Here is a 130,270-nt window from a genome sequence, read left to right as displayed (position 1 = left end):
AACATGCGTGAGAGTGTTGGGTTTGGCACAGAACATCCAGCTAATCTTTATCATGTGTCCGGCGCTCTGACGGGCCCCCAAAAATTCATATTCACTTCAGCTGGCCCTAAATAGAGAAGAGGAAACATGAAAGGACCTATTCTTCAACCTCCGTACCTTCCTGCACCGTTTATGTAACCAGGAGGACAGTCTAGTCTTCAAAACGCTTTAAAGGAAATCTCTCCCAGCATTCGATTTATGCTGCTCGTAACAGAATACTTATAATGGTTTGCGCTGCTGGGCCATGCAAGGGGTTGGGGGGGTGAGGTGGGGGGGTTGATACGCTCCCGGTATGTCAATAATCTCCTTTCCTTTTGGCCTTCAGGTCTCAGAGCGTCCATCCTCTGCACATAAAGCCACTTCTGTTTCGTTATCTCACCCTGATACATCACCACTCTCCCATCATTCGACCTAAACCACCAAGTGAAGAGTGAATTAAGCTCATGATTGACGGGTGGGACAGGGGGTTCCTTGGGATGGATGGTTGACGAGAGTTCTGGATAGAATTCCAACTTTGATAGAGGTATGGGAAGTATGCTCCTGGCCATTGTTCACCAGAGCATGTCACTCTGAATGTGAGCTGGGTAGCTGCTCGGTTACACAGCCATGTGACCAAAAAGAAGCTTAGAGCTTTACATATTTATGCATATTTCTTTTGATAAAGTTTGCAGAATTTTGTGAAATTCATTTTTCGCATTTGGTTTGGTTATGGCTCAAGTGCACCAAACTTCACATCAGGGTGTTTGTTTATTGGTCAGAAATTTGGTTTGGGAATCAAAGGCTCTGCTACGTTCACATTAGAGCCAAAAAAGACTTTCAGTGGCTTATCATTGTATAAAATCCAGATCACTTTCTATGCAAGAACCATATTTAAAGCAATGTAAATACACTGCAAAAAAATGAATGAAATCAAGAAAAAAAGTTCTTGGCCAAATTTATCTGCATATATGGCGAAAATATTTGACAAGAAATATGATCTTGTGCTGTAAATTATCTTCATGTCTTATAATCAGTAAATATTGTGGCTGGATTGACACTAATTTCATTTATTGTGTATAGTAATAATCTAAAAGTAGCAAGAAGTAGCATATGAATCTTCCTTTTAGCATTTTCTTGGAATATCACTTGGTACAAATGTTCTTGAAGTGAGAATGTTTGAACGGTTTCAGCTGAACAGTAGAGAAACTTGCTTTTAAATCTCAAAAACGTCTTTAAAAAGTAAGATATATTACTAAAAAGACATCTCAAAATGAGGCATGTAGTGTTCAAAATGCCACACATTTGATAATAAACTGCGTTATTAGCTCCAAAGATAAACAAAGTTGCTTAAAAAAGGACACAAACTAATAATTAAGCTGCTTATGTGGTGACACTGAAACACTGAAATCAGAAAAAATTAAAAATCAAAAAACAAAAAAACAGAAAATCTTAAAAATTAACAATAGAGATTTTTATTTAAGCAATAGAACACGAGTATGTTATGGCGAAATAACATCACAGCTGTGATTTGGTTGCTGTAGATCATCACAGCCGTGATGTTATTGGCGATAACACACTCCTCGAGTGTTCTATTGCTTTTATACAGCAGTTAAATAAATAAAGTAATAAATTAATAAACTGGGCCGTGAACGCGGCGTTTAATATGTTTTAATGTTCGCAGTTCCTTCACCAAATTATAGTTCCTTAGCAAGCAGCTTGTTGCTATGTCTGAGTAACGAGCTCCGCCCACTCGCTGCACAGTCTGCTGTAAGCCTCGCCTTTTGAAGTACAGACTGAGCCATAAAACTGCCACAATATCAAGTTCAGCTCAGTTTTGTCAGTTTTTTCCAGATCAGTATTAATGTTGTTTTGTTCCAGCCAGTCTGTAAAGCATCTTACAGCCCATTTAGTTTGGCGAATGGTGTTGGGTTCATTTCTGGCTGATTCCAGGTTGTTCAGCTGTTCTTCTGTCTCAGCTGCCGACTGAAAAGCTGCTCAGTGGTGATGACAGTTTGGGAATTTAGTGTCGTCTCATCTTCAGAGTCTGACCAAATCGGCTGTCGGTCAAATGTGATCTTAAAAGTGTCCATTTTCTGTTTGTGGCAAAGTAAGAAGTAAAAACGTTCAAATGGCTTGAGCGTCTCCTACAGCTGTCAAAGTCTTTGCTTAGCAACAGCGTCTCAGCGGAGTGATCAGCACGGTTAGAACACTTCTTAACCAATTGCGTGGCCGGAACTAACTGTTGTATAATTGAAGATGAACAGTTAAAACAGCGAGCTTGTAAAGTTTTGAAGCTCTTCATTGTAAAAGAAGACATTTCAAGGCAACTTTACTTATTTTAAGATTGCAATGTTTTGGATTTTTTGTAAGATTATAAAGTGAGACTTCTATCCAATCAGATAGAAAGAAATAAAGTTGTCTTAAAATTTCCTCTGTCATAGTAAAAGCTTTAAAATGTTTCAGTTCACTCAAAACGTTTTCTTATTTCATTTAAAGAAATCTGGATAATAATTTTAAGCTAATTTATCTAAATAAGATAAATGTAGACAAAAAGTCTGAAAACTCTCTGATTGATCTCATACATATAAACCTAGTCTAATATGTTCTTTCCATAAAAAAGAAAGATCTATTATTAATTTTCAAGATTTTCTAGCTTATTAAGTCCAAACAGTTTTGGACATTTGCGCCATAGGGCCTCTGTTTGAGAAGGTGGTCCCCAAATTCTGTGTAATATATCATTTTTCAAAACATTTTGAAAAAAGAAAATGCTCTGTAAAGACAAGCCTGTCATCTTAAAACATATCACTTGTCAATAACTAATACTAATACAGCCTATAATTTCACAAACAGCACATTCTGACAAATGAATATTTGACCCTGGAGTCTGGAACTTCCATATTAATTCATATTCTCCATCCATATTATCTCCATATATCACTCACTGACTGCTGCGCACACGCCGAGACACCTATCATCAACCCATCTCTCTTCCTGAATGAGAGGAGTAAACACGGCTGGGCAGATTCCAGATGTTTGCTCATATATGAAGAATTTGGCAGACGTCTCAGACAGGTAGAGGTCAGCTGTGGTTTGTACAGGGTTACAGAGGAGGACAGTGTACAACACTGAAGCTGGAAGCCGGACTATTTTATTTAACAAGTGCAAAAATGACGAAGTAACTTATTTGTGCCTTTCACAGACATAATGCATTAAATCTATTTTATTTAAATATGTACATCTTTTACACACAAATGAAATATATTAAAACCCCATTTCCAAAAAAGTTGGGACGCTGTGCAAAATGTAAATAAAAACAAAATGCAATGATGTGCAAATCATTTAACCCCTATATTTTGTTGAAAATAGTATAAAGACAACAAATCAAATGTTGAAACTGAGAAATTTTTTTGTTTTTTGAAAAATATATGCTGTGTATGTGTGAATGTGTAAGTCTGTCTGTCTGCCCTGCGATGGACTGGCGACCCGTCCAGGGTATATCCTGCCTTCCGCCCAATGACAGCTGGGATAGGCTCCAGCACCCCACCGCGACCCAGAAGCATAAGCGGTTTAGATGATGTATGAAAAATATATGCCCATTTTGAATTGGATGCCAACAACACACGTTCGGGAACTGAGGAGACACTGCTGTAGTTTAGACAGTGACATGTTTTCTCATTCTTGATATAGGATTTCAGCTGCTCAACAGTTCGAGGTCTTCTTTGTTGTATTTTTCATTTCATACTGCACCAAATGTTTTCAGTGGTGACAGATCTGGACTGCAGGCAGGTCAGTTTAGCACCCGGACTCACAGAGCCATGTTGTTGTAATACATGCAGAATGTGGTTTGGCATCATCTTGTTGAAATAAACAAGACCTTCCCTGAAAAAGACGTCATCTGGACGGCAGCATATGTTGCCAAAAAATGTATATATCATTCAGCATTAATGTTGCCTTCATGGATGTGCACGTCACCCATGCCATGTGCACTAATGCACCCCTATATCATCATGAATACTGGCTTTTGAACTGTGGTCTTTAGCCCGGAGGACACAGTGTCCATGATTTCCAAAAAGAATTTCAAATGTTAATTTGTCAGACCACAGGACACTTTTCCACTTCCCCTCAGTCCATTTTAAAGGAGCTCAAGCGCAGGGAAGGTGGCAGCATTTCTGGATCCTGTTTATGTACAGTTCTTTCTTTGCGTTTTAGAGTTTTAATGAGCATTTGTGGATGCAGTGATGAACTGTTTGCATAGACACTGGTTTTCAGAAGTGATTTCCACTACAGAATCATGTCTGGTTTTAACGCAGTGCCGTCTGAGGGCCCAAAAATCACAGCAAGTAAATACTAGTTTTTGTCCTTGTCCCCTGCATACAGAGATTTCTCCAGATTCTCTGAATCTTTTAATGATATTCTGTACTGTAGATGATCAAAAGCAAAAGTTCTTTGCTATTTTACATTGAGGAACGTTTTTCTGGAATTGTTGCACTATTTGCTCATGCAGTCTTTTACAGAGTGGTGAACCCCTCCTCATCTTTACTTCTGAAAGACTCCGCCTCTCTGAGATGCTCTTTTTATACCCAATCATGTTACTGACCTGTTGCCAATTAACCACCAGGTGTTTTTTTTAGCATTACACAACTTTACCAGCCTTTTGTTGCCCCCGTCCCAACTTATTTGGAACGTGTTTCTGGCATCAAATTCAAAATTGGCAAATATTTTTCAAAAAACATTAAAATTTCTGAATTTGATTTGTTGTCTTTGTACTGTTTTCAATGAAATATAGGGTTTAAATGATTTGCACATCATTGCATTTAGTTTTTATTTACATTGCACAGCATCCCAACTTTTTTGGAAAAGGGGTTGCTAATCAAAACAACTGTAAGTAAGTCAAAGTCAAAGGCCAAAAGTAAGTATAGTCAAAGGCTTATTTCTGTTGATTTAATATATTTTGTTCCTATGGAAACATAAACATGTTACATGAGAGGCCGTGCAATACTGCGATGAGTGCCTAAAACTCCCTTCAGTGTGATAAAACTTCAAGTGGCTTATTGCTTTTATAAAAAGGTGGTCAACATAAAATATAATAAAATACACAATTTTTCAGAAAATAATGTAAGTTATTATCAATAGTAATCGACGTAAACAAGTATTCCACCAAGAAATGTAGTTCCTTTAGAGTATTGTATGGTTGCCAAGCAACAGTGCAAAATATAGCAAAGAAATAGTAACTTGGGATTCAGCTACATCCACACTCAATAAATGATGCACTATTTGGCTGTACAGGCTAGAATTTGTAAACCTTCATAGCTGGCACATTATTTTGGGAGTACGGAGCTGTTTGGGAGTTTGACACGACTTCTGACTGAAACATGAATATTTGAGGAGTGTAAAACATTCAAGTGACATTTTTATTAGACTTTTATTCTGCCGTTTTACAGTTAATCATACCATGAGTGCTTTAATTCAAGCCTGTGATATTAATGATGGAGCTGTTTAGGCTGTTAGCTATCTTTTAGCCTATTAGCTAACTGACCAGCCTAGTTCTAGTAAAGAACATAAGTTGTCAGCCTCTCAGTTTAAACAAAAAACAGGTTCTTACTTCATCAATATACTCGATGGTCCATGTGAGCAACATTACAGTCAAAGATTATTCCATTAACAGCAGAAGGGTTTTTTTGTAATCTATACAGAGTTCAGTCACTGTGAGGTGGTCGGTGTGTGTATATCGTGGATTTTACAACAGCTTGAATGCAGCTTAGCCAATCAGATTTTAGAACCAGAACCATCTGTTGCATAAATTAGCAATCAAGTAATCTAGCGGTGAGTTTTGACCATTAATTATATGATATTCGCACCAAAATGGGGCTTCACTGAAAAATATCATATTATTAAAACTAAATAAACTATTAAAGCCTTTCAAAGTTTTCAAAATACTTTACTAAAAAGGATAAAAACACTACACTCTTAAAAAAAGTTGCCATTAAGGTTTGTTCAAGCGACACCACTGAAGAACCACTTTTGATTCCCTATAGAATGTAAGGGTTCTATACCAATTTAAGGGTTCTTTTAAAACCTTTACATTATACGCGGGCTCTTTAAACTTCAAAAATGGTTCTTCACACTCACATCTCTTTCACAAAAATAGTCGAATGAGAAATATTGAGAGGTTTTTTAATAGTTCCCTAAATGTCATCACACTAAGAACCATTTTGGCACCTTTATTTTCAAAAGTCCATCATTTTAATCAGTATAACTGGCTGACTGACTTCAGAGTGAAAGACGGAATAGTGAAAGGCCTTATAATCTCTTTAAGCAGTGCCCCCTAGTGGCCGTCCCACCAGTGGAATTGAAATGAACTCTGATATTTATAATAAATGTAATGAATTACAGTTTACCCAATGACTCTGTTCTCTCTCTCTCTGTGTGAAGTGCTGTTGAGCTGCTAGTGAGCAATTAGTGGTGAAAGTAGAGGGGTGAGAACTCCCTACTGTGAAAAACAGTTCACATCTCTCCACAAAGACAACTGAGCTGAGATAAAACAGACAACTGCAGCTTTCTTTATATCAAACAACTCACACAATTAACAAACAGCATTTTAATGAAAACACTTAAAATATCAACTTGCTCGCTCACCTACGAAGATGCAAATCCAGTTCATCTCCGGTTGGAATATTTCCATTCAGATATATTCAACATTACTGAAAAAGGCCTAGTTTAACTGAAGAAACCCCAAAATAGGCAGAATTTACATATTAATGATACATTGAAAAGGGGTTAAAAGACATCTACTGTGATTTACCGTGATCAGCTGTTTGTATCTAAATAAAGTGCTGAAATGACTGTTCGGTTTCCAGTTGTTACAGATGTGTTTGGGTTTAAGAAAGTAGCTTAGAAGTAATGAGTATTGTGATCATTTTTCCAGGACGTAATCAATCCCATCGCTAGCTGCATTCTAAAGCCTAGGCTGCAGCCAAGGCAGGGCAGGTCAGGTCCTTGGCAGGACTGTCCTATGAAGGCTCCTTCTTAGTAGCCTATTGGTCAGACAAATGGAACAGTCCTACCGAGCCTGTGTGGTGAGTTTGTTGCTTTTTCATTTCTTCATGGAAATGGAGGAGATGCTCTTATGTAGTACGATAAACTACACACACACATACATACTACAGCTTTGTTTTCCGCCATTTTCGTGGTACTGTTTTTTTTTCCTTTGCGTCGTTTGTGCGCAGAGAACTGTGGGTAACAGACGGCCTGGACAGATACATCTGATGCATCCTTGAAATCGCTCAGAACGTAGACTGCATTTGTAGGCTGTATACGAAGGGTGCTTCACTTTGGAATGCAGTGGTGGACAGTAACTAAGTAAATGTAATTAGTTTCTGTACTTAAGTAGTTTTTTCGTGTATCTGCACTTTACTGAAGTTTTTCCATTTTGGGCAACTTTTTACTTTCACTCTGCTACATTTCAAAGTCAACTATCTCACTTTTTACTCCACTACATTTTGCAAAATCTGTCGTTCCTTTTGGTTTATGTGTGTATAAAAACGTAACATGTCAAAACGAAAGAAGCGTGAAGCAAGAACACCAATCAGGGCACAGCGCACTTTGTTTTGAGCTTGTTTTGACCTGTTGGTCATACCGACCCAGTGAAAGAATATGGTTCAACATCAGTGCAGCAGCGTAAAATTTTGGGAGTGTCTATTCCAACATAAATGATGAACTAACCTAACTTTGTGTAAACAGACCACAATATAGAAATATGTACACATATGCAGTTGTGACTGACGTGTCTTTTTTTCTGAATTTATACGAACACTATTTCATCTTATAGTAAATTAGTTTTGGCTAGTTTATGTTTATGAACAGAGACCTACAGATGCAGTTTAGTAAAGGAAACTCATTTGTGAACCTGAGTTTAAAGCAAGTTTTTATTACTTAATTTAATTACTTAATGCACCTTGGTTACAACTTTAAGTTAATTAATCTTTTAGTACTTTTAGTTTTGATACTTAAGTACATTTGAAGGCAAATACTTTTGTACTTTTACTCAAGTGGAGGTCTAAAGGGAGGAACTTCTACTTTTACTGGAGTAATATTTTACCTTGGGTATCTCTACTTTAACTGAAGTACATGATTTGTGTCCTTCGTCCACCACTGTTGGAATGGCCTGCTATGACGTAGCAGCCGAGAAATGCAACCTAGACCTTGGAACGCAGCTGCTGTCTGAGAGAAGCACATAGTAATTTATAATATATTATTTTATCGTGTAACAATGCAACACTGGCTAATTGTGAATTGTTTTCATTGAGTAATTGATGTTAATCAAGTAATCATGAGAGCCCCATTACACATTAAATGCATCGTTGTTTTCAAGATGCACGCAGGAGGTTCTTCATGTTTGTCTTCTACTCTATGGGACTCTGTGTTTTGGAGCACATGTGCCTCAGTTACAGGTTTTTCCTAGAAACTCTTTTCCTATGGCTCTGTAAATGATGCCTGACCTGCCGGGGAACCCATTGATCTTCTTCCGCAAGCGGACTCAAAATCCTTCTTTTCATCGCTCACATCCGCAGAAGGTTCTGGTTCCGGATCTGATGGTATCAGGCTGTGCTTGTGGGGAAAAAAGGAGAACATTCCAGAATGCCCTGATCTCTACGGATCTCTGCAGAAGACTGCAGTTCAGAACAGCGTCAGTGCTCTCTACGCTCTAAAATAAAGCTGCCAAAGAAGGTTCTTTAGAGTGGTACCATAGAAGAACCGCTTCTGATCTTCATACTTTCTGTGTGGTTTAATGCATCAAAAACTCATAATTCATTTTTACATGTCTATTTTCAAACGTTTCTTTCTTTCTCGGAGTTAAATTAGTTATTTTTGTCCCTGCGCCTTTGATATACACCAATCAGGCATAACATTATGACCACCTCCTTGTTTCTACGCTCATTGTCCATTTTATCAGCTCCACTTACTGTATAGGTGCACTTTGTAGTTCTACAGTTACAGACTGTAGTCCATCTGTTTCTCTGCATACTTTGTTAGCCCCCTTTTACCCTGTTCTTCAGTGGTCAGGACCCCCATTGACCCTCACAGAGCAGGTACTATTTGGGTGGTGGATCATTCTCAGCACTGCAGTAACATTGACGTGGTGGTGTTGTGTTAGTGTGTGTTGCGCTGGTACAAGTGGATCAGACACAGCAGTGCTGCTGGAGTTTTCAACATCTCAGTGTCGCTGCTGGACTGAGAATAGTCCACCAACCAAAAATATCCAGCCAACAGCGTCCTGTGACCACTGATGAAGGACTAGAGGATGACCAACACAGCAGTAGATGAGCTATCGTCTCTGACTTTACATCTACAAGGTGGACTGACAAGGTAGGGAGTGTTTAATAGAGTGGACAGTGAGTGGACACAGGGTTTAAAAACTCCTTGTTTTGAAGTCCTGACCCCTGAAGAACAGATGGACTACAGTCTGTAACTGTAGAACTACAAAGTGCACCTCTAAAGTAAGTGGAGCTGATAAAATGGACAATGAGTGTAGAAACAAGGAGATGGTCAGAATGTTATGCCTGATCAGTGCATGCAAATGAGCTTGGTTCTGATTGGCAGCTCTTTATTGTCCCTCATTCGAAAAACACTCGGGCCTGAAACACTTCTTATAACTTCAGCTTAAATGGGTGGGGCTAAACTGCTGTGGCTGATTTATATTTTGTGACATCACAAAAACGATGAATGCAAAACCGTCTGTTTCTGCAGCTTAGTTTCTGTATGTGAATTGTGAAGAGTCGGTTGTAAATGGTATGTTTTAAAACTTTAGCAACGTTTACATATAAAAACTGTCACTAATTTTTTTTCCCATATGATATGATATGTCCATGGGTTTCTGGTATACTGACAATCTCCAGTCCATCGATAAGCCCAGGAGGAGAAAACAGTCTGAGAGTACTGCAGTCAGAACTGCAGCAATGGGAGAAAGTTGAGGGAAACGCGATATTTGGTGTATATAAAACCAAAATGTGATTTCTAGGAGGGGAAGTTGAGAGTGAGGGCAAGTTTAAATCCTGAGCGGAGCCTCAAACCTCCCTCTCCTCTCAGCTTACCTCTTTTCCACTATTCCTGCGGGAACCTCTTTCCTTCCTCGACGTCAATAAGCCTCTCTGCTACCTCCCCCGCCACACACGTGCACTCACATGCATAAACACCCACGTGCACATGCATATGCGCCCACGCGGTCACTCAGGGCTAGATGTGAGGGCTGTTAGGAGGTACATGTATGAAGGGTAGGGCAAACGTACTTTACCTCAGCCTATACTGTCACGCAGGGTGGGATACTTCATTGTTCACTAACCTAATGGAGATTTGATGTGTCTAATACAGTCTTACACAACCAAGAAAACTGTTTAACAAGAAAACTGTTTATTTATCTAAGCAGTAAATGTGTTTTGTACAAGACAGAATAAATACAAATAAACATAAATACAATTAAAAGAATTAAAAACTGATTAAAAGAATCCAGTTAGAAGAGCTCAGGTTTGGTTCCTGACTCCAGTCATCGCATGGGTTTGCTCAGTTCCATCAGCAGCACCTGATTAATTTAACGAAGGATTGATTAGATAATCTAGGTACTGGATGGTAGCTGTGAGGGCTGGACTGGGAACTAAATCAAGCCCTGGACTTTTGTCTAGACCAGCACAGTATCCCACAGTCAGAGCAACTCAAGCACAAACCAGACACCACAAGCATAACACAATGACAGATTCCACTACAGTCACTTAAAACTGGTTTTCTTGAATGACTATTATTATTTTTCATTTTGTCTCACAAATCTTAGAGTCACTGCTTGCTATTGGTACAAAATATATGGAAAGTAAAGCATAATCATTATGACCACCTCCTTGTTTCTACGCTCATTGTCCATTTTATCAGCTCCACTTACTGTATAGGTGCACTTTGTAGTTCTACAGTTACAGACTGTAGTCCATCTGTTTCTCTGATACTTTGTTAGCCCCCTTTTACCCTGTTCTTCAGTGGTCAGGACCCCCATGGACCATCACAGGGCAGGTACTATTTGGGTGGTGGATCATTCTCAGCACTGCAGCAACACTGACGTGGTGGTGGTGTGTTAGTGTGTGTTGCGGTGGTACGAGTGGATCAGACACAGCAGTGCTGCTGGAGTTTTTAAACACCTCAGTGTCACTGCTGGACTGAGAATAGTCCACCAACCAAAAATATCCAGCCAACAGCGTTCTGTGGGCAGCGTCCTGTGACCACTGATGAAGGACTAGAGGATGACCAACACAAACTGTGCAGCAGCAGATGAGCTATCGTCTCTGACTTTACATCTACAAGGTGGACTGACAAGGTAGGAGTGTCTAATATAGTGGACAGTGAGTGGACACAGTGTTTAAAAACTCCAGCAACACTGCTGTGTCTGATCCACTCAGACCAGCGCAAACTCCAGTAAGTAAGTGGAGCTGATAAAATGGACAATGAGCATAGAAACAAGTAGTAGGTCATAATGTTATGCCTGATCAGTGTAAGTATGCTATCATAGTTACAGTGAGTGGACGCATAGTTTTGAAACTCATGAGCGTCAACACGTAAATGACGCTGTAGCTTAACGGAAAACATGAGTGACTGCGCTAGTCAACAAGACGAGACAATGTGGACAAAATGTTTAAAGATAAAGGGATATTTTGGATTGTTGTGGTGTGAATGTTATACCCAGTGTGTGAAATACACTATATGGACAAAAGTATTGGGACAGAGCTCTCAATCATTGAATTCAGGTGTTTCATTCAGTCTCATTGCCACAGGTGTTTAAAATCAAGCACCCAGCCATGCAGCCTGCCTTTACACACACTTGTAAAAGAATGGGTCAGTTTAAAGAGCTCACTGAACTTGAGCGTGGTGCTGTAATAGGATGCAACACATCAGTTCATGAAATGTCTTCCCTCCTAGATGTTCCACAATTAACTGTGAGGGGTATTATTAAAAAGTGGAAGCATTTAGGAACCACAGCAACTCAGAAAGTGTCAGATCACCTGAAGTTACAGAGCGGGTCACTGAGTGCTGAGGAGTATAGTGCTTAAAAGTCTCCAACACTCTGCTGACTCAATAACTGCAGAGTTCAAACCTCCTCTGGCATCAACATCAGCACAAACACTGTGCGCCGGGAGCTTCACGGCAGGGTTTCCATGGCCGAGCAGCTGCATGCAAACCTTACATCACCAAGCACAATGCCAAGCATCAGATGGAGTGGTGTAAAGTGCCACCACTGGACTCTGGATCAGTGGAAACGTGTTCTGTGGAGTGACGAATCAGCTTCTCTATCTGTCAGTCTGATGGACGAACCTGGGTTTGGCGAATGCCAGGAGAACGTTACCTGCCTGACTGCACTGTGCCAGCTGTAAAGTTTGGTGGAGGAGGGATGATGCTATGGGGTTGTTTTTTCAGGGGTTGGTCTGTCTAGAATCCTTAGTTCCAGTGAAGGGAAATCTTAATGCTTCAGCACCAACACATTTTGGACAATTGTACGCTTCCAACTTTGTGGGAACAGTTTGGGGAAGAACCTTTTCTGTTCCAGCATGACTGAGCCCCAGTGCACAAAGCTGCACCATAAAGGCCTGGCTGGGTTAGTTTGGTGTGGTAGAAGTTGACTGGCCCTCACAAAGTCCTGCCCTCAACCCCATCAAACACCTTTAGGATGAACTAGAACGAAGATTGAGGCCCTCTCATCGAACTTCAGTGTCTGACCTCACAAAAAATTCCCTCTCCAAAATCTTGTAGAAAGCTTCCCAGAAGAGTGGAAGCTGTTAGAGCTACAAAGGGGGACCAAATCCATATAAATGTCCATGGGATTTAGAATAGGATTCATAAAAGCTCCTGTAGGTGTGATGTGTAGGTGTCCCAATACTTTTGTTCATATAGTGTACCCCCTGGTCCCATGATGACTGGCTACTCCAGCGTTGACTGGCTGCTAACTCACTTGCATAGCAGCGCTGATGCTTTAATGGCAGCAAAATGTTTAGTTTAAGTTCTTCTTCTGTAAAGTCTCTGTCCTAATGTGGTTCTTCCTCGTGAGCTCTTCCTCGTCTCCTCTTCTGTCTTCAGCTTGAGAAATGGGTGACAATTCACTCTTTACACCAAACTCTTGGGAGATTGGGCAAGTTTTCAGATTTACAAATATGCTTTGGCATTTTTCACAGGTATCTCAGGCATAGTCACAATTGCTAGGCTACAGAGGACCAACTGGGTGAACCAGCCTGTTACAGCGCCACCCTGAGGCAGAGCAGTGCTACCAAAGACAGAAGCTCACCAATTGTGGGTGAAGCTGCTAAACAATGACCTTTCCCTGTATTTGAATTAGATCATCTGTTTCAATTTATTTTCAGGGACCCTTCAGAATTTTGCTTATGGGATATTCAGGGGGTCCAAGCAGTTATTTAGGGAATCCTGGACCCCCCAGGTCCCCAGTGTATTTCACACTGTGGTTATACCATTTGTTTTTGTGTGCAGTTGGACAAATGTAGCAACTTAATGGTCTATTTAATGAAGCAGTTTCGACTTAGAGTTTCAGTTTCACGAACCAACAAACACAGACACGGTTAACTCGATTTACAACAGCAATCTCTTAATCCAGGTTTAGATAATCAGACTGTGATTATTTCAGGTTTGGATTCTCAGACTCTGATTAATCCAGGTTTGGATACTGAGACTGTGATTAATCCAGGTTTGGATACTGAGACTGTGATTAATCCAAGTTTAAATACTCAGACTGTGATTAATCCAGGTTTAGATACTGAGACTGTGATTAATCCGAGTTTAAATACTCAGACTGTGATTAATCCAGGTTTAAATACTGAGACTGTGATTAATCCAAGTTTAAATACTCAGACAGTGATTAATGCAGGTTTAGATACTGAGACTGTGATTAATCCAGGTTTAGATACTGAGACTGTGATTAATCCAAGTTTAAATACTCAGACTGTGATTAATCCAGGTTTAGATACTCAGACTGTGATTAATGCAGGTTTAGATACTGAGACTGTGATTAATCCAGGTTTAGATACTGAGACTGTGATTAATCCAGGTTTAGATACTGAGGTAGGAGACAACAAATATCCCACAAGTGTTGACTGCTTTTAGGTCAGAATTTTCTCAGAACTATCAGTGGCGAAACAGTCAGTGAATTCATAACCATTTCATGTAGTAACTCTCTGTGAGGGAGCTTTTAGAGGTGGACGTCTGGTTCCTATCACCACCACTGTGAACAGTTCTGACTCGGTAAATTTCTCTAGAACGGAGCGTTTCACACCAAACCACTCTGAATGGCTCTGTTTACGTCTTAACCATTTAATTCTGCAGTTATTTTGAAATAATTCAGTCAAGTGTGATGCATTTTATGTATGTGATGCATATGTTTACATAAGTAATTAACTACTTTTGGTTGATTTTCAGGCACTCTGAAAGCCTAAAGTGAAGTAATAGTCAGTCAAGTTGGTTAAATAATAAATAAATTCACTAAGTTCTCTACAGATGTTCCTATACAAATGTTTGTTGCTTACATAAAGACACAGTAACATCTTCCAGGATCAATAAACAAAACCAATGTCTGTCATTTGAGGTAACAATGATTACACATGATTATACATTATGTGTGTCCACTTGTTTTGTGGTTCCTTTTTGGGATGACATGCTGAATAGTACAACATTTAAAGGGTCCATATCCTACTTTGGTGACACTTTAAGTGTCCTTTTTAGACAAAACAAACACTCAACAGACTCTCAGTAACATGTCAAAAACGTAAGAGGGTTAGGATTAGGGCCAGGGTGACGGTTAGGATTAGGTTTTGGGTTAAGGTTAAGATTACGGTTAGGATTAGGGCCAGGGTGAGGGTTAGGATAAGGTTTTGGGTTGAGGTTAAGGTTAGGATTAGGATTGGGCCCAGGGTGGGGGTTAGGTGTTGGATAAGGTTGGTAAGGTTGGGCGTAATTGAAGTAACATATTAACAACACGTCTACTTAATGTAAGTAATGTATCAACAGAACATCTACAAGATATTCACTTCAGTGTATTCAGATGCTTCACTACTGCTACTTCACTGATATGTTGTTGATGTGTTACTGATAATCTGTTAAGGGTTTATTATTCCTCTACAAAGGTCTACTCCAAATAAAGTGTTACCCCCAATTTTCCCTGAGGTCCACAGTCATGTCACAGTCATTTTCACATTTTCTAACCTCTAGTAAAATAAAACAGGCTGTTTGTGTTACTGCGCCTTTAAGACTGATATATGTAAAAGAGTTCTGTTCTGATTGGCTGCCTCATATTGTGTCTTATTCAGAAAGCAGTCCTAACTGAAACACTGCTTATAACTTTAGTGTGAATAGGCATAGGCTAAATGTGTGGCTGTATGACATCACGAAAAACAATAAATTCAACAACCAGTTCCGTTTCCACTATTTCAGGGCCCTGTAATGTTTTGAGGAATCATCCCAGCTGAGAACAAAACTCATAAATTTGAGAATAATGAGAACTAAATCAGTTTGCGAGAGCCGCAGGAGTTCAGGTCAGTCTCATATCTGTATGTGTTATTTGTCAGCTCTGCATGAAGAGGTGGAAGTTGGTTCTGGTGAACTCCTGGTGGATGGTGTCGATCAGCAGGTCCGAGCTGGCGGTTCTCTCAGTCAGTGAATTCATAACCATTTCATGTAGTAACTCTCTGTGAGGGAGCTTTTAGAGGTGGACGTCTGGTTCCTATCACCACCACTGTGAACAATTCTGACTCGGTAAATTTCTCTAGAACGGAGCGTTTCACACCAAACCACTCTGAATGGCTCTGTTTACGTCTTAACCATTTCATTCTGCAGTTATTTTGAAATAATTCAGTCAAGTGTGAAGCATTTTATGTATGTGATGCATATGTTTACATAAGTAATTAACTACTTTTGGTTGATTTTCAGGCACTCTGAAAGCCTAAAGTGAAATAATAGTCAGTCAAGTTGGTTAAATAATAAATAAATTCACTAAGTTCTCTACAGATGTTCCTATACAAATGTTTGTTGCTTACATAAAGACACAGTAACATCTTCCAGGATCAATAAACAAAACCAATGTCTGTCATTTGAGGTAACAATGATTACACATGATTATACATTATGTGTGTCCACTTGTTTTGTGGTTCCTTTTTGGGATGACATGCTGAATAGTACAACATTTAAAGGGTCCATATCCTACTTTGGTGACACTTTGAGTGGTCCTTTTTAGACAAAACAAACACTCAACAGACTCTCAGTAACATGTCAAAAACATAAGAGGGTTAGAATTAGGGCCAGGGTGACGGTTAGGATTAGGTTTTGGGTTAAGGTTAAGATTACGGTTAGGATTAGGGCTAGGGTGAGGGTTAGGATTAGGTTTTGGGTTAAGGTTAAGATTACGGTTAGGATTAGGGCCAGGGTGAGGGTTAGGATAAGGTTTTGGGTTGAGGTTAAGGTTAGGATTAGGATTGGGCCCAGGGTGGGGGTTAGGTGTTGGATAAGGTTGGTAAGGTTGGGCGTAATTGAAGTAACATATTAACAACACGTCTGCTTAATGTAAGTAATGTATCAACAGAACATCTACAAGATATTTACTTCAGTGTATTCAGATGCTTCACTACTGCTACTTCACTGATATGTTGTTGATGTGTTACTGATAATCTGTTAAGGGTTTATTATTCCTCTACAAAGTTCTACTCCAAATAAAGTGTTACCCCCAATTTTCCCTGAGGTCCACAGTCATGTCACAGTCATTTTCACATTTTCTAACCTCTAGTAAAATAAAACAGGCTGTTTGTGTTACTGCGCCTTTAAGACTGATATATGTAAAAGAGTTCTGTTCTGATTGGCTGCCTCATATTGTGTCTTATTCAGAAAGCAGTCCTAACTGAAACACTGCTTATAACTTTAGTGTGAATAGGCATAGGCTAAATGTGTGGCTGTATGACATCACGAAAAACAATAAATTCAACAACCAGTTCCGTTTCCACTATTTGAGGGCCCTGTAATGTTTTGAGGAATCATCCCAGCTGAGAACAAAACTCATAAATTTGAGAATAATGAGAACTAAATCAGTTTGCGAGAGCCGCAGGAGTTCAGGTCAGTCTCATATCTGTATGTGTTATTTGTCAGCTCTGCATGAAGAGGTGGAAGTTGGTTCTGGTGAACTCCTGGTGGATGGTGTCGATCAGCAGGTCCGAGCTGGCGGTTCTCTCAGTCAGTGAATTCATAACCATTTCATGTAGTAACTCTCTGTGAGGGAGCTTTTAGAGGTGGACGTCTGGTTCCTATCACCACCACTGTGAACAATTCTGACTCGGTAAATTTCTCTAGAACGGAGCGTTTCACACCAAACCACTCTGAATGGCTCTGTTTACGTCTTAACCATTTCATTCTGCAGTTATTTTGAAATAATTCAGTCAAGTGTGAAGCATTTTATGTATGTGATGCATATGTTTACATAAGTAATTAACTACTTTTGGTTGATTTTCAGGCACTCTGAAAGCCTAAAGTGAAATAATAGTCAGTCAAGTTGGTTAAATAATAAATAAATTCACTAAGTTCTCTACAGATGTTCCTATACAAATGTTTGTTGCTTACATAAAGACACAGTAACATCTTCCAGGATCAATAAACAAAACCAATGTCTGTCATTTGAGGTAACAATGATTACACATGATTATACATTATGTGTGTCCACTTGTTTTGTGGTTCCTTTTTGGGATGACCTGCTGAATAGTACAACATTTAAAGGGTCCATATCCTACTTTGGTGACACTTTGAGTGGTCCTTTTTAGACAAAACAAACACTCAACCGACTCTCAGTAACATGTCAAAAACATAAGAGGGTTAGAATTAGGGCCAGGGTGACGGTTAGGATTAGGTTTTGGGTTAAGGTTAAGATTACGGTTAGGATTAGGGCTAGGGTGAGGGTTAGGATTAGGTTTTGGGTTAAGGTTAAGATTACGGTTAGGATTAGGGCCAGGGTGAGGGTTCGGTTAAGGTTTTGGGTTGAGGTTAAGGTTAGGATTAGGATTGGGCCCAGGGTGAGGGTTAGGTGTTGGATAAGGTTGGTAAGGTTGGGCGTAATTGAAGTAACATATTAACAACACGTCTACTTAATGTAAGTAATGTATCAACAGAACATCTACAAGATATTTACTTCAGCGTATTCGGATGCTTCACTACTGCTACTTCACTGATATGTTGTTGATGTGTTACTGATAATCTGTTAAGGGTTTATTATTCCTCTACAAAGGTCTACTCCAAATAAAGTGTTACCCCCAGTTTTCCCTGAGGTCCACAGTCATGTCACAGTCATTTTCACATTTTCTAACCTCTAGTAAAATAAAACAGGCTGTTTGTGTTACTGCGCCTTTAAGACTGATATATGTAAAAGAGTTCTGATTGGCTGCCTCATATTGTGTCTTATTCAGAAAGCAGTCCTAACTGAAACACTGCTTATAACTTTAGTGTGAATAGGCATAGGCTAAATGTGTGGACGTATGACATCACGAAAAACAATAAATTCAACAACCAGTTCCGTTTCCACTATTTCAGGGCCCTGTAATGTTTTGAGGAATCATCCCAGCTGAGAACAAAACTCATAAATTTGAGAATAATGAGAACTAAATCAGTTTGCGAGAGCCGCAGGAGTTCAGGTCAGTCTCATATCTGTATGTGTTATTTGTCAGCTCTGCATGAAGAGGTGGAAGTTGGTTCTGGTGAACTCCTGGTGGATGGTGTCGATCAGCAGGTCCGAGCTGGCGGTTCTCTCAGTAGAAGCGCACGGCTGAGAGGACGCGCTGTGCTCTGGTGTGTAGGTGAACGTGAACGAGCTTCGGTAGATCAGTCCGTCCAGCCGGATCAGAGATAAGGGGACAGTGATGGGCTGCCTGAGCCACTTCCACTCTCCGCTGAAGACTGAAATATCAGGGACGACACACAGCAAAGACCTGGGACTCCTGCAGGAGGTGGAAGAGGAGCACATGTTGTGTGTGCACTGCAAAAAATGGTATCTTGTCAAGTAATATTATCTTAAACACCTTAACTCAATAATTAGGTGTGTCCCAACACTTTTGTCTATATAGTGTACCTTAACTCAGTTTGGCTTTGTTTTTCTGATATATCTTCTGATAACTAGTGAAAAAACTAGTTTTGTTGTCTGTTTTGTGCTGAATTAAGATAAAATAGCTATTTTTTATGCTTTCAAATTTTGTGTTGAGGTTAAATTTAGGGTTGGGATTAGGGACAGGGTTAGGATTAGGTTTTAGGTTGAGGTTAAGGTTAGGGTTAGGATTAGGGCCAGGGTGAGGGTTAGGATTAGATTTTGTGTTGAGGTTAAGGTTAGAGTTAGGATTAGGGCCAGGGTGAGGGTTAGGATTAGGTTTTGGGTTGAGGTTAAGGTTAGGGTTAGGATTAGTGCCAGAGTGAGGGTTAGGATTAGGTTTTGGGCTGAGTTTAAGGTAAGGCTTCTTTTCTCTGACTATACGGTTTAAAAACTAGTTTTGTTGTCTGCTTTGTGCTGAATTACGATAAAATAGCTCATTTTTATGCTTTTGTTTGACGACTGAGGTAAGAGTTTTGCTAAGGCAAGCTTGTTTGTATTTATTACCTCGGTGGCTAGTAGTAGGATTGGTGGAGACAGCAGAGATTCCCAGTGATTGTATGATGTGTTTGTGTATTTTCTGGGTACGACTACTGGGTATTGTAGTCAGAGAATGTTGATGAAAAAAAACATGAAAATGATATGAAATTGTGAATTTGTCAAACCAATGAAGCTGAGGGATACACTACAAAATATCGAAATATTACATAACACAGCAAATGACATATTCAGCTCTATTTTTTTGCCAAAAGCCAAAGCTTACAAACCTATGTCTCACAATGTATTGTTTATTTGTATTATTTCTAAGTTTTTTGTTGTCTGTTTGAACAAATAAATGCCAGATAAACAGCTTTACATGTCATTTTCTCACATGTCTATCATACGTGATCAGTACATGATCTTCTGGCAGTGGCATCTGAAAAGAATGCACTCCCAGTTCACCTTTATGACATTGTGTTTTGGGTATAATTTAGAAAAGGATGCAGCTTTTTATTACAGCCACATTCTTACACGCATAACACAGATGTCAGAACTATTTATCATCCCGACATCCTGTGGTTTACAAAAGATGAGAGGAAGCCTCAAAGGTCATTTCCAGCTTTGCCTGGAGCCAATCAGGAAACGGGAGATTTGTGCTAACAAGAGAAGACTGTTTGTGTTTATACCTGCTGCGCACTTATAAAGTCTCTATGATAAGAGCAGAGAATTTTACAGCCCAATGTTCAGTTTAGCAGAAAATAAGAACAGACTTCTGTCAGCAGTGGCGTTCCAGATTTTTTGAATAACACTTTACCTGAACATAGTTTCAGCCTCCATGTTCCCAAACCAGACCTTCAGGTGAGGACCAAAGTTTTCTCCATGCAGCTCTAACATGGCCACATGACCTCCTCCATTTAACTACATCAGAAAAGAAGCCAAATCAGACAAAGTTCTGCACAACACTTACTAACACAGTACTGTACAAAGTCAGACCACCCTTCATTTATTTAATTTTCAGTTAAAATGACCATTAAGTAACAAGTTATTCATTTCTCAAGAGATATTCTGAGGAGATTAGATAAAAAATAATCCACTTGCATAAGGGAAATATGTCAAAGTGAAAAAAACAGGAGATTTTCTAAAACTGGAGTTCAAAAAATGATTAGAAGCCACAGAGAAAATGAGTCTCCTAACAACCACCTGGAAGACCTGGCAGACACCAAAACTGCCCCCTTCAGATAAACAGCACTTAAAGCTTTGATCTCTGAGAGAGAGGAGAAAATCAAGCTGCTTCAGATCTGAAAACATCCACAGGTGTTTCTGTCCATCCTTCCACTGTGAGAAGACGACTCAGTGCTGTGGGTCTGAAAGGATGTGTAGCTGTCAAGAAGAACCTCACTGAGAAAAGGAGACGGACACATCAAACAAAGAAGCTGAACGATGGACTGACCACCCCAGAGTCCAGACCTCAACATCACTGAATGGGTTTGGATTTCTTGGATTGTGAGAAGCAGAAAGTGCAAAGACTGAAAAAAATATCCCTGTTGTTTTCTTTGAAAGGGTGGTTTCTGACTTTTGCACAGCACTGCAGCAAATTTACATGCTCAAATTCTAGTGTGAGTCACAGCTGCATCGTACTACCAAACGTACTGAAGCACTGTTACAAAAGTGATGTTTCCAAGATGAATATACATTAATTTCACTTTAAAGAGATGTGTAAGTTAAAGGGTGGGGTTCCAGACACTGCAGAATAACAAAAAGTAGCTTTCAGCCAGGGATAATTACAGGGTGCCGTTCAGGGATAACGTCAGTATGCGCAGTTGTGGTACTGCTGAAGATACCAAAACCAACAACATCTTGAACAAATGAAAGACTGAAAGTGATACTGCTGTGAAGAAAAGAGTAAGTCAGCAAAAAAGGCACTGACCAAAGATGATGCTCAATGTTGCGTTAATAAAGGAGGCGTTGGAGGCCTTTCCATCTTTAGAAACTGGTGCAGGGTCTTCCACAATGCATTAAAGGGGAACTCCACCGATTTCGCAAAATTACTCAATCATTCAGTGGTTTAGATGTAAACAAAAATCATGCAGATTGGTTCAGGCTGAAAAATGCATTTCTAGAGAAATTTACCGAGTCAGAATTGTTCACCATTATAGCACTAGGAACCAGGCATCCAAAGCATTTAATAATCTGCCAGCACCGAAGCAGAACAACGCAGGGCGAATGGAAAGTGATGGTGTCAACAACAAACTACTTGCTACTCTGCTCACCAATTTATGAGGTAGGATAGCGATGTAGTGTTGGGACCAAAGGCTATCCCCTTCATCGCCAGGCCTCCAACATAATATTATTAAAAAAGAAAACTGTTTTAAGTCTAAGTTCTCAAAAGATGTCAAAAAGAAAAAAGCCTTCAGATGCTGAGTTTGCAGAAAGACAGAAAAAGGCTTCTTCTTTATTCCAGCATCAGATGGCACGCCTGTCTCGAGAGACCGAACTGTGCAATATAGTGTCAGAACAATGCCTTATATACCCTTATCTGGGGTGTTATGATGTCACCTCAAACTTGATATTCCATTAGTCTCTATACAAAACTTCATCATCACTTGGCCTCTCAAGTTCACTGCGGACAACACTTGTTTTTTAAAAAAAGCTGGTTTCAGCCAGTTTGTACCAGTTTATCTCATCCTACAAGGCCCTACTGAACCATATATCATATGGACTCATATGGATTCACAAGTGTTCACTTTTATGCACTTGCAAGTAAGGTCATCTAAGTTCATTTGCTTTTGGAAAGCACCCAAACTGGCAGACTATGGCCTAATGCTTCCTATATTAACTCTTAGTGAGAAGTTAATATTCCCTTTTAGTCAAGGATTAACTATTTGATTACATGTCTATTCTATTTACTTATTGATTAAGGGTGTATTTATTCAAAACCTTCCATCAGTAGACAGTTACTTTATTGCGTAGCCTACGTTAGACAGTCGGTTGTAAGCTAAAGGCTAACACTGATATATGTACAGTGGCTGACGACGACTGATTTATTTCACTCACAAATGTTTCTTACTTTGAATCCAGTTTCTCTGGTGGAAAATACAACAGAGGGAACAGCCATTTTCTTTAGCAGCCGCATTTGAAGAAATCTGTTTTGCATTTTTTCACTGGTCTTGAGTAACGTTAGTCTTCATCGGTAAAGTTGTTCAACTTTCTTATTTGTGTGTAGCTTCAAAACAATCAGCCACAAAAGGCACCGTACTGTATTTTCTCCATTTATTTTTGCAGGGTGGAGAGGTACATGCAGGGCGTCGTAAGGAAAAAATAGAACCCAAAGAAAGTATATATTTTTAATTTAGCACTATTTTATCATTATCAGCGTGACATATAAAACCGTATAAGACACTGTAAGTTCACTGGTCATTTTGAATTGCACATAAAATGGTGATATTTGTAGTGTAGATATAATGACGTCTGGTTCCTAGTACTACAATGGTGAACAATCTTGACTCAGCAAAATTCTCTAGAAAGGCACATTTCACACCAAACCACTGATGGATTTTGTTTACATCTAAACGATTGAATGATGAAGTAATTTTGCAAAATTGGTGGAGTTCCCCTTTAATGCAGTATTTGGGTTAAAGGTGAATCTATACATTTTTACATGACTACATGTGTCACAATATGGTAATAATCCAAAATAATGCTAGCAAAGCAGCACAATCTGGAAGAGTCAACAAATTGCCCAAGCCAGTCTGAAAAATCATTTATTGTAATGCTTAATGCTTAATTAATTAATCACAATCAGCTTAATTAGTTGTTTCTGACCTCCAGTCCGTTAATGACAGGCACTGGGCTGATGGTGGTTGGGCTACAGGCGAGGCTCTCACTGAACGTGTACTCCACGACCTCCGTACCAATTATGGTCCAACACGAGCCATCATTCAGCAGCTCTCGACTGCTCTCCTTTGGGCATGGAGAGGCCTGGAGGAACACAGCAGTGAACTGATATCACATCCCTTCATAGAGATATGACACTGTACACTTTAGTAAAAAAAATGGTTCTATAAAGAACCATGAATGATCAAAGAACCCTTTGCATGATTAAAGGGTTCTTTGCATCATGAAAGCGTTCTTCAGATTGATGGAGAATGTGCTGTACATGGTTCTGTATAGAACCTTTTTTAAAATGGTTCTAGACAGCACCAAAAAGTTCCTCTATTGTTACAATGTCAAGCCTATAACAATAGAAGAACCCTTTTTGGTGCTATATATTTATATATATATATATAAACATTTCAATAAGATTCTATATAGAAACACATTAAAAAACATTCTCCATCAATCTGAAAAATGCTTTAATCATGCAAAGAGTTCTTTGGGTGTTCATGGTTCTATAAAGAACCACTTTATTTAAAGAACCCTTGAAGAAGTGTGCAGTCTGTAAGTATGGCTGCCTTCTTCGCTCAGGAAACATGCAGAACAAACTTGAACATCAGTTGTTGGAAAATCATCTCAATCTTAAACTATAATGGTCACATTTTGCCAAAAATCAAAGGTTATTATGAAATGGTTATGAATATGCTGCCTGATATCTGAGATATTGTTTTACGATTTGGAGGTTTTGGATTATTTTGGATTATTATTTGGTATTTCTGATGATCCATCCCTATTTGTAATGAGTTCTTTGGGGATCTAAATTAAAATATACGCAGTAAGTACAAATCTTCCAAAATGATACTTAAGTACAAATTTTCCAAAATGATACTTAAGTATAGTAACAGAAGTACAATAACTTTTCAGAAAAGTTTTACATTCCATCCTTGTCCTTCCTACACATTGATGATGGCCTTCAAACCATTCATTTTCTGTGAAATATGAAGGCTTGTTCTGTCACATTATTACATCCAAAGTAACAGATGCCAACATGTTATTATGTCAATAGACAGGAAACATATTCTTACTGAACACTGAGAACTAAATATTTATATATACAAACTATACAGACTACAATGCTTTAAATATTAAGCAAAAATCCTGGCAAACACAAAAGTCAACGAAGCAACCCACGATTTATCCAAATTAGGTATTTAAAGCTGCACTATGTAAGACATTTGTTGTTAAAACTAAAAGAAGTGTCATTACTGAGTGAGGGGAATAAACACAGGCTAAAATGGGGGCAGTCATGGGCTGGAGGTTAGGGAACCAGCCTCGTGACCGCCGGTTTGATCCCGTGAGCCGACAGTATGTGACTGAAGTGCCCTTGAGCAAGACAGCTAACCCAACTGCTCCCCGTGTGCTGCGGATAGGGCTGCCCACCCCTCCGGGCGGGTGTGCTCACTGCCCCCTTGTGTGCGTGTTCACTAGTGTGTATGTGGTGTTTCACTGCACGGACTGGTTAGAATGCAGAGGTGAATTTCCCCATTGTGGGACTAATAAGAGTCACTTACTCTTAATCTTAAATATGGTGAGGGTGCGTTGCTGTGAGTCGCCCTGTAAAGCCTGAAATAATCATTTAAAACTCACAGGCGTCGGCTCTGGAGTTTTTCACAGCACATCACACATCTGTATGTATTAACATCACATGGACAGCCTCAAAAAAAAAGGTCCAGCTCGATGTTTAGGTCTCAATTAATCTCAAAATCAACATTATATGGAAAAACATATGATGACATTATTAGATAATTCACTCACGTCCTCGGACGACGCGTCCTTCACCAAGTTTTGACTGAGTTCTCTTTGAATTCTCTTTGAACTTGCTCGGAGAAGGGGTTTGAAGCACAAGCCACATTACAGAATGTTTTTCTGCACATTTGGCGCAATTACACGTTTCCACCAGAGAGGTCTCCAAATCCCCAAAACTTATATAGTGCAGCTTTAGACGAGTATGAACACCTTCTATACAAAAGCTCCAGTCTAATGTAAAGTGTGGGTTTTTACCTGGTATTGTAAGATTTTTTCGTTGGAGATGCAGAGGTACATGTGCTTGCTGTCTCTGAACTGAAAGGCACATTTATGAAGCTGGGACACAGGCTCGTCCACATCTAGGCACGCGTGTTGCTTGTTCACCTTACGGATGACCTTAGAGAAAAACAAATGTTATTTAGTTAAAGCCAAGACATTCAGATCTTATTCAATAAACTGGATTAAATAATTAAGAAGTCAAAAGATTACTCTAAACCAGGTTAACTTGGCATAGGACTGGCTTAAAAGGGAATTACACCAATCACACCAGTTTTTGGGGGGGGGAAATGAATACAGTTTGGTAGAAAACTACAGGAAAACAAGAATTTAGTCTTTAATAAAGTGCTGAATTGTTCTTAATAGGACCAGGAACACAAACTAAGTAGATAAAGAAGATTAGTTTTGATTTCAGATGGACTTTAATTCATGTTAGCCTACACTATTATATAAGATTCAGGTCTGAAAACCTCTATATGCTTGACTTTCTTATTCAGGGACTGATGCATGTTCCTGAGTTCTGCTATGATCATTCACTGTCAGAAGAGATGATCATCTGAGAAACAGGAAGAGGGCAGGAAAAGCATCAAATGTGGATGGACTGTAAAACCTACCATGACCAACGACTTGAAAGGCCAATAAACTGTTCACAGTAGTGGGTATAAATGCTATCCACACTGGTGAAGCTCAAGAACAAAGCCCTTAAAAATACTGAAGCCTTTTTACATTTAGTTCAGTTCAGTTTGTTGGGAGCTGTGCTTCAGTAAAGGGGTAAAAACAAGTAAATAAAGCTGTTTCAGTCTTAACACATCCAGGTCCAATAATGAAATATAGCATGAGGAAAAATGCTGCAGACCATGTCCTTATTGGTATAAATTGATGAAATGTTGCATAATTTGGATGAACATCTAACAGAATATATATTCATGTGATAAACTCACTTTCAGTCATATGGTTTGGTCACTTATGGACCAAAATACATTTAATATTTGGAGATATGGACATTACTGGGTTAAAGAAAGCAGTGGAAGTGGTTTATGTAATGTGTAATGTGTACCATGGGAGGCAGTGCGACTCCTGAATCCGTGCACACAAGCTGAACCACACAACCATAACAGATATAACTGTCACACACAGAGTAATCACCATGGTCAGCCTGCTGATCCTCCGCTTCAGAAACAGAAAGACAGAAAGAGAGTGAGAGAGGAAGAAGAGAACAGGTTAACAATGTCCCAGATGCATACTTTTTTCAGGTACACACTCACACACGCACACACATATATGTGTGTGTGTGTATATACAAACATTAATATAGAAAAGCAGTAATGAAGAATTAACAAAAACGCCTTGTTTTCAAAATACATTTGAGATGTCAGAAGCACAGAAGTTTGATTCCAGGCTTCTCCTCTATTCCCCCAGTCATACGTCACATTTGTCAAATCCCATCAGCAGCACATCTGATTTAGCCAGTATTTATTCAAAGAAACAAATATTGGACGATAACTACAATCCATACTGGGCTTCTCAAGGAGATATTATATATACACTATATGGCCAAAAGTAACTGTTATCTTCACCTCCATTCTTCTGGAAAGGCTGTGTGTCTGTGGGAATTAGTGCCCATTCAGTCAAAAGAGCATTTGTGAGGTCAGACACTGATGTTGTTCCATAAAGACATCAAACCATGTCTTTATGGAGCTGCTTTGTGCACAGGGACTCAGTCATGCTGGAACAGGAAAGGCTCTTCCCTAAACTGCTGCCATAAAGCTGGAAGCATATAATTGTGTAAAATGTCTTTGTATGCTGTAGCATACAACCCCTTGGGCAGGGCTCTCCGGTGGGCATAAAGTTTTATTACACACTTCTATAATCTAAGAATAGCTCAGCCAGTTTGCATTGAAGTCCCTGTAGTTTTTGAATAATAAATCTTAGTATGTAATAAGCCTGGAATTTTAAGGGGGTATGATCACCCTTCATTGGAACTAAGGGGCCCAAACCCTGGAAAACAGCCCCAGCCCATTATCCCTCCTCCACCAAACTTTACTGTTGGCACTGCGCATTCTGGTAGGTAGCGTTCTCCTGGCATTCACCAAACCCAGATTCATCCATCAGACTGACAGATAGTGAAGCATGATTCATCACTCCAAAGTTTCATCTACTCCAGAGTCAGTGGCGCAGCTTTACACCACTCCAGCCGACACTTGGCATATATATGATTTTAGGCTTGTGTGCAGCTGCTTAGTTATGGAAAGCCATTTCATGAAGCTTCCAGTGTCCTTGTGCTGACGTTGCTTTCAGACGCAGTTTGGAAATTTTACATTTTGCAAAGGTGGCATCCTATGACAGTGGAACGTTTTAAGCTATGCCAGTGTTTGTCGATTGCATGGCTATGTGCTTGACTTTATTCACCTGTAATTAATGGGTGGGGCTGAAACACCTGAACACAAAAATTGGTGTGGTTATGGTGTCCCCATACTTTTGAAAGTAGTGCATATCTGAGAAAATGGTCTGTAAAGCCATCTGGACAATGAGCGTTCACTTGTTAAAAATATAATACAAAATTTAATAAATTAATTTTTAATAAAAAAAATTATATGTGATTGTTCTGTGCTTAATTTAACCATTTACAAATCCCTCCTGGAGGAAGTTCCGTATTACCATCCAGTGCCTAGTTTATCCAATCAATCCTTCATTAAATTAAATCAGGTGCTGCTGATGGAACTGAACAGACCCATGAAATAGACGGAGAGAAGCGAGAAGTCAGGAACCAAACCTGTGTTCTTGTAACTGGATTCTCCTAAACTACATTTCGCTGCTGTCAGAACAAAACCTCGTATCTCCAAAATGGTAACTTTACAGGAGAAGGAAAAAACATACTTTACTTTTAATGTAAGTCAATGGAACCAGATGTTTTCCAAGTCATTTTACGAATGAAATTTACAAATAACATAAAGGACAGCATGCATTTTTAAATTATGTCAAAAACTGAAAAATCAAAAAATTGAGATACGAGGTTTTCTTCCGACAGCAGCGATGTGCTAAAAACACAAACCTCTGACATTTTAGTTTATTTGCATTTATTCTACTATTATATTTTGTTCTTAATGGCAGAAAAACGTAAATATGTGAGAAAACCAGGTTCAAACAATTTTCTTGTCTGCCTAAGACTTTCCTTGAGCAGGAAAGATACAGAGATTACAAGACATTGCAAAAAAGCAGCAAACAGAAAAAGAGTAAGTAGCTTTAGTATGTAGATGATGATCGCTTGAAAGTTTGTTTGCAGACCTAGAATGACAGTAAAAGCGGTCCACTGTCTGGCGCTGGCGACAAAAGCTCCGCCCTCCACTGCGAGGTAACGCGTACTGACCGTCTGAGACCTCAAGCGGTTAAACAACGACACTCTTGAACCTGATGAAATGCACACTGAAAACACACACAGAAACACACAGCAGCAGAGTTAAACACACACAGAGGCAAACAGCAGCCGCTGACAGCCTGGCCCACACCAGCCTGCTCCCCTCTCACTCACAAATTCATCGCATTGTGTCCCTTTTCTGCTAGAAGGTGAGGAATTCAACGTCACTCCACTGTCCCCCAGAGGTCTGAGCGCTCCTTTCTTTTCCTGAGAGCCTCTCAGAGGGCAGGACAGCCAATGTCAACAAAACATGCTCCAACAGTATGTGTTTTAGGACCAAATGGTCAAAGGTCAAATGCTTGACCTCTCTGGGTCAGTTGGGTCTGACCAACTTTTTTTCTTTTTGAACAATTAGCAGAACTAACCCACTATTGGTTTGGAGCAGTAAGTGAGGGTTGAGGGTGACATTTGACCCAGAAAAACGCAGAAAGAAACAGCTGCTGAAGGAATATTACTTTCTGACCGTTCTCTATAATTTTTGGGTTCATTACTCTGGCAAAATTGGCTTTGGCTACAAACGCTTTCCAAATAGACATACAATCATAAACTGCAGCAGTATGAGGCTAATGATGCTCATACTTTGGATTAAATTGGGTAAAGTAGATTAAACATGAACTCTGTGGTCTTTTTAACTACCTTCTCTCGCAACCAGTATATCGCTGCTGTCGGAACAAAACCTCATATCTCCAAAATGGTAACTTTACAGGAGAGGGAAAAAACATACTTTACTTTTAATGTAAGTCAATGGAACCAGAATATTTTCCAAGTAATTTTGAGCTGTTTCTTTGGGCCCGTTCATCATGAAATTTACAAACAATGTAAAGATAAACAGGCATTTTCAAATCATGTCAAAAACTGAAAAACGACAAAAATGGAGATACAAGGTTTTGTTCCGACAGCGATAGTGATGTACAATTATAAATGAGGATGAACTCGTCTTCTTTGAGCTTTGGTGTTGGTAAAGAATCTTAGACAGCAAAATGGATGCTTGACCAAATCAAGCCTTACTCAAAGCCCAGATAACCAAATTAAAGCTCTTGTTTTGGATGTTTTATGGAAAGAATCTATTCATTGGAAAAGACCATTATAATTGGAACAGCTGAAGGTAAAAGAGGAAGAGCACGTCCAGCTACAAGATGGACTGAGACAATCAGAGGATTCATGAACCAGCCATTCAGAAGCCTGAAAACCCAAACATAAGACAAGATATTCTGGAAAAACTATCCATGGTCACCTGCAGTCAAAATTTACTTGACTGCATTCATAATAATAAAAATAATAATGCATTTTGTCAAAATGCATTTTTATTTCTTTCATAAAGTTGGCATTAAATCATTATATAGCACTAATATTCTCATTGCCCATGCTCATTGTCCATTTTATCAGCTCCACTTACTATATAGGTGCACTTTGTAGTTCTACAGTTACAGACTGTAGTCCATCTGTTTCTCTGCATACTTTGTTAGCCCCCTTTTAGCCTATTCTTCAGTGGTCAGGACCCCCATGGACCCTCACAGGGCAGGTACTATTTGGGTGGTGGATCATTCTCAGCACTGCAGCAACACTGACGTGGTGGTGGTGTGTTAGTGTGTGTTGTGCTGGTATGAGTGGATGAGTGTAGATACTATAATGTAGTTGTGATCATTACTACTTCATTTTCCACACATTCACGCTGACTTACGGTCTGCGTTCTTCATGGACTGTCTCTTCTGAGATGGTTTGGAGATGACTTTAATGAGTCCACTCTGGAAAGAGCCGATCTCCTGCCCTCCACTGTGGAACAGGCGAAGCAGCAAACGGAAGTGCTTGCGCTTGTCCGTGTCTGAGATGTACAGAGTCTTAGCACAGGCGAACATCTGAGATCACGACAAAGATAGAAAAGAAAGTATTAACAAAGCTCAACAAGACAACTACACAAAATAACAAAATAATAATTAATTCTTATTAATTCACTGAGAGACATGAGTGCATTACATGCATAGTGAGTGGCAGATGTTGAAAAACTACCTTTGATCAGAGTCGTTCAGAGTGGTTTGGTGTGAAACGCTCTGTTCTAGAGAAACTTACAGAGTCAGAACTGTTCACAGTGGTGGTGATAGGAACCAGACGTCCACCTCTAAAAGCTCCCTCACAGAAAGTTACTACATGAAATGGTTATGAATTCACTGCCTGATGTCTGAGACACTTTATGGTAGTTTTGAGAAGATTATGGCCTAAAACATATTTTCATGGTGAAGTGGCATTCTGAGGCAAAATAGTCTCCAAAGATTAGAAAAGAAAAAACATATTTTTTTGCAATATTTTTTCCATCATCAACGTTCCTTATAAATGCCAGAAGACTTGTGTAGGTTCTCTGGTGGTTCTGGATAGTAAATAAAATGTCTATATTTGTGTTGTAGTCATGGCGACCCCTGGTTCCTATCACCACCACTGTAAAGACATCTGAACCATTTCACACCAAACCTCTCTGAATCACTCTGATCACATCTCACACACTGAATTATGCTGAAATGTAGAGAAATGGTGGAATTCCCCCTTTAAATGATTGGTCTTATAAAACTGGGTACCATGAGGAGCTAAAGATTAGAAAGCAATATGACCTGAGTTTCAGGCCGAGGAGTTGGGAAAGCTAAAATGGGACACAGCTAGAGATGAGTTAGGCTGTGATAGAACCAGAGAAACTGAAGGCTTTGCTGAATCTTTACAGCAGGCGGCGTCGAGAAGTCAGTCAAAATCTACCCACTAAAGAGCAACATTAGATTTCAGAGGCTTCCATGGGGAGCGCTAGCGCTGAAACTGATCAAGATAAGCATCTTGAAGAGAAGCAGTGAGCCAGAAAAAGAGGCCAATCTTGTCAGATGGAACCGAGATAAGTAAATAGGCGAGCACTGAGAGTTACTGCCACGGGGAGAGTGCAGCTGGGCATCTTTCAGCAAGGCTCCAAAAAGTGGAACGTTCTTGGCTGATAATCCTTCAACCTGAGCATGAATTTCAGTTACAGGAGAGGCAAAAAGCACCAACGCAAACCAGGGCCGAAAAACTGCATTACAGTCCTGGTCAGATGTACGTACAGTGCAGGCGCGATAACGTGGCCGCAATATGAGCTCACGATGCATCTGAATTAAATGTCCAGTGTATTAAAGCTGCAGCTCATCACTCAAACTGCAAGTAGCATGATATGGGCCCTTTAAAAAATCAGTGCAAAAGCGGCCATCGCAAGTTGTTCAAACTTTAGTAGACCGAGTGGAATATGTAATCCACCGCACGTGTAACATCTCCACCCATTTTGTGTGATCCTTCCAGGTACACATGGCCCATAAACTGTCTGTTTAGGCTTGTGTGCCAGTTTTGTACGTAATGCAGGCAGAATGTGTACAAAAGTTTCTTTTTTTGTGATCAGCTTTTTATTGCATTTTTCATCATGTCTAACAACAAGGGTCAGGAGAGGTAAGGGGGAGGGGAAGGCAGGACGGTGTCATACATTTTAGGAATACACACAAATCAAAAATAAAGCAAAGACAATATATAAACAACTACACAACTAAACAGCACATAATTTAATTGAAATTAAAGTTCTTGAATTGAGTCATATAAAGTCTCCCAGTTTCTTATTGTTGACTGTTTTGCCTTGTTAATCTTTGCTGTAAGAGATTCCATCCGAACTATATTTTGAAAACTAGATATCCAGAATTTCGAAAGTTGTGGGGCAGTCCAAAGTTGCAAGGCAGTTTCCTTGATAGCTCTAAAACTTGCCATCACCATACTTTGCTGAATCAAAGAAAACTGAAAAGCTGAGTCATCATTTAAAAGACACAAATGTGGTGACGGTGGATCACTGAGGTCAGGTACTTTGGATAATATATCTACTGTAGAGGTTCATATATCTGCTGCTTTAGTACATTCCCAGAACATATGCATTAATGCACCAGGTGCAGAGTTACAAATAGGCAGGTATAACTAGAAATAAGTTTCATTTGATTTCTCCTGTAAGGTGTTGCATATGCTCTGTGAATTATTTTGTAATGAATAAACTGATGTGCCAAATTTTTAGAAGCGTGACTTAAATTAGCCCATATAGTGTTCCAATCCAAGGAAGGACCAGTACTGGCAAGCTTTCGTTCCCACAGTTGTTCGACTGCCAACTGCTTTATATGATGGTCTACCAACGATTTGTAAATAAACGATAATCTGCCCCGTAGATTGTCCAGACATCCTATCCAGTCTAGCAAGAGGTGAGAGCTGAGAGTGCTGCCCCAGGGAACTCATAGGCTCGAAGTGCAGAATGAAGTTGTAAATAAACAAAGTATGAAGAAGCTGGTGGAGTTTTCTATCATCAGCAGAGTTTTAGGATTAGACAAATCCAACCAGTAAGATCTCTTAAATGGTGACCTTACACTTATTTTCACTTGCATGAAGGGGATCTTTCTGTCTAGCATTCAGAAATCTGAAGGGTCTTCCAAATGGGAGGCCTCTTTGTAGCTAAACCCTGAAAATGTGGAGACTGCACTCTTAAAAAAGGGGGATCTTCAAGGGTTCTTTAGTAAAAACAATGGCTCCTTTTTGAACCATGAACACTCAAAGAAACTTTTCTTGCTTAAAGGGTTCTTTGCATGGTGAAATGGTTCTAATTACAACCATTTTGAAAGTGGTCTTCAAACTGATGCATTTCTGCACCCCATTGATTGGCAGTGGAAGCTCGTACAATTGCATGCAAAAGTTTTGGCGCCCCTGGTCACTTCCTGGTGTCACATGAACATCTGAAAAATTTTAGTGTCCAACCACCTCCACTCAGCCTGCAGCTGATTTATTTAATTCCAGTTAACTTTTCACAGGACTTTAGTATGTTTTAGTTATCATTTTACATCTGACATTATTTTTATTTATTTATTCTTCAACTTTTACTTTTTAGTTACTGCTTAGTTATTTTATATTTTCTTTTATTTATTTTATTTCCAATGTTTTGTTTTATCCCTTTGTGATTTTTATGTTATTTTTATTATGTTATCAGTTTACTCTCTAATTGTTTTTTTTACTCTTAAATTACATTATGATTATTATTACTTTTTTTATTATGTTTAACATTTTATATGTTTTTTTTTTACAATCTATTTTTTTTTCTTTTTCATTACTCCCATTTTTTCAGTCCCTGCTTTCTGTATGGGCTTAGCTACATTGTAAACGAGAGTTTAAATAAAGGTTGATTGATTGAAATGAAAAAATGTTAAAGTGAAAAAGTTGTAGCACATTTTTCAACATGCTACACAAACAAAAAAAAAGAAATAAATTGTGCATTAAAATTTGCAGAAAATTGGCCATATTTGAATCTGTTCCCTGTAGAGGGCGTGCTAACTTCTTTTCACTCACACAGAAAAACAATAAAACATGTCATTCTATTTAGGGCTGTTCAAACTTTTGCAAACACATGTATGCTTGGAGCACAAGGCACTAGTTTAAACTAGTTTAAGACTGAGTGAAGGTGAAATGAAGCTAATCTTCCCATAGGCAAGGCCTCCTAAAAGTAGTTGAGGTGACCTCAGAAAAATCTGTCTTTTACAACCTTCTGGCTGTCTTGTCAAGTGTCGTCGTATTTCACACGAACAGCTGTGGTGAGATAAAATTCTGGTGACAAACGAGCTTATTGAGAAGTAAGAGAAAAGTCCTTTGAACTATCTGCTCAAAGCTTCGTTACAGCTGGCAGTACCAATAGCTGGATCTCCAGCTGGATCTTTAAACAGTGCAGCCATGTTAGATCACCGTCACAGGGTCTCTCTGCTTTGATGTTGGGTGCGGTTGTACTGTCTCACCCTCTTGTCTGTTTGTTCCTCAAAGCTCAGCTTGAAGCTGTCTGCCTGTGGCCCAGGGGAGCTGTCCAGACCCATATACCCACACAGTCGACAGCTAGACTCACCCAGACCTGACGCTGGTCAACAGTGAGAGAGACAGTCAAAGTATTTAGTCATAGGAAAGCCGGATCAATTAATCCCTTAAACCCCAGGCTGAAAATTCAGTTATTAATCTTAACAGCTATTGTTCAGCAACTATTATGAATTAATCAATACCTAGTATGAATTATTCAGTATCTATTATGAATTATTCAATATCTACTATGATTTTTTAGCATCTACTATGAATTATTCAGTAACTATTATGAATTATTCAGTATCTACTATGATTTTTTAGCATCTGCTATGAATTATTCAGCATCTACTATGAATTATTCAGTAACTATTATTAATTATTCAGTATCTACTATGATTTTTTATCATCTACTGTGAATTATTCAACATCTGCTATGAATTATGCAGTAATTATTATGAATTATTCAGTATCTACTATGATTTTATAACATCTGCTAGGAATTATTCAGTAACTATTATGAATAATTTAGCATCTACTGTGAATTACTTAGCAACTACTTTAAATTTGTTCAGTATTCACTCTGTTAAGACTTTAACTGTTGTTTAATGTTGCTTATGTAGGCAACAGTATATTTATTGTTAGATATCATGGAAAGAGATGGAACAAGACACAAACCTTTAAGATGCTCTTGTCTGAGATTCCATCCCGTCCCACAGAGATACACACAGGGAGGAGGGCAGAAGAATCTACACACACATTCAAACAACAAAATGATATACAGGTAAATAAAATAACAAAATCTTGTCAGAAATTCTGTCCAGTCTGGAGATGTAGTGACCAATTAGGTCCTCTATGCTGCAGGTGGCAGCCATGGAGCAAAACAATTACTCAATTTACCATTTGCAAAATTCTGCCATGTCCCACCTCCTTAGTTACTGTCGCTATGTCCTTTAAACTTTTAGTTTAGGATGTCTGGTATCATACACAACACTTGTGCTTACAGACTAAAAATTCTTAAAAAAAACAAAAAAAACAAAAAAAAACTTAAAGGCACACAGAGGAGGATATTTAAAAATTTTATTATTTAAAACTAAACTTGCTTCAACTGGAGACATAAATGTTTGATAATTAATAATATGACTGTTGGCCAATTTAAATAAAAAAAAATGATTCTGGAAACCATATTTATATTAATCAAATCAGTGAAATTGCTTTGCAGATTTTCATATGTAATCAGCAAGTCAGCTAAGAAAGGTCTTTCAGTAAACTTTAATGAAACAGTACAAATGATGACACAACAAGTTCATTAATAATCTTTATGTACAATTGTACAATTATAGACGTGAACATTGTACAGTCCTCTTTGATCTGACTAATTTATCAAGATACCTATCAGCAGCTAAATTAAGTAAAGCTAAGTTAGCTAATTGATCTGTACTGTTAATCATCGTTGGACATAAAATACAGTTAGCAAATAAAGTTAGAAAGGTAAAGTCTATGATTGGCTGAGAGGTGTCAGTCACTATTTTGCAAATACCCACGTTCATGCTTAGAAGCACGACCTCATAACGAATGAAATTTGGTGGGTAATCCCTCCAGAAGATCACGAAAGTTTAATTCTATGCTTGGTTTAAAAGAACTATGATGATAGTTGAATTAAAAATAAATTCTTTTTACAAATGAACTCAAGTAAAAGTAAAATGTGTTTATTTTTAAAACGACTTGCCGTCGAATAAATAGGTTTATATTTTGCTGCTTTACATGATTATTTCATGATGGTCAGTCATTCTCAGTAATGACCTGAAAGTATATGGGACACATATGAACTCTCAATATGAACACTCGATATGAACGTAATGTTGCAAAGCATTTAGGGGGAATCCAGGAACCTCATATGTCTATTTGATTTTGATTCAGTGTCAATTATAAAACAATTATTGAATTGAATTTTGACTGCTTTTCCACTGCATGATACGGCTCGACTCGACTTGGCTCGCTTTTGGTACTGCTGCAGATATAGCGCCCCCTCAGTGTAGCTGGTTGTCATAGCAACACTGTACGAAACTGCCATGATATGAACAAGACAAATTGTGTTCAGAAGAGGTTGATATGTGTTTATAGCCTATATGTTTAACAATTCTCTCCAACCAATCAGTAGTCTGCACTGCTTTTACACCACCTTTTGTTATCGGCTCAGCTTGCTTAGAATCTCAAAGGAGGTGGTTCCAAAAATAGTACCAGGTACCAGATTTGCTAATGGGAAACCAAAAAAGAGAGTAGAGTTGTGCTGGTACCATGCAGTGGGAAAGTAGCTTAATAGGGTAATAGGTTTAAACTAAAATAATAATAAAAAAAATAAGAAGAAGAATAGGTTTTTTTTAGTGCATCACACATGCTATACAGTATTGCTTATTGAGTTTTCCATCAAAATTGTTAGGTACTAATAAAATTTAAAAATACACTGGAGTTGGTTCACTGTTAGTTCTAGCCTAAATGTGGACATTGTAAAATCAGGCATTTAGATATGACTTACAGTCAGTCCTTCAGCAAAATCTTAAACTTATAGTGTAACTGAAGCAGAGGTGGTTGTTAAAAACATGTTCTGATGTCAGGTCATGTTTACTCTGATTTCAGGCCTTTTATTTCATACAGACTTACACTTACTTTATAGTTTATTTTACTGCAGAGAAAACGCAGAGCTAATATAAAAATCTAAGGTTTTGTGAATTGATTCAGAATTTATCAACAGAGAACAGTGATGCAGCATTGCTAGAAGGTTAAACTGAAGAATCTCTCACCGTTTCTCATTGCCGTAGGACTTCTGAGCCACTTTGGCGTGAAGGATGAGCACTGACTGGTCAGGTCTGAACTGCAGGTACTGTTTTACCGAGTCTCTGGTTACCCTTGACGAGGAGAAACTTTCTTCCACCCTGTAAATATACAAAACATTTTTTTATTACTTAGGTCTGATTCAGCAAGAAAAACTCTGAACTAGAAGAACTTCTTAATTTTTCCTTAATTTGTACTACACAGATCTTCACTTACTGCATTAGTGTATTGCTATTAATTTATAAGACATATCTAATCAATCGAGCCTTTTAATGCCCAGCATGTATCTTTCAGCATTGAATATACTGTAAGTTTAAGGCCAGAATCACACCAAACCACTCTGAACGACTTTATTTACATCTTTTAGCAAGTTATTTAAAAATCAGTGCTATTTCTCCTTTTAAAATCCTTTCCCAGATAAAACTCTGACTGTAATTTCTTACCTTGTAGTCCTCCTAAACTCTGCGTGCCATTAATCATCCTGCTAATAAAGCATGTGTGATTCAGTAATGGATGTGAGTAAGAGTCGTTAAATATACAGAACTGAATGTTGGGCATGCTTTCCACAGTGACGTGGGAGCTGCTGTTAGGAAAGTGTGTGAAAGTTGTGACTCAATATAAATTTAAAGAGAGATGGTTTTGGCACTGGTGACTTCAGCTGTGTCACAGACATAAACTGAGGAATACTGATAATTGTCTTTCCTTAATACGGTCAGCTACCAAGGCCTCATACAGCACCACTCAAAAGTGTGGAATTTGTGTTAACTTACAAATGAACATTGGGACACTGTGTGAAATGCCAGTACTAATAGAAAGCAGTGATTAGTAATCTGTTTAAACTATATTAAACACAATAGGCTTATTTAATGTTACCTTTTTTTACCTTCATTGAGTGGGTTTACATGCACTTAATAATCCAGCAACAGCAGAAAATCAGACTTTGTCAGAAGTCAGATCAACATGTTTACATGTACTTGAGTAATCAGATAATGGGGAAGCTCCAGGTTTACATGAGTCAGGCAGAAATCTGATTTCTGCTTTGCAACCAGCCAATAAACTCACAGCTAAAAATGTGACGTAATCATAATATAAAACTCAAACTTCATGCTGCGACTTTTTGTTTTTTTAATTGCGCCACTTTATCTGAAAAATTGAACATACATCATCAAGAAGATAAGAAACAATCTAAATTCTTCATTTTGTCAAGCAAGTATTTGGTTACAGTGTCACTCTAAAAGTGTTTTGCTTTCTTATTGCGGCGACACTGCTCGCTTATTTCCAGTACCACAGTCTGTTTTCGCACATGCACAGACTGAGAAATCCAAAAGAAATCAGAGTAAGAGTTCACATGCACTGAGAAATCTGATTACTGAGCTAAAATCCAGCCTCTTTATTTCTTAATCAGATTTCTAGACCTTTCTAGACCGGAGTGTGCTGTTTACATGACCATTTGAATAATCTGATAACTGCAGAAATCCGATTATGACTGGATTATTGAGTAAACACACTCTGTTTATTGTAAATATGTTCTCATTCCAAATATGATGCCTGCAACATGTTCCAAGAAACTTGGGACAGGAGCATGTTTACCACTGTGTCACATCACCTTTCCTGTTAACAGCACTTAATAAATGTTTGAGGACTAAAGACATAAATTGTTTGTTTTGAAGGCATAATTTTTACCATTTTTCAGTTACACATGTTTTCAGCTGTGCAACCATACTAGGCCTTCGTTATCTTGCACTTCATAATGCAACATATGTTTTTCATAGAAGACAGACAGATCAGTCTAGAACCTGCACTCTATGACTGTGCAGCCCGTGCTGTTGTAGCACATTGAAATGTGGCTTGATGTTGTCATGTTGAATTAAGCATGGACGTCCCTGAAAAAGACAGGCAGCATATGTTTCTCCAAAATTTGACAATATCAGCATCAATGCTGCTTTAACAAATGTGCACGTTACCCACTAATAGCCTCCATACCATGACAGATGCTGGATTTTTTACTTTACACTGGTAACAATCTGGATGGTTCTTTCCTTCTTTGGCCTGGAGAACACAGCATCCATTATTTCCATAAACAATCTGAAAGGTAGACTCATCAGACCACAATACACATTTCCACTGCGTATCAGTCTATTTCAGATGATCTCGAGCCCAGAGAAGTCGGAGGCGTTTCTAGATGTTGTTGATATATGACTTCCACTGCATATAGAACAATCTTAACCTGCATTTATGGATTTGGTGATGAACAGTGTTTACTTTGACAAAGTATTCCTGAGCCCATGTGATGATATTATCGCAGAAAAATGCTAGTTTTTAAGGGCATTCAGTGGCGGTTTTCCCCAGATTCCCTAAATCTTTTGACAATATTATGCACAGTAAAAGGTGAAATATCTAAATTCTTGCAAACACTCATTGAGGAACATTGGGTCTCATTCTCCAACCATTCTTATGAAGAAATTTCTTTTTTAAAACCCACTTATGCAGTTTTTATGAAAATTCTGATGTTTACCAATGTTTTCTTATTTGGGATTTGTTCTCAGGTAAGAACAGAATCTACGCACTCAAGAGCACAAAGGTGAGAACAGTTCTGCGCTTTAAGAACACGTCACGAATCTGACGTAGACTTTTTCTTAGGACCTTTCTCAAGAACGCATTTAAGAGAAGATCTTGGTAAATGAGGCCCAATGTTCTTAAAAAGTTGGACTTGTTGCTGATATATTTTTTGGCAAAGTGGCGAGCCTCGACCCATCGCTACTCATAAAGGACCCTTCCTGGATGCTTTTTTATACCCAAGCATGATTACATCAATTCTTTTAAGATATTTTCTGAACATTTAACAGCATTCACTCCTGTTCTAGATTTTTTGGAATGTGTTACAGACTTTGATTCCAGAATAAGCACATATTTCCAAAAAACAAAGAGGCTGATAAGTTAAAACATTCAATATCTTGTCTATGTATTGTTTTGTTTAAATACGGTCAAAGTTGATTTACAAATCACTGCTTTCTGTTTTTGTTTGTATTTCACATACCATCCCAACTTGGAATTGGGTTTGTTTGCTCTATGGTGATCCTGTGAGGATCCTGACCATTGATGAATGGAGTAAAGGTGGTGTTTATAAATTATACAGAGAAAAGATGTATATTGCTGCTGTCGTCGGTTTTTCAGTTTTTGACATAATTTGAAAATACCTGTTACCCTTTACATTGTATGTGAATTTCATGATGAATGGACCAAAGGAAACGGCCCAAAACGACTTGGAAAAAATTCTGGTTCCATTGACTTACATTAAAAGTAAAGTAGGTTTTTTTCTTCTCCTGTAAAGTTACCATTTCAGAGATACGAGGTTTTCTTCCGACAACAGCGATATACTTTTTGTCAGGTCCACTTAGCACATAAGTGCCTTTTAAGTAGCACTGTGCGAAAGTCTTAGACACCTAAGCACATTCTTTAAAGCCATTTATCTGTGCATTAAGTGTGTGCTTTGCTTGTAAAATCATCATATATCATTAGAATAAATGCAAATAAATATAAATACAGTAAAAAGCAAGAAGAATTTTCCTATTGTGAAAAATTTTGTGAACCAGTTTAATGAACAAAGTTTGGTTCCAGATTTCTCCAGATGTTTTCAGCCATCATATAGATTTGTTAAATTCCATCATCAGCACTCGATTTAACAGAATGCGATATAAATTAGCCAAATCAGGTATTTTACGAATACTTGGCTTTCATGAGGAGAGGCCAGGAAACGGTTAAACACACAACTTGGCATACATAAAATCACTATTTATTGTATTCATATAATTTGTACTTATTTTAATATTAGTGTTTTTCTGAGTAAATAAATGCTTACTGCCCAAATAAACTGAAAATATATATGGATAAGGTGTTTTTTCCTATAGTGATCATTGCTGTTGGAACAAAACATTGTATGTCCAAAATGGAGAAAAGAAAAACGTTCTTAACTTTGAATGGAAGTCAACTGAACTCAGTTTCTTTAAAGTAAGTTTGGAGCACTGCTATCAGTCCAGTCATCATAAAATATTAGCACACCGTAAAAAAGCAGCTGGCATTTTCAAATTCTGTAAAAAAGTTCTTACAAAATGTGTGACATTTATTCTAAGCGTCTGTTCGGTGACTAAACTAGTGTACTGTACAGAACAATAGTGTACAGATTAAGATGAGGGTGAAATTCGGTGGTGGGGGGGGTCTGTCAAGAATCTCCATTCCACTCCATTCTCTGCCTAATCTGTTAAACTGAAAAAGGCCGTCCAAGCCCATAACAGAAAGACCTGCATTCCTTTGGCCAGAGCCAGCCAAGTGAGTGATGCTGCATTTTGTAAATAGAGACTCTCATTCCTTCCTTTCCTTTAAAGTTAACCGGCAACCACAAGGCAGGGTGGTTTTCACTCACAGGCCCCTGCAAAAATGCATTTTCAAGGAAACCTTTCAGCGCTGGAGAGACTGATCCATTACCCCAGGATGGACGGACGGAGCAGAATAAGACATTTATTGTGAACGTGTCCTTATTGTTTGGGTTTTATGGTGCGGTATTGAAAGTACAACAGTGACAGTTAGATTACAGGTTATAAAGTCTATGGAAATATATCTGTCTTTTCTGTTGACTTGGCTGGCGCACAAGTCTTATGGTTAATGTCGCTGAGGTAATGTCAGTGATGCGGGAAATCATTAGAATAATTGCACGGCTCTTCCAGCACTAACAAAAGCAACTGTTGTTTTCTTATTTCTCTCGTTTCAAGACACAAAATGTCCCGACCTGGTACAAACGGCAGCCTACTGAGGTTCTATTCAGTGTACCACCAGGTCTCAGCAGTGGAATGTGGTTTGTAATTGTCTGCGGGGAGAGAGAGAGAGAGGGAGAGAGAGAGAGAGAGAGAGAGAGAGAGAGAGAGAGAGAGAGAGGGAGAGAGAGAGAGCTTGCTTTGTCTTTAAGGGTCTCAATAAATCACTACCTAATGAACTGTTTCCTGATTTCCTGCCTCAGTACGTTTGTATTTCATCTGTATTTGGATCTGGCATAAAATCTATTATAAATATTTATAAATGACTTTTTCTCTCCCTAAAAAAAATATCTACTGTTTCTCCATTTTAAATGGATTGTAATTAACTTGTATTAGTGTTTAGTTGAGAATCTGGTATTAACGCTCATAATATCTCCTTCATTACTCACAACACAGTCAGGGGTCAAAAATCCCAACTCGTTCTCTTTCTGTCTCCAGACAGACAGACAGATGGACAGAGAGCCATACAGTCAGACAGATAGACAGAGAGACAGACAGGCAGTTAGACAGATAGATAGATAGATAGATAGATAGATAGATAGAGACGGACGGACAGACGGACAGATAGATAGAGAGAGAGACAGACAGACAGACAGACAGACAGACAGACAGATAGATAGATAGATAGATAGATAGATAGACAGAGACATATAGATAGATGAACAGACAGACAGATAGATAGATAGACCGGGAGACAGACAGACAGACAGACAGACAGATAGATAGATAGATAGATAGATAGATAGATAGATAGATAGATAGACAGACATACAGATGTATGGATGGGTGGATGAACAGACAGACAGATAGACAGATAGATAGATAGACAGACAGACAGACAGACAGGAAAATGTATGGATGGACAGACAGACAGCCAGACAGACAGACAGATAGACAGATAGATAGATAGATAGATAGATAGATAGATAGATAGATAGATAGACAGGAAAATGTATGGACGGATGGACAGACAGACAGACAGACAGACAGACAGACAGATAGATAGATAGATAGATAGATAGATAGATAGATAGATATTCCTCTGCGTGCACTACTGCACGCAAGTCCCGCGATAAACGAGGCTCACACGAGAATAACTTTTCTATCTTCTTCGCGCGCTTTTAAAAAAAGTGTCTCGTGCTGTTCCAGTTTCAGAGGGGGCGGGTCTTCGTTCCGGCACGCTCCGCTTTAATACCACACTAATGTCCTGCCACTCACTCCGTCTCTGATAGGCACGAGCGCTTCGCTGAAAACGGCCGGTTTTGATAAGTCCATTAACGAAGCTGTGATTGTGGTGCTGCTCGGAGAGGACTGGACTCTACCTTGGACCTCGAGACCCTCCGGACAGTGCGTGTGAGTGAAGGTTACCTGAGCCACCCCGGCTGCTGCTGCAGGTCGCTGAGGTGAGTGAGCGCTGATTCAGGTGCGTGCAGGCGCGCGGGGTCCCCACACTGCAGCCCTGAGGAAACCGGCAGAGCTGATCAAACACTGACCAACGGCTTTCAGTAAAGAGATACAGGTCTGCTTAGAGGGGTTTAATGGGGTTTAAGGAACCAATGAAAGCTGATAAAAGCTTTTATTTTTATTTACCTTTGCTCAACATTTAGTCTGACTGACTCTACCTGAGTAAACATGGTTATTATTGGTGCTTTTTTATTATGACATTGGTAAACAGTTCCTTACTGCTCTTTTTTCTCACTGACGAAGCATTTCCTGTGGCCAAGAGACTCTAAGGGCTGTAAATTGTCTATTCTAAGATCTTTTTAACGTTTTTTTGGTTTTGCAGTTGGTTTTGATCATTTTTTTTCTTGCTAATTTTACTTAAAAATTGAACGTAACTGAGAGAATCTGAGTCAGCCGGGTTGAAATACAGCGAGTGGTCAGATTTATTGATACGTGTTTGCTTGGTCAATGCAATCTTGTGGAATAAAACTTATTTACCCTCTTTGTTATCCGTCCCCCTCATCCTGCATCGTGTGCATCATATACTCTTTGTTAAAGAGAAATTCCACTGATTTTTCCAAAATATCCTCATGAATCAGTGGTGGAGCTGTAAGTCATACAGAGTGGTTTGGTGTGAAATGCTTCAGTATAGAGACTCAAATTTCTTCACAGTGGTGGTGATAGGAACCAGGGGTCCTGATGTCTGCAATGCAAGTATAGCCGTTTTATTTACTATCCAAAACTACCAGTGAAGCTCCACGTGTTTTTTTAGTTTTATGTAACTTTGATGATGGTAAAATAATGTTTAATCTGAAAAAATAAGTGTTCTTTGGGGGCTATTTTGCCTTAGAACACCCTTTCATGTATCCCTCCACCTTGAATGGATTAAAATAAATGAATTAAAATACGTTTCAGACCAAAACTTTATCCCAAAATTACTGTAAAATAGTAAAACAATGTCTCAGACATCAGGCCATGTTGTAACTTTCTGTGAGGAAGCTTTTAGAGGTGGACGTCTGGTTCCTATCACCACCACTGTGAACAATTCTGACTCGGTTAGTTTCTCTAGAACAGAGCGTTTCACACCAAACCACTCTGCACAAATCTGTATACATCTTAACGGCTTAATTCTTGAAAAAATGTGCAAAAAATGGTGGGATTCCTCTTTAACTGCCTAGCTTTCTTGTTGGCTGTGGGTAGTACAGTAACTTAAACCTATTAACTTGTGCTGCTTTTACTACTTTTATTGGTCATTACAAGTTGAATGTAGGATTAATGCATACAAATCTAGCCAATTAGCCTTAAATCAGATCATTTTTGAGTGATTTACTTGAATTAATTGAATAAATATTACTCAATTAAGTATCTTAGAAGCTAATTATCGGTTGGGTTGTAAAACTTATCAATATATTTACTTAAATTTAACATTTCGTTTACAGCCTGCACAGCTTAAATAAAGTTAGGCTCAACAAGTAACTCATTTAAGCTTCATTTGTCCTGCATGTTCTTGATCAACTGATTTGAGGCTACTTTAACACAGCTCTAATTATCTTCCATATGAGGAATAATCTGTTGTGATGGCTGTTACACCTCGAAAGACCCTCTAAAAAGTCTGTAATCCATTGTCCTGCTCTTTGAGAAATGAGGGCGTCTGACAATCCCTATTAAGCTTTAATAAAGTTCAACATCTTTTTTCTAACCTGCATAATTGCCAGAAATACCTGTAGTTGAAGATCCTGAGATCTGTGACTGAGAGTAGCAGCACGCGCTTACAATGGGAGTTTGAACAGCTGACCAATCATAAAAACCCTGAGGGATCACCGTCTCTTCAGTTCCTTGTTCTTCCTACATACATGTGATTATACGGTCCTCCAAGGGGTCCACTAATGGTGTTAGGTTGCAGAGGCTGGTCCCAGATCAGCTTTAAGACCAGCTAACCGTATTAGGCGTGCAGTGGCTGCCTGGAGACAAAGCCGCAGTGAGACTGCTAACAGTAGCAAAGCTCCACATCTGCTTCCAATCCCTCTCTAACAAGAAGCTGCTGTTTCTTAACCTGAGTCCGCTGTGGAGCTGTCAGTCAAGCCTCAATAGAAACATAGCGCTCTGTTTCTCTACAGCGAGGCCCCGATACTCTTTCCATCTTCCCCTCATTTTTTTGCTTCCGTCGTTGCCCCGAGTCAAGCTGAGCACAGTGTTTACACTGCGATGGTTTACCCCACGGATGGTTTAGGCCTTGAATGCTTATAGAAGCTTCAGCAGTTTATCACGTGTCCTCAAAGGCATATGTGAAGAAATGCGCCTTGTTTTCTCCTGGTTTATGGCCTTCGGCAGTGTTTTTAGTTAAAATCATTCTTTTCTAACTCGTTCATATTGACCTTTTTTTGCCCCAGAACAGTTATAAACTCGTTCTGCTTCAAGCAAGTTTTCACAATTTTGTTGACTTTAATTCTGTAAGGGTCCTTAATTCTGTAGCAGTCCGATTTATCAGTAGGCCTGTCTCAAATATTACATAACGGTCTAACTGCAGTTATTTGAACTGATCGCAAGTTATTAACTCTCCACTGTTTACAGTTCAATAAACAGAATGTGATTTGGCCGATTGGGTTAAAAGAAAGCAGTAAACACATTTATTGAGACACAACAAAACGTAAAAACAACACTTCTGACTTCTGACTTGGTTCCCTTTAGAGGGCGACGATGAGTAACATTTGTTTATTTGATGTTTGTTAATGACGCCTTTAGAGGGCGGAGCTGAGCGGCGTTCGTTTATTTGATGTTTGTTAATGACGTCTTTAGAGGGCGGCGCTGAGCGACGTTTGTTTATTTGATGTTTGTTAATGACGCCTTTAGAGGGCGGAGCTGAGCGGCGTTCGTTTATTTGATGTTTGTTAATGACGCCTTTAGAGGGCGGCGCTGAGCGGCGTTTGTTTATTTGATGTTTGTTAATGACGCCTTTAGAGGGCGGAACTGAGCGGCGTTTGTTTATTTGATGTTTGTTAATGACGCCTTTAGAGGGCGGCGCTGAGCGACCTTTGTTTATTTGATATTTGTTATTGACGCCTTTAGAGGACAGCAGTAAGTAAAGATTGTTTATTTGAGCTGTGTTTGTTGTCAGCTCAGATGATACTCGCGAATATGAGCAGACATTTTACAGGCCTGTGAAAACATGAAATCAGCGTTTCGTTGAAGTGTTGGTTTGTATAATTTCTCCATCTTTAATGAAATTAAATGAAACGAATACCCCTATGGTGATTTCAGTATTCAAACTACATGAGTACCGATGCACATCTGCCCCCACTAATATAAATCTGACACCATTGTGCATCCCTGGTATTCTGGACTGATATGCCTGAAGTGGTCTGTTCTGACTCTTTAAAGGTTAAGGATTAGACTGGACTGTACTAACTGGACTGGAGTTCTCATTTCCCCAGATATCACAGACTTATGCCCAGTCCCATTTCACCCCTCGCCCCTACCACTTAGCCCTTAGCCCTCTGTTTTGCGTGTTCATGTCTAGGGTTAGGGTCGCCCAATTTTAGTTGAGATAGAGGGGTAGGTTAGGGCTAGATCGTCCTCCAAACAGAGGTTTTTCAGAGGCACTCCAAACAGAGTGTTATGAAAAAAAAGAAAAAACGGCAAGATGGCTGCGTAAGCGACCAAAGAAACCCACAAATGTGAATATTTTCTCTGTTAAAGGTTAAAATTTCTTTTAAAACTTTAGACAGATTTTAATAATGTAGGAAGCCACAGTTCCTGCAGTTTGAAAACTGCACTCTTTTCATACTGTGGTTTTGATCTAAAAAGATGAATAGTTTTCATAGATCCTGCTGTCACTCACCAGTTTCCCTCTCTGCTTTCCTTTGGTCCTGCATGTCTGTCAGTGGTTTGGCTCTGCCTGTATCTTCATCTGCTCTTTTGCCTCGCTTCATAGCCCACTGCACGCTCTCCCTCAGCTCAGTCCACCTGTTTCTGCTCCTCTAAACTGCCTACAGCGAGCAGACTGTGCGGTCGCCACACTTCTGCTGCAAATGTGTTCATCACCTGCTGCTTTGGCATTGCTATTAAACTCCTGGTAGTGCGTGTTAGCCCTCGTGTCCGTTTGTTTTTTGAGATAGTGACCTGTACTCAGGTGTGCGGTTCTCATGCCCTCCCTTTGCTTTGCAAACAATAGCTGATACAAGTCAATAGACGGACTGAGCTGCATATAGTAGTGAATAATGAAAGCTTTTCACTTTGAGTTTCGTGCTACATGCAACTGTTTATTTTATATGATGCTTTAGTTTTTGTACATGTACATTTTGAAATATAGAACATGTAATTTTGAAATATAGAACGTCTTTGGCCTTATTCTGAAAAAAAAGAAGGAAATGATGCATATAATAAGTGCATACTGTATATTTAAATCTTTAGATTAAGAAATTGCTGGGTAATAAAGAAGTGTTCCATAGATTTTGCAATGTGACTGCATAAATAAATTGATCAAATGTAAACAAAGTCATTCAGAGTGGTTTGATATGAAATACTTTGCTCAGAATTGTTCACAGTGGTGGTGATAGGAACCAGACGTCCACCTCTAAAAGCTCCCTCACAGAAAGTTATTGCACAAAATGGTTATGAATATGTTGCCTACTGTCTGAGACATTGTTTTGCAAAAGTTGAGACAAGCTTTTCACCTAAAATATTTTATTTTTCAATATACATTCATGGTGGAGGGATACATGCAGGGTGCTGTGAGGCAAGAAAACTTATTATTTTAGATTTTCCACTATTTTCCCATCATCAACATTCCATATAAACTCAGAAGACTCGTGTAGGTTCACTGGTGGTTCTGGATAGTAAATAAAATGGCTATATTTGTGTTGTAGTCATGGTGACCCCTGGTTCCTATCATCACCACTGTAAAGAAATCTTTACAATGAGTCTCTACAATTAACCATTTCACACCAAATCACTCTGAATGACTTTCTTTATATCTCAAGAACTGAAACATGCAGAAATTCAGTGGAATTCCCTTTTTAAGACATGATACTAGCAACCATCCCCTGAAGGAAGTGGCTGCTTCCTTAGAGAGGCGTACAGTAGCTGTTTTGAAGCTCTGTGAGAGGAATTACAGTGAAATGGAAGTTACATTACCGCTCCTTTCCCAAAGGAGCTGGAGAGTCTGGGGCCTTCACTCTCAGCGAGTAAGAGAACATGTGCTGTTTAGTTCTTTACCTGGACGTTCTGTGTGCAGAGTTCTCGCCTAGAACACGTGGGCAGTTGTTTTTGCATGGATAAGCTGTTTTAACAATAAACATTCTTAGCATGACACTGATTTACAGCTATAACTAGTACAGCTCAGAATGTGTTATTTTAGGTCTGTCACAGATTCATCTAGAGGTGGGCGATACAGCAAAAAACATTACGATACTTTAAGACATCTTCTTGATACACAATGTACATCGTTTTTATTAGTATAACTACTGTGATATTAGCCTTGGAGCTCCAGTGCAAAAGTAAAGAAGCCAAACTCAGTCACCAAACACGTCTTGGCTGATTGGCTATGTTTGGAGGAAGGGGGAAATTATGTAAATTAGATTTTTTTATGAACTATTCCTTTAGGTCAGCAGTGTCTGTCCAGTAAAAATATAATTAATATCCAATGCCCTGTTCACGTATCCCTCCGACTCCGACTCACCCGAGGACTCCATTTCCCAGAACCCCCTGGGAGATCACGAGACTGTAGAACCTTTGCCATCCACCAGTCACTGTTCTCAATCCCCTGAATACTGATCTGTTTCACCTGCTCTGTTTGTCATGTGACTAGTCTTAGTTTAGTTTATAAGCTCGAGCTTTAGACTAGACACTTCACGAGATATTGCTTCTCCTACAGTGTGTCCCAATTCAGGGGCTGGACCCTTCCAAGGATGTGGTCTACGAAGGCGAGTCCTTCAAAGGCTGCTTAGACCTGTAAAGGCTGAACTGAAATGAGACGGTCTGCTCTACGGCAGATTTCTGTTTGTGCCACAGCACCGCTGTTCGTGCCCTCACCGTTGCACCACGAAACACCGCTCCTGTCAAAGTCTTTGAAGATGGAGCCGGAAACTTTGATTTTAGTTTTTTATTTTTTCATTTGTAAAAGCTAGAGATGAGTTTTTTTTTTTTTTAAATACATTTGTATTATTAGCCATTTGCCTCAATTTAAACCCAATACTTATATTTAAAAGTGTCTCTTCAGCCACTGTTCGCTTCTCTGTTGATGCCGCCATGTTCTCGAATCCTCAACGGCACGCAATGAACCTCGGGATAGATTGGCTGGCGAAGGATCCACCTGTTGGATCCTTCATTGCTATGGAAAAGAAGGACACATTTCTCTGCCGCATATGAAGCAGCGTTTGAGATGGGACGGCCTAGTCATGCCGCTGTGACACAATCGGCCTTCAAATGCAGCCTCCGAAGGACGCAGCCCCTGAATTGGGACACACTGATAGTAGAGCTACTGAGTGTTTCCTTTTTGGCTTTTCCCTTGTTTGGGTCTTGGTTGCCTGATCACTTCTTTGTTACGTTCACCTGTTTACCAACTACAAGTATGTAAAACCCTTTACAAGTAAAGCCTCATTTCCTGTTTTTTTTTTACCACAAATGTCTGGCTGGTTCTGTCGCATTACACCCCTGGAGAAAAGCTAGAACAGCATTAAGTCAGACTATTAGAAAATAAACCATTTTCTTTCAAATTCAACTTGACTGTGAATCTCTCTTTTGTGCAATACTAAGCCTTTGACTTTCCTGTGTCTTATGTGGACGGTCCGCATCATGCTGAAGGTCAGCCTTTGCATATTCAGAATGGTTTTTAAAGCGAATTTATGATGAATTTGCTTCACACTCATTCAAAGAGCTCATGTTACGATTCTCTCTCATAGTTTTTATTTGTATTTGCAACTAATTTTTATGATGCCTATGAGATTCCTCTAAAAGGTAATGCCAAAACGATTAGAGTGTAGAATAGATTACTGTTGATATTTATGATGGATTCATGAGGGATTTATAATACTCAATATAAAATGCTTTAAAAATAAAATACTTTATAATCTCTTAGTAGGCGTATTATAAATCCCAGTGAAATTATCATTTTTTGAAGTCCATAATGATAAAGAAAATAATAAAAACTGCTCACAGAAAATAAATTATAATAAACAGTGCTAGTTGAATAAAACAGAAATCAGCAGCTACTGTACTTTGCAGTACAGTTTTTTTTTAAAAAGTGTTCTTTAGTAAAGAAAATGTTTCTATAAAGAACCATGAAGACTTAAAGAACACTTTGCAAGATTAAAGAGGGTTCTGCCATTGTTACCATGTCAAACTTGCTACAAAAAAAGAACCCTTTTTGGTGCTATATAGAACCATGCAAAGAACCCTTTAGTCATGCAAAGGGTTCTTTGAGTGTTTATGGTTCTATATAGAACCTTTTTCTTTACTAAAGACCCCTTGAAGAACCATCTTTTTTAAGTGTGTACTGAACAGTGCAGGGAAACTGGGAGAGAAATTACTACAAGACCTGGCAGAGAAATGATAAGACCTGGAATAATGTGAGTGAACTGGTGCGTGTGGTCCTGAACGCTGGGCCACGCTGTCGAGGACACACTCGAGACAGTGGGTACATTATGATAAGCGCTGATCTTGGATGTTTGCCTGTTCCTTCCTAATCTCTACCAAAAAAAGAAAAAAAAAAGACAGCTAGAGGGCAAACTTTTCACCAATATCCAAGGGCAACTTCCACCAACACCTTCATATCTGTACCAGGGTTACTGGTATACATAGATAACATTAATATCAAGTCTGGGAATCAGGCTCATATGAGCAGAAATGCTAGGCGCATAAAGAAACTCACGCTGTACATGTGATGTTATCAGCTGTGTAGTTCTTCCTTTGAGGTTATTAGGGTGACAGAGTAGTTTTAGCACCACAAACTACTTTTAGATCATCATCTTAAAAGGTCACTTTTTACATTTGTGTAGTTTTATGCACCCAAAACAGTCATATTTCATTTTTACATTGCCATTTTCCAACTTCTCTTTATTCCCCTGTATCGCGCCTCATTGAAAATGCAGTCCAGGCTGAAACGCTTCTTATAACTTCAGTGTGAATGGGCGGGGCTAAACTGCAGTAGGCAGAGGAGGATGGGTTCCCCTTTTGAGTCTGGTTCCTCTCGAGGTTTCTTCCTCCTGTGAGGGAGTTTTTCCTTGCCACTGTCGCCAAGGCTTGCTCACTGGGGGCGTGGACCCGGTTTCTCTGTAAAGCTGCTTTGTGACAACATCTGTTATAAAAGGTGCTATATAAACAAATAAAGACTTGACTTGAATAGGCGGAAATTTGTAAATGCTTGGTTTTGTGTATCATCACAAAAATAACTAATTTAAATGTAGGCAATTTTTACAGGTTAGGTTACGTAAATGGACTGAGGAGTGAGTGGTACATTTTGAAGTTTCGAAAATGTTTACAAACTACATAAACTCTTATTTTGAACAATAATGATGTGGGCCATTTGAAACAGATGTATGTAAATAAGCTCTGCTCTGATTGGAAGACATATATTGTGCCTCATTCAAAATGCAATCCTTAGGCTGAAATATATATATATATATATATATATATATATATATATATATATATATGTAGACTTTGCAAAACCAACATATTCAAAACTTTTCAGGAGAAGGAAAAAAACATACTTTACTTTTAATGTAAGTGAATGGAAACAGACATCTTTCCAAGTCATTTTGGGACCTTTGTTTGTCCATCCATCACAAAATTAACATATTATCTAAAGGCCAACGGGCATTTTCAAATTTTGTCAAAAACTAAAAAACGACAAAAATGGAGATACAAGGTTTTGTTCCGACAGCAGCATATATTGCCCATGTGGACTGTGGAGTGTATTTTATTTTAAAGAAAAAAAAACAATAAAATTTAGTTTTTTTATGCTATGGGACCTTGAAGTGAAGTGTATCAATTGATAATAGCTCATTTTAAAGCTTAGTAGTATTTAAAAAAGAAATATTGGATTGGATAGTCAAGGTGTCGATATCTATATAAGTAATATCTATATAAGTAATATTTACTATTACTTTTAAATATTTAATATCAAGTGCAAATCAATCTGAATATGTGGTCTTATGTATAAAGTGTGTGCTTCAGTAGCTCTTAGCCCAGGGCTAGTTATCTTGACATAGAGCACACAGAGGGGCTCTTTGTATGAGCAAGACACAGGGGAGTGAGGTCTGCTGATTGGCTGGTTGCTGCTGAAACAGACACTGTGCAGAATTTCAATGGAAACCCGAAGGGACCACAAAGCAAACAGTGATCACCTCCCTGAACCAGGATCTGAGTTACATAACCCTGTACCTTTTACCTCCACAAACTGTACATACAGCAGGACGACAAATTAGTTTCAATTATATTAACAGAAAATTATTTTACGTATGTACTATTTGGGGCTTTCAAATTCTTAAAATAATTAATCATATTATTTCGTTACAATTGCATTTGCCTTATTTGCTCTAATTTGACCCTAAAGAGAGATTTTTTTTCCATTTAAAAGCAATGTGTTGTTATAACTATATAAGTGGACAAAATAAACCCAATTTTTATTGTGTGAATGCAGAAACTGAACATGAAAATGTCCAACTTCCAGTTTTTCCAATTTGAGAGCAATATTGGCTGCATGTTCCAACCAATGAGTGTATATACACTTTATGGCCAAAAGTATGTGGACACCCCTCCTACTTATTGAGTCCAGGTGTTTCAGCCACACCCATTACTAACAGGTGTATAAAATCCAGCTCATAGCCTTGCAGTCTCTATAAACAAACACTGGCACTAGAATGGGTCAAACAGTTACATTAAATCTGGCACAGTCATAGAATGCCAATTTTGCCTGTCAGTTTATTAAATTTCCACCCTGCTAGATCTGCCCCTGTCAACTCTAAGTACTATGATTGTGAAATGGAAGCATCTAGGAGCAACAACAGCTCAGCCGTGAAGCGGTAGATCACATAAACTATCAGAGCGGGGCTGCCGAGTGCTGAAGCATGTAGCGCATAAAAATCACCTATCCTCAGTTTCATTACTCACCATAGAGTTTAAACTGCCTCTGGAAGCAACATCAGCTCAAGAACTGTGCATGTTCATGAAATGGGTTTCCAAGGACTGCCACTGGACTCTGGAGCAGTGGAAACGTGTTCTCTAGAGTGATGAATCACGCTTCTCTATCTGGCAGTCTGATGGATGAATTTGGGTTTGGTGGATGAGAGGAGAACGTTACCTACCGAAATGCATCCAACAGTGTCAATGCCAAGACTAAAGTTTGGTGGAGGAGGGATAATGGGCTGAGGCTGTTTTTCAGGGTTTGGGCTCATTTAGTTCCAGTGAAGGGTGATATTGATGCTACAGCACAAAGAAATTTGAGAAAATCATATGCTTTCAAGTTTGTGGCAGCAGTTTGGGGAAGAGTCTTTCCTGTTTCAGCATGACTCAGCCCCTGTTCACAAAGCAGCTCCATAAAAACATGGTTTGAACAGTTTGGTGTGGGGGAACTCCAGTGGCCTGAACAGAGCTCTGACCTCAACCCCACTGAACATCTTTGGTATGAACTGGAACGTCGATGAGCCAGACCTTCTCAGACAACATCATTACTGACCTCAAGTAAAGTGGGGGGCCTCCATATTAAAGCCTGTGGTTTTGGAATGGGATGTCAAACAAGCTCAGAAGTCAGGTGTCCACACACTTTTGGCCATATTGTGTATGATATGTATCATGTATACAGTCAGTGTTTCCAACTCCTCTCCAACTGTAGCTGTCATGTTCAAATAGGGTAAAACCTTCAGTGCTCACTGGAGAACTGGGGATAAATCATCTATGGATAAATCAACATACCAGTGTTGCCTTTGACAGCCTTAGTATTGCAATATGACGATTATTTTTGTTATTGTGATGTTTTTTTTGATCATATTTTGTGGATATCTTAACTTAAAGAACACTGACCAATTGCATGTTTCATTACAAAAAGAGCATATTTTGTCCTGTTTTATTGGATTCATGCAGTGCAGTATGTGAAACACTGAATAAAAATCATTGCATTGAAGTTTCTTGATAGTATTTTTTGAATGTGGCACTACTGGCGCTTTTTTCTCTGTCAAACTTATCAAACCTCAAAAGACAAAATATGGTGATGCAAATATCTTGATGTTTGCTTATTTATTTATTTAATTATTTAAACTTATTTATTCACATAACTATAATCGGAGACCACCCTTCATTTCTTGAATTACCCAAGCAACCCTTAGTTATTCATTTTTCAGGAGATATTTGTAAGGAGATTAGCTATAAGATAATCCACTTGCAAAATGAAGGAGAAAGTCAAAGAAAAACAAGTAGAAAAACAGTTCTTTCCAAAACTGTTCAAAAACTGATTCAAAGCCACAGAGAAAATGTGGCTCCTAACAACCACCTGGAAGACCTGGTAGCCCCCAAAACTGCCCCCATCAGATAAACAGCACTTAAAGCTTTCATCTTTATGAGAGAGGAGAAAATCAAGCTGCTTCAGATCTGAAAACATCCACAGGTGTTTCTGTCCATCCTTCCACTGTGAGAAGACGACTCAGCGCTGTGGGTCTGAAAGGATGTGTAGCTGTCAAGAAGAACCTCACTGAGAAAAGGAGACGGACACATCAAACAAAGAAGCTGAACAATGGACTGACCACCCCAGAGTCCAGACCTCAACACCACTGAATGTGTTTGATTACTTCAGAAAATGATCAACCAGCTTCTAAGACTGAACTTTGGAGGTGTGTCTGCAGATTCTTTGAAGAACTGAAAGTGAGTCTCCTGAGAAGAATTGAAGCTGGAATAAAGGCAAAGAGTGACTCACTGAACACCCAAATATCAGATATTATATGTAGTTATTAAGGATTCGGTGTCATTTTCTGTTAAATACATCTTTTTTGCTATTTTCCCTAAAACTGAAAAATGAGTAAATTGTGCTTAATGGCTGTTTTGACTGGAAATTAAATACATGAAGGGTGGTCTCTGACTCCTCACAACTGTATTTACAATTTAATAGCTACCTGCAATTTTTAGTGGAGTGTTTTTTCTACTTTAAAACGTCTCTTGCAGCTCATCAGCCCATTATCAAGTCCTCTGTGAACTGAGTGAAACGTCCCAGAGGAAAAAAAAGCATGAAGGGCACAGCAAAGAGTCCCAAAGAGAGGCAGATTGTTTGGCAGGTTTAAAAGTACACCTCACACTCACTTGCTGAACTAATGGATAATTGTAGTCGTGCGGTATATCATCAGAGCTCTACTTTAGCCTTTTATGTCCTGGCAGGCACATCTTATACGCAGGGGCATTCAGACACAGAAGTCCATGCCAGCTTCTTACTCACAGCTCTGTTTTAGACCTCCTCTTCTTCCACAAACACTGATAACTCTCTCCAGACTCTTTGAAGACAGAAGCCTGTTCGTGAAGACTGATTTTACTGGCAACAGGACTTTTACAACCCAAACGTCCCAGACATTGTTATTTTCCTGCACTTACCTCAGGCAGTGTTTGAACTAGCACTCTGCTGTCATGTAAGCAATTCAGGAGTTGAATAATTCCTCTCCGTTAACAGCATCTGCTTGGAACGACTGCTGTGGCTGCTGTGGCCATCTGTTTGCTGTTGTCATTTTATGGCAACACCAGGTTGGAATGAGTGGCTGTCGCTAAAATATATGCTTTGTGCTTTGACCTAGAATTCTCGCTTTCTTTCTCTCGCCCTCTTACAGGCACAAGGCCAGATTGATTACACAGCCAGCCTGAGGCCAGAACCCAGTCTCCAGAATGAGATGCTTGTTTATGTGTGTCGGTGTGCTGCTGGCTTCAGTGGCCATCATGGAGGCTAGACCCAAAGCAGGTCAGTCTACTGCAGAATCACAATATATCATGATTTGAGCTGCTAGAATAAGATGATTCAGGAAAAAGAAATATTTTTTAATGCCTGTTCCACCTTGTGAATTCAAATCTACTAATGAAGAATAGTACACATCATACGTAAATCATATTTAAAAAATAAATATACTTTTATATCACTTTACCACTTATTATTATGACCATTACTATGACTATAACTGTGGTTATTGTTCTTGTTTGTTGTTGTTTTATCGTTAAAGATTTTGATATTGTTATTAGTGATGTGAAAATGAAATGAAAATTTCAAAGTTCACTGGGCTGAAGACCATAACCAAAAACTGAAAACAGTTGGTGATAAAAACAGTTTGCATGGAATAAACTTCCTAGAATGATTTCAGTATGTAGATATTGTATGTGCCACGAATTTCGTCCTGAAAATCACAGAGAATGATCGGCCATCCAAGGCAATCTTTCATTATTTTGTATATTTTTAACTTTAGCTGTCATTAATGTTTTCATCATTTGAAAACTGAGTGTACAGATGGTGTCGGTGTGCTCGCAGGGTCTTTCCGCTTCTGTTGTTTTGCTGTGTTCTGTGTATCAAGTCATGTTTTCAGGTAGTTTTAAAGCTGTAGTGGAGAAGTTCTCGTGTTGCATCTTCTCTTAAAATTCAACATGAACAGAGATTATAAATCTCTTTTTTTTAATCTTCCTCATAGAAAGTGTGAAATAGCTGCACCTGACTGATATTTTCACTGTTGATCTGCTGCTGCTCAAACTTTTTAAAAATGTCTGTGCAGACCGGCGCAGGAACGTGAAGGAAACAAACATTTTTAACCACTTTTTTCATATTTTCTATTACCAGTAAAATTATTTGAAAAAAGTTCAATTTAGAGAGAGAGAAAGAGAGAGAGAGAGAGAGAGAGAGAGAGAGAGAGAGAGAGAGAGAAACTTCTATTTAATTTTTGTTTTTTTCAGCTATTTTTCTCTTTTTCAGCCAAAAACTGAAAGTGGCGTTTTTACCATTTCCACCTAAAATCTTTGGTGGCCAAAATTTTGGCGCATGGCTAATTGTTATTATTGCTATGCAATATTGTACTTGAGATAGTAATGCCAATAATGGATGCTCCAATTTGGGAATTGTGGGCCGATGCAGATACTTGATATTTTCTGCCAATACTGATACATAAACATTTATTTAATGTAGAAACAGGACTAAATCTACCCAAATTAGTATTAGAGTGAAATATATTTTATTTATGAAATTATATTTAAATATTTTACTATTTATATTGAGCTACAAATGCAGTATAATGAATAGAATGCAGATATTTTATCACAGAAATCCATCATCAAATATCGTCTCGAAACATCAGTCGAATCTAAACATCTGTCCAATGCTGACAACATTTTTGTTAAGCAGTTACCGATATGATTTGGTTATTATTGCGATCCCTAATACAAAGTAATGCTATTTTGAACTTAAATAGTTTCAAAGAGTGAATAAACAGGGAATTAATGTGTGTAAGTTTGTCTTCACTGTTTACTGTTTCTCATCAGCCACCTCTCTCACATTTTACCTTCTTACAGCTGGAAATCAGAAGTGTAAATCTGGCCCAGTCGACCTCGTCTTCATCATTGATGGCTCGCGCAGCGTTCGTCCGCACGAGTTCGAGACGATGCGGAAGTTCATGATTGACATCATCCACGAGCTGGACATTGGCCGGGACAACACCCGAGTTGGTGTTGTTCAATATTCCAGCCAAGTCCAGAACGTCTTCTCCCTCAAAGACTTCACAACACACCAGCAGATGGTCAAAGCCATCAACGAGATCATTCCGCTGGCACAGGGCACAATGACTGGTCTTGCTATCCGCTACGCCATGAACGTGGCCTTTTCCGCTGCAGAGGGAGCCCGGCCTAACGTCCCTCATGTAGCGGTCATCGTGACTGATGGACGGCCTCAGGATCGCGTTGCTGAAGTGGCAGCCGCTGCCAGAGAGTCCGGCATTGAGATCTACGCTGTGGGTGTGGCCAGAGCAGATATGACGTCCCTGAGAGCCATGGCATCCCCGCCCTTTGAAGATCATGTGTTCTTGGTGGAGAGCTTCGATCTCATTCACCAGTTCGGGCTCCAGTTCCAAGACAAGCTTTGCAGTAAGTCAGCTTTCTTGAAACTTGTGACCCTTAACTGCCGGGAACAAATCTAGACTCTCAGAACTTTGGAGCACAGGTTCCTTTAGCTTAGGGGTCATCAGTTCCAGTCCTGGAAGTCCAGAACCCAGCACAGCTTAGTGATTTTTAATGACATTAACACATTTAAATCCATCTGTGGTGGTGCAGGCTGAAGCCCAGCTGCAGCACGCTCTATCTTGCTCTGATACAGGGAGATTCATTTGAAAGAGGCCCCGAATATTCTGTTGTAACTCCGGTTACGATGAAGCAATCTAAACCAAAAAAAAATTCGCTACATACCTTGACTTGTGTGTAATCGATTGCGTGACGTGATGCTGGAAGTGATCTCCGTTTTCTGCCAGACACATGAAGGGGTATTGGGGTATGCACCCGGAAGTTGTAAACGAAGGTTAAACATTGGGATGGCTGTCCAGCCCCTACCTCATCGCTCCGACGCTGGGGCATCCCGGCTTGTTCGAAGCTCGATATACTGAGGAGCACATTGCACATTGTTTCGTTCATTGCTTCATCCTAGCGAGAGTTATTACAGAATATTCGGGGCCTCTTTCAAGTGGATCTCCCTGCAGAATCTGTGATTGTACCAATCAAATACAGCTTTTAAATGCCATTTAAAGGGAAACTTTCAGCACCTTCAGCAGACCATGCTGGACAGACGCTCACAGAAGGACTATGGATAAATCAACAAGCAGCAAACTAACAAAAGCAGCAGCTTGCTGGAGCTCCAGTTCCCCTCGAGATCCTCCACAAGCTGTATGAACAAGAGTGAGAGGCTACAATCATGGAGGAGCTGAACCACTGACTGTATATATGATATATATGACATACACACTCATTGACTGGAACGTGCAGCCTCTGTTGCTCTCACTGGATGCTGGTGATGAGAACTGGAAGCTCTCTAGGGCTCAATGAGTTAAAAAAAAATCTCATTGCCATTTTTCTGACTTATATTATGAGTGTGACTTATAATACAGTTATTGCAGGTCCAGGCCTGTAATTTGACCAAGAAGACGAGAATATCCACTTTTTCTGGATTGAGGCTTGAACGCTGACTGCCAGTTAATTGTGGTTGTGATGCCAAAGCATCTGGACGTTTGGTTACTTCTGATTGGTCTTTTATAAGCAGCTCACAAGCTCCATGCTGTTAGGTTAAACGTCCCCAGTTAAAATATAAGACAGTGATGTTAAAAATAAGGGCTATAATTAAGCCTTTATGCAGCTCTGAGCATAAAAATGATTAATCTTTCAGCCCTAGGTCACTCAAGTTCAATCAAGTAATGTTTATGTTCAGGTTCTGAATTCACCTGATGAAAATAATGTTATTCAATTATTGAAAGTAATGAATACAGTCTGATGAAGCTTATTTTATACTCTCTTATAGCTATACTACAATGATCTGCTCATTAAATTGAAATAATCTTTCTTTAGGGTCAGATTTGAGCAAATAAGACAAATGTGACTAATCACAATTAACTACACAAAATCAAGTGATTAATCACAATTAATTACTTTAAGTGTTTAACAGTCCTAAAAAGGTTTTGCTTGAAAATTCATTTTCAAAATGTATTATTAGTGCTTAGAACTGAACTTGCAGTTAAAACTCACAGTCAAGAGTTATGTTTTGATTTATTTGATTGCACAAAAAGGAAATATATCCTGCATTTTTTAAAAACTGTGTCTTGGTTTTGCAGAAATTGATCTTTGTGTTGAGTCCGATCATGGCTGTGATCACATCTGCGAGAGCTCTCCCGGCTCCTATCAGTGCCTCTGCCTGCCAGGGTACACTCTCAATGAGGACGGCAAGACCTGCACAGGTATGTATAATTTTTTCTGAGCAGACTTCACCAGACTGAACCTCAAAAATGCTTTTTGTTTTTGACTGTTTGAACTAGTGCTGAGCGATATGACCTCAAATCAATATTGAGGTCATATCGCAATTAATTGAATATTTAATCTCAGAATTGTTCTCAGTGGTGGTGTAATGTTATTACTGAATATAAACCATTTTGGCCATATGTGCCTTGTAGCCATAGACTTGTGTGCGGAGGGGAAGCATGACTGCGAGCAGATCTGTATCAGCTCTCCTGGCTCTTTCACCTGCGACTGTAATACTGGCTACACACTCAATGAAGACAAGAAGACCTGTACAAGTTAGTGACGGAGTGTCTGATCACCACTACATGCACAGCAGACGTGCACAAACACACACACACACACACACACACACACATTCACTCACTGTTTTAGCTTCTCAGAAAACACTGTACAGTACTGTGCAAAAGTCAGAGGCCACCCTTCATGTGGTTAATTTCCATTCAAAACAGCCATTAAATAAAGTTACAGTGGATTTCATGAAAAACCCAGATAACGTAAAACAAACTAAATATAATATCAGCTGTTTGTGTTCAGTGACTCATTGTACCTTTATTCCAGCTTCCATTCTTTTCAGGAGACTCTCTTTCAGTTTCTTAAAGAATCTGCAGACACAGCTCCAAAGTTCAGTCTTAGAAGCTGGTTGATCATTTTCTGAAGTAATCAAACACATTCAGTGGTGTTGAGGTCTGGACTCTGGGGTGGTCAGTCCATCGTTCAGCTTCTTTGTTTGATGTGTCCGTCTCCTTTTCTCAGTGAGGTTCTTCTTGAACAGCTACACATCCTTTCAGACCCACAGCGCTGAGTCGTCTTCTCACAGTGGAAGGATGGACAGAAACACCTGTGGATGTTTTTAGATCTGAAGCAGCTTGATTTTCTCCTCTCACTCAAAGATGAAAGCTTTAAGTGCTGTTTATCTGATGGGGGCAGTTTTGGTGTCGACCAGGTCGTCCAGGTGGTTGTTAGGAGTCACATTTTCTCTGTAGCTTCCTGTTTTTATTTAACTTATTCTTTGTTGACTTTCTCCTTTCTTATCCAAGTGGGTCATCTTATATCTAATCTTCTCACAAATATCTCCTGAAAAAAGAAAAACATGTAATCATGGCTGTTCTGACTGCAAATCTAATAAATGAAGGGTGCTCTATGAATTTTGCACATATTTGTACTGCACATATTAGCATATGTGTAACAGAACATTAACATATGCACTTTTGAAGCATGTATGCACCTGTGCACGCAGAAGCAGATGTGTTTAAACTCACAGCCACACCTATTAATTCCCAAATCAATTACAGAATAATTGACTGTATAACTATTTTAATTAGCTTGGCTTTAAAGGTTAGCATAAATATATGCTGTCAGAAGAAAACCTCGTATCTCCACTCCGTTTTTTCAGTTTTTGACGTCATTTGAAAGTACCTATTTTCTTTTACATTGTTTGTAAATTTCACAATGAATGGACCAAAAGAAACGGCCCAAAGTTACTTGGAAAAATTCTGGTTCCATTGACTTACATTAAAAGTAAAGTAGGATTTTTCCTTCTCCTATAAAGTTACCATGTTGGACATACGAGGTTTTCTTCCGACAACAGCGATATATATTTTTAAACAGCATGCAAGCATGTCTAAAGATTCCTTATTTTGATGCATTTTAGCTTTGCAAACTGTAAAAAAAAAACCAAAAAACCAAGAGAACTCACTCTCACCATCTAGTTTGTGTTAAAACATTACAAGACGATATTCACAAACACAAAAACTTACATAAATCTAGTACTAGAGTGAAAACTGGTCCACATTCAGACTCAGCAACTTTAATGTGATTGTTAACAAATGAAGCTTTTTCATACACCTTACAGGCAGCTAATTTTAAGACTAATACAGTTTAATAAACTCAGATCCTGGACCCTTTTCATGTTAACAAACAGCAGCTGTGTTGGTTAGCCACACTCTGACAGCCTTGTTTGCTGGATCATTAATACTGTTCTTGTTTTGCTCCAAGGCAGCAAGCTTGGCAACTTACTGGATAAGCGTGGGTCTTTGAGAACCTATAAATTGCATCCTATTTCATGGAATGTGAAAAAGGATGTGGCCCACTGGAGCCATCCAGCCAGCAATTTCAACAGCAGCGTGTCTCATGAAGCAGGGTTTCTCACTTAGCAGCTAACTTTAAACTCAGATCGATGTAACCCTGGGTTTTCTGTCTCACTACAGCGAATCACCTTTTACCAATTTGTGCTGTGCAAAACCTGCTCTGGGGTAAATTCAGTTCAGCATAATATAACCCCATTTCCAAAAAAGTTGGGACACTGTGAAAAATATAAATAAAAAAAATGCAGTGATGTGCATTTAAACCCTATATTTCATTGAAAATGCTTCAAAGACAACATATGAAATGTTGAAACTGAGAAATTGTATTGTTTTTTGAAAAATATATGCCAATTTTGAATTTGATGCCAATAACACGCTCCAAAAAAGTTGGGACAGGGCAACAAAAGGCTGGTAAAGTTGTGTAATACAAAAAAACATCTGGTGGTTGATTGGCAACGGGTCAGTAACGTGATTTAGTATAAAAAAGCATCTCAGAGAGGCGGAGTCTTTCAGAAGTAAAGATGACGAGGGGTTCACCACTCTGTGAAAGACTGCATGTTCAAATAGTGCAACAATTTAAGAATAACGTTTCTCAACATAAAATAGCAAATAACTTTTGCTTTTCATCATCTACGGTACATAACAACATTAAAAGATTCAGAGAATCTGGAGAAATCTCTGTACGCGAGGGACAAGGCCAAAAACCAGTATTTGCTGGCCGTGATCTTTGGGCCTTCAGAGGACACTGCATTAAAAATCACTGCATGGGCTCAGAAATACTTCTGAAAACCACTGTCTATGAAAAAAGTGTGTTGCTGCATCCACAAATGCTAATTAAAACTTTTAAATGCAAAGAAGAAACCAAATATAAACAGGACCCAGAAATGCTGCCGCCTTCTCTGGTCCTGAGCTCATTTAAAATAGACAGAGGGGAAGTTGAAAAGTGTCTTGTGGTCCAACAATCAAAATTTGAAATTCTTTTTGGAAGTAATGGACACTGAGTCCTCCGGGCTAAAAACCACTCAGCTTGTTATCAGTGCACAGTTCAAAAGCCAGTATTCATTTAACAAATCAACATTTGATTTGTTGTCTTTGTACTATTTTCAATTAAATATGGGGTTTAAATGATTTGCACATCATTGAATTTTGTTTTTATTTACATTTTGCACAGCATCCCAACTTTTTTGGAAATGGGGTTGTAGATTATAAACAGCTCTTTGATCAATCAGAGCCAGCCTAGTGGAGCTGAACACACCCAGGTTACAGCTAATAATTTACTTTGTAGTACACATAAAAGCAAGACATCAAAAGAAAAACAGCACAGCCACAACTTAGATACCCCTTCATAATGTTTGCAACAAGGAGCCAATCACTTGAAAACACTGAGGTGTGGAATGATGAAAATTACTGATGAATACTGATTTCTGAGCATTGCATTACAGAGAGCATTATGGTTATATTCAGTATATCTAGGACAGTTTTCATTTGCGCCCAGGTGCAGAGCATGGTCTTGCAAGCCCCCTGCAAACAGTAGTCTTGGATGGGATTAGTTAGGAGTTATATATATGGTTATAAACATTACAGACGTCCTGGGCATGTTATACTCATCACATGTAGTTTCATCCAAATCCTCCATAAAAAGAAGGAGAAATAACCCCAGTTTATATTAATCATGTGCTATAAAAAAGCAGTAGAAATAATCTCATTATATTAATGCTGTGCTATTAAAAGCAGAAGAAAATCCCAGATGATATTAATCCTGGGCATAAAACAATCTGTACAAATATATAGAACCATCTATAACACATCCATGGTCATTCTCCATCAATCTGAAGAACATGTTCATGATGCAAAGAACTCTTTAAATCATGCAAAAAGGTTCTTTGAGTGTTCATGGTTCTACATAGAACCATTTTCGTTATTAAGAAAAAACATCTTTTTTAAAAGTGTAGCTACAAAATGACTGCATGTACCAAATACAAGAGCACAATAAATACATTTCAGTGAATAGAACTGGGTTACACTGTAATTGTTCAAATACTGTGTGTGAAAAGGGTCTATAAACAACAAATGCAGTTGCCTACAAAGTTTTGGGCCCCACTGCTGTGTATGTTTCTACCAGTCTCTAAATAAAAAGAAGCTGAAACATCTATACATGGTTTAAGATCAATCATGATGGACCCTGTTTTTCTGACCCAAAGTGCAGTGTAATAGCAGGACTAGCAGAGTGACGTGACTTAGAGTCATGAGGGCGTGTCCAAAAGACACATGCTATGTTAATGCAATCATTAGCATTATGCGCAAATGGTTCGGAGTCAAATACAGTTGTAGGCAAAAGTTACGGCACATTTTGTAATTTATGATCAAAATGTTAAACTCAGCAAATAAATAGAAATTGTGCTTTAAAATTTGCAGAACATTTGAAAACTTGAAAACTAATTTTTACTAAGAAAATCAACAGAACGTTTCGTTTGATGAGGAGTGGTCAACTTTTGCATATGACTGCTGTACAAATAGGATTAATAATCACATGAATAGTCACATGCTTGTGAAAAGCATTCTTGTTCTGACTTTTAGACGACTTTCCTCTTCAGTATTATACATATGCCTTCACTCCAAAAAAAGTCTTGACAAGTGAAAATGTCTTAAATCTAATTAATATATCTAATATTCCTCAATTTGAGATTGTTGTAAGAATATTGAGAGATTTTCTAACCTATTTCTTGATTTTTTTTTACTTCTTTAAGTCATTTTAGCTACAGGCAAATTCTTATGTGTTGTAATGCTTGAAACTGCCAGGCAAGTAAGACATAAAATATAAAAAAAGGTAAAAAAATGAGAAATAGGTTCAAACTTCTTCTGTTATTCTTACAACAATCTAATAATAAGAAATATTATATATGTTCTCCATATTTAAATGGTCTACCAAGACCATTATTTTGCAGTTTATTGTAAAACTCTCTTGAAAACTCTCGACTGAATCTGAAGTATTTAGAGAAAGTACCATACTGCCAATCATTAAATGACAAAGAGTGAATAAAACCTGAGTTGTATTACAGCAGATTATTGGCCACTACAGGACAGTTTTCAGGCTTGAACAGAAGAAATTGACCACCCACAGATGATTCCAGAAGGCTTCAGCCTCACAGCGTTCTCTTGCATTCTATAGCTCCATATTCACAGCACTGCACACAGGGTTATTTCTAAACATCTGGGGCCTCTAAATGACTTCCTATCACCACAAAGATATTAGTTTTTATGTAAGCAAGAAAATATGAATTAATGTTTCATACTTCATTAATAACTAGCTTAATAAATACTAACAAATACAATATAACAACAATCATTAAAATGGAAGTCTACTGATTTTTTTTCTGTATAACTAAATGGTTAAGATGTAAACATTCAGAGTGGTTTGGTGTGAAACGCTCTTTTCTAGAGAATCTTACTGAGTCAGAATTGTTCACAGTAGTGGTGATAGGAACCAGACGTCCACCTCTAAAGGCTCCCTCACAGAAAGTTACTACATGAAATGGTTATGAATTCACTGCCTGATGTCTGAGACACTGTTTTACAAAAGTGTTCAGAAATATAAAAATGTGCTTCAAAACCTGATTATGTCAGAGAGGTTCATGCTTATTTTTACAAATAGCTATAGTTGTGTTGTAGTTATGGCGACCCCTGGTTCCTATCACCACCACTGTAAAGAAATCTGAACTACTCTCTGAATTACTGTTTACATCACAACAATTGAACTATTCTGAATATTCTCAACAATTTACTAAACAATTGAGGAAATCAGCTGAATCAGCTAAACCTCGTTTTTGGGTCCTAGATATTAGCCTTAACTTATTCCACTTTCACTTCTTTATAATGTTTCTCATAATTTAAACTGTTTGCTGAAAGAATTTTGGATTTATACAGTTCACCTGTTTTGTAAAGATGTAATTTCAGCTTCTGTTCACAGTAAGAGAAACGTGCTCTTACCACAGGTCGGTCGTGATGTAGTGGTGTGTCAAATTTCTTCTAATAACCTCACTCTTCTGTAGGAGCTTTATTAACTCTTCTCTGCCTGTTTCAGTGATCGACTACTGCTCATTCGGAAATGATAGCTGTGAGCACGAGTGTGTCAGCGTCCTTAACGGCTTTAACTGTCGCTGTAAGGAAGGATACACTCTCAATGACGACGAAAGGACCTGCACAAGTTAGTGGGGGCGACTAAGCCAATCACGCCTTTTCTCCTTTTAACCAGGACATCAAGATACAGTGTTTTGTCTACACTTGCTTTGACGTACCGGGGGGTACACCAAATAACAGGAACACCAAACGGGTCATATTGTGCTTATTACTCAATGGATACGTTTACATCCAAAGGTTTTTGCCAATCCGATTGAAGACATTCTGATTACAGATTAACACTGAGGTGTTTATTCTCACTCTACTCAACAATCTGATGGAAAATCTTCATTTACATGCTCACTACAAGTACTCAGATCCAAAATTACACACATGCACAGAGAACCACTTAGTGTAGAGGTTACCATGACAACAAGCATCACATGAGTCCAGTCAGAGTGAGATGAGCAGCAGTGAGCAGTGCTTGTGTGTTTAATTGCTTTAAAATGATGTCAGACTCAGGAAAACGTCCTTCACATGTCCTTATTAAAGAAGGCTGAGAGGAAGACGTCGTGTTCTGAGACACATAAGCTGGACGTCCGTCCCACCGCCGTCTTTTAAAGATCAGAGCATAAACTTCGTCTCCTCTGCAGACCAGTTTCTGCTCCGCCATGTTGAACGTTATAAACTTTCACTATGACACGACGAACATGATCAGAACGTACTTAAACTTTCTGATAGGGAATGTAATCAGATACAGGCGTTAACACGGATATTATTCTTCTATTTAACAGATTATTCACAGGACTAACCACCTCAGTCAGTCATATAGAAATTGTATTCTGAATGGCTTCAATTGGACAAGTATATTCCGATTGAGGTGTTTACATGGACACATTGTATTCTGATTGAGCTATTAGTCAGAACAGTATAGTTTGAGCAACTAAAGCAATAAACAAAAACAGACTAATGCCGAACACGCTGTCATTAGTGTACTTAAAAAGAACTCTGTCTCAGCACCACAGTCCGTGCGGTGGACCAATCACAGTCAGGGGGAGGTCTCTGAACAGGAATAAACCTTATAGAGCAGCAAGTGAGCATGGACTCATGAATAATTCATGCAGTTATTTAGAGCTACTTGAGCTCTAAATGAGTGTTTTGAAGTTACATTTCTTTTAGGTCTCTGGAGAACTGGTTGGCATTTTGGTGAGAATTAGATTTAAGACACACTTGTGTGGGTTAATACTTGCTCTACGTTTTTTAACATCCAGCCTGAATGTTTTGAGCATGAAAGTTTGTAGTTTGCCTTATAATTTTTGTAGTTTGGCTTATCAGTTTTTCAGCAACCTCTTGGTAAATAATATACATCACTGATTTGTAAAGAATTTGTTTTGTTATTGAGTGCACAAGTCCATGCCTGATGGTGTTTCTGCTCATTTGTCTACCCCCTTGTAACTCTTACTCAAAATTACAAATACTTCATTTAAGAACTTAATATAAATGAATACACTCATAAGTCTGAGTTTGCATACTTGAAAGCAGATTTGTAATGATTTTCTACACAATATTAACTTAAACACCTACAATTTCTTTACGTGTGTATTCATATTAATAGTTAATTAGTGGTGAACTGTGTTGAGTTAATTGGATTTCAGTCTGAAGGACTAAGTCAGTTGAAAGTTTGGGAATACATGTCAAGTGATGTCCTGATTTGACACTCATTGGTTTTTTGACTTTTTATGAATACTTGATGAACGTCAACAATACAAAACAAGATATCACCTATAGAAAATAATCAAAAAGCAAGCGTACACAAAGTTTGGTAGTAATCATTGAGTAGTGCACATCAGCCATAACTGCAGTGTTTGAATGATAGCTCAGTGTAATTACAGGCATGTGCATGCACAGCACACAGAGCTGCTAATGAAATTAACCCAGTCCACACGCTGTTTACCTGTTCCAGTGATCGACTACTGTTCATTTGGGAATGATAGCTGTGAACACGAGTGTGTGAGTGTGCTCCAAAGCTTTTATTGCCGCTGCAATGATGGATACACCCTCAATGAGGATGAGACAACTTGTACAAGTTAGTGAGGGTGACAAACACATACACACACTCCTATACATGCCCAACATCCTCAACAGAGGTTCTCATTTCAGTCCCTGTTGGGAAATGTACTTTGGCTGTAGGTTCTAGGGCCTGACCGATATACAGATTTTGTGGCAAATACCGATACCAATTCACCTGTTTTTTATTGTGGCAGTCATGCACAAGTTTTATTTGAAGAAAGCTGTAGTTGTCCGTTTTATCTCTTATTTTGTGGAGAGGTGGGGATTGTTTTTCACAGCAGGGGGCTCTCACTCCTCTCTTTTTGCCCCTCATTGCTTACTAGCAGCTCAATACAGTCACAACATTTCACACACAGGGAGACAACCATGCCCTAGTTCACCTAATAACAGTTAGGAGGAAAGATCCCCCTATAAAATAGATACGTCGCCTGCTGTACGATATGGTCTTCTTACAATTCAGCCTTTCTTTTCTCGCATAGTAACTAAAGCCCTCAACACCATCAACACTACTAAAGGTACAGGAAAGGATAGTTTGGACCCCTTTTTTCTGAAGCTTGCGACCTCTGTTATTATAAACATTTTTAATCAATCTATTTTATCAAGCAGAGCACAAAGGAGATGATGCCTCAGATACTAATAACTACAAAATATTGGTTTTGACCAAAGAACTACCAACTGTATTACAAATGATCTCTCTGATAGACAGCGATGTGTGGCTCTGGGACAAAGTAAATCAGATTTACTACCGGTGCATAAGGGGGGTCCCTCAAGGTTCGATCCTCAGATCAATATTAATTAGTATATATATATATATATATATATATATATATATATATATATATATATATATATATATATATATTAATGACATTGCCCCTCCATTATCAATTGCAAAGTACACTTATATGCTGATGTCACCATTCTGTACCGCTTGGCTGACTATTATTAGTACTGTAGCGGAATAACTACAGTATTCTTTTTATCCTTTTTATGCCCTGTCGGCGTTTGACAATTAGATTATTTTATTTTTGCAAATTTAGTGGTTCATTCTGATTTTATTGATTTTTACTATAAAATGTACTATTATTATTATTATTTTATTTTTATTTTTTCAGTCCCTGATTTCTGTATTGGCTCGGCTACACTATAAATTAGGGTCACTCTCAATGTACTCCAAGTTCAAATAATGATTGATTCCCAGTTATCGCAGAGCGTTATCGTCAATACTTTTGCCAATACTGATAAAAACGTGGGTCATCAGTATCGGCCAGCAGACATATCGGTCAGGCTCTAGTAACTTCCTGAGGATACTGCTCTATATTATTCTTTTTAACACAATATTTGCATGTTTTGCATTTTGTCCCTGTTTAAAAGTCATGATCACTGAACTGATCACATTACTGGATTTCACTACTGAATGTTTTTTGAGTTTCCACTGGTCACCAAACTTAACAATTTGCTTTGCATTTTGGCCTCAAATACACAATTCACAACTGTAAATAACTGTAACAGTAAAATACAACTCTACATAATGTTTTTTTTTTTAGAAAATGTATTCATCATTCAATTTGTGGTGGGGCACCTTCAAATTTATTCAGAAATACATCAAATTGTAATTGCTTGAGTTGCTGTTCCTGAGTTTTCTAACATGTTTTGGTTGTGCTCTGCCTGTTCCAGTGATCGACTACTGTTCATTTGGAAACGACAGCTGTGAGCACGAGTGTGTGAGCATCCTCAATGGCTTTAACTGTCGCTGTAAAGAGGGATACAAGCTCAACGACGACAAAAAGACCTGCACAAGTTAGTGGGGACACCCAGCTATCAATGCGTTTTCTCTTATTGCTTTGCTTGCTAATCTTGCTCTTCCAAAAGTACACGATCTCTCACTGTTCTTTACGTGTTCCAGTGATCGACTACTGTTCTTTTGGAAATGATAGCTGCGAGCACGAGTGTGTGAGCGTCCTCAATGGCTTTTACTGTCGCTGTAATGAGGGATACACTCTCAATGAAGATGAAAGGACCTGTACAAGTTAGTTGGGGGCAACTAAGCCACCAAGGCTTTTTCTCTTATCACACATTTGCTTTGCATGCTCTTCCTGCTCTTGCAAACATGTAGAATCTCTTATTGTTCTCTGCCTGTTCCAGTGATTGACTACTGTTCATTTGGAAACGATAGCTGTGAGCACGAGTGTGTGAGCATCCTCAAAGGCTTTTACTGCAGCTGTAATGAAGGATACACTCTCAATGAAGACAAGAGGACCTGCACAAGTTAGTGAGGGCCAAACTGCATGCAACACACTATCAATCACTAAGGAACAGCCACAGAAGTCTGCATATTTTCCTGACAAGTTTACTTGGCAACAGTTTACAAATACATACAGACGGGTGACAAATTAAAAGAAAAACCAGCATACAGTATCTTAGTAAGGTGCTGGGCCACCAAATGTCATGAGAACAGCTTCAGTTTAGGCCTCACATGATCTTGATATTTTGGCTGACGATTAATTGCCACATAAATAATTGTTATTAACAAGTTAATAGTCTGCAAGGAACTTACAGACAATCCTGAAGTGACCAAATTGGCTCATTATCTTATTTCCCAGCTATCAATACTGACATAATTCAAGCTCAGACTGAGAAATGTTACTCATCACTGCCCTCTAAAGGTGTCATAGCACAAATCAGAAGTTATAACTATTGTTGTTCTATAAGATTCATCTTGTGCCTCCATAAAGAAATGTATTGCTTTCTTTTATTTACATGCATTTGCCTCAACACAACTGATGGGCATACAGCCAATTCACATTCAGTTTGTTGTGACATAAACATTAGATTATGCTGGAGATCATTTAACGCAGTCTAGAGCTTTACATTGAATGCAAACTGTCAGACATGCAAGCAGGACTACAGAAAAGCCTTTTTGTCAACCATGTAAAATTATGGACTGTCCCCAAGAAAATGAGTATACCAGAGCATCCCATTGTTCTAATGAGGACCCTACACACTGAACAACAAGCTACAGTCATGTCAGAAAATGACAAACTGGCTGGTTCCATCTTGGCGAAGGAGTTGGTCAAGGCTGCCCTTTATCCCCATACTTGTTCGTCCTGTATGCTAAACATATAGGAAGACCAACAGGGCTGGAGGAAGATGATCACAGATTCAAGAATGGTACAAGAAACATCAGTGATCTTCAATATGTGGATGACACAACACTCAGCAGAAAATCAGAAGAAACTGAAGACTATATAAGGAAAGTTACAGAAATGATGGGACTTCAGTTTAATATGAAGAAAATAAAGGTTATGACAACACAAAAGAAGACTAACTTTATCAATGAATGTGAAGATGTAGAGGTGGTGAGCAGTTTTTGCCCACTGGGATTAATTATATACAACAAAGAAGCCAACAGTCAAGTAATATGAGAATAAAAAGACCATCTTCAACTTGTAAGGGGTCAGGTTACGACGTCAACTTGTAAGGGGTCAGGCTACGACGTCAGCCGCCACAGGGGGGCCCAGGCGTTGTGCCAGGATTGCTGCTAGACGCAGCTCCCAGAACTCCAACTCCCAAAAGCCTTAGTAATAATCAGTGCTGACCGGTTGCACGTGGGGAACGCTGCATAAAAACTTGCACAAATGGCAGCTCAGCATTATACCTTTGTAGAAGGTAACCAGAATGGTACTTCAGCCCAGGTGAGAGGGAGGGAGGGAAGAAGGAAGGAAGGAAGGAAGGAAAGGGAAGGAAGGAAGGAAGAAAGGAAGGGAGGGAGGAAGGAAGGAAGGAAGGAAGGAAGGGAGGGAGGAAGGAAGGGACAGAGGGAGGGGGGAAGGGAGGGGGGAAGGGAGGGAGGAAGGAAGGAAAGGGAAGGAAGGAAGGGAAGGGAAGGGAGGAAGGAAGGAAGGAAGGAAGGGAGGAAGGGACAGAGGGAGGGGGGAAGGGAGGGAGGAAGGAAAAAAAGAAAAGGAAAAGAAAAGAAAAGAACAAGGTCAAAAGAAAAAGACAATCTCAAGGGTGGTTGGTGAGCTGGACTCACCCTTATGCCCTCTCAAGTTTGTGGGTGGTTTTGTGTTCTTTTAGTTTCCATTTTTTAAGAAGTTCCTTTGTTTGAGCTCGCTGGTTGTAAGCATCTCTTTTGTTTGCCATTCCCGCCATTTCTTTTCCCATCGCTTAGCATAGCAGTTTTTCCACCTCATTTACTACAGCCCCTGTGGCACAGTGGTAGAGCTCCACTCTGTCACGCAATAGGTTGTTGGTTTGAACTTGGCATCTGCTCTCGCCACAAACAGACACCAAGCATATCTATTCCACTTTACCATCTCATACCAGATCATGTTCCACACACTACAATAACAAATGAATTATTTATTATGGACTGGGGCATTGTCATCCCGGAAGACATCACTCGAATCAGGATAGAAAAGTTTCATCATAGAATAAAGATGATCAGTTCAGATTAACTTTATATTGATTTGCAGTGACCGTTCTCTCTAAGGGAACATGTGGACCCAACCCTTGCCAGCAAAATGCCATACACAGCATAACAGTGCCACTGGTCCCCCCACCCTCTCACTGTATGGGTCAAACATTCAGGCCTGTACTGTTCTCTTGGTGTACACTGCACTTGCCATTTGCCCACTTGTGGAGAGTCCAGAAACCAACTCTTATCTCTCAAATGGTCATTTATGTTTGTAATGAGGAGCTTATGCAGTCCCGCTATCATTTCTGCTCTATGTAGTTGTGGACGGACTGTTCTTGCTGACACAGACTGATCACGTCCTGCATTAACGTTCTTAATAATCTGAGGAACAGCTGCTCTCACATATCGCACTAATTCACAAGCATCGCGCTCACTAAATGTGAGCTTTTCACCACAATTTTCAACCCTATTTACTGATGTCTTTCTCATCTCTCATCTAAGTCTCTTTAGTCACTGTTCCTATTAAAACACTAGCAAGTTGTGAGTGAAACTTCTGCCATCTGTACCCCAATAATACCCCAATAATAAACACTCTTTCAAAGCCACTTAAATCTTTTGCTCTTGCCATCTTGATCCAAAATTGAAGTCAACTGGGCCTATTCAGCATTTTATATATTCCATTTTATATACTCATCTCAGTTATGCAGGTTTTTCCTTTAATTTGTCATACCTGTGGATTACATCTTCTAACTGTAGTCCATAAAAGCATTGGTTCTAATCAACTTTCCAGTATACGTCTTACAGTCTATTAGGGTAAAGTGGAAAATCAGTCTGAAATATATAACAATATCTGTACAAATATTGTTTTTATGTACCAAAAATGGCCATCCTCGAATGCACCCTGACTCATGTAATCTGTCTCCAGTGATCGACTATTGTTCATTCGGAAACGATAGCTGTGAGCACGAATGTGTGAGCGTCCTCAAAGGCTTTAACTGCCGCTGTTACGAAGGATATACACTCAACGAGGATAAGAGGACCTGCACAAGTTAGTAAAGTCCTGAGATCAGACCACACACATGCCTTTCCTAATCTACATAAAATCTCCAAAAATAAGAACTGTACAGTGGTTTGAGAAAGTAATACACCCTCTAAAAAGGTCTTTTTTAACATATTTGGAGACATAGATATTTAATACAATTACTGTTAGTAGTTTAAGGCAGTAATCATCAATCTGATCCACAAAGAGGTTTTCATTCTAACCAAGCAGGAACACACCTCATATAACCAATCAACTCTCTGAGACCACCTGATTAAACCAGCGGAATTAAGTGTGCCATTCCATGATTGGAATGAAAACCCACAGCCATGAAGGGATAAGATTGGTGACCCCTGGTTTAAAGTGATCCTGTTGAAATATGAACACTTTTGTTATTATTTATTTGGCAGGAATTACCAGAAATGTTTGGGTATGTTTGACAACTCAAATGTGAGTTATTTAGTTAAATGTTAGGCATCATGTTTAGCATGAACCAAAATCCAAAACAAAATGACTGTACCGACTGTAAAGTGGTGGGATTACAATTAAGTCCACAGTGTAACAGAGGATAATTACAGAAGACAACATGAGTCTAACTGTTAAAAAGCTGAAGGTCAGGCAAAAATTGATCTTGAAGTTAGACAAGGAAATCAAACCGAGACAACAATGGTCCATTTGAAGCCCAGATTTAAACTGGGTGAAAATTCCAAGAGGACTTAAAGCATGTGAGAAAGTCCTGACAGATGAGCCAGCACTGAATAGAGAAGGGGCCCTAAATTCCACTGGGTCAATGTAAGAAAGTCCAGCAATTCTAATTAAGTGTCACATGCACAAAAACATTTAGAATATTTTAAGCTTGTGCAACAAGACACTGTGCAATTGGCACAGGATGCCAAAAATAGCCACTTGTTTCACTTTAGCACTGCTGACTTTTAATATCAAACAATTGCTTAAATAATATTAATTTAATATTAATAGAGACAGTACCTTCCCATTAAACTGTTTAGAATAATACTTTACCCATCATTTAAATGGGAAGCTATAAGATATTTAAACTTAAATGAATAGTCGGAATGAGTGATGCTTATCTTTTTGCATTTCACTTGTTTTTGTAGGTCTCTACCCCTCAATTCTGTATGTGTCAGAAGTGTACACATTTTTAGGTGTAATCTCTTAAAAAAAAATGTACTAGGAAGTCTTACATACATAATAACGTGGGCCCAAATAGAAGCTAGAGGGCACATTTACTTTTTCACACTCAAGGAAATTGCATTTAAGTTTCTTTCAGTTGATAATAACTGAAAACCAGAATAGTCAGTGCTTTTGTTAACTAGGTCATATTATTCCAAAGACAGCACTAAACCTGGGATTAGACATTTATGTTCAAGTATGTTAAAAAAGACTTTACCTCAGAGCACTGTACACTGATATGCTGTATAGATATATACATAAAATGTATATTATATATTTAATACCATAGCTCTTTTGAGATTATTGTAAATATCTGCAATACAATATTGTATGCTAGATTTTTCAAGGATTAAATACTGAGGGAACAAATGTGACTGAAACACCAGGCCAGGATTCCTGTCTATTTTAATTAGTTTCTTTCTGCTTATATATGAACCTTTAAGTTACAACCAGTTTCTGTGCAAACTCACTTTCAGGATTTTAACCTACTTGCTGAATTAGCATGGTGAAACTTTCATGCAGCATACTCAATTACTCTAGTACTTGGTAGGGGTTGGGCAATATGATGATATTTTATCATATTGTGATACATTATGCTTTTCTGAGTATATTATACATAAAGTCAGTATTTAAACAACACGGAACAAATGCATGTTTCATTACAAAGAGGGCAAAATGAAGTGTTTCAGTGGGTTTAATGCAGCACAGTTAGCTTATTTATTTATTTATTTATTTATTTATTTACATACATACATACATCTAGGACCACATCTTGGTCTTCCATTACATTGTAGTCTTCATCCTTTGACTACTTAAAGGAATCTCCACTCTGTGTAAAATCATTGGTTGCCAAGAGAGAAAATGAATACCAGCAGGTTAACAAAGCAGAACAAACGCAGGTACAAGCAGCTGTTTGAACAGCTGTCATGTTCACATTAGCTGGCAGGCTAACTATTTTGGCAAACTGGTTACCAGCAAATAGGCAACGTAACTCAGTAAGATTCATGAAGCACATTATTATTTGTAGTTATGGTTCAGGTGACTGATATCATGAAAATCTGAGAACCTTCTCAACCCTCCAAGAGACCGTCTTCTGTTTTATTTTTCTTGGCGAAGACATGTCAGTTGAATCAATGGAAAATGATATAGTTTGACATCATCTCATGGTACATAATTTGGCTTTTGTCACTGGTGACAACAGTGTCAAACAAGCTTCAAATGAATTCAGGAGGCTTTACGTTTTATGCAACACAAGTAAAATTTGGTTTCTTAGTTTTAAGCAACCAATGTTACATGAAAGTTTCACCACATTAAGCCACCCTAACAATATAACAGGTCCTTTGACTTTAGTTTTTATTAGTTTAGCATCTAATTGTGCTTCACAATGATTCACGCTCGCAGCTTATTAACTGCTTTGCTTGTTCTTCTCTCATCTCGCTCTGTCTCTTATTGTTTTCTACATGTTCCAGTGATCGACTACTGCTCATTTGGAAATGATAGCTGTGAGCACGAGTGTGTGAGCATCCTCAAAGGCTTTAACTGCCGCTGTAATGAGGGATACACACTTAACGAGGACAAGAGGACCTGCACAAGTTAGTGAGGGCCAAATATCAGCCCAAACATACCTGCACACATGCCCAACTGTAAATGTTAATATTATTTGTATATGGTTAAAAAAAAACTACAGATAAAACTGTTGTGCAAATGTTTTGGATTTGGAAGACCAAGACTACTCTCAGATAGAACTGCTTATATGCTGACCAGAAAGGTAAAGCAAAACCCCCATATGACAGCAAAGGACCTACAGGAAGGTTTAGCTGACACTGGAGTGGTGATGCACTGTTCTACTGTACAACAGTCATCTACATTAATGAGTCATCAAAAGGAAAACTTATCACAAGAGTCAACATCTAAAGGATGCAAAACAACTTCTAGATAATCCAGAGCCATTTTGGAAACAAGTGCTGTGGTCTGATGAAGTAAAAACACAACTCTTTGGCCACAATCACCAAAAGTATGTTTGGAGAAAAAAGGAACAGCATTTGATGAAAAGAACACCGTGCCAACTGTTAAGCAGGGTGGATCTATTATGTTTTGGGGTTGTGTGGCAGCCACTGACACAGGAAACACTGCAGAGGTAGATTGAATAATGGATTCCACTAAATATCAGCAAATTCTTAAAGGAAATGTGAGACAGTCAGCCATGAAACTAAAGCTGAAAAGATGCTGGCTTATTCAACTGGATAAAGATCTAAACATACTTCTGTTATATTGTTCCTGGCCAAGACATGTCAGTTGAATCCACGGAAAATGATCTAGTTTGACATCATCTCATGGTACATCATTGGCATTTTGTCATTATTGACAACAGTGTCAAACAAGCTTCCTGTGAATTCACAAGGCTTTAGATTATGCAACACAAGTAAAATTTGGTTTCTTTGTTTTAAGCAATTAACCTTTCATGAAAATGTCACCACATTAAGCCACCCTAACAATATAACAGGTCCTTTGATTTTAGTTTTTATTAGTTTAGCATCTAATTGTGCTTCACAATGATTCACGCTTGCAGCTTATTAACTGCTTTGCTTGTTCTTCTCTCATCTCGCTCTGTCTCTTATTGTTCTCTACATGTTCCAGTGATCGACTACTGCTCATTTGGAAATGATAGCTGTGAGCACGAGTGTGTGAGCATCCTCAAAGGCTTTAACTGCCGCTGTAATGAAGGATACACACTTAACGAGGACAAGAGGACCTGCACAAGTTAGTGGGGGGCCAAATATCAGCCCATACATACCTGCACACATGCCCAACTGTAAATGTTAATTTTATTTGTATATGATTAACTTAAAAAAACTAAAGATAAAACTGTTGTGCAAATGTTTGGACACCCTTCTAGTTGTAAAGTGGCAGAACTTAATTAGCCCATTTTGCTTTAATTGACTCATTAGGACTGGTTAGGTAGGTCAAGAATTGATGTTAGGGATTGTCAGCTGATGACTAAAATCTGTCACTGTTCAAACCATTTGCTAACATTTAATAACCACGGGATCCTCGAAGCAGCTGGCTGAGCATCTGGAAATTAAGCTAACTGATGTGTATAAAGCAGCAAAAGACTATTAAAAGATATCAAAGCTCTTCAAGCTCACAGTTTACACTGTCAAAAACTGTCAAAAAATGTCATCAAGAAGATTTGGAAGACCAAGACTACTCTCAGATAGAACTGCTCATATGCTGGCCAGAAAGGCAAAGCAAAACCCCCATATGACAGTAAAAGACCTGCAGGAAGGTTTAGCTGGCACGGGAGTGGTGGTGCACCGTTCTACTGTACAACATTGATCTACATTGAAGATTCATTAGAAGAGAACCTTATCACAAGAGTCAACGTCTAAAGGACGCAAAACAACTTCTAGATAAGCCAGAGCCACTTTTGGAAACAAGTGCTGTGGTCTGATGAAGTAAAAACACAACTCTTTGGCTACAATGACTAAAAGTATGTTTGGAGAAAAAAAGGAACAGCATTTGGTGAAAGAACACCGTGATAACTGTTACTTGGCAGCCACTGACACAGGAAACACTGCAGAGGTAGATTGAAGAATGGATTCCACTAAATATCAGCAAATTCTGGAAGGAAATGTGAGACAGTCAGCCATGAAACTAAACCTGAAAAGATGCTGGCTTATTCAACTGGATAAAGATCCTAAACATACTTCTGTTTTATTTTGTCCTGGCCAAGACATGTCAGTTGAATCAATGGAAAATTATATAGTTTGACTTCATCTCATGGCACATAACTGCCATTATGTCATAGGTGACAACAGTGTCAAACAAGCTTCAAGTGAATTCACAAGGCTTTAGATTATGCAACACAAGTAACATTTGGTTTCTTAGCTTTTAGCAATTAACCTTTCATGAAAGTTTTCACCACATTAAGCCACCCTAACAATATAACAGGTCCTTTGACTTTAGTTCTTATTAGTTTAGCATCTAATTGTGCTTCACAATGATTTACGCTTGCAGCTTATTAACTGCTTTGCTTGTTCTTCTCTCATCTCGCTCTGTCTCTTATTGTTCTCTACATGTTCCAGTGATCGACTACTGCTCATTTGGAAATGATAGCTGTGAGCACGAGTGTGTGAGCATCCTCAAAGGCTTTAACTGCCGCTGTAATGAAGGATACACACTTAACGAGGACAAGAGGACCTGCACAAGTTAGTGAGGGCCAAATATCAGCCCATACATACCTGCACACATGCCCAACTGTAAATGTTAACATTACTTTGTATGATGATTAACTTAAAATAAATATAAAACTGTTGTGCAAAGGTTTGAACATCCTTTCAGTTATAAAGTGGCAGAATGTAATTAGCCTGTTTGGCTTTAATTGACTCATTAGGACTGGTTAGGTAGGTCAAGAATTGACATCAGGAATTGTCGACTGATGACAAAAGTCTCTTACTGACTTACTTCAAACTGTTTGCTCACATTTAACCTCAGGATCCTCGAAGCAGCTGGCTGAGGATCTGAAAATGAAGCTAACTGATGTGTATAAAGCAGCAAAAGACTATTAAAAGATATCAAAGTTCTTCAAGTTCACAGTTTACACTGTCAAAAAATGTCATCAAGAAAATTTGGAAGACCAAGACTACTCTCAGATAGAACTGCTCATATGCTGGCCAGAAAGGCAAAGCAAAACCCCCATATGACAGCAAAAGACCTGCAGGAAGGTTCAGCTGACACAGGAGTAGTGATGCACCATTCTACTGTACAAAATTGATCTGCTTTGAAGATTCATTAGAAGAGAACCTAATCACAAGAGTGAACATTTAAAGGACGCAAAACAACTTCTAGATAAGCCAGAGCCACTTTGGAAACAAGTGCTGTGGTCTGATGAAGTAAAAACACAACTCTTTGGCCACAATCACCAAAAGTATGTTTGGAGAAGAAAAGAAACAGCATTTGATGAAAAGAACACCGTGCCAACTGTTAAGCAGGGTGGATCTATTATGCTTTGGGGTTGTGTGGCAGCCACTGACACAGGAAACACTGCACATGTAGATTGAAGAATGGATCCCACTAAATATCAGCAAATTCTTGAAGGAAATGTGAGACAGTCAGCCATGAAACTAAACCTGAGAAGATGCTGGCTTATTCAAAAGGATGAAGATCTAAACATACCTCAAAATCCTTTGTGATGGCTTTTTTACTGTCCCTTGACATCATCGAAAATTTGTGGGTAGATCCTAAACATGCTGTGCTTGCAACACGGCCCAAGAATATCACTGAACTGAAAGCATTCTGCAAGGAAGAGTGGATGAAATTGCATAAAAAAGAATGGAAAGACTCCTAGATATGTACTGACGAAGACTAAGTACTGACTTAGAGACCCAGCTAGTACATTTGAACTGGCCACAACTAAACTGGGGGAAAAATGATGAAGTCAGATCATAACCCCAAGTTTCACAGCCAGTGCTCTGCAATCTGCATTTAAATATACATGCAATGTTTCTTTCTTTCAACTTTCTTTGCCTAGCGTAGAGTTTACTTTCGCCTTTCAATAATATCTTTTCAATAATATATCTAATAATCTTTTGTATCACTTGCCCTGCTTACTTTCTCACTTTATCCAAAATAAATATATTACTGTTGTCAACCTGTTGCAGTGATCGACTACTGCTCATTTGGAAACGATAGCTGCGAACACACGTGCGTGAGTGTCCTCAAAGGCTTTTATTGTCGCTGTAATGGTGGATATACACTCAACGACGACAAGAAGACCTGCACAAGTTAGTGAGGGCCGCAGATCGAGCCGAACACACTGTTGTGTTGAACTGCATGCTTTCTACACTGCATGCTTGCATTTATCCAGTGGGACACACACTTGTGCATGAAAATTGCATGTGGACATACATGCTGTCACATGCGACAAGTCATAATACTGTGTTTCATGTGATTCTACTTTATCTAAAATTAATGTAATTTAATGTAATGTAATTTAAATACGGCTTCTTATAGTTGATGAGAGCTCTGTGAAACGGAGTTTTCCAGGAGTTCCTTAGCCGACTTTTCCTGATTATTTGCATCACTTTTTCTATAGATTTGTTCAGCTATAATAACAATATAAGTCTGGCTTTTTGGTTTGCTTATAGCTGACTAATCATTAGTGTCCTATAACAGATTCACAATGAAAGTCTTGGTAGCAAATTATAAACATATATGTTTCTGATTTTGTTTATTAAACTGCAAAGTGGTTCAGGTTCAGAAAGTAAAAATCCTCCCCAGGATTTTGTTCCATCTGCCTTGCATCTCTAATAAGCTCAAACCAGCAGCAGATAATGTTAGGCAGTTGGAACAAAATCCTGGGGAGGATTTTAATTATTTGGACCTACATTTTTAAAAATGGTCCTACTTCATTTGGATAGGCCCAGTAGATTATCTATAGATGTTCAGATATGTTACAAACTATCTGGTGAAAATCAGTTGATTCTCCACGGGATTAGGGTGAGGGTTAGGATTAGCACCCAAGCTGTAACATCTGTCTAAATTTAGATATTTAGCTGAAAGTAATCGAAATGGAATCTTCATCTACAGTGGGCTATTCAAATCAAGTTTTACAATTAAAAATTGTCCTCCAAATGACAATTCTTAAAACTTATTTTTAGATCCCTTATTGTAAATCGGTAACTTTTTTGGACACCTTAATTGGTGAAAATAGCCATTGAGAAAAACTCTTGCCACTTAGTGCTCTTGGTAAGATGAGCACTTGAGGTAGCATGTGCTTGTTTCATATTATGTTAACCTGTTTTTTTTTTAACGTTACGCTTATGTACAGTCACATACAGGGCAAAATATCCTGCTTGGTTACTTATATTTATGTCCTATGTACAACAAATCAAGCTACCTCAAGAGCTTTTTTATATATTATATTATATTATCATTGGAACCATTTCAGAGCTAACAAACATGTTATCTGTTAAAGGGGCATTCTGGCCTAAAACTAGCAATTAATATATTTGTTAAGTTATGTTACATGCTGTAGCACAGTACCGTCTCCCTCAGCCTTAACTGGTTTGACAGAATTCACGTTTTTGGTCTATTAGTTTTGTTTCACTACAATACCCACCATACATTGCGCAAATATGTCATACAACCATTACAGACATGATATTTAGCATCCTAACAGTAGCTATCTGGCTTCCTTCTGCATTAGCAAATGTGAAGAGCCTTCCCTCAAGTTTCCATCCCAAAGCACTTTTTCCTTCCACCTTTAAGATACAGCTTCCCAGTCTTTAAACTGGAAAATACTATCTGGACTCTTGCGGTACGAGGCAAGTAGGTATGGTTACAACAGATTTCTTGTTTTTTGCCAAAATGCCCCTTTAACTGTCAATCTGTAACTGTCCAGTAAGAAAGGCGTTGTCTATTTGTGTATGTGTAAAACATTTTATTCACCAACTCTTCCTTTCTGATTTGTGTTTTATAGCACTGTCTACAACCTGCTCTTTCTTTATGATTTCAGTGATTGACTATTGCTCATTTGGGAATCACAGCTGTGATCATGAATGTGTGAGCGTACTCAATGGATTTTACTGCCGCTGCAATAAAGACTACACTCTCCAGGAGGACGGGAAGACCTGCCAGGGTATGTATGGACCCAAAGGACAAGGTTTCAAGATCATTTAAGTTGAGCCTAGTTTAAGTGCTGACTAATAGCTCAGTCGCAATAGAATACGTCCATGTAAACACCTCAATCGGAATGAGGGCCGATTGAGGCCATTCGGAATACAATTTCTATATGACTGAATGAGGTGGTTAATCCTGTAAATAATCCGTTAAAAAGAAGAATAATATCCGTGTAAACGCCTGTATCTGATTACATTCCCTATCAGAAAGTTTAAGTATGTTCTGATCATGTTCGTCACATCATAGTGAAAGTTTATAACGTTCAGTATGGCGCGAGCAGAAACTGGTCTGGTGGATCATTCTCAGCGCTGCAGTAAAACTGACGTGGTGGTGGTGTGTTAGTGTGTGTTGTGCTGGTCTGAGTGGATCAGACACAGCAGTGCAGCTGGAGTTTTTAAACACCTCAGTGTCACTGCTGGACTGAGAATAGTCCATCAATCAAAAATATCCAGCCAACAGGGTCCTGTGGGCAGCGTCCTGTGACCACTGATGAAGGACTAGAGGATGACCCAACACAAACTGTGCAACAGCAGATGAGCTATCGACACTGACTTTACATCTACAAGGTGGACTGACAAGGCAGGAGTGTCTAATAGAGTGGACAGTGAGTGGACACTGATGAGAATGATCCATCAGCCAAAGTACCTGCTCTGTGAGGGTCCATGGGGGTCCTGACCACTTAAGAACAGGGTAAAAGGGGGCTAAGAAAGTATGCAGAGAAACAGATGGACTACAGTCTGTAATTGTAGAACTACAAAGTGCACCTATATAGTGGAGCAGATAAAATGGACAATGAGTGTAGAAACAAGTCATAATGTTATGCCTGATCGGTGTATTTGAACTGTTTTTAGACTGAACATCAGCTTATTTAGCAGTATAAGCCATGCTATCTCTGCCTTTACGTTTTTCACGGCCTTCTGTTTCTGCTTCAGTTATACTGGTTGCCTGTCCCGCATCACATCCAGTTAAAACTCCTACTGCTAACATAAAAATCTCTACATGATCTAGCACCGGCCTATTTAGCTGGGCTCCTGCACCCCTACTGCTCTGCCCGAACACTTCGGTCCTCTGATACAGGTCGTTTTATCTGTCCCAAAACTTAGATTGGTCATCACTGGGGGCAGATCTTTCAGCATCATGGCTCCCAAACTATGGAACTATGGAATTACTGCAGTCTGTAGAGTTCTCAGTGTGATTAAATTGACACTGACATAATTCCTTTTGACATATTATCATTGTAACCATTTCAGAACCTCATTTATCACATTATCCAACCAGTTTATCATGACTAAAATCTCAGTGACTCCATTTGCACTTCAACAAATCACTGCACTTTTCCAAGAACCTTAAGAACATTCAGGATCAACACGGTAATAAAAAGAAGGAACACCCGACCTTAAAGTGTAATGATCTTCCCAGTCCTCATTCCCGGATAGTGGAACAGCTCCAAATCAAATGCTGTTTACCGTTTATTGATTCACCAAAGTCTGTAGGACAGCGATATGTCTTTTCCAGATTTTCAGATTATTTAAGTAATAAATAATTGCAGCACTGTATCTAGTCAGTTGTGCAGAGCTAGTGAGCAATAGGAGCACAAATGCTTGTGTCTTGAGGTTGAAGTTAATATTTTGATTTACTTTTTCACAACTGTCAGAACAGAATGAGAAATTTGGACTCTTGTCTACTTCAAAGTTTTTCTGCAGTGATTCAGAATCATTTTTACTTACAAGCGGTAATGTCAATGTTCCGTTCCCACATACTTTAGAGATATCTGATGTTTACACAGTCTTATCCTTCGATATTTAAACTTTTCAAAGGGCCTTATTATCAAATACATGATTTTTATCAGTTTTTATCAGGTTCAGGAAATAGAGCCAACGAGAGTTTGTGCCAAGATAAAGTAACGATAAAGTTTCCTTTTTTTAACCGGGTAGTTAGTGAAGAATGGTCTGACTGACATGGTGTGCTTTCCCATGATGTCAAAATCAAATGAATGAACTAGGATGGAAATTAAATGTCACTCTCACTCATGGACCATGACAGACTCATCCCCCCTCTCCTTACTAGTGACTTATTATCGCAAGGGCTGAAACCCGTAAACAGAAGGAGGGCTTAAAAGTCACAAATCTCCTAATTCTACATTCAGATGTTAAAATATGTAACTGTAGAAAATGGACAGAAATAAGGAATGCATTTATGTTGCTGGGACGCTCCCCTAAATGACTCACGACTTGTTTCAGGTTGTTTTGCCTCTCTCCTTTAAACTCTACCTTTACGGCATATTTTGGCCTTGTTTTTTGAAGCCTGACAGATTTTTAGTCAAGTTTACTTTTGTACAATGCAAGTAAAACAAGACTAAACTACAATTCTCTAATAAAGATTTGAGACTCAACTTGGATTCGCACAAATTCATGTGAATGGGGCCAAGTGTGTCTTGGACACCCATCATGATCTGTTCACTCAGACCAACTTCTGAGGTGGTCAGGGACACATATGGCCTCAGTACATTTGTATGCTGAAGCAACAGCAACTGCGTCATCACTGCAGTAACAAAGCAGCTGCGTAGCTTCTTTCTTTGTCTTCGCTTCTCTTTGTTTATAAATTGTGTTAGTAGTCCATGTGTTCAAAACATCTCTATTTATTTTTTTTATTTTACCTTTATTTAACCAGGGTAATCACATCATGATTAAAAATCTCTTTTACAAGTGAGCCCTGGCCAAAAAGGCAGCACACAAACCATCAACAAAGAAACCACAACCGACAAAATCAAATCAAAGCCAAATTAAAAACAAGAACAAACAGAATGATACAGCTCTTTAACAGATATCTCAAAATCACTCAAGGAGTTAAACTGATCCAATTTCAAATGTTTCTGCAGGTCATTCCATGCAGATGGAGCTCTGTAACTAAAAGCTGCCTTGTCATATTCAGACCGTATTATTGGAACGTCCAGCTGAATTGAACTATTAGAACATAAATTGCACCAAGACTTATTTGTTGACATGAATGCAGACAAATATGAAGGAAGCTGTAAACGCCTGCACATTTACACAAACAAGGATTTTGCAGGACAGTTTTTCTGGCAACAAATGCAGCAAGAGACTGACATAGTTAATCTATTCAACCCTGCTACCCTTCCTCCAGTCATAAAATCCAATCACAAGTCTTCAAGGTCCATGGTGATGCTAGGCTACGCTCATTGTCCATTTTATCAGCTCCACTTACTATATAGGTGCACTTTGTAGTTCTACAGTTACAGACTGTAGTCCATCTGTTTCTCTGCATACTTTGTTAGCCCCCTTTAACCCTGTTCTTCAGTTGTCAGGACCCCCATGGACCCTCACAGAGCAGGTACTATTTGGGTGGTGGATCATTCTCAGCACTGCAGTAACACTGACGTGGTGGTGGTGTGTTAGTGTGTGTTGTGTTGGTACGAGTGGATCAGACTCAGCAGTGCAGCTGGAGTTTTTAAACACCATGTCCACTCACTGTCCACTCTATTAGACACTCTTATCTTGTCAATCCACCTTATAGATGTAAAGTCAGAGACGATAGCTCATCTGCTGCTGCACAGTTTGTGTTGGTCATCCTCTAGTTCTTCATCAGTGGTCACAGGACGCTGCCCACAGGACGCTGTTGGCTAGATATTTTTGGTTGGTGGACTATTCTCAGTCCAGCAGCGACACTGAGGTGTTTAAAAACTCCAGCAGCACTGCTGTGTCTGATCCACTCGTACCAGCACAACACACACCAACACATCAGTGTTACTGCAGTGCTAAGAATGATCCACCACCCAAATAGTACCTGCTCTGTGAGGGTCCATGGGGGTCCTGACCACTGAAGAACAGGGTAAAAGGGGGCCTGTTATGCCTGATTGGTGTGTGTCTTGTTGTTTACTTGTAATAAGATCACTCGAGATGGGTGCTAATACCAGGTATGAACAGGGCCTTAGAATGCGTAAGTTAAGCCTAAATTCAACCTCATAAGACCTCATATGTTCAATTTAAGAGAAATGTTCCTTATGAGCAAAATGTTGTATGGCATATAATGCATTTTTTCTAAAGTTATTTAGCCTAACATGGGTCCTTCTACAGAAATGTCCATTTTTGTGTCCCTAGCGTTTACAGATATATTACACTTGAAAAACATGTTAGAGTTGCAATTTATTTATATTTTAAAATAAAACAATGTTATTTTAACAATCACACCTTCTTGAGCCTCAATTTAGCAATATTACTTTTTAAATCAATTATCTAGAATTCCAAGCACCACAGAAGAGCTCGTCCTCACAGTCATGTGTGAAGGCTGAGGCCATATTTTGAAGAAAAAACACGTTTTTCTGCAATTTTAACTACAATAATCTATACATGACTATGGAATATATAAATGACATAAAGAAAACAAATGCCAAATAAATATTATAAAATATATAATGAAAGTTGTGGTCCCCAGGAGTCGTGTCACTGGTGTTACTGCATTATAGAAAATCTCTTATTTTGAAATAAAAGTCACACTGATGACATCACTCGACTTCCTTTTACCTGTTTTCTGAGGATCTATGAAGAAAAGCACATGGTGAGTCCACTGTGTCTTTCAGTTATCAGAGATTTTCTCATTTAGCTCATGATTTCATATGAAGCTTTTAGCTGAAGTCACTGGTGTGACCGACTTTATTCTGAGGTCATTGTGAAAAAAAAACAAATGGATTAAATTCCATATTTTAGTGGATATTCCATGATTGACAACATGTGGTTTGATGCTCTGTAGCAGCCATTTTGTAAAATGCATTTTTTATTAAAAACGTCTCTGGTGTTACCTTTCTTATGTGTAACACCAATGAGGATCAGTAACGCCAGTGACTCCTATGGACAGATAGAAAAGTGGATTTTTCTGTAGAATGACCCAAATATTACCATTTTTTTTACAGTCAATCACTTTAACAAGAACCATTGCAAGTACACATTTCAACCTTCTGTTAGGTTCTTTACATTTTGCATAGATTTACATTTAAGTTTGAGTCATGTTACAGAGCTACATGAATGTAGCATTAGGTGTCTAGCCTAAGTACTCTCATTGGTAAAGTGTGATATGTTGACTGGGCAGGGAATTGAATCCTAGTTTGGACCCTGTGATGGACACCTATGTTGCCACTACTCTGTACCGACTTGGAGGTTTGGTGACACATTCTGTCATTCTTAATTTGGGCCATTTTCGCAGCCTCAGATTAAGCTTGTGCATTGACTAAAAAGAATTTCCAGTGGTAAATCACCACTGACGCTTCAACTCAGTCCAAGAGTAGATTTTCCCATGTCTGGGAAACAGGGCTTTTATGCTTCCTGCACTTTGTGGGCTTATCTGCAGCTTAAATAACTGGATTTTTACTCTTGAAACTTCCTTTGCCTGCTTATCTTGGATGTCACCAAAGGCAAGTTCCAATGCAAACAGAGCCTGCTTTTCTACAGTCTGCATCAAATCAGCAAACTTAGCTCTACTTTGCTTTTCTCATGAATTTCACATTCCACAAACCACCATTCATCTCATAGTTTGAATGGCATGTTTAATATCACAGATATTTGGCATCGTAGCTCTCTTCTGTTCTCAGCACTACAAGCTGATTGCCATTTTGCTGTGACAATTTCCTTTGTCTCTAACTCCTCTGTGTGTTCAGACAAATCCAAAATAAAGTCTCGACTGCTATCGATTTATCTTTTTGTGTTCAAAGGCTTTCATGCCAGACATGAATATGCAGGGAATCATCATAAAGCACTGGACACTTCAGTTGGCAGAAGTGAGAGATTCTGCTGCTTAAACCAAAATATCTTTATCATTTTTGCACATACAATTTTGCAAAGGGAGCATGTTTTAAATCATCATGCTGCTGTGTAGTTATTGTTTTTCTCAAAGGTGACTGAATACTTAACCCTTAGAAACCTAAAATTTCAGGGAGTGGTTTTGGTATTTTTTGGGGTCAATTACAATTGCAATTATAAAGTATTTACATGTGACACTCACACATGCATGTTGTTATTTTCAGAAGACCCTGGGCTGCTCAGATATGCCATTGTTTGACATGTAAATGCTAACAGAAATTTTATATCTTTATTAATTTGGATCATTTCAGATCAAAAATTTACCCATCACCTGCTAAATTTTGTATTTTTTTAATTACAGAGACCTTAAAAACAAGTGCGGTTGTAGTTATCTTTTCAGAAATTGTTAGTCTGGAGTGTCTGTGAGCTGAAAGTGCAGTAATTTTGATGGTGATTCATTCTGTTGGTTATTATGAGTAAAATAAACAACTAACATAAGGCGGACGTGTTTTTTTTATTGGTTTAATACTCAAAATCAATGTAAATTGAAAGCCCTTTGTTTATAATATGAAGGCTAAAAGCAGAGATGTACTATAACAGTAGTGGGTGGTTTGGGTGATTTTGGAGCTGGATCTCTGGCTGATGGACGGTCACAGGTGGATGAAATCACTCTGGATGGTGAAGCAGAGTCTGATGAGTGATCTGATGTGTGAATCATGTCACTGTTTTAACCCTTTGTTGGAATATGAAGGCCAAACAGCAGAACAATAATATCAGGATTTTAGGTGATGTTCTGAGCCAAATTACTCACTGGTGCTGATGTCACAGCTCAATGACATCATGCTTGCTTGTTAGGGGTGGGTCTGCTGAATGTCCTGATATCTGGATCATGTTTGTATCTTAAACCGTTCTGAAGTTATGAAGGCTAGAAGTGACCTACTGTTTTGTCTCCGGGTCCTATGGGTTAATACAATACTTTATCTAATACAGCACGCTGCACCATTTAAGGTGGAATGGGATAATTCGAATGAGAAACTGACTTCAGCTTTATGACTTTTTAGTGTTTGACAGTTTCTCATAGCAGATTAAACGTATCAGGAAACCAGCTGGAGTGATTATAAATGCAAATAATTCCATTTGTATCTGAATAATCCATTTTGGTCTTAACTCTTCCTTTTTGCCTTTTCGTTAGCTGCTAGCTAGATGAGACTGTTGTGTTAAAACTGTGTTGAACATTTAGCAGAGCTTTATTTTACTGTAAAGGAGGATTGTTTTATTTTCACCTAAACATCTAATTCTGCTCTGGAGCCAAAACAGGGCAGTAAAAAAGCCGCATGTTGCTGACCCCTAGTCTAGGACACGCTCCAGTCTTCGCGGGCCAAAGCACTGCAGACTTCAGCACGCTGCCTCATTTAACACATCGAATTCAGCTCATCAGATAATTAGCAAGTGTTAGATGAGGGTAAACACTGATGTCTGAAGCACTTTGGCCTGGAAGTTAATCAGTTTGACATGCCTGGTCTAGGAGCATAGCAGTGCAAATCAGAGAGGAGGAACAGACAAGCAAGATTTAAGTAAATGAGGACTTTTATTAAAGCAAACAAATCTTAAGTACTTGAACACTTGAGCTAATCTGTGTGGAACAACAGCTCAGATTTATATTGTACACTGTCACCAAACAGTCAATAGTGGCAATAACAGTCCAGAGACACCACAGAGGTTTAGGTCAGCTATACTGACATCCACATCATATACACAAAGTGACTTATTTTGTGAGGTTTCAGCTCACATGCATGAAGATTTCTGGTTTTGGTGGTAAGGAGGTTACAAATCAGTTTACACTAGCTAGAACTATTAAATTCATAGACTTTAGTGCCTAAAGTGTTAGCCCAAAGGAAAATGACTTCGATAAACTGAAATAAATGTCTACTGTTAGCGTTTTTTAAAGCAAAGGCTGTTTTGTCAGTGAGGGCAAAAGGACGGGGTCTATAAGCCAACAAACAGTCTGACTTTGCATCTTGTCATCATAAAACTTGATTACATTTTCAGTTCTGTGTGTCTCCAGTCATTGCTGGCTAAACGCAGCACATACTGCAATATGTATTATGTCAATATGTTGTTATTACTTGAAAAGACTATGATCACAGAATATAGCTTATAAATACTTTTAAAACACATTTTCAAAAACTTCCCTAAATCCAGAAAAGTTTGTTGGTATGAAGATGTCAACACACAAAGTATTGTGTATAGGGATACACATGGATTTGTTTGGACGAAGCTGTAATCAGGGTTAGGGTTGGTTAATGTTCAGTGATTGCAGTTTAATCTTCAAAGTATTTGCCACAACTTTTCCTTACCTCCCATATGGAAAAAAAATCCAAATGTATTCATCAAAAATATTTTTGCAATGTATAAAAATGGCCAAAACATGTTAAATATATTTTTCAAAATGCATTTTAAAAGTATTTTCCAAATGTATTCATCAAATATATTTTTTGCAATATATGAAAATGGCCAAAAATGTATTTGTTCAATATGTTTTGGTCTCAGATTATCTACAGATGCTCAAATTGTTAACAAACTATCTGTTGATTTGGGTTAGGGCTAAGACCAGGGTGAGGGTTGGGTTTAGGTTTTGGGTTGAGGTTAAGGTTAGGGTTTAGGATTGTAGCCAAGTTTAGAGTTAAAGACAATTATGGTCAATTTAGTAGATATTTAGTTGAACGTGATTTTTAAGCAAATTAAGTATCTACAAAGCATCTAAAGTGGACTGTCCAAATAAAGTGTTACCCAAATATTTTAAATGCATTTATTTGTATATGTTATTATATTTTTTTATTTGTTTGTAGTTTTCACAAAGATTACAGACGTAACTAAACAGTACTGACTTCTGTGATCTGCACTGTACTTTACATTAACCATGTACGTCTGCAGTGAGACTCACACATACAAAGTATTTCACATAAACAGGATAATAAATCATAACTGCATTTTCACAGAGTATCAATATCTACAACACTCGCTTCTGTCCTGTTAAAGGATCATTTGATCAGATTTAAAATTAAGATACTGGAAAACAAATTAATTTCTAAAGGTATCAGACAGTGAAGAGCATTCATTCATTTTTGTATGGTACATTTCCATGTGTAATATTTCCTCATACATACATACAATACAAATGTATTTTAAAAATATATTTGGTTAATATGGCAATAAATTCTGAAATATATTTTAGTGATTGGGATGTATTTCAGCATGGACTGTAATGTACTTGACATGTATTTCAAATATACTGAAATGTATGTTCATATGCTTTTTCCAACTGCATGTGGTTTGTAATCACATTTATTGTTTAATTGCTTTTGAGTTCTTCAAATCATTTTATGTCTGTTTGTGTGTTGTGTAGCGGACAACCTGTGCAATGTCGTGGAGCATGGCTGTGAGCACCAGTGTGTGAGTACTCCAGGATCGTACTACTGCATCTGCCCTGAAGGTCATCTTCTACAGGACGATGGAAAGAGCTGTGGAAGTATGCAAACTCACATCTATTCATTCTGTTTAAAATCTTCCTTGATTTTCCATGATCAGGTTTGAGTTTGTTCAGATAACACAGCAGGCAAAAGACATCAGTTATTTGCATGTTCATAACAACCTTGAGAAACAGGCCAGCAGAGCTTACAGGTTACAACACATGTCAGGACTCCAGTCATAGCGGACAACAGCACTACAGAGTTTAGCATTCTACCTCATCAAACACTTGGTTTAACTCATCAGCTGATTAGCAAGGCCTTCACGAGTTCAGAATTCAGAGTGACAGAAGCAGAGAAAAGACATTCATGCAGAGAATCTGCCGAGAGCTTGACGCCTCTGGGTAACATAAAAACGCTGCTGTCAGACCAAAACCTTCTCCATTTTTGTAGTTTTTCACTTTTTGACATAATTTGAAAATAACTGTTGACTTTTATATTCTCTGTAAATTTCATGATGATTGAACCAAAAGAAATGGGCCAAAATTACTTGGAAAGATGTCTGGTTCCATTGACTTTCATTGAAAGTAAAGTATGTTTTTTTGTTCTCCTGTAAAGTTACCATTTTGGAGATATGAGTTTTTGTTCCGACAGCAGCGACATACTACATTTTGTGAATCTCATTACCTACAACATGCTTTCTGTCACTTGCAGGCTGCAGATCCTCCAACATTGACCTGGTCCTCCTTATTGATGGCTCTAAGAGCGTTCGGCCCCAGAATTTTGAGCTTGTTAAGCAATTCGTCAACCAGGTCGTGGACCAGCTAGATGTCTCTGGTCACGGAACACGTGTGGGTCTCGTTCAGTACTCCAGCAGAGTGAGGACTGAGTTCCCACTCAGCATGTACAAGAGCAAGGAGGAGATCAAGGCTGCTGTGATGAAGGTGGAATATATGGAGAAGGGAACCATGACTGGGCTGGCACTGAAACACATGGTGGAGAACAGTTTCTCTGAGGCCGAAGGTGCTCGCGCTGCCTCAAGGAACATCCCCCGGATCGGGACTGGTGTTTACTGATGGTCGTTCTCAAGACGACATTACAGAGTGGGCCAAGAAAGCCAAGGATGCAGGTAAGCAATGACATAATTGGGCAACATAAAAGTGTAAGATTAATCAGTGTTTTTAATCAGTTTAATTCAGGCCTGAATGATACAACATTTCAAACAATAGATCATTTAGAATGAAATTATCAATAAATACTGACATATTATCTATTTAAAACCATACACTCTTAAAAAAGAGGGTTTCTCAAGGGTTCTTTAGTGAAAAAAATGGTTCTGTATGGAACCATGAACACTCAAAGACCCCTTGCATGTTTAAAGGGTTCTTTGCATCATGAAAGGGTTCTTCACATTGATGGAAAACCTGCATTAATGTGCTATAGATGGTTCCGTAAAGCACCTTTTTGAAAAGGGTTCTATATAGCACCCAAAAGGGTTCTTCTATTGTTACAAGCTTGGCATCATAACAATAGAAGAACCCTTTTGGGTGCTGCATGGAGCCATTTTTAAAAAGGTTCTTGATAGGACCATCTACAGCACATTCTCCATAAGTCTGAAAAACGCTTTCATGATGCAAAGAACCCTTTAATCATGCAAAGGATTCTTTGAGTGTTCATGGTTCTATAAAGAACCATTTTTTCACTAAAGAACCCTTGAAGAATAATCTTTTTTAAGAGTGTAAGTATTTTGCGGTAACATTTAGTTTATCTAGAACAGTTTCCATTTGCACCAGAGGGGGGCACAAAGCTTTAAGGCTTTTTCAGGCTGAGGTTTACACAAAGAAAACAAACAAACAAACAAACAAAAACACATCAAAACAGATGGTAATTTTTGAAAACATAAACATTACTAAAGCTTATGGTTAGTCTCCAGATGGGATCTTGTAACAAGAATGTCTGGGGATAGCCATGAGAAATTTGGGCTAAATGTTGGAGAACGTAGACTTATTAGAGTGTGAAATTTCAACCAACATCTCGTGAAGGCAGAGCTCAAAATAGGGGACAATGTTCATCAACATTGTCTTATGGACAACAAGCCTGTTGTTAGCTTCACAGATATACATTCATGTTTATTTATCTCTGTTTAGTCAATTGGTGTAACGTAAGTTAGCATGGCTGAAAGTCCCAAAACTCCAAGTAAGTATGTAGATGTGTGTATGGAGAACAGTTACATTAGCTAATGATTTTTTTTGTCTGTTTTGTTTGTTTGGCTTGTGTTATTACTCCAGACATTAAAAGAGCCACACTAGAGGAATTTGGGGGCAGGATTTTATTCAGATATTATTCAAAGAAAAGTGATAACTTCATCACTGTTACCACTCAGTGGATCCATTTTTATCCCTTGTCTTTGTGTGCATGTTTAATAAAATGGCACATTGGTCCATTTTTTATCCTCAAAAATCAGATAGCATGTGGATGTGGGCCACTTCTGGCTGAGATATGGCACTGCTGGCCCACTCTCAGGACTGGCAATCTGCATGTGAGCCAAGGGTGACCCACATATTGAAGACACAGATTTGGCCCACATGTCCCAAAACAGATTTTGTCCACTTATGGCACAGATATGGCACTGCTGCCTCCTGGCAAACAGCATGTGAGCTCAAAGTGGCCTACAGATAAAAATGCTAATATGCCCAAAACAGATCTTGGCCAGATAATGTAAGTGACTACATCCAGTCTGCACCTGCAATATCTTTAGTTTAGAACAGCAGGAAGAACTGCAACAACAATGACAGGTCTTGACTAATATTGTTAAAAACTGTTGACCTGTACTAGGCCTATATCATCTGACTGCAAATCGTGGTAATTAAATTAATTTGCTTTTTAATTTAAATCCCTACAATTTAAATAGTACAATGTACAATAATTTGAGACACATATAATAAATTCAAATGAGTACTGACTTACAGCTACCCCTGGTTATTATGTATGTAAGACAGATTTGTAATATATGCATAGCCTGTATGAAAAAGATATACACCGATCAGGCATAACATTATGACCTCCTTGTTTCTACGCTCATTGTCCATTTTATCAGCTCCACTTACTATATAGGTGCACTTTGTAGTTCTACAGTTACAGACTGTAGTCCATCTGTTTCTCTGCATACTTTGTTAGCCCCCTTTTACCCTGTTCTTCAGTGGTCAGGACCCCCATGGACCCTCACAGAGAACATACTATTTGGGTGGTGGATCATTCTCAGCACTGCAGTAACACTGCTGTGGTGGTGGTGTGTTAGTGTGTGTTGCACTGGTACGAGTGGATCAGACACAGCAGTGCTGCTGGAGTTTTTAAACACTGTGGCCACTTACTGTCCACTATATTAGACACTCCTACCTTGTCAGTCCACCTTGTAGATGTAAAGTCAGAGTTATGTTATGCCTGATTGGTGTATATATATATATAACATTCTTTAGAACATTCTTTATTGTAATTTTCACAGTTAAGATGCAGTCACATGTAAAAGTAAATTTTTTACTGATGATTTTATGGCGTTTATTGTTAATTATCAATAAATCACTAAGTGATCCAGCCTTAGTGTCTTTTGCCAATCACCATAAAGTAGAAAGAAGAGGAAAAGAAATGTAAAATGAGCTTCTCATTCAGGTTTGTTAAAGCAGGGAAATATAACACTGTACAGTGTTGGAGGGACCAAAGACTGGTCAGTATAAAAGGGCCTTTTGATTAGAGCTCAGTCCATTTAGAAAATCTCTTACACTACTTTTGGTCTACCTGTAGCAGGAAATGGGTCTTATATGTTCATCTGAAGCATCAACACATTTATGCTGTGCTCAAGAGCTGCATTATCCTGTTTTACAGGCATCACTATGTATGCTGTTGGTGTGGGCAAAGCTGTGGAGGATGAGCTGAGACTGATTGCCTCTGAACCTGTGGAGAAGCACTTCTTCTACACTGCTGACTTCACTGCCATCAGCCAGATTGCAGAGAACCTCAAACTCAATGTCTGTGCAGGTATGAGAGGAAAACAGAGCAACACAAGGTAAAGAGGTTTGAAATTACACAGCGAACACCGTGCAGGCCATTAGACATAATCCTGTCCGGCCCGCAAAAGTATTTTAATTTTCTATTAATATTAGCCCGTGCTGCACTACAGTCCCCAGCATGTATTGCAATCTAAGGTGCACTCTGACTCTCCTACCCCTAATAACAATCTATGGGACAGCGGTTACACCTCAGTTTCACACCAGTCATATCACCAAACACACTAACTGCATTTCAGCGAACGTCAGCTCAGCAGCTCAGAAACTGAGCTCAAGTATTAGTATTAATACTAAGAGGGCAGTTGTGGGCTGGAGGTTAGGGAGCCAGCCTTGTGACCGGAAGGTTGCTGGTTCGATCCCCTGAGCCGACAGTACTTGAGCAAGGCACCTAACCCTCAACTGCTTCCTGGGCGCTGCGGGTAGGGCTGCCCACCGCTCCAGGCAGGTGTGCTTACTGCCCCCTAGTGTATGTCTTTACTAGTGTGTATGTGGTGTCTCACTGCACTGATTGCGGAGGTGAAATTTCCCTGTTGTGGGACCAATAAGGGTCACTTAATCGAATCTCCTGTAATCTAATGAACTTGCAGCAAAAAAAGATGTCTAGTTCAATCAAATAGGTAGGTTTAAAAGACTGAGCTCCATGGGACATTTCAGTTCGAATATATTGGGTGTGTCTCAAAACCTGCCGCTGTCTACATAGGCAGCTGTCTAAGTAGGCAGCATTCCAACTGTCATCTATCTTTATAAGATAGATAAATGAGACACTCTAGTTAGACAGCAGTGACGTCGCCGCTTGTTCCCGCGCACTGCACGAGACCGGCGTTTACTTACCTCAGCCGTCAGAATCACATTTAGCCAACATGGATCCTGCTCTGGCAGTTGATATAGCGATTTTAATTGTATTTGCTCTGAATGAAACAGCAAAATAGACAATAGTTGTGGTCAAACGCGGAAAGTATAGGATATTTGAGCACCTTTATGACTAAAAAACAGATAAATACCCCAGAAAATCAGAATAACTTACATTTGGAGATGACGTTGCTGCTCGGCGAAGCGCTTCTGCCCGCCATGTTGAAACTAAAGTTGCGCCGCGCTGCATTGCGGGATTGCCTCAGCGGCTAAGGAAACATCCGATGCTCTCTTGATATTTGGGCAAAATGAGAGACCTCAGTAGGCAGCATATTTGAGATATCTAAGAATTGGGACAGCCTTCTTGTCGGGAGCGCGCATATTGTGACGTAAAATGCTGTCTATGTAGAGAGCTCACTAGGTTTTGAGACACACCCACTGAGTATTCATGTAATACTTCAAGGTCTCTTACAAGTCTGTATTTTACTGCGTGTATTTTGAATAAACAGTGGCCAGTTCAGGTTACAGCACAACATTAATTAAAAATGGAATCATTTTTTTTTTCTCTGGCCCGCAGATTTGTTGAGATTTTTTAATATGGCCCCTTTAGTGGTTGAGTTTGACACTCCTGCACAAGACCCTATTGAGATATGCGTTATTGAACAGTGCAATACATTCATGCAAGGAGATGAACAGTTTAACAGCAGATAGCAAAAGAGTTACAAAAGCCACATCACACCAGTTTATAAGTAGTACAATATACAACAGTATTAATTTCTGGAAGGTTCTTTGATTGATTTAGGGTTCATAAATACATTTCAAGGTTTTTTGAAAACAAAAACATTTTTTGATGTATATTTGTGTATGTACAGTTTTGCCTAACATAACAAAATATTCACAATCCAGTTCTCTAGCATTTGCACCAACAAAGGGTGACTTTTGAAGGAGGCTTGAGTTACGAGATACTTTTCTTCTGAAACAAATTGAAAAATCATTACAGAAAACTTTGCAGTAGACACAGTCCTTAAAGAGGTGATTAGTGGTTTCATCAAATCAGAGACAACAAGAACAATCTACCATAATAGCAGAATTAAATTAAACCAGTCTATTATTTACTGGATAATGTTGTGAACAGTTTCACGGGAGACCTCTACCATTTCATTGGAAAAAAGAAAATCCGTTCTAAGAATCCAGTGGAGCAGGTTTAACCCCTTAACATTCCAGGCTTATTACATACTAAGGCTTATTATCCAATAACTACAAGGACTTCAGTGCAAACTTATGGAGCTTTTTTGGCTTGGCAAGAGTGTAAGCATGTGGACTGAGCTTCTATATGACGTCTGATAAATTGTTATTTAGCACCATCTAGTGGACACTGAGGATATTGTTTTTCAGTAGGGGCTGAACAAACAGCATTCAGTGTATTAGTCTACTGTATGTAAGCATTCTTGCACCAGTGTTGAATCATGTTCCTAATATAAAATCTGATGTCTGTCCTTTTTAATGTTTTTCAGAGGAAAGTCAGGGTGAAATTGAGGTGAAGGACCCCTGTGCCTGTGACAGCCTTGTGGAGTTCCAGCAGGCCACCATGACCACTCTGAACCAGCTCAACCAGAAACATATCCTTTACAGCTCCAGGTCTCACCAACCAAAATATTATCCATAGTTCCAGCAGAACAAACCAAGTGACATAATCATTTAAAAATGGTGCTAATATACACCGATCAGGCATAGCATTATGACCACCTCCTTATTTCTCCGTCTATTTTATCAGCTCCACTTACTATATAGGTGCACTTTGTAGTTCTGCAATTACAGACTGTACCCCCCTTTTACCCTGTTCTTCAGTGGTCAGGACCCCCATGGACCCTCACAGAGCAGGTACTATTTGGGTGGTGGATCATTCTCAGCACTGCAGTAACACTGACGTGGTGGTAGTGTGTTAGTGTGTGTTGTGCTGGTACGAGTGGATCAGACACAGCAGTGCTGCTGGAGTTTTTAAACACTGTGTCCACTCACTGTCCACTCTATTAGACACTCCTACCTTGTCAGTCCACCTTGTAGATGTAAAGTCAAAGACGATAGCTCATCTGCTGCTGCACAGTTTGTGTTGGTCATCCTCTAGTCCGTCCGGTGGTCACAGGACACTGTTGGCTGGATATTTTTGGTTGGTGGACTATTCTCAGTCCAGCAGTGACACTGAGGTGTTTAAAAACTCCAGCAGCACTGCTGTGTCTGATCCACTCGCACCAGCACAACACACATTAACACACTACCACCACGTCAGTGTTACTGTAGTACTGAGAATGATCCACCACCCAAATAGTACCTGCTCTGTGAGGGTTCATGGAGGTCCTGACCACTGAAGAACAGGGTAAAAGGGGGCTAACAAAGTATGCAGAGAAACAGATGGACTACAGTCTGTAACTGTAGAACTACAAAGTGCACCTATATAGTAAGTGGAGCTGATAAAATGGACAATGAGCGTAGAAACAAGGAGGTGATCATAATGTTATGCCTGATCGGTGTACATTGTATTGTATTGAGGGGCAGCCAGGACATATGGTGGGTCCTGAAAGTCTGAGACTGCTTTAAAAATCTGCAATTTTTTATTTAAACCTGGAAACAGAAAGTTTTGAATTTTGAAACACTTAAAACAAAGAATAGCTATGATAAGTAAAATGAATAAAAATAGGTAATTCTCCATGTGGAGTGAGAATTTAAGTGGATACGTTTTTAAAAAATCAAATTCTTTCATCCCAAAACTAAATTATCTTAATACATCCATTAACATCTCCTATTATCATATATGCAGAAAGCAAAGCTTAATTCCAAACATATTTTACAGTCACTGGTGTTGTATGAATATGGTATAACACCAGTGACGATGACTCCAGTGACATTCTGGTTAAAACTGAGGATTTTGTAAATTGGCTGACTCGTTGGTGGTTCAGGTGACCTTGTGCAACTATTTAAAATCAGTAATAAAAATGACAATTTTAATTATCCAGCCATTAAAGCACATAACACAGATGACACATAGAAGTAAAAATATTTAATTAATAAATTAATGAAATATAGTAAGCGAGTGTGACTCGCCTTCACAGGCCTTGAGCTGCTTCCTCTCTGATGAGCCTCGACCAAAAGCAGTTTAATAGAGCTGAAAATACTGTGTTAAAATGTATTATAAGAGGCCTGATAACACCAGTGACCAAAATCTCTGACAAATGAATTATTTAAATAAAATAAATTTTCTAAAGGTAGTACAACGTTAATGATACAAAAAGTAAAGATGAATCTGTTTTATACAAATTCCTAAATTCTTAAAAATATTGTTTTATATTAAAATGGTTTTGGAAAAGTGTTATTTAATCTTAGGTCAACTGTGTAAATGTACATACTGATGTTTGGAGCTGTGTCTAATATTTAAAGTATCTTTTTAAGCCCTGCAGCCTGTGACATGGTTTCCCCTCCAAATGGAGAATGACCCAGATATTTAACGTTTATTGGTCTTCATTCAAATTTAAGCACACTTGTGACATGAATCACGTTAAGGTCTTCGCCCAAAAAGGTTCAGATTTGATTTTTAGTCTTATTCTTTCCATTGACTCTCGTGTTTGGATCACTTTCAGGAGGATTTGATCTGCTCACCAGAGCCTTTTGCCCAAACTTGTGGAGCTCATGCAGCTCGAGGGCATGCTGTCATTAAAGCAAAAGTGGGACACACCACCAAATTCCTAAATTCATGTGAATATTTCAAAGATTCTTTTCACTCAAATTGTAATGCTGACAACATAATTTGTACGGTTATTATTGCACTATTTTATTCAGTGTATCAAGTTAAAAAATAATGCAAAATAGAAGAATTTTCAGTCTCAGACTACTGGACTCCACTACATAAAAGGGGCTGACCACAACTCACTAAACTGTCTCTTTGGCTGTTTGTGTGGCCTTTCACATAATTTATTTAAGTCAGAAGACCTTAAACAGAAGCTGTTCTGTAAAGAATGAGAGTATAGAGTGTCTCTTACATCACTCCAGACTGGCCTCTCTGGTCTGCTTCCTCACAGGAACCGTCCAGACCAAGCAGACCACAGCTTCAATGCCTCTTTGTTACCTAATCTCTCATTCTGACATTCATCTGGCCTCAAAAGAGCACTCTGTCCAGCTTTGGAGTCCAGTAACAGAAATCCCCCAATGACAGTAGATGCGTTTTATGCACAGTTTCAAAGTTTATTGATTATTGTTTTGCTTATTATTTTTATGTTTTCTCAGAAGTGAAAAATCATAACATCATTTTAACAAGAAAACTAAAATAATCTACACATTGGAAGACACAGACACAGTGGGCCAGATTAATAAAGCTCAGCAGTAACTTTGCTTCAGCGTGCAAAATATGCAGCACTGTAATTAAGTCCTGCTCATAAAGTCACTGTGGTGTGATCAGTGCACTGCTCTCTCCTACAACTGCATTTTTTAATGAGTTCCAACTAAAACCCAATCAAAACTGAGATGTTAATGAGCTAATGCACAATCAATGACCAAAAAGAAAACCAAAAATCAGAGCTGCAGGTTCTAAGAAAAGAAATACTCTTTGGTAAAATGCAGCAACAAATAAGCAATGGAAATAATATAAATTAAAATATTTGGTAAGGAAACAATATCAGTTATAGTATTCAAGGTAAAAATAACTTCCATCCACTTTTAAAAGATAGAAAGACAAATAAAAATGGGAAGAAAAAGCATCCAGATATTCAAGTGTGGTAGCACTTGCCATAAACTGGATAGATTCACTGGGTTAATGTTTTTAATTTTTAATTAATTTATTTTTAATTCTCTTTTTAAATCTTAACAGAGCAGCAAAATTGTTTCTTTCTGTAATGTTTTTTTTTAAGTGATTGGCTGAGCTGATTCTGTATTTATGAGCTCTGAAATTCTTCTTAAGTAAAGTCAAATGCAGTTTGCAGTCCATGTTGCTCAATCTAAACAGATAAAAACTGCTTTTAAGTTGTATGGTTAACTGAGTGGGTCTATACGGAGCTCTGCTGGTGACATCCTGTATAAATAAAAATAATGCGTGGCCACCACTTAACAAGGCATGGGAACTAGATAATTAAGTCGTGGCCACGACTTAGTAAGGCATGGGAATGAGATAATTAAGCCCTAAACACAGCTTAATAAGGCATGATCTTGTTCACACGCCTTACTAAGATGTAGCCACAACATAATTATCTCATTCCTATGCCTTATTAAGTTGTGGCCGTATAATAAATATAATTAAAAAATAAATATGCATAAATGTGGCGTGGCCACGCATTATTTTTATTTATATGGGATGTCACCTGCAGAGCTCCATAGGTCTGCGGGTGTAATTTGTTGAGAACTTTGTGAGATTAGTGTTACACTGATAATCAGTACTGTATAGGTATCAGTAATGATGCTACCGATTAAATACTGTATTGGTGTCAATAATAGAGAATACCAATTACAAGAAGCAATTTCTGCAGCACACACTTGCTACTCAGTGATGTGTACACGAGCAGCAGTAGATGGAACTAAATCAAGCGCCATATCGGCGATGTGGGATTATTTCAAGTTTGTAGTAGTAAAATTGCTCATTGTAAAATCTGTAATCTGTATAATGGCAGCATTTCAAGGGGGAGCCCATAGGATAGCTGATTGAAATTCTGAAGGGATTAGCCACCAAAACATGCAGATATCTCAATGTTACCCCTTTTAGCTGAATGTTAGAGTCAGGGATCTTTTAGTAATCACTCATCTCCCACTGTGTAGTCAGTTATAGTCCGAGTTAAAGTTAGTCCATGTAAGGGCCCAGCCTGCACCGCCGGCCGCCAGCAGAGGGCAATGGCGGCGAGGCACCACAAGTTCAGGGAACTTCAACTCCCAGAAGCCCTCGGGCTAATTAGGCCCAACCTGGCACACCTGTGGACTCCTCTACTTAAGGCTGTGGCAAACAGCAGCCCTTTGTCACACCTTTGTAGAGGGGTGACTGGTATGGTGCTTAGCCCAGGTGGGGAAAGGAAAAGAAAAGAAGGGTGGAAAACCAAAAGAAAGAAATTGCCCCAAAACTACTTAAAAGCCAAAAAGAAGGCTTGAACAAGAAATGGTTCCAAGCCATACAAAAAGGGTTTGCTCCTCAAAGTCCAAACAGGTGAAACATAAAGCCAACCTTCCTCTGTGTTTTTTGTTTTCTGATATCTTTTATTTCACTTTTCTATCTCAGTCTTTGTTTGAACAAGCTGCTTTCAGTGTTCCCTTCATTTGCCTTTTTCTTCACCTGTGCTTCCCGGTGGCGCAGCAGTAGCTGCTCGGAGTTCAAACCTGGCTCTGAGCCACCTCAACCCCAATGTACACAATCACCCAATTCATACTCCATCACCTCAGTAAATTCATTTAAGACCCAAAACGGGTTCTGCCAAGCTTGTAACAATAGAAGAACCATTTTCATGCAAAGGGTTCTTTGAGTGTTCATGGCTCTATATAAAACCATTTTCTTTATTAAAGAACCACTGAAGCACCATCTTTTTGCATGATTTAAAGGGTTCTTTGCATCATGAAAGGGTTCTTCAGGCCGATGGAAAATGTGCTGTAGATGGTTTTATATAGAACTTTTTTGAAAATGGCCCTATATAGCACCAAAAATGGTTCTTCTATTGTTACAAGCTTGGCAGAACTCTTTTTGGTGCTATATAGAACCACATACAACACATTTTTTATCAATCTGAAGAACGCTTTCACTATGCAAAGGACCCATTAATCATGTAAAGCTTTCTTTGAGTACTCTTGGTTCTATAGAACCATTTTCTTTACTAAAGAACCCTTGAAGAACCATCTTTTTGCGTATTTCAGAATCTCAAAAAATGTTACACCTGTATCCAAACCTGTCTTATGAAACCTTTTCACAACATTATGTCCTGTTTCCCTTAATTATCTGTTACTGTCAGCAATGACTGTCCGATTGGAGAAGCTGGAGACTCAACTGCTCACAAGAAAATGAGGCTGGAACATCATCTGCAAGCCTGTGGGCTTTAGGTGCTGAGCTCCCTTTGAGGGGGGGCACTCAAGTGATGGCCTAGTCTGGCCCCAGAAAAGAGTTCTACCAAAACCAACGTTCTGTGGGTACAGAACAAGCAAATGAACCGTACCTAAATTTGGAATCGCCGTGCATGACCATACATGCACCGGAGTTCAACATGTGAATTCCTGTGTGGGATACAATTGTCAATATACCCTATTTATACTTGATCTGCTTTAAATGGCTATGAGAAATATTTATGGCAAAGCTTGTATCAGCATTCGGTAGTTATATATTGTTACCTCTCCTTAGTGTACTGTATGTCCATTGAACTCAAAATGGTGTTTTGGCGTTTCAATTCTACCAAACGTATACAAGTGTTTGGACATAAGATCATGTTAGAGTTGTAATTATCTGTACTGAAACAAGCTATGAATGAAATACCTCTTTAAACCACAGTCAGCTTAACAACAATTTACAAAACAGGCAAATCAGTGTCACTTAATCAGTAAAATACAATGAGGCCAAAGCAGTTGTCACCATCCCTTGAGTGCCCTCATAGCATTGTAAAGGCTTATAGTGGACTGCATATAGGTTGGAGATTGAATTATGGAAAGTGACAAAACAATCAAAACCCACTGCAGTAGTTTTAACAGTTTAGTTCTAGGCTAAATGGGATTTTCAGTAGAAGATCTCTATGAAACATTTCTCAGTTGAGAATATCTACCTAAAGTAGCTTTGACCTATTTTGTTTTCAGTCGTGTGAAAATGCCATGTTTTTTAATACTCGTCTGTATTTTGTCCTTGTGCTTTTATATGTTTTCTAATAATCATTTTTTGTAATGTATGAGGATTCTTTATATTCTTTCACCAGATGAAATAAAGACTTAACTTTTCAGAGTGCTGTTGTTGGTTGATTCATGTAACCTCTTTAAATTGGCTTACAAATACTTCTCTTTTGGTAAGAGAGATTGTAGGTCTTTTAGGAAACAGATTATATTATAAAACTAAATATAGTTGTTGTTATTATTATGGTTCCTGTAGTTTTATCATTTTGCCTTAAGTAAACCATAATCTACATTTTTCTTGAACTTTTGTCTGGTTTTATGTTAAAAAAAAACAACTATCTTTATCCCTTAGAATTAAACAGACTGTTTTTGTTAGTGTCTTTAATTTATCGCTGTTGTCAGAAGAAAACTTTATCTCCATTTTTGACATTTTTCAGTTTGACAATTTGAAAATACCTGTTACCTTTTTACATTGTGTGTAAATTTTATGATGAATGGACTAAAAGAAATGGCCCAAAATGTCTGGTTCCATTGACTTACATTAAAAGTAAAGTAGGTTTTTCCTTCTCCTGTTATCATTTCAGAGATACAAGGATTTGTGTGTGTGTGTGTGTGTGTGTGTGTGTGTGTGTGTGTGTGTGTGTGTGTGTGTGTATGTATGTATGTATGTATGTATGTATGTATGTATGTAGCAACAGCTATATATGCTTTGGTTTTCATGATCTCACCGAAAACAATACATTTAACCATGAAAATGAAGCTGGTTTTGCAGCTTAGTTCCCATATATGGACTGTATGGACTGAAAAGTGAACAGTATGTTTTATTTTCAATAAAGCTATAAAGCTACAGAAATTTGGTTTTACAAGATATGGGCCCTTTAATTAATGAAAACTCTTGGGAAATATTTTCACTTAATTCTTTTATACTCGCAACACTTTCACTTGCACCTTTATTGTGAAAAATCACAGAAATTGGAGTACTTAAAAAGGATTGAGGGCCTCAAGTAAACAGACATAATTTTGTCTGTAACTGAGTTTTGGGCCAGTATAATTCTTGTATGACATTTGTATGAATGTGGGTCAGCTGTCCTGAACAAATGGCAAATTCAATATATAAAAAACAGCTTTTGAAGGTGGTCCTGAAAAAAAACATTTTCAAAAATCTGCAGGAAAAAAATGGACCATGTTCATAATATTCACTAAATATAGAGATTAATGAGTACATTTCCTATACGAGTGTATTGCTCTAGGCATAAATGTCGCATTTCATTTTGAAAGATTTAGCAGAAGAACATGACCAGTAGCATTCTGGACATTCTTTTAAGAATCATTCATCATAGTGTTTTTGTTTTTATTTTTTTTAATTTTAGCAATTATTTACAAAGTGAGCCTAAAGGGTGCACTCTCATGGCTTAACAAGGCATGCTAATACCACTTAAGGAAAAAAGGTTCATTGTTGAAATAATCAATGCAAACCTGTATTTTATTTGAATATAGGTGATTTATCATTGCGATTAATTTCCTGCATGCAATTACAAATGATTAGATTTTTAGGTTATGGCAGACATCATATTTTATGTTTTATTAAACACCATCTGAGTTTAGGATCGCCACATAGATTATTTTTTCATAGTGTGATTTAATTCATAGATAGATAGTGAGATTAATGCACTGCAAAAAACAGTATCTTGGCAAGTTAAACTGTCTTAAATCTAGTTGATATCTAATTCCTCATGTTGATATTGTCAGCTAATAATGAGTTGTTTACCTTTATGTCTAGATGTGTTTTACTTGTATTGAGCAATTAAGTACGCTGGGGGCTTTTCCCATATGTAGTGAACTTTGTCAACATTTAATGAGTCACAAAACTTTTTCACCCTTAAGGCAGACGCTGTAATAACTTTTGTAAACATACGCAGCCCTGTTAGTGATCAACATCAGTGCCTCAGTCTCAGAGGTGTGTCAGTCTCCTCACGCAATCAAAAGGTAATTTCCAAAGAGACCAAAATAAACAAGCCAAAACAAAAGCTTGTCAGATCCTAATTGGCCTTAAATGTTTTTTAGGAACTCTTTAACTCATCGTGAACTTTACTGCCGATCTCCGCTGATGTCCTAATTAGTCCCTGGGATGCATTATGTGTTTTTGAAAAACAGCTATCCCTGCCTGGGCTGACCTTTTGCCTGAAGAGCCTAATGAGAGCTCAGGGGCTCGAGGTTCAGCTACGTCTCTCAGTCCTGGCTCTTTTAGTCAGGACCCGGTGGAGACTGAAATGTCAGAGGGTCCCTCTAGCCCTCGTTAATTACCCTGAAGGTACTGCAGTCTGCCTCAGGGTCTTGTTCTCGGCTATGGAAAACACACATTAGAACAAGAAGTGTTTTTAATTATCTTGCTGGAGAACATGAACAGCATTACTATAATTGAAAGTAATGGAGCTCTGTGCATTTTCAGAATCAAAACCCTGTCAACATGGACGAATTGATAGATAAGACAAACTGTAATCTTGTTTATTTGAAGTACTTGTGTCTGCCTGAGTGTCTGAATTAGTTTGACCACTGAAATTTTCCTTTTACTTTTTTCCCAACTACATAAAATACATGGCGTGATTGGTTTTAAGACAGAATAAAATAATATTAAATGTAATATTAATAAAATCAAATGAAATGCAGACTGAATCAAACCAGTAGGTTTACAGGCTTATCAAACTACTACAAAGGCCTTCTTTTTGAATATGCTGTCTTGTCTAGTATCACCCACACACCATAGCTTTAGCTATGACCTCTGCTATACATCCTATACATCATGGATGTCAAATCTTATCCATAAAGGGCCGGTGCGGCTGCAATTTTCATACATTTCACTTGAAATAATATATATGAATAAATGTTTTATTATTTTATAGTTTCTTACAAATCTAGATATGGTTTAGCATACCAGACCTAAAAGAATGTGCAGGTTAAATCTGTATGAAAACCTACAGTCGCGTTGCCCCCTTTGCGGAAAAGACTGGACATCTGTGATGTATAGGATGTATAGCAGTGGTGTCCAACCTAATAAGCAAAGAGCCGGTGCAGCTGCAGGTTTTCATTCCAACAAAGCAGCAGCTCAGATGATCAGCTGTTTAAAGACTGAGACCAACTGATTAAACCTGTGGAATCCGATGTGCTTTTTGTTTGCAATAAAAATCTGCAGCCACGCTGATCTTTTTTTTTGGATAAGGAGGAAATGCTGATGTATAGTCTGCTGTAATGTTTGCCCAACCATTCCGAACCTCAAGTGCTGCCTGGCATAGGGGAAATACATATGTAGCTGATTATTAATTAATATTACATATGTGGTTATTTTTTTTACATAAAAATCCGCTAAATCTATATCAAGAATTTTGTCAGCACAAGTCCGCTCCTTATCTTTATCATTTCGGACACAAGTAATTAACTTCCTATAGGATCGAAGCCCTGATAATTAAGAATGCTAATTTGCATTTTCTTACAGGTGTAATACATTTTTATTTATTATTTTAGTATGTTGTTTCGGTTTTTCATCACAAACATTGCACTGGGAACCACTTGTCTAAAAAGTATTTAGAGTTATAAAACTATCAATATCTTAAATATTCCTATACATTTCTGGTTATGGCAAATGTTGGCTCTTCGGTCTCTAGAGGCACTAGAATGTCGTCATTGTACACCTTAATTTTTCTGGGAACTAACTTACTATACTTACCGGATTTATTTATTTATCAATCATCCTCTTTTAATAAATAAATAAAGACATTGTAGCTCTCTTAGTTGTTTTAAATTTGTAAAAAAAACTATTAAATCATAAAACTTTTTCATACACATTTCTAGTGATATGTATGAAATTGTCCTACAGCTCACAATGAACTGTATTCCATTGCACATGAATTCTATTGTATTCCTGATCAATTTATCACACTGGCGCTTCTTGAGTTACATGAAATAATAATACTAAGAACATTTTTATGCTTCTCTTATAAAGTTTCAGCAATATTTTTATCTTTCTCCCATTTTGGAAATATAAGGTTTTCTTACAACAGTGATATGTTGCCTGTATGATGGGCTGATTATGAGAAAACTCTGAGATTCCGCAAAAGAAATTCAGTGCTGTCCTTAGTTACTTAATTCAACTAAGTTAAATTAAGTTGGTGATTTAACTTAACATTCTAAGTCAATAATCTACCGTCATTCAGAATCACACTATTATTTGTAGCTTATCTCTCATATGGCCAGTCATAACCACTGTATCAGTTAGGCCTTAACCAGGTTTCCAAGGTTTCTGTTCCCACAACTCCTCCTAACAAACAAGGTTTAACCAATGTAACCTTGAATCAATTGTGCTTCTTAATTTCTCTGGGTTCACGTAAAAGGGCTGAATTTCTTCTTTCTTGTCCACAGCTTCAATGTAATCAGGTGGGTGGGTGTATGGGTAAGTAGGTAGGTAGGTACACACCTGCAATCAAACATTTACATGTCACCTGTCCCTGTATTTAATAAAATATGCTGTAATGTTAAATGTTAGATTTTCCATTGTTTAACAGTCTTATCTGCTGAAGGCAGTCTGTGGTGCTAAAAGGAGCAAGTGATGAACTCCTCAATGCACCCAAACTAAAATGAAGGAAAGTGCATCTGTGGCTGAGCCCATGATCACTGTAGCTTACACTACTTCAGCAACCACTTTAACAGCATACTTGTCCACACTTTCTTCAAGCATGAGATCTTCAGTAAGAATCCTGGATATATCCTCTTCATCCATATGGTCATGGACAACATGATCCAGCCAGCAACTGCAGTATTGCTGAACATCATAAACTACATCTTTTATACGATTAATGTCTGTCTCTGTTGCTTCCTTTTAACGACTGAAGTTCACCACCCTTAGCGCTCCACTGAATCTGGCCGGCAGGGCTACATTGCTATCTGTAACCCGTTACGCCGCATGCAGATGTGCACTATGTGCAGGACATGCGTCCTAATTGGCCTGATTTGGGTCTTCGGTGCTGTCACCATAATTCTGTTCTTTCTCCTGGCCACTGATTTTTATCATTTTTCCCTTCTACCATCTACTGCAATCAAGATTTCATGTTTCATGAGAGAAACATTTCATACCTTTGTATGGCTCACTTTGTTCTACACCTACTTCAGGATCATGTTTGCTGCCAAGGCCACCGGTGCAGATGCCCAGAAGGCCCGCAATACCATCATCCTACATCCTGCTGTGCATGTTCACGTACATTGGCCCACTAACTGAGAGCGTGTCGAGATAACTTCTTTCTTTCCCATTGGTGCTAAAACTCAAAACTTACATCTTTGTCCAGATTTTGCCCAGGTTTCTAAGTCCTATCGTGTATGGATTGAGGGATCAGATGTTCTGTGCATACCTGAAAAAACACCTATTGTGTATTTTAATAATAAAAACACAACCCTCCTAAGTTGTCACTGTGGTCGTTTCATTACGATTGTTTGTTTTAAAAGCAACAAAATGTGGAGAAAACCTGAATTTGTATCTGCTATATAATGTACTGTTACACATTTGTTCCTGAATGAAGGAAAAGGCAGAATTAATATAACTGTGCATTTGCATTAGAATAGGCACATATATAACAAGTGTAACACTGCATCTTTTCCAAGTTTATCTTACAACGTATAGTAGATTTATGGACAACAGATAATAAATTAAAGGTCAACTATAGTTTCATACAGTACATATGGGTCCCCCATAACACTCAGTGCAAACAGTACCACTCTCTTGTCTGTCTAGTCATTTCTCTTTGCATGAATGATGAATGAAAGTTGAACTGGGTTAGTATGGCAGATATGACATTAGTAGTCCAAATCTAAAACAAAAATAAATACAATCATGCTTCAATTTTGATCTTCAAAGCATGAAACTAACTGTTCCTAGCTGACTGCCCTGCCTTTTACAGTCAATTGTAAATTGTAATTACACTGGTGTACTAAGTTGTGGTGAGTTTCCTGTGCTTTGTTTCATGAATGAATTGTTCTGTGCATGTAAATATAAAATGTACATGCAAATATTTACAATTATATGTATGAAGCTAATGCAATGCCTGTGAAACACGTTAAAATCAAACCAGTGTTGACAACACAGACCCCATAGCCTATAGTGAGTATTGAGTATGCTGTTTTTTACCCTAAATTAAAATAAGATGGAAGACTTTGGCCTGCATTGTTGTGTGCTCTGTTGCATCATGCTAAAGCATACAGGGCTGTCTGTGTAAAACTCCAGGTGTTGTCTATGTATAGTCTCCTTTATGCTGTGATGTGCAAGTGTCTTCACATGTTCAAATAGGAGGCGATATTATTGTTTGTCAGATGCTGTGTTATGATGAACAGAACTGTCATTTTGTAGCATAAGCTTAACTGAATATTGTAGGAGCCTGTTGGGTTGGGATCTGTTGAACGGGTCGGCCTAGCCCTCACCATTAAGCAGAACCACAAAGGTTGTGTTTAGTATGGTTTCTGGCATTTTAATTAATATAAAATAAATTTGTGATGGCACATACTTGCATTCATGAGATCCTGTTGATGACTGCCTTTCAATGATGCATAAAAATCCTAACCTGAACAGGCCTTTTTCACACAGACCTGTACTTCTTGCCAGTTAAGAGTTGGTTTTAATCAAGTCCACTCAAAACAACCTCAGCATAAGCATATGTCATTGTAGCATTCAGCAACACTCAAACATTAATGTTATAACAGTCATATCCTAGTTTTCATGAATAACCAAGTGATAAATGGTGAAAGTAACGAGCAGCTAGAGCTAATTTTAATCTAGCTAGCTACCAGTGCTAGACCAGCATATGTTGGTCACCGGTAATCCAGCATATGCTGTGTTTTAGATATTGGTATGATGGTCAGCAGCCATAAAAGTTGTTATACTGAACACCAACAAAATCAGCATTTGTAGTATTTCAACCACTGGTATGCTGGTCAACCAGCATGACCACATTGTGTGACCAGCTAAACCAGCATCAGACCACATCTGGCTGGTAAATATGCTTTGGTGTAGATGCAATATGTACTTTCATTCATGGCGGACTCTTGTCCAGTTCAGCTTACGATTTTGAAATTTGAACTTCTTTTTTACACTTGGGAGTCTTGCCCAAGGACTCTTTTAAATAGTGTAGGGTGCTGGCCCAGGTGGAGGTTTGAACCCCAGTCTGCAGCATACAAGACATTACCCACAACACTATACCAATCTACCAAATTATGGTGAACAAAAAACTGTTCAATGTTCAAATTAGCATTTGCAAATGGAAAAGATCTTATGCAATGACTCTTAAATGTGGAGTTAAAGTGGGGAACCTGTGGCTATGAGGTTTTGCTTTTGCTGTCTGCTAGATGGGCTGGTCAACTCAGTGCTGCCCTAAACTGAACCTATTAGCTTCCAAAGTCATTAATCCACCCTTATACAGAATCAGTCTTATCATTCATAGCTGATCTCTTATATGATTAATAATAATGCTGCATCAGTAAGGCCAAAGTAACTCTTTGGCCCCCTTCTGTCTGGCCAAGTTTACTGCATCTCATAACTCTCACAGAAAGACACTCAGCACTGCTGGGTGGGAATTGGTGCTGGTTAAAAGGGGAATCAGTTCTGCTTGTTTATTTCTCCAGAATCAAGTAAGGGGGCTGACCCTCAGCTTTAATATAAACACTGACATAGATACGTTTCCCTTTATAGGAGGTGAGGACAATCAAGCTTCAAAATACCTGATAATTTGTTCATTGTCTAACAATTGTCTATAACTTTCCTGGTGATAAATATACTGCAACCAGTCTTTTTCTCTTATTAAAAGCCAGTGAAAATGAACCAAAACAACTGACTTTAATAGAATATGCCATAATATAGGATAATGTTAAATATTGTTCTTTTCCACTGTTTAACAGCCTCATCCGACAAAGACAGTCTGTGGAGCTAAAAGAAGTAAATAATGAACTTCTCAACGTACAGAAACTTCACACAATCTAAAATGAAGGACTCGTACACAATAGCTGTGACCAAGAATGTGATCGTTGTGGCTTTGTACTTCTCCATCAACTACATTAATGGCACACTTGTCCAGACCTTCTTCAAGCATGAGATCTTCAATGGAAATCCTCGATATATCCTCTTCATCCATATGGTCATCAACGACATGATCCAGCTGACCATTACGGTGTTGCTTAATGTCATTTCCTACATCTTTTATACAATCAATGTCTCTCTCTGTTGCCTCCTTATAGTAACTGCAGTGTTCACCACCCTTAACACTCCACTAAATCTGGCCGGCATGGCTGTGGAGCGCTACATTGCTATCTGTAACCCATTACGCCACATGCAGATTTGCACTGTACGCAGGACATACATCCTAATTGGACTAATCTGGGTCTTGGGTGCCATCACCATTCTTCCTGATCTGCTCTTTCTGTTAGCCACTGAGCCTTTATCATTCTTTCTTTCTACCATCTCCTGCAGTCGAGACTATGTGTTCCGCCATCCATACCTGGTGGAGAAGAGAAACATCTCATACCTGGTCTATCTGTCCTTCATATGGCTCACTTTGTTCTACACCTACTTCAGGATCATGTTTGCTGCCAAGGCCACCGGTGCAGATGCCCGGAAGGCCCGCAATACCATCCTTCTACATGGCCTGCAGCTCCTGCTGTGCATGTTTACGTACATTGGCCCACTAATCGAGAACATGTTCATTGCTCTCTTCCCCATGCTTTTAAATGAGAAAGATTCACAACTTACATCTTTGTCCAGATTTTGCCCAGGTTTCTAAGTCCTATTGTATATGGTTTGAGGGATCAGATGTTCTGTGCATACCTGAAAAAGCACCTGTTGTGTATTATGCTGAAAGAAAGGAATACAAGAAAAACACAAGCCTCTTAACTGATCTGCCACACTAAATTGTCACAGTTGCCTTCTTAATTAGGAACATTTTAAAAGGAGCAAACTGTAAAGAAAAGAGATTTTGTATGCCTTGTGTATACGTTTTAGAGGATTTAGCTGAGTGATGTTGCTGAATTAATGAAGGGTTACCTAGTTAGTGGAGGAGACGTGAAATACTAGTCTGTAATAACTCTAGCAACAATAAATACAACGCTTCAGTTTTTCCAATGCATGAATCCAGCTGTACCTAACAGACATTTTTAACACAGGAATGTGCTACATGGTGCTTATTTTCCAGTGCTGTTTTTAATGAAGTCAATTTTGTGTCTTGGGTATGTACATGTAAAATAAACATACAAACAATTATCATTAAGTATGAAGCTAATGAAATGCATATTTATAATTTAAATACAGCAAACCACTTTTAGTCAGTGGGTGATGATGCCTAACGTCTTGTGTAGAAGGTTTTGTTGCGAAGACATTGATTTTCACTGTAAAATATGATGGCATGACTTGTGTGTTCTGTTGCATCACATTAATGTACACAGTGCTGTCTATTCAAAATGCCAGTAGTACAGTGCCTTGAAAAAGGATTTGCCCATCCTGAATGTCTCTGCTACTGCCTATTTGTCACAGTGAATGCTGTTAATTATATCATTTATTTAATGCAAACCACCTATGTGAAAAAGTAACTGACGCTTACTTACTCAAGCTACCAATTTGCCAATTTTAATTGATGCGATTCAGCCTGCATGCAGCCAGCCCTGCTCAATGTTACCCTGACTCATATTTAAGTTTAACGTCAGAAGGATGTAGTCTATGTTTTTATAATCACAATAGGCCATCAGGGTTACAAAACCATTTCTAAATTTGTTGGCCATTCCTGAACCATAGTGAGAGCCATTATCTACAAATTGAAAATCCTAGGAACACTGGGAAATCTTCCCAGGAGTTGCACCAGAACCGAATTATCCAGGACATCACTAAAATTTTCAGGAGAACTTCCAATGAACTCCAGGTCTCTGTAGCCTCAGCTAAGGTCAGTGTTCATGACTCCACATTAAAAAAGTGACCTGGGTATTCATAGAGGTAGAAGTAGTAGTGATCATGATTTTGACCAACAAATATAAGCTTAAATTTTAGCTTATTTTTTTACCCTCTTTGGCCAGCATACTCTAATAAGCAACTCTTTCACTGCTAGGATTAGACCATAGACTGTATTGGTTTAAAAAAAACACAGACAAAACAAAACCGAAAGCAAAAACAAGAGATTACAAACATTGAACTTTTTTTTTTTTTTAATGTACAAAGTGATGTACTTTTAATTCCTTGTCACAACTATTCTACAAGTTTTCCCCTTTGACAAATATACACTGTATGAACAAAATGCCCTATATGGTATGGATACCTACACATTACACCCACGGGAGCTTTTATGAATCCCATTCTAAATCCATAGGCATTAATATGGAGTTGGTCCCCCTTTGCAGCTCTAGCAGCTTCCACTCTTCTGGGAAGCTTTCTACAAGATTTTGGAGAGTGTCTGTGGGAATTTCTGTCCATTCATCCAGAAGAGTATTTGTGAGGTCAGACACTGATGCTGGACAAGAGGGCTTGGCACACAGTCTGCATTCTAGTTTATCCCAAAGGTGTTTGATGGGGTTGAGGTCAGGGCTCTGTGTGGGCCAGTCAAGTTCTTCCACACCAAACTCACCCAGTCATGACTTTATGGAGCTGCTTTGCGCACTGGGGTTCAGTCATGCTGGAACAGAAAAGGTTCTTCCCCAAACTGTTCCCACAAAATTGGAAGCGTACAATTGTCCAAAATGTCTTGTTCTGCTGAAGCATTAAGATTTTCCTTCACTGGAACTGAGGGTTCTAGACCAACCCCTGAAAAACAACCCCATATCATCATCCCTCCTCCAGCAAACTTTACAGCTGGTACAGTGCAGTCAGGCAGGTAACGTTCTCCTGGCATTCACCAAACCCAGACTCGTCCATCAGACTGACAGATAGAGAAACGTGATTCCTCACTCCACAGAATACATTTCCACTGCTCCAGAGTCCAGTGGCAGTGTGCTTTACACCCCCCTATGCCCCACATTTGTCATTGTGCCAAATTTTAAAGCATGTAAGTTAATTGTGTGTTGGTTGGTTCATAATAATTCTATGATGTTTTGCTTTTGCCATCTGTCAGATAGACTGGTCAACTCAGTTCTGCCCTAAACCGAACCTATTGGCTTCCAAAGTCATTAATCCACCCTTATTTAGGATCACAGCTAATATTATTCATAGCTGATCTCTCATAAACCCTGCATCAGTAAGGCCTCCAGCTTAGTGGTTCCCACCCACCCTCCTGCAGACTCTTTGGCCCGCTTCTGTCTGGCCAAGTTTAATACATCTCATAACTCTCACACAGAGACACTCAGCACTGCTGGGTGGGAATTGGTGCTGGCTAAAAGGGGAATCAGTTCTGCTTGTTTATTTCTCTGGGATCACATAAGGGGGCTGACCCTCAGCTTTAATATAAACACTGACAAAGAATAGTATCCTTTCATAGGAGACTTAAGAGGTGAGGACAATCAAGCTTCAAAATATATGATGATTTGTTCACTTCTAGACTCTATAACATCTTAATTTTTCTGAGGATAAATATACTGTACAACTACATACTGCAACCAGTACTGACTTTGTCACATTCAACAGAATATGCTGTAATATAGGATAATGTTAAATGTTGTTATCTTTTCCACTGTTTAACAGCCTTATCTGACAAAGGCAGTCTGTGGTGCTAAAAGGAGCAAGTAATGAACTTCTCAACTTACAGCAACATCAGCCAAACAAAAGGGAGGGATTCACACATGATAGCTGTGACCAAAAATGTGATTGTTGCGGCTTTGTACTTCTCCATCAACTACATTAACGGCACGCTTGTACACACTTTCTTCAAGCATGAGATCTTTAATGGGAATCCTCGATATATCCTCTTCATCCATATGGTCATCAACGACATGATCCAGCTGACCATTACGGTGTTGCTCAATGTCATTGCCTACATCTTTTACACGGTCAATGTCTCTCTCTGTTGCTTCCTTGTAGTAACTGCAGTGTTCACCACCCTAAATACTCCACTAAATCTGGCTGGCATGGCTGTGGAGCGCTACATTGCTATCTGTAACCCATTACGCCACATGCAGATTTGCACTGTACGCAGGACATACTTCCTAATTGGCCTGATCTGGGTCTTGGGTGCCATCACCATTCTTCCTGACCTATTCTTTATCCTGGCCACTGAGCCTTTATCATTCTTTCTTTCTAACATCTACTGCAGTCGAGATTCCATGTTCCGCCATCCATACATGGTGGAAAAGAGAAACATTTCATACCTGGTCTATCTGTCCTTCGTATGGCTCACTTTGTTCTACACCTATTTTAGGGTCATGTTTGCTGCCAAGGCCACTGGTGCAGACGCCCGGAAGGCCTGCAATACCATCATCCTGCATGGCCTGCAGCTCCTGCTGTCCATGTTCACGTTCATTGGCCCACAAATCGAGAATGTGTCAATTTCTCTCTTCCCCATGTTTTTCAATGAGATAAAATTCACAATTTACATCTTTGTCCACATTTTGCCCAGGTTTTTAAGTCCTATCGTGTACGGATTGAGGGATCAGATGTTCTGTGCATATCTGAAAAGGCATCTGTTGTGCATTTGGCTGAATGAAAGAAAACAAAGAAAAACACAACCCTCCTAACTGATCTGCCACACTAAATTGCCTTCTTAATTAGGATTGGTATGCCTTGCGTATAGGTTTTAGAGGATTTTGCGTATGTGGAGGTGTGCACACCTGTTACAGAATGAAGGAAATTTAGAATGAATATGACTTTACATTTGCATTTGTATAGGCAGATGATGTAAAATTATGTAAAACATAATAAAAATAATGTTTTTTTAAAGAGTTTGAGCCCATGAACTACAGAAGTGTATCTTATGTTTACTATAATTAAAATCTGGGGTTAAATTGGGATACCAGAGGTGGAGAAGCTCTTTTTTCCATCTATGTCAACAAAGTGGGAACAATATTGTTCAATTTATGCAAAGTTCTCAGCACTGATATAATACAAATGTGATTAAAACTAAAAGCCTGTCTGTTTCTGTTTTGATGACTTAGGTCAGTAATTTTACATTACTGTTTTTAGCATCACTTTATTATATCTAATTATATTAAGAGATGTTCTTATTCTTCTTCATGAAGATGGAAGTCACACTAAAACATTTAAACTAGTAAAATGAAACAATGATGACACATATCTAACATCAAAAGACATTCCCTGTCCTTTTTAACTGTACACCTGAAGCAGCTGCCTTCTGTTTTTAAGACACTGTATGAAATGTGTAACTGTTTAGAGGTTCTAAACAAAATCTGTCTGTACAGCTTATCACAATTAAATGGATTTCAAGAAGACTTTGGTGGAAACTATACATTTCCATTGAATCATAGCACTGAAGCTCAGTTCTGTTTGCTGTTTACATGAACCTCAATTCTGGTGTGTTCCAGCCTGAGTTAACCCCTGGTTAAAAGTCAAATAAAGCTTCATAGTGTTTTTGAACTGTAGCTGTATACAATCAGGCTTCAGTTTTCATATCCAATCCATCAATCTAGCTGTAACTAACAGGCCTATCTTTTACTGTCAACTGTATTTTTCAACAAAAGATAATATTGGACAATGAGAACCTTTATAAACACAAAGCATATTTTTTGAGGAATGCAATTTAATTAAGAAGAAGAAAAATATGCAACATGCGTTTTACCTATTAGAAAGTAACTTCCCCTTTACTTACTCAAGCAACAGATTAACCAAATTGAATTGATGAGATTCACCTGACTACACACAACCAGGCTTGAATGCAGCCAGCCCTACTAAATGTAAACCTCATGCATATTGAAGTTTACCCCCGCTGCCACAACATTTTTAGAAGCACACTGAGCCATGACAAAAAAAAAAAGACTTCCATCTTCATGAAGAAGAATAAGAACATCTCTTAATATAATTAGATATAATAAAGTGATGCTAAAAACAGTCCATGAGTCCATGATAAGTATCTGGCCCAATCTGTTTGGTTGTTATGACAATAAATTCTGAGAAATTTATTAAACTCTTGATTCATTCTTTCACATTTCCCATTAGATTGGGGGTGATAACCTGATGTGAGGCTAACCAAGACTCCAAGACGTTCAAAAAATGCTGTCCAGACTTGGGAGATGACTTGGGGAGCCTATCAGATAGAATACATGATCAAATACACATTCTGCAGTTTGAGATGCGGTGAGCAGAGATGAAAAAGAGATAAATCTAACCCCCCTTGAAAACCGGTCAATGACAGTGAGTATAACAGTTTTATTTTGCGATGGGGCAAGTCAGTCACAAAATCTATAGCCAAATGTGACCATGGACGAGACGGGAATGGTAATGGTAAGAGTTTGCCGGCTGACAGGGTTTTGGGTGTGTTACATTGGGAACAGGTTGAACAGGATGACACAAAACGGAGAACATCTGAAATCATATTTTCCAATCAATATCTACCCTCCAACAACTGAAGTGTTCAAGTTTCACCTGGATGGCCTGAAGATAAAGCTGAGTGATCCGACATAATGAGCTTATCTCTACAGGGGGCTGGCACATAGGCTTTACCTAGAGGACATTTGTCTCGAATGAGAGTACTGGCAGTTAAATTCTGCATTTCCTCATCAATCTCCCATCTAATAAGAGTGAGTATGACAGATGGGGGTAAAATATTCTCAGGCTCCTGGAGGTCAGGCTCTGTACTAGTATATAAACAAGACAAGGCATCAGCTTTGGTATTCCTAGACCCTGGATGATATGTGATGTTAAATTGGAAACAGGAAAAGAACAATGACCACTGAGCCTGACGTGGGTTAAGTCTCTTGGCTGAGCACAAGTACTCCAAATTCTTGCGGTCAGTAAGGACCTGGAAAGGATGAACAGCACCCTCTAACCAGTGGCACCACTCCTCAAAAGCTAGCTTGATAGTCAACAACTCTGTCACCAATACAATAGTTTCTCTTTGCTGGAGTAAGTTTGTAAGAACAGAATGCTATGGGGTGCAACATTTGCGGAGTGCCTACATGCTGGGACAGAACTAAACCAACGCCCACCTCAGAAGCATCGACCTCAGCTACAGAGGGCTGAGTGGAATGAGGAAGTTTTTAAGATTTAGGGCAGGTGTGAAAGCTTCCTTCAGGGCAGTGACTGCCTGATTGGTCTGGGGTGTCCAAACTAATTTCTTAGCATTGCCTTTTAGCAGAGCAGTAAGGGGTGCTGCAATGCTGCTGTAATTGCGAATAAAACACCTATAAAAATTAGCAAATCTCAGAAGTCTTTGGAGCTCCTTTACTGAAGTGGGTTCTGTATGTGGGCCAGATAAGAACAGCTTCAATCTTGTGGTCATCCATAAAAATCCCAGTACTACTGATTTGATATACCCAAAATGCAAGATGGCGCTGAGCATGGCTGCTGTGTTGCAAGCTCCCTTAACTTCTGTTTTTTGTTAATTTTGTTTTTATTTGTAACTACTTTTGCATTAAATTTTGCCAGCACCTTCATTTATGACAGAAAAATACTTTTGGAAATCAGATCAAGGATAACTCACCGAAAACTGGACTTTGAGTTCCTGTACGTGGATCCATTGTCCATCCTCAAAGAGGCCCCATTTATCTGGGCCGACCGGCCGAGGAAACGCCGCAGACACCGGAAAAGGGGCAGGAGAGCCGGCGTTCTGGTCAGGCTGAGGCGGCGTGCTAATCGCCCCCCAACTCCCCAGCCTACTACTGGCAAACATGCTGTCCCTGGACAACAAAATCAGCGAACTCAGGGCACGAATCTCTTTCCAGCAAGAAACACAGGACTGCTGTATAATCTGCCTCACAGAGACCTGGCTATCAGCGGAGATTCCCAACGAGGCCATTGAGCCCACGGGCTTCTCTGTGCACCGCACGGACAGAACGAAGGACCTCTCCAGGAAGAGCAAAGGGGGAGGTGTATGTTTTATGATCAACAATGCTTGGTGTGATCAGAGGAATGTACACTTCATTGAGTCTTTCTGCTCCCTGGACTTGAAATATCTAATCATCTCATGCAGACCGCAGTGGCTGCCAAGAGAGATTTCAGGGATCACTGTCACTGCCATGTACATCCCACCACAGGCTGATACAGACCTGGCGCTTGGGAAACTGTATGAGGCTGTTAACAGGCAGGAGACCGCGCGCCCGGAGGCCACCTCGATTGTTGTTGGGGACTTAAACAAAGCGAACTTTAGGGAAGTCGCTCCAAAGTACTTCCAACACATCTCATGCAGCACACGAAGATCATGCACGCTGGACCACTGCAACTCCCCCTTCCGTGAGGCATACAAAGCCCCCCCCCCGACCTCCGTTTGGCAAATCGGATCATCTCTCCATTCTGCTCCTGCCCACCTATAGGCAGAAGCTGAAAAGGGCACCATCCACCATCAGAGAGGTCCACCGCTGGTCGGATTCAGCGCTTCAGGACTGTTTTGATGACACAGAATAACATCAGCACTGCGCTTCCAGACGAGCTGAATACTTTCTATGCCTGTTTCAAGGCAAATCACACCGCGCACGTGGAAAGAGTCCCCACCCCCGCTACGCCGAGATAACAACCCCCTCCGTCTCCGTGACTGACATGTGCAGAGCTTTTAAGTGCGTTAACATCCGCAAGGCAGCCGGGCCTGACGGGGTCCCTGCATGTGCTCTCAAAGCCTGTGCACATCAGCCGGCAGGGGTGTTTACAGACATCTTTAACCTCTCTCTCTCACTCTCAGTTGTTCCCGCGTGCTTCAAACTGGCCACCATTGTGCCAGTTCCAAAGTCTGCCAGGGTTAATACTCTAAATGACTGGCGCCCGGTTGCTCTGACCTCCATCATAAGCAAGTGCTTTGAGAAGCTGGTCAGAGACTTTATCTGCTCCTCACTACCTGCCACTCTGGACCCACTGCAGTTTGCTTACAGACAGAGCAGATCCACTGATGATGCAATAGCTCTGACTCTACACACTGCCCTCTACCATCTGGACAAAAAGAACACATATGTGAGAATGCTGTTTGTGGACTACAGCTTAGCATTCAACACCATTGTGCCCTCAAGGCTTGACATTAAGCTTCGGGATCTGGGTTTGAACAGTTCTCTGTGCAACGGGATCCTGAACTTCCTGACAGGTCAATGCCAGGTGGTAAGGATGGGCAACATCACCTCCTCCTCACTGACCCTTAACACCAGAGCTCCTCAGGGCTGTGTACTCAGCCCTCTCTTGTACTCCCTGTACACCCACAACTGCTCAGCCAGACACAGCTCCAATGTCATCATCAAATTTGCAGATGACACCACAATTGAACCCCACCAAAACTGAGCAAACATGTACATGGGAAGTTAAGTCAGGAGAGATATCAATGTAAGTGATTACGAAATCACCAAGTTGTAAGGGCATCATTGAAGAATGCTTGGAAAACAGACGGAGCATTACACAAACCAAATGGCATGATAGATTACTCATAGTGCCCTGTAGTGGTAAGAAATGCTGTTTTCCATTCATCCCCTTTCTTGAACCCTGAACCAAGACCAGCGGGACTAATGGTAGAGGATATGGGTACGGTTTCATAATGGAATTCGAACTCGCGATCTCCTGATGATAAGGCCAACGCTTAGACGGTTGCGCCAGTCTATACAAAGTCTTAACCCACCATCCTTCTTTCTGACAAAGAAGAATCTTTGTCAGAAAGCAGCTATATAACTTTCATTGCCGATACAGATTTTCACCAGGTGGAGCTCAGTGATGAGCACAGTGGAAAAAAATTACACACTGATTCCAATTTTGCGAAATGCACTCCAAAAAGTGGTGTCAGCACAGCCAATGGAGAGCAGCAGGCATGTCTGTACTTCCTGGTTTTATCAGAGAACTTTGCCCTCTTTGTAAGCACCGTGCACACTGTGAGTGGCATGAAAGGCGTTTGAGTTCTGATGGAGTTATGGTCTGAACAAGAAGTGATCTGAGATCTCATCAATGCTAAAAAAGACTAGAAAGAAAACTGAACCTTCTTTATATTTCACTTACACTGTGAACAGAAAAAGCACTGAGGTTATTTGCATGTGGTTCAGGTTTCGCTTTCACAGAATTTAGTTTGGTTCATTTGAAAAGAATTACATGAGAACACCCTTACAGTTGCTGGCATATCTTTCCCACCATTAGACTACCAGTCATGATGGCAACATTTAAATCTGTTTTTAGATATGAGCAATATGTAATTGAAACTATGGAGTTCCTTTCTTGACATGAAAAAAAATTAATTGACCTTGTGTATTGATTCTTAATTCTGGAGTCTAAGTGAGGGAACTGTGTCCAATCAGTGCTGTCATAAATTGAACCTTGTAGCTTCTAAAAGTGTTAGCCCACCCTTATTCAGAATCATAACCTTATAATTCACAGCTGATCTCTCATATAATTAATCATGAACACGCATCAGTAAGGCCTTTAGCATAATGGACTACTCTCACCCACCCTTCTATAGACTCTTTGCCCCCCTTCCGTGTAGCAAAACAAACTGCATGTCATAAAGACAGAGAGACACTTGGGATTGCAGTTAGATCACTGTTGCTTGTTTATGTCTCTGAAATCAAGTCAGGGGGCTGACCCTCTTGTCCTCTTCTTAAATAAAAGCACTTGTGAAGAAAAGTTTCATTTCATAGGAGACTGAGGAGGTTAGGACAAGCTTTAAAATACTTGCTTTGTTCATTGTCAGACTCTGCAGCATCACCACTTTCTTTCTTATACTCTATGTAAACTGCAACAGTTTGTTAATTATTGTTATTAAATTGCCAACAGATTCAGATGTTTAATGTTCCTGTTTTAAAGAAAAATGCAATATTTTTAATAGAATTTACTGTGATTTGGAATGAATATTAAATTTTATTGTCTTTTCCACTGTTTAACAGCCTCATCTAAGGAAGGCAGTCTGTGGTGCTAAAAGGAGCAAGTAATGAATTTCTCAACTTACAGCAACATCACCCAAATAAAAGGGAGGGATTCACACATGATAGCTGTGACCAAAAATGTGATTGTTGTGGCTTTGTACTTCTCCATCAACTACATTAATGGCACGCTGGTCCACACTTTCTTCAAGCATGAGATTTTTAATGAGAATCCTCGATACATCCTCTTCATCCATATGGTCATCAACGACATGATTCAGCTAACAATTGCAGTGTTGCTTAATCTCATTTCCTACATCTTCTATACAATCAATGTGTCTGTCTGTTGCATCCTTGTCATAACTGCACTGTTCACCACCCTCAACACTCCAATAAATCTGGCCAGCATGGCTGTGGAGCGCTACATTGCTATCTGTAACCCATTACGCCACACACAGATTTGTACTGTGCGCAGGACATACATCCTAATTGGACTGATTTGGGTGTTGGGGGCCATCACCAATCTTCCTGACCTGTTCTTTCTGTTAGCCACTGAGCCTTTATCGTTCTTCCATTCTACCATATACTGCAGTCAAGACACTATGTTCCAACATCCATACCTGGTGGAGAAGAGAAAATTCTTATACCTGGTCTATTTGTCTTTTGTATGGTTCACTTTGGTCTACACCTACTTCAGGATCATGTTTACTGCCAAGGCCACCGGTGCAGATGCCCGGAAGGCCCGAGATACTATCCTCCTGCATGGCCTGCAGCTCCTGCTGTGCATGTTCACGTATATTGTCCCACTAGTCGAGAGTATGTTAATTTCCCTCTTCCCCATGCTTTTAAATGACCTACGATTCACAGGTTACATCTTTGTCCAGATTTTACCCAGGTTTATAAGTCCTATCGTGTACGGATTGAGGGATCAGATGTTCTGTGCATATCTGAAAAAGCATCTGTTGTGCAATAAACTGAATGAAAGGAATAAAAGAACAACACAAAGCTCCTAACTCAACTTCCACACTTGCCAGTGGGGCTGTCTTAATTAAGATTATTTTAAAAGAAGGAAACTTTGATAAACAAATTTGTGTAATTTTTTTTTTAGAGGATTTTGTGTATCCTCTGTATTTAGTTGTTGCAGTGGTGTACACATTTGTTTCTGAATGAAAGAACATAATTATAACTGTACATTAACAGTTGTAAAGAAACTAAAACAAGTTTAAATGGATGCTTTAGAGACTCTGATTGAGCCCATGAACTCAGTGTGCACACTAAATATTTTCTATATCATAGACTAGATTTAAAGGCAGGGGTGTAATTCTACTTTTACATAGATGTCAACAAAAAATATTATTCAATTTATTTGATGGATTGTGGATTCCTCAGCACTGATATCATAAAGATGTGATTTAAACTTGCTGTTTCTCTCAATTATTTTACTTGGCTGTTTTTTTTTTATATTTCTTTATTAAATCAAATTATACCCACCTTTTACACTCAATTGTATACTGAGAACCATTGGGTGTGTAAATAATATAATAAACATCAAAACATTTAGAATTATATGTATATAGTTAATGGAATGCATGTGACAGGCATTTTATAATTAAAAAGATCAAAGCACTATTAATCAATGGGTAATGACACATACATCAAAGCCCAGCTTTTCTCAGCTGCTAGGCCACACACAACAAGTGAGCCATGAGCATAGATCTGCGAGCCTATGCTCAGTCCGCTTTCAAGTGAACCCTGGTTCAGTTCACTGATGTTAACACATTTGATGAAGGTCCACAGCAAACAAGGGAATTCAACATCAAAGCACACTTTCATCTTCTTCTATCAGCACCTCAGTGTTGTACTTTCCACAAAATCAACCTGTTTTAATGTCTAGACAGACACTCACATTTTTTCTGCATCATGAACTGCTTCTAATAAAACATATTGTGTTTCCATGTAAAATAGGAAAAAAAGTAATTACACCTACCTGTTTTTATTTTATTTTATTGTCTTTTATTACTGCTGCATATTTGGCATCCTGCTTTGAGAGCTTAACAAACTGTAATATTAGACAGAGAACTTTCCAAATACTTATAAAAATGTATGTCATTTCTTTCAGGTGCAATTAATTCAACATACAAATCCCCCATTTCAAAAAGGAGTTACTCAAGCAATAAACTGGCCAAATTTAATTGATAATTAAAATAAGCTGATTAGATTTACTGTCCTGCAATGGACTGGCAACCTGTCCAGGGTGTTTCCTGCCTTCCTCCCAATGACTGCTGGGATAGGCTCCGGCACCCCTGCGACCCAGAAGGATAAGTGGCTGAGATAATTTTGTGTGTGTGTGTGTGTGTGTGTGTGTGTGTGTGTGTGTGTGTGTGTGTGTGATTAGATTTAGCCAGGCTTAAACACAGCTATTCCTTTTAAATATAAAGTTCACTTATATTATTTACCATCAGAGTGATGTTGCTAGAATGTTTTTACAGGCATACTAGAGTTTCCACTCAGAGTCCAGCTAGGACAGAATGTAAAGAAATGGGCAGTCACTGTGGGTGTGACAGAGGTCACTTTTCTGGAATGAGAGTACTGCCAGTTAAATTCCTCATCAATTCCCCATCTAATGGGAGTGAGTATGACAGACGGGGTTAAAATATTCTCAGGTTCCTGGAGGTCAGGCTCTGTACTAGTACATAAACAAGACAAGGCATCAGCTTTGGTATTCCTAGACCCTGGATGATATGTGATGGTAAATTGGAAACAGGAAAAGAAGAATGACCACTGAGCCTGATGTGAGTTAAGTCTCTTGGCTGAGCACAAGTACTCCAAATTCTTGTGGTCAGTAAAGACCTGGAAAGGATGAACAGCACCCTCTAACCAGTGGTGCCACTCCTCGAAAGCTAGCTTGATGACAACCAACTCTGTCACTTATACCGTAGTTTCTCTTTGCTGGAGTAGGTTTGTGAGAACAGAATGCTATGGGGTGCAACATTTGCGGAGTGCCTACATGCTGGGACAGAACTAAACCAATGCCACCACAGATGCATCAACATACAAACTACAAAGGGCTGAGTGGGATGACAAAGTTTTAAGATTGGAGCAGGCATGAAAGCTTCCTTCAGGGAAGTAAATGTCTGATCGGTCTGGGTGTCTAAATTAATTTCTTAGTATTGCCTTTTAGCAGAGTAGTAAGGGGTGCTGCAATGCTGCTGTAATTGCAAATAAAACAGCTATAGAAATGAGCAAATCCCAGAAATCTTTGGAGCTCCGATACTGAAGTGGGTATGGACCAGATAAGATGACCACAGGATTGAACAGCTTCAATCCTGTGGTCATCCATAACAATCCCAGTACTACTGATGATATACCCAAAAAAGGAGACAGAGGAGGAATGGAACTCACACTTCTCACCCTTGAAATATACATGAGATACATGAGTAGCCTGGTCAAAACTAAGCGACCATGTACATGGGCAATTAAGTAAGGAGAGTAAATCGCAATGATATCAATGTAAGTGATTACGAATTGACCAAACATGTCCCTAAGGACATTATTAATGAATGTTTGAAAAGCAGATGGAGCACTACACAAACCGAATGGCATGACAGTACTCATAGTGCTCTCTAGTGGTGTGAAATGCTGTTTTATATTCATTCCTGTTCTTGATTCCATCTAGGTGCTCCTGAGGTCCAATTTAGTGAACACAAAAGCGCCTTGTAGCTTTTCCAAGGCTACTGGGACTAATGGTAAAGGTTATGGGTCCGGTTTCATAAGGCAATTCAAACCACGATAGTCTATACAAAGTCTTAATCCACAGTCCTTCTTTCTGACAAAGAAGAATCCAGTGGCAGCTGCAGAAGTGGAATGACAAATAAATCCTTGTTCAATAGTTCAAGAATCATGTTGTGCCCAAATGCGCAATTAGGAATACTTAGTCAATTCTAGAATTTAAACCCAAGGTCTTTGGGCGTTTTCACACACAGAACGATTCAGTGTCTGAAGTGGACTCGGACTGCAGAGTCATGGTTTTCTGTACATATGTGAAAATGTCAAGTGAATTCAGACCCCTCTAAACAGCCCCAAAAACAAACCGAAGTGAGACCACCTCCCGAGGTGGTTTTAGTTCTTTTTTTTTTTTTGGTTCATTTTGTGGTCCGACTGACTTTGGGTGTTGTGAAAACAAAATAGCCCTAGTCCACATTTGCCTCATTGGTAAAAACCTTGGTTTACCTCATACACACAGTCACAGTGTTCCAGCACTTTAGTGGGTAAAAACAGACCCCCAATGATCATTTGTAAGGTACTACTCAGGACAAAGCCTGCCATGATCTTGTGACAAGACAGCAGCGCTAACATTTCAAAGTGATAATATGCGAGAGCCTGTGTGATTTTACCATGTGAAAGGCTGATGCTAGGCAGGCACACAATGCAGAGCTTTAAGCTGCTTTCACACTGAACACTGAATGTATGAAAATTCACCACTGCTCTTTCAAATATATAAATTTCATTGCCGATATAGATTTTGCACAGCGAAAAAATGAGTCATTTTTTCCAATTTTGTGAAATGCACTTTAACCAGTAGTTTTAGCGCACCTAATAGGAGAGCAACAGGCATGTCTGTAGTTCCTTTCACCACCAAAAAGGTTGATTTTATCAGAGAACTTTGCCCTCTTTGTAAGCCCTGTACACACCATGAGTGGCATGAAAGGGGTCTGAGTTCTAATGGAGTTCTGAACAAGAAGTGGTCTGAGATCTCATCAATGCTAAAAAGGACCAGAAAGAAAACTGAGTTCTCTTTATATTTAACTTACACTGTGAACACAAAAAGCACTGAGGTTATTTGCATGTGGTTCTGTCAGCAATTCACTATCTGGCCACCAGAGGTCTCACTCTCCCGAGTACTAGCCCTGTTCACAAAATCAAACCACACGTGCCTTATCATCATAATCAGTCACACCTTAAATACTCCTCCCATTCAGCCAGTCAGTATGAAGTATTGCCAGTGCTTTCGAGTCTGACTACTGAGCGTTTGTTTTGTCTGTGCTGCTGGTGTTTTGAACCTTTGCCTGTCCTATTGGAATCTGCTTTTGCTTTTTGACCCTTTTGCTCTGTCTGCCTGTCTTTTTTAGACTGATCTCTCTGTTACGACCCTTTTTGCTTTGCCTTTTGACACCGAGTTTTTGACTGCCCTTTTGTCTGTAAATCTGCACATGGATCCTTCTCAAGTTTCTGAGTCTGCTACATCACAGAATACCTCCATCGGATCCAGCAGGTTTACAGGAGTTTCTGGAAGTGGTAATGGCACAGGGGCAATTACTGGGATCACACGACACACCTGCAACAACTCAATCGAACCATGGAGGAGCTCATTCACTCCCTCAGAACCTTGCACCCGCAATCTGCACCCCCGGCGGCACCCTCCAGCTCTGCCCCAGCCCCCCTTCATCATTCATGTACTGGAAAGGGTCTGGGAAAGCAACTCCTCCACATCAAGCAAGAGAAAAGCACGGCTTTAGACTACTCGCTTACCTTTCGCACCCTGGCAGCTGAAAGTGGTTGGAACGGCAATGTGAAAACAGTATACCGCAATGTCCTGAATGAAATGCGAAAATCTGAAATGGCTTGCAAGGATGATGTTCAAACCCTGGACGAACTCATCAAACTATCCATACAATTAGACAATCTCATCTGTTCACGCCGGTGGGTTTCATCACAAGTCTCTACCCCAAAGAAGGTTCAGGGAAGGACTGTGTCTGTACTGTGGAGAAAAGGACCATTTCAGGGAGAACTGTAAAGCCCTGAAA

The 130,270-nt window shown here is 38.9% G+C and overlaps 4 protein-coding genes and 1 pseudogene across 5 annotated transcripts; 4 read left to right on the top strand and 1 right to left on the bottom strand.

Moving 5' to 3' along the window:
- Positions 1 to 16,871: 16,871 nt before the first annotated feature.
- On the bottom strand, positions 16,872 to 48,004 carry rbpjl (recombination signal binding protein for immunoglobulin kappa J region-like). Of its 2 annotated transcripts, XM_036571563.1 has the most exons (13): positions 47,784 to 48,004; positions 43,871 to 43,961; positions 37,664 to 37,795; positions 35,541 to 35,611; positions 34,811 to 34,926; positions 30,688 to 30,862; positions 28,877 to 29,014; positions 26,649 to 26,761; positions 25,571 to 25,711; positions 23,459 to 23,614; positions 20,451 to 20,554; positions 18,782 to 19,013; positions 16,872 to 17,219 (listed from the first exon to the last, which is right to left on the bottom strand). In XM_036571563.1, exons 1-13 carry the CDS (start codon positions 47,872 to 47,874, stop codon positions 17,178 to 17,180), a joined length of 1,602 nt encoding a protein of 533 aa, XP_036427456.1. In that variant the 5' UTR covers positions 47,875 to 48,004; the 3' UTR covers positions 16,872 to 17,177. The 2 variants fall into 2 exon arrangements, with proteins under 2 accessions (XP_036427456.1, XP_036427455.1); XM_036571562.1 differs by lacking the exon at positions 16,872 to 17,219 and having other exon boundaries at positions 18,590 to 19,013.
- On the top strand, positions 43,630 to 105,660 carry matn4 (matrilin 4). The gene is given in 22 exon segments (XM_036571561.1): positions 43,630 to 43,905; positions 56,746 to 56,873; positions 58,460 to 59,026; positions 60,754 to 60,876; positions 61,090 to 61,212; positions 67,103 to 67,225; positions 69,101 to 69,223; positions 70,885 to 71,007; positions 71,114 to 71,236; positions 71,353 to 71,475; positions 74,553 to 74,675; positions 77,327 to 77,449; positions 78,495 to 78,617; positions 79,943 to 80,065; positions 81,518 to 81,640; positions 83,374 to 83,496; positions 92,754 to 92,876; positions 93,529 to 93,872; positions 93,874 to 93,943; positions 96,694 to 96,846; positions 99,239 to 99,343; positions 104,684 to 105,660. Coding segments are annotated over 21 exon segments (3,093 nt in total). The 5' UTR covers positions 43,630 to 43,905; positions 56,746 to 56,800; the 3' UTR covers positions 104,743 to 105,660.
- Positions 105,661 to 113,521: 7,861 nt separating this feature from the next.
- Positions 113,522 to 114,465, top strand: LOC118807709 (annotated as a pseudogene).
- Positions 114,466 to 117,272: 2,807 nt separating this feature from the next.
- Positions 117,273 to 118,217, top strand: LOC118807614 (odorant receptor 131-2-like). Its single transcript, XM_036569652.1, has one exon. It carries the CDS (start codon positions 117,273 to 117,275, stop codon positions 118,215 to 118,217), a length of 945 nt encoding a protein of 314 aa, XP_036425545.1.
- Positions 118,218 to 124,534: 6,317 nt separating this feature from the next.
- On the top strand, positions 124,535 to 125,479 carry LOC118807708 (odorant receptor 131-2-like). The gene has a single exon (XM_036569734.1). The coding sequence runs from the start codon at positions 124,535 to 124,537 to the stop codon at positions 125,477 to 125,479; it is 945 nt and encodes a 314-aa protein (XP_036425627.1).
- Positions 125,480 to 130,270: the final 4,791 nt, after the last annotated feature.

The sequence above is a fragment of the Colossoma macropomum genome, unplaced genomic scaffold, assembly GCF_904425465.1.
Source record: "Colossoma macropomum unplaced genomic scaffold, Colossoma_macropomum, whole genome shotgun sequence".
NCBI lineage: Eukaryota > Metazoa > Chordata > Actinopteri > Characiformes > Serrasalmidae > Colossoma > Colossoma macropomum.
Note: the sequence above shows the minus strand (reverse complement) of the source record. Positions and strands in the feature narration are given on the sequence as shown.

Excerpts from the sequence above, each read along its gene's own strand:
- LOC118807614 (XM_036569652.1), top strand. The coding sequence starts at position 117,273 with ATGAACTTCTCAACTTACAGCAACATCAGCCAAACAAAAGGGAGGGAT.
- rbpjl (XM_036571563.1), bottom strand. The coding sequence starts at position 47,874 with ATGAAGCGAGGCAAAAGAGCAGATGAAGATACAGGCAGAGCCAAACCA. Across the intron at positions 23,615-25,570 it reads AAAAAATCTTACAATACCAG|GCCTCTCCATGCCCAAAGGA; the intron begins GTAAAAACCCAC and ends GTGTTCCTCCAG. Across the intron at positions 20,555-23,458 it reads CTGTCATTAACGGACTGGAG|TTAAATGGAGGAGGTCATGT; the intron begins GTCAGAAACAAC and ends TTTCTGATGTAG.
- LOC118807708 (XM_036569734.1), top strand. The coding sequence starts at position 124,535 with ATGAATTTCTCAACTTACAGCAACATCACCCAAATAAAAGGGAGGGAT.